At 41.2% G+C, this 121,585-nt stretch overlaps 2 long non-coding RNA genes, 1 other non-coding gene and 2 pseudogenes across 3 annotated transcripts; 4 read left to right on the top strand and 1 right to left on the bottom strand.

Annotated features, from left to right (window-relative positions):
- Positions 1–23,361: 23,361 nt before the first annotated feature.
- LOC144579693 (uncharacterized) lies at positions 23,362–113,143 on the top strand. Its single transcript, XR_013527832.1, has 4 exons — positions 23,362–23,647; positions 91,908–92,102; positions 110,865–110,950; positions 112,834–113,143. It is a non-coding gene; the product is annotated as an uncharacterized LOC144579693 (long non-coding RNA).
- Positions 43,452–45,509, bottom strand: LOC144579692 (uncharacterized). The gene is made up of 2 exons (XR_013527831.1): positions 45,221–45,509; positions 43,452–44,897 (listed from the first exon to the last, which is right to left on the bottom strand). It is a non-coding gene; the product is annotated as an uncharacterized LOC144579692 (long non-coding RNA).
- LOC118151280 (U6 spliceosomal RNA) lies at positions 55,732–55,835 on the top strand. The gene has a single exon (XR_004739429.1). It is a non-coding gene; the product is annotated as a U6 spliceosomal RNA (small nuclear RNA).
- LOC118151269 (THO complex subunit 4 pseudogene) lies at positions 96,086–99,981 on the top strand (annotated as a pseudogene).
- LOC118148612 (testis-specific chromodomain protein Y 1-like) lies at positions 101,982–103,229 on the top strand (annotated as a pseudogene).
- Positions 113,144–121,585: the final 8,442 nt, after the last annotated feature.

Genomic DNA, 121,585 nt, shown 5'->3' with positions numbered 1-121,585 from the left:
CAAGAAAAAGACAAACCATTTCCAAGGAAATTCTGATCCAAGGGGCCATAAGGTTTTAGATAAATAAATTTATTGAAAAGAAGAGAAAATAATTTTGCTTTCAGAACCATTAAGTTTGATCTGCCTAGTAAATGATCAACACTTTCAAAAATTATCTGTATTGATCTAAGGTTTGTCTCTTCTTCTCAACATAGGCACACTCTACACGAATGTAATTACATTCACCACAAATTATTTCACCTGAAGTTTATCTGTAAAGTGATATATTTGAATATATAAACCCATGCAAACCAAAACTAAAAATCGGTGCTCTGCAGACTAGCCAGGGCACATTCAGAAAGAGGTAAAGTAAAAAATTTCTTAAAGTCATTCAGAATTTGAAAATATGTGAGTGTATTTTATTATAATCTTATGTAATCTTTATTATGACCATCATAATGATTTTGTAGTTACAAAAACTAATAAAAATGTTACCTCTGGTAACAAAATTCCACTGGAAAAAGGGATCATGAAAGATGTCATTGTAGTATGTTATTCTTCAGCATGCTACTCAATAGTATATTTCTACCTACAACATGTGGTTAAGGTGGGAAAGGTTAATGCTGGTGGTAGGATGCATTTCATTCAATGGAAAACAGTCTTAACACAATAAAAACAATTGTATTTTATTAAAATAAATAAAGCTCAAATATTATCTCAAAAAGCATTTTAAGCTCCATTGCTTTTCATTATTTTAATGAGTAACTAGTAAAACAATTTACTTCTAACATTCAAAATGCTTCTCCTCTACTACAATGCAAATTAACACTACCCTGAAAAAATACCACATGAGTCACTTACAACACTGATATAAAGGGCTTCTTCACTTAGATTTTCTTTATGCATCTTACATTCAAGTGAGCATCACACACTGGGATTTGTTGGGGGGAATAGGGGAGGGAGAGTGGGAGGTGGAGAGTTGAGGAGAGATGGCATGGGGAGAAATTCCAGATACAGGTGATGGGGAGGAAGGCAGCAAATCACAATACCGTGTGTGTACTTATGCAACAATCTTGCACGTTCTTCACATGTACTCTGAAACCTGAAATGCAATAAAAAAGAAAAGTGTATTAATGGTGCCAAGCTGATAGAGAAAGATGGCTCAGAGCTCTGATGAAAAAACTATTGACCACGTGCTTTCACATAAGCACTAGAAATGAAAATACATCAAAAAATTTGTGAGTTTAATTTGCAAAAATATTTGCTTTTCAAAATAACTAAAATTATTTCAATTCCAAAAAGTATAATTTGAATGTAATTATAATTGTCCAACAAATAGAAAATTAATTTCTTTCTCCATTTAAACTTACATACAAGAAAGCAAATTATTTTAAACTATTCTCTATAATCAACCTGATGAAGAGTAATGTCTCAAACTGTTACTGCCTTAGTGCTTTTTACTGTCAATCTATGATGTTTACTTGGGCTTGATTTCAAATTTACTTTTTCACATTTCCTAGATCTGTATAATATACTCTAGAAGAAACTCTCCAGTGTTTTCTAAGTTATGTGTATGAAATAAAAGTTGTTCCACATTAATTACATCCATAGGTTTTCTCCCCAATATAAAGTTTGAGGCACATGTGGAGAGTTTCCCTTTAGTATAAATTTTCCAGTGTACAGTAAAATCTGTGATATAGGTAAGGTATTGTGCCTTTCTTCATATTTGTAATGTTTATCTTCAATAAAATAATCTTGTACCATTTAAGGGTTATATTTTGTGAAGGATTCTTCAAGAGTCATTAGATTTCTACCACTTTTATTTAGTATTAAATTAGAGATGTAGCTTGTGATGTCAACATTCATTAATGATTTTGCCACATTCCATGCTACATTCCATGTAGGGTTTCTCTCCAGAAAGAATTCGCTTACATTAAAAGTTAAGCACAAATTGAAACCTTTGCTACATTCCTTATAATTGTAGGGGTTCTCTATCATGAATAATCTTACATTCAGTAAGAATTGAACATTGATCAAAGACTTACCATATTCTTCGCATTTCTAGGGTTTTTCTCCAAATGAATTCTCTTATGTTTAGTAAGGTTTGAGAACAAGTTAAAGGTTTTGCCACAATTTTCTCATTTGTAGGGTTGCTCTCCAGTATGAATCATCTTCTGTCCAATGAGATGTTAGCCCTGGTTAAATTTTTGCCACATTCTTCACATTTGTGGCATTTCTCTCCAGCATGATTTCTCTTATGCTTAGTGAGGATGAAGTGATGCATAAAAGTTTTTTTCACATTCTTCATGATTGTAGGATTTCTCTTCTTATCATGTTGACAAAGGTATGAGAACCAGTTAAAAGTTTTGCCACATTTTCACATGCATAGAGTTTCCTTACAGAATGAGTTATCTTGTATCTAGTGAGATGTGAGACCTGGTTGAAGGCTTTGCCACATTGTTCACACTTGTAAGGTTTGCCTTCAGAATGAATTACCTTATGTCCAATAAAGGGTGAGCACTGATTAAAGGCTTTGCTACATTCTTCATATTTGTAGGATATTTCTCCAGTATGGATTCTCTTATTTTGAGTAAGGTTTGAGAACCAGTTAAAGGCCTTGCCACATTCTTCACGTTTATATGTGTTCCGCTTGTACACAAAAGTAAAACTTTGTAGTATTATAGTTATTAGACAGAAAACAATTGTGCTTTAAAATTTGAAAGACTTGAAAACTAAAACAGCCATAAATGTATGATATATTTAGTGATATTATAAATCGAGGGCAGATAAAATGAACAAGATGTATCATATGCAACTGAGTGCAAGTGGTTACCAGTTTAAAGCATGCAGTTGTAACTTTAAGAGATTCAATCTAATTTAAATGGTAACCATAAAGAAAATGCAGATACAAAAAAGAAAATAAAAAAGCAAAGTATGCCACTACATATATCCACAAGACACAAAGGAATACAAAATAAATAGGGTCAACATAGCTACAAAAGCCAAATGTAACAATAAAATGGTAATTGTAAGTCATTTTCTTTCACTAAAGTTCTAAAATATTCATGGACTGAACTTCCCAATCAATAGGGAAATGTTAAAAAAAGGATTTTTTTAAATTTAGAAAACAAAATCTTTGCATGCCATGTCTCCAGGAGACTCACCTCAGATCTAATGATGAAAATAGACTGAAAGTGGCAGGATGGAAAAAACATTCCATGCAAATGTTAACTAAATGAGAGGTGGAGAGCTAACCACATTAAGTCAAAAGCTGTCATATTTAATAAAATGTAGTTTAAGTCAGAACTCAACAAGAGACTCACAAGGACATTAAATTATAATAAAACGGTTCATTGACTAGGACAACATTTATATCTCCTATTATGTTTTTCAAATATGTAAAACAAGCTTTGACAGAAATGAAGTAACATAATAAAGGGAGAATACTTTAATACTTTTAGTAATGAATAATAAAACATGACAGAACATTAATAAGGAAACACGGACTTGAAAGCCCCATAAAACAATTACACCTAAGAGACATATACAGAACACACCACACAACAGCAGAATACGCAATCTTTCCAGTAGCTCATAAGAAAATTCTCCTGAATACAACACCTGTTATCTCATCAGACAAGTCTTAATAAATTTTTTAAACTTGAATCTTACACACTGTTATGTTCGACTAAAACTTAATAAAACTAAAAATCCCTAACAGAAGAAAAATCAAAAAGTTTCACAAAATATGAAAATTAAACAATATACTCTTAAGCATGGTCTTGCTTAAAGGAGGTTGGAGGACTTAATACAGTGAAGATGGTCATACTGTCTAAAGTTATCTATCTACACATTCAATACAATCTCTTTCAGACTCCAAATCTCACTTTTTTTTAAATTATTTATTGGATTACAGGTTTTGGGGTACATGAGCAGAGCATGCAAGACAGTTGCGTAGGTACACACATGGCAGTGTGCTTTGCTTTTCTTCTCCCCTTCACCCACATTTGGCATTTCTCCCCAGGCTATCCCTCCCCACCTCCCCCTCCCACTGGCCCTCCCCTTTTCCCCCCAATAGACCCCAGTGTTTAGTACTCCCCTTTCTGTGTCCATGTGTTCTCATTTTTCATCACCCACCTATGAGTGAGAATATGCGGTGTTTCATTTTCTGTTCTTGTGTCAGTTTGCTGAGGATGATGTTCTCCAGATTCATCCATGTCCCTACAAACAACACAAACTCATCATTTCTGATTGCTGCATAATATTCCATGGTATATATGTGCCACATTTTTCCAATCCAGTCTATTATCAATGGGCATTTGGGTTGATTCCAGGTCTTTGCTATTGTAAACAGTGCTGCAATGAACATTCGTGTACATGTGTCATTATAGTAGAACGATTTATAGTCTTTTGGATATATACCCAGTAATGGGATTGCTGGGTCAAACGGAATTGCTATTTCTAAGGCCTTGAGGAATGGCCACACTGTCTTCCACAATGGTTGAACTAATTTACACTCCCACCAACAGTGTAAAAGTGTTCCTTTTTCTCCACATCCTCTCCAGCATCTGTTGTCTCCAGATTTTTTAATGATCGCCATTCTAACTGGCGTGAGATGGTATCTCAATGTGGTTTTGATTTGCATCTCTCTGATGACCAGAGACGATGAGCATTTTTTCATATGATTGTTGGCCTCATATATGTCTTCTTTCATAAAGTATCTGTTCATATCCTTTGCCCACTTTTGAATGGGCTTGTTTGTTTTTTTCCTGTAAATCTGTTTGAGTTCTTTGTAAATTCTGGATATCAGCCCTTTGTCAGATGGGTAGACTGCAAAAATTTTTTCCCATTCTGTTGGTTGCCGATCCACTCTAGTGACTGTTTCTTTTGCCGTGCAGAAGCTGTGGAGTTTCATTAGGTCCCATTTGTCTATTTCGGCTTTTGTTGCCAATGCTATTGGTGTTTTGTTCATGAAGTCCTTGCCTACTCCTATGTCCTGGATGGTTTTGCCTAGATTTCCTTCTAGGGTTTTTATGGTGCCAGGTCTTATGTTTAAGTCTTTAATCCATCTGGAGTTAATTTTAGTGTAAGGTGTCAGGAAGGGGTCCAGTTTCTGCTTTCTGCACATGGCTAGCCAGTTTTCCCAACACCATTTGTTAAACATGGAATCCTTTCCCCATGGCTTGTTTTTGTCGGGTTTATCAAAGATTGTATAGTTGTATGTATGTTGTGTTGCCTCCGGTGCCTCTGTTTTGTTCCATTGGTCTATATCTCTGTTTTGGTACCAGTACCATGCTGTTTTGATTACTGTAGCCTTGTAGTATAGTTTGAAATCCGGCAGTGTGATGCCCCCCGCTGTGTTCTTTTTGCTTAGAATTGACTTGGCTATGTGGGCTCTCTTTTGGTTCCATATGAAGTTCATGGTGGTTTTTTCCAGTTCTGTGAAGAAAGTCGATGGTAGCTTGATGGGGATAGCGTTGATTCTGTAAATTACTTTGGGCAGTATAGCCATTTTCACGGTATTAATTCTTCCTAACCATGAACATGAAATGTTTCTCCATCTGTTTGTGTCCTCTCTGATTTCGTTGAGCAGTCGTTTATAGTTCTCCTTGAAGAGGTCCCTTACGTTCCTTGTGAGTTGTATTCCAAGGTATTTTATTCTTTTTGTAGCAATTGCGAATGGCAGTTCGCTCTTGATTTGGCTTTCTTTAAGTCTGTTATTGGTGTAGACGAATGCTTGTGATTTTTGCACATTGATTTTATATCCTGAGACTTTGCTGAAGTTGCTGATCAGTTTCAGGAGTTTTTGGGCTGAGGCGATGGGGTCTTCTAGGTATACTATCATGTCGTCTGCAAATAGAGACAATTTGGCTTCCACCTTTCCTATTTGAATACCCTTTATTTCTTTTTCTTGCCTGATTGCTCTGGCTAGAACTTCCAGTACTATATTGAATAGGAGTAGTGAGAGAGGGCATCCTTGTCTAGTGCCAGATTTTAAAGGGAATGCTTCCAGTTTTTGCCCATTCAGTATGATATTGGCTGTTGGTTTGTCATAAATAGCTTTTATTACTTTGAGATACATTCCATCGATACCGAGTTTATTGAGGGTTTTTAGCATAAAGGGCTGTTGAATTTTGTCAAATGCCTTCTCTGCGTCAATTGAGATAATCATGTGGTTTTTGTTTTTGGTTCTGTTTATGTGGTGAATTACGTTGATAGACTTGCATATGTTGAACCAGACTTGCATCCCTGGGATGAATCCTACTTGATCATGATGAATAAGTTTTTTGATTTGCTGGTGCAATCGGCTTGCCAATATTTTATTGAAGATTTTTGCATCTATGTTCATCATGGATATTGGCCTGAAGTTTTCTTTTCTCGTTGGGTCTCTGCCGGGTTTTGGTATCAGGATGATGTTGGTCTCATAAAATGATTTGGGAAGGATTCCCTCTTTTTGGATTGTTTGAAATAGTTTTAGAAGGAATGGTACCAGCTCCTCCTTGTGTGTCTGGTAGAATTCGGCTGTGAACCCGTCTGGACCTGGGCTTTTTTTGTGTGGTAGGCTCTTAATTGCTGCTTCGACTTCAGACCTTGTTATTGGTCTATTCATAGTTTCAGCTTCCTCCTGGTTTAGGCTTCGGAGGACACAGGAGTCCAGGAATTTATTCATTTCTTCCAGGTTTACTAGTTTATGCGCATAGAGTTGTTTGTAATATTCTCTGATGATGGTTTGAATTTCTGTGGAATCTGTGGTGATTTCCCCTTTATCATTTTTTATTGCATCTATTTGGTTGTTCTCTCTTTTATTTTTAATCAATCTGGCTAGTGGTCTGTCTATTTTGTTGATCTTTTCAAAAAACTAGCTCTTGGATTTATTGATTTTTTGAAGGGTTTTTCGTGTCTCAATCTCCTTCAGCTTAGCTCTGATCTTAGTTATTTCTTGTCTTCTGCTGGGTTTTGAGTTTTTTTTATCTTGCTCCTCTAGCTCTTTCAATTTTGACGATAGGGTGTCAATTTTGGATCTCTCCATTCTCCTCATATGGGCACTTATTGCTATATACTTTCCTCTAGAGACTGCTTTAAATGTGTCCCAGAGGTTCTGGCACGTTGTGTCTTCGTTCTCATTGGTTTTGAAGAACTTCTTTATTTCTGCCTTCATTTCGTTGTTTACCCAGTCAACATTCAAGAGCCAGTTGTTCAGTTTCCATGAAGCTGTGCGGTTCTGGGTCGGTTTCTGAATTCTGAGTTCTAACTTGATTGCACTATGGTCTGAGAGGCTGTTTGTTATGATTTCAGTTGTTTTGCATTTCTTGAGCAGTGCTTTACTTCCAATTATGTGGTCAATTTTTGAGTAGGTGTGATGTGGTGCTGAGAAGAATGTGTATTCTGTGGATTTGGGGTGGAGAGTTCTGTAAATGTCTATCAGGTTTGCTTGCTCCAGGTCTGAGTTCAAGCCCTGGATATCCTTGTTGATTTTCTGTCTGGTTGATCTGTCTAGTATTGACAGTGGAGTGTTAAAGTCTCCCACTATTATTGTGTGGGAGTCTAAGTCCTTTTTTAAGTCATTAAGAACTTGCCTTATGTATCTGTGTGCTCCTGCATTGGGTCCATATATGTTCAGGATCGTTAGCTCTTCTTGTTGTATTGATCCTTTTACCATTATGTAATGGCCTTCTTTGTCTCTTTTGATCTTTGTTGCTTTAAAGTCTATTTTATCAGAGATGAGAATTGCAACTCCTGCTTTTTTTTGCTTTCCATTAGCTTGGTAAATCTTCCTCCATCCCTTTATTTTGAGCCTTTGTGTATCCTTGCATGTGAGATGGATTTCCTGGATACAGCACACTGATGGGTTTTGGATTTTTATCCAATTTGCCAGTCTGTGTCTTTTGATTGGGGCATTTAGTCCATTTACATTTAGGGTTAATATTGTGATGTGTGAATTTGATACTGCCATTTTGATGCTAAGTGGCTGTTTTGCCTGTTAGTTGTTGTAGATTCTTCATTATGTTGAAGCTCTTTAGCATTCAGTGTGATTTTGGAATGGCTGGTACTGGTTGATCCTTTCTATGTGTAGTGCCTCTTTTAGGAGCTCTTGTAAAGCAGGCCTGGTGGTGACAAAATCTCTGAGTACTTGCTTGTTCGCAAAGGATTTTATTTTTCCTTCACTTCTGAAGCTCAGTTTGGCTGGATATGAAATTCTGGGTTGAAAGTTCTTTTCTTTAAGAATGTTGAATATTGGCCCCCACTCTCTTCTGGCTTGTAGTGTTTCTGCCGAGAGATCTGCTGTGAGTCTGATGGGCTTCCCTTTGTGGGTGACCCAACCTTTCTCTCTGGCTGCCCTTAGTATTCTCTCCTTTATTTCAACCCTGTTGAATCTGATGATTATGTGCCTTGTGGTTGCTCTTCTTGCGGAATATCTTTGTGTTGTTCTCTGTATTTCCTGCAATTGAGTGTTGGCCTGTCTTGCTAGGTGGGGGAAATTTTCCTGGATGATGTCCTGAAGAGTATTTTCCAGCTTGGATTCATTCTCTTCGTCCCCTTCTGGTACACCTATCAAACATAGGTTAGGTCTTTTCACATAGTCCCACATTTCTTGGAGACTTTGTTCATTCCTTTTTGCACTTTTTTCTCTAATGTTGGTTTCTCGTTTTATTTCATTGAGTTGGTCTTCGACTTCAGATATTCTTTCTTCTGCTTGGTCTATTCGGCTATTGAAACTTGTGCTTGCTTTGCGAAGTTCTCGTATTGTGTTTTTCAGCTCCTTTAATTCATTCATATTCCTCTCTAAGTTATCCATTCTTGTTATCATTTCCTCGAATCTTTTTTCAAATCTTTTTTCAAGGTTCTTAGTTTCTTTGCATTGATTTAATACGTGATCTTGTAGCTCATAGAAGTTTCTCATTATCCATCTTCTGAAGTCTAATTCTGTCATTTCGTCACAGTCATTCTCCGTCCAACTGTGTTCCCTTGCTGGTGAGGAGTTTTGGTCCTTTCTAGGAGGCGAGGTGTTCTGGTTTCGGGTGTTTCCCTCCTTTTTGCACTGGTGTATTCTTTAAGAACATGAGTTCTCAAGCTTTTAAGAACACAGTATAAAGCTAGTTTTCTACTTTCTCATTTGATCTATGACTACCAATTACGCCACACTATAAGCAATATTTGATAAATAATTTTCATTAAAAACCATAAATTTATGAATTTGTCTAATAAAAATTCTTGAATAAAATATTATCATTTAAACAGTGCTGCATCCATGTTATTTCAATTTTATGTAAAGTTTCCTAGCTATTAGTTTATAGAGTATTTAGGGTTTGAAACATCTACTTTTTAAAACTTCCTTAAATGTCTAAAAACCGTACTCATCTTCTTTCTGGAGTAACATGAATCTGGTCAACTCTTGTAATTTACCATTAATTTAATGGATGACAAACAAACCTGGCAAAAGTATCTCTCCCAAGGTGTCAAATGCAGTTTTAGCAGTCTGTTGTGGCACTTGAGGAGATTAAACAGAGAACCCGCCTTCTGCTGCCAAGTCATCTGATAGTTCCTGATACCTCTCACTGATACTTCTGTCTATGTTTTTGTTTACATGTTACTTCTATCTTTCTTGGTTTATGGTATTTTGAAATTTAATAGTTCAGTGAGGTTTCAAAACAAAAAACTCAGAATGTTAACACAACGTTATCCAAGCCAGAGTACCCAGAGGGGCCTCACTCTGTGGCTGAGGCTGTAGGGCAGTGGCATGATAATAGCTTTGGAGGTGAAGTTTAAAAAATGTAAGGGGTTCAAAACAGTACTAGTAATTTCACTCACACATAAAAGGACGAAAAAATACAAAAAAAAAAATAGCCGGGCATGGTGGTGGTGCACATCTGTAGTCCCAGCTGAGGCTGAGGTGAGAGGCGCTTTTTATTGGGGTTATCTAATTATGTGTAATTTTTGTCTTTTGCCATTTCAGTTTCTATTGCTATACTCATTTTGACAACAAATGAAAATCAAATAGCACACCCACAAAACAAATCATTTCCGCCCCCTGTAGTAAAATCTATGTCATGAAGTAAGAATGAGAAGAAATAAAGCCAGAGGAACACATGCCCATAGCAGAGATACACGTTTCCACAGCAGGAAGGAAAGCATGGCAAGCACCTGAGACGTGAGTACCCAAGACCCCCAATACAGGCAGGAAAGCATGGGGGGCAGCCTGGCCTGCAACACTGGGGCTATGTTCTGAGGCCTGATGTTTAATTAGGACCCAATTTTCCTGAAGAACAGAACTAAAGTTTAAGACCCCTCCTTGAAACATAACAGAAGCTGATCCTCTGGAATATTCTCTGCAGAGCCTTGCTCAGGCCTATGAGCCACTCAGACCTGACTCGTGGGTTGTCTGCTTAATCCACTCAACAGGTGGAACAGGGACTGAGGGCCAGCTGGTCATCATTCCAGGCACCAGACAGCAGAGCTCAGACACCACAGTCAGCCTCATCTCACCAGGCCCTCACTCTGCTGGGGTGTGAATTTCAGGCAAAGATGCCACACATGTTACAGAAACAGAGAGAATTTAGTATGAAGCATGGGTACTGAGGTAACATAGGGAAAGAAGACAATCTTAAGGCCTCAAAGAGGCAGCAACTCAGGAAGGAGCTCCCATGCCCTGAGCTGTGGGAACAAAAGAAAGAGGTTGGAGTAATTAAAATTTAGAAAGTTAGAGGAGGGCCCCACAGAACAGAAACAGACCTTTAAGGGAGGCCCTGTGGGGGTCTGAGCTGGGAGGGAGCCCCTGAAAAGCCTGGACTCAGACCTCTGATGACAAGGCAGCAGTCTTCCAGAGCGGGTACCTCTGAGAGCTGCAGAAAATGCAGGCTGGGATCTGCTGCTGGAGGGCGGGAGGCAGTGTCACCGCCACCTGCGAGGGCAGAGCCAGGCCATTCCTGCAACCTCTCCATGGGGCTCTCTCTAGTTCCCATGTGACAGGGCTGCAGAAAGGCACCAGCTGTCAAAGCAGGAACGGGGGCTGCAGGTCCCCACCCTGCAAAGCTGGGCACAGAAAAGGAAGGTGGAGTTGAGAGGTGACAACTTCATAACTGACTGGGGCAGAAGACAGACCATAAGCGAACAAAAAAGTAGATGCTTCCCCACATGAGGAGCCGTGGAAGAAGGAAACTGAAGGCAGGGGGAGCCAGAGTGAGGGGCTACTGAGTAGGCTGAGACAGATGGATGCATTCAGAGCTCAGGAGTGATCTGGCACCAGCTTCAGACAGGCAGTGGAAGCAGCCTGGTGTGCTCACACCCAGCCAGGAGGCATGAGGCTTGTCCATCGGGGCAAGGAGCAAGGACTGAAGAGGACACACAAACCAGGAAGAGCCTACATAAAGGGAAGGGGACAGGGAAAAGAGGGAGGACCGAAAGCATGCACAGCCTCTCAGGGTGGTTGCTCAGCTGCAAAGGAGAGGAGAGAATGGGGCTGAGCTGGAGTTGACAGGAAGTCAAGGAGCTGTCTGGCATCTGTTTACAAAGTGGCCACAGAGTCAAAGAGTGCTTGCATCCTTCAGGGATGTCCAGGACACAAGGCAGATTTCTGAGGAGAAAGGACAGCATTGACAGTTAAGAGCAAAGTCCTTGAGTAGAGAGAAGGGCTGGAATACACTGCCTCGGCATCCCATCTTCAGATGCTTCCAGAATCCAGCCCAGAAGCCCCCAAACTAGTTTTTCAAACCATGGCCAACACATGGCCCTCCGCATCCTAGTGTGCAAGTGGGTGACAGCACATGCTTTTGGGTCAGAAAGGGCTTGGCCGCCACTCCCCAAGACCCCAACACTGACCTCTCTGCAGTTGAGAAGCATTCAGGGAGCCAAATCCCACAACGCTGACCCCCAAAGGCAGCACCCCACGCTGCTGGATTTTCTCTCTTGGGAATGTTCTCTTTGTACAACCTTAGCCTTTCTTCTGAAGGAAAGAATGGAAAAACCCATAAAAAATGAACACTGGTGTTGCTGTGAACCTTGGGAGTTCTGAGTGTAGTCTCAGTTCTTAAAGCAAAAGCTGGGCATGTGTATCAATCACTTTTTGAGACAGCATCTACTGAAAGAAACCAGAACTGAGCTTTTTCAATGCAACCTCTGAGACCAGCTACTGCAGGCCACTTCAATCTCTATCAAAAAACTCTTAGCCTAAGAATATGCTCTCAAGGAACAATGAAAGGAGAGGGCACATTCCAAGGAAACATGAGACATTTTAATGAGCTCCTTCAAGACACTGTTTATCCGGCCCTTCCAACACATGACCCATGAATTTCATATGCTTTTTTCCTACCTAATCCCAATTCCCAACCTAGCCTGAGCACCCACCAAGGCACGGGAAAAACAATAAAAGCAAATATCCCTCTGGAAACCATGGGGTCCTGGACTGCAGAAGCCCATGGAGAGGCTGCCATGTGAGACTGGCTCTGAGAAAGGTCCGGACAGGCTGGTGCTGTGTGTCTGAGGAGGCACAGTCGCCCTCTCTGGACCCTGACTCAATGTTTGCGATGGTGCATGGAGGGGCCTTGCACCACAGACGCAATGCCAGAATCATGCCTGGTGTGTAAACACACAGGGTACAAATGCGCAATAGCCATGCCTAGGCCGATGCAAAAATCAGAAACGTTCTAAGCTAAGCACAATTTTTGCTGTGAACTGAATGCTTGTGCCCCCAGATTTGTGCATCTAAGCTCTCATCTCAATGCAATGCCGTGTGAGAGCGGGGCCTGTAGGAGGTAATCAGGACATGGAGGTGAAGCCCTCCTGATGGGCTGAGCATCCTTGGAAGCGACATGAGAGCGTTGCTTCCTTTCTCCCTCTGTGCCCCGGGAGGGCCGGATCCAGCCATCTCCGAACCAGGAGGAGAGGCCTCATCAGAGCCCGAACCTGCCGGTCCTGCCATCTTGGACTTCTCAGTTCCAGAACTGTGAGAAATGAATGTTTGTCCAGATCCCCAGTCTATGATATTTTTGTTATAAGAGCCGAAGTAAAGACAGCCTAATCAGTAACATGAGAGCACGATGTTCACACACAGGCAGGGGATTATGCGAAGGTTCTATTTCCATGACTGTCCCTGTTCTAACCCAGTGTTCGTTGGCTCACTGGCGGCCTCTGGTGGGGGAAGACATCAGTACAGCTGCACTTGCACAGTGATCTTCAATAAGGACACTTTGACCTCAAAATGGAAAAACATTCACGCAACTTTATTTGAACTCATGCAAAATCCCTGAAAGTACCTTTATTCTTGGAGATCTGAGGAACATAGATCAAAACCCACGACACACATACTTTTTTTATTGCATTTTAGGTTTTGGGGTATATGTGAAGAACATGCAAGATAGTTGCATAGGTACACACGTGGCAGTGTGATTTGCTGCCTTCCTCCCCTTCACCTATATTTGGCATTTCTCCCCATGCTATCTCTCCCTAACTCCCCACCCCCCACTGTCCCTCCCCTATTTCCCCCAACAGATACCAGTGTGTAGTGCTCCCCTCTGTGTCCATGTGTTCTCATTGTTCAACACCCATTTATGAGTGAGAAGATGTGGTATTTCATTTTCTGTTCTTTTTAACTCCTCCACCTTACAGATGAATAAGGTCCCTCCTCAAGTGATGGAGTGATGTATGAGAGGCTGCCGTGTCCCCTAGGACACAGCCGTGCTTGACCTCCAGGGAGCACTCCCACAGTGCTGGAGGGCAGGCACCCCAGTCAGGTCAAGCCCAGCCACCGCCAAACAACGGACTCATTACAGGTCTCTGTCAGGAAGAGAAGCACAAGGACACAGTCCGACTTCCACCACAGGGCATAATCAGCCTCCCCCCAGCCCCAGGCCAGCACAGAGCACAGGCTGTAGCCCCCAGGGGCAGAAGGAGGTGAACCCGTCTTTGCCCCCTCAAACTTTATCAGGGGGTCTGCAGAAGCTGAAGGAAGGTTGTTCTACATGGCTGTTGTCACATGCACAGAGGAGAGAGCTGGGAAGGGCCACAGACAAAATGGGGTGCAGAGAGGGTCCCCGACATAGACCAGGGGGCAGGGCCCTGCAGCTCCCACAAGATGGACAGGCACTGCAGTGGGCACCAGGCTCTGCTGCTGGCCCAGATGGTGAATCATACACACTGGGGCTGGGCACAGGCCCAAGCTGAAGGGGTTCTGTGGATGGCGAGCTTGCCACCCACAGAAAGGGGATGCCTCATTTTTGGCAGGAATGGCCTAAAGGACAAATCATGAGCAGACAGTGGCTGACTGTCCAGCAGAGCACAGGAAGAGCCACCAAACCCCAGCCAGGGCACACCCACCAATCCCCCAGCTGAACAGGGAGCATTGAGGCCAATGTGGGCTCCCTCCTGCCCATCCAGCACAGCCTCCCAGACACAGGCTGACCCCTGTTCCATCAGTTGTGACCCAAGAGAGGCTCCAGTTTCCAAAACATTGTTTAACAAAGACAAAAAGGGTCACCACTGAGTGTAGAAAAGCACCTGGGGAGATTTGGGATGAGGCCTGTGAGAGGCCCGCCTGCCCAGGCGCAGGTGGTGCCAGATGTAGGCATGGGAGGCCTGGGCAACCTCCACTCGTTCTGCCATGCTCTGGTCCTCCAGGGCAGAAAGGCCAACTCACACCATGACTGGCACAGTCCTTGTGCCCTGGGCTACCGCTCTCCACAGGGCGTCTCTACAGCAATCAGATGGGAGGGAAGTTGGGGTCCTGTGGGCCCGCCCTCCAAGTGAGAGCCTGCCTGGAGGAGGTACCTTTGGAAAGAGGAGCTGGGAATGCTGGCAGTTGAGGGTCCTTTCCTGAGTGAGGGCCTGAAACAGTGAAAACCAACCCAGGTCAGCACCCGGGGTGGCAGGTGCCACAGTAACCAAACAAGCTCAGAGCGGAGTCAAGAGAAGGGGTCTGACCAGGGGCCCAAGGCTCCAGGCAGGGAGTGCCCCAGCCCGAAGCTGATGAGAGAGGCCTGGGTCCCACCCCTGCTCTGGGAAAGGCACCATCCCCCCACCTCCCAACTGCAAGCCAGAACCAAGGGTCCTCCCTGACCCCTTTTCTGTTCCCACCACATGCAGCCCCTCAGTAAGACCTCCGGGACAACTCACAGGCTTCAGGCTCTCTACCCCAGCACGGGGACCTGGACCAATGCTGAGCCACCATCTCCCATGAACACAGTCCCTGCCAGATCCCTGCCTCTCCCCTGCCTGGTAAACTAATGTCTCCATGGGACAAACACAAGCCCATCTCTTCCCTGACATCAGATTCATCTGAAAATGCAGACTCATCCACACACACTGACCCTTAGCCCGGGCCTCCCACTGAGCTCACAGGAGGTCACCTCAGCCTCACTCCTGCCTTCCCTGCCCCACCCCACCCAGCCCCCCACACCCTGCTCCTCCTCATCCCACAGACAGCAGCGCTCTTGCCTCCTCAGGCTTCACAGGCCAAGCATTTGACCCAGAGAGTTTCCTCTGCATCGTCAGATCCACCATTCCTCACTGCCCCAGGCTAAACCCAGCCTTGCTCTTCCTTCCGGCCTTGCACCACCTATGTGACCCTGTGTCCATCAGCTCCCCTCCTGGACCCACCTGTATTCCAGGAGGGCAGAGGGTCATCTTCCCCAATCCCCACCTACCCATGTGGCATCCCGAACATGCCCTCAGCAGTCCCCATTGTGTCTGCTCTGTAGGCCCATGTAAGAAGCCAGGCCGAGAGGTGGCCCCTAGAGTGCTCACTTTCAGCTTCTCCTGCACACACCACAGAGCGGGGGGCTGGATGCCTGAGACTTAAGAAAAGGGTAGAAAGGACTGCAAGGTCCAAACCAGGTGCTGGGAGGTTGCAGACCCACGTACTCTAAAGTGCAGTGGATGGCTCACAGCAGGCATGCAGGGAGAAAAGCAGGCACACTCTACATGGGGCTCTTGGGGGCAGGGAGTAGAGGGAGGAACCAGGCCTGGAGGCTGGAGGGAGCAGAGGAAGCTTCCATCCCCTGCAGCCCACTCAGGGCCCACTGAGGAGAGCCTGCCCTGCTCTGGTCTGGGAGAGCGCACATATTCTAAAAGAATACCATCTGCAAGGACAGCCTCTCAAGCCTTGTGTACACACTCTCCAATCGCGGAAAATGGACAGAGCCATGTTTACAGGGGCCTAGCAGGGAGCCACGAGGCAGCATCACAATGTACTGGTAAAATTTTGGACAGAGCACAGACTGATTTCAGAAATATTCCCAGAAAGCCAAGGTTCCCAGATGGGCCAGAAGAAACCTACCCATTTTCTGGGGTCTGTGCTAGTTTGGTGCCAAGAGAGACCAGCAGGGAGGGGCCCACTTTGACAATGTGTGAGGCCATCTTTGCCACTGGAGCCCTCAATCACACCCCAGAGGCTGGCATGGCTGATGCAAGCTCACAGAGAGCCTCGGGATCCTCCTGAGAGGGGGAATCAACAGCTGATTCTAGGGAGAACAAGGAAACCTAGGGCTGTGTGGGGTTGAGAGGGATTCAAGGAACCCACGCACACATGAACCCCCTAGCTGCAGCTGACTGTGGAGTGGGTCTGAGCACAGGATGCACCTGTGACCTTCCACCTTCTCCTGATGAAAATGAGGCCATCAATATCTCCACTATCGAGTGGGGCTGTGGAGAATGTAATAAGATGCATGCCAAGTGCAAAGCACATAAGTGAGTGTGGAGGAAGTCTCAGCTCTGTCCCATGCCCAGCCTGAAGGAGCCGCAGTCACCCTTAGTCTCCTTGTGCAGAAAAATCATGGCTGAGCCTGAAGAGGTCTCTGTGATGAAGAGCTAGATGAAATTCAGTCCATGATTTAGTTTTCTGAGTCTATACAGGACTAAAGAAGAAAGCAAAAGATGTCTGCAACCGGGGTTCTTGTAAGAGTCTGAACTCAACGATTCATCTCTTGAGTAGTTACACTGGCTTTGCATCCAAGCAGAGTTTTCTGGTCTAAAGGGTGCTCCTGCATACATGATTATATTTAATATCCACAAGAACCTAACACAAAGGCAGTGCCACCACCATGTCCCCAGGTCCGAGATGTGGGAACAACTCACAGCTAAGAAGCCCTGCTGAGGTCTCTGTTTAAACCGAGCCCTGTCTACTACTTTGCTGGCACTTCCTGCAGAGCCAGCCTCAGCCTCCACTCTGTGAAGCATATGTGAGCTCCAGCAGCACCGGTGGGTACTTGGGGGTGTGAGGAGCAGCCCCTCCTTTCCGGCTCCTGCCCTCTGTGTGCCTGGCTTCAAGTTCAGAAGGGGGGTGGCCTCAGAGAGGGATTGGTGCATACCCCCAGCCCCATCAACCACAGTCACCTGGCTAGGCATGATGCAAAGCTGTCTTTTTTAAAAATTATACTTTAAGTTCTGGAGCACATGTGCAGATCTTTCAGGATTGTTGCATAGGTACACACATGCCATGACGGTTTGCTGCCTCCATCCCCACGTCACCTACGTTGATACACAGCTGTCCTAATACCATCTACTTCCAATCTTAAATACCTCATGATTCTCTTTAAAAAAAAATACATGATTCTCTTTAAAAAAAAAAAAAAAAAAAAAAGGAAAGAAAAATCCAAACAGAAACAAAACCAGGGAGTGAAAAAGGGAAATGCTGAAGCAATTACCAATCAAAGCAATGGCCATGGGAGCAGGCTCGAAAGCTGCAATCCAGCCTCCCCAACATTGACTCTTATAGGTAGAGAAAGGCACCCCTACATAAACCTGGCAGCTCATGTATTCTTCTCACTTCCTCCTTGCTGGGGCTGGAGGCCTGGGGAACTGACTTTTCACTTGAGAAATGTCAGATCTCGGCAGCTTATTTCTTCTTGCATTTTAAGAACTGACTGAAGCAGAAACAACCTTAAAAAGGTGGGGTCAGTTATCTGCTGGGATTTCTGGAGCACTTCTCTGCTTACACAGCAAGAGGAGGTGCTGAGTTAGGGCTGGACCTGGGTTCAAACCTGACCTCTGCCACTTACTGGCAAAAGGACTGTGAACCAAGAACACTGACATTTGCTTCTCATCATTCTTATAAGAAAGCATTTTGTGTAGAAACCAATCTATCCCATACACTTTGCAGAAGCTCGTCTTCCAGTCTTCAAGTCATCTGTGTTGTTAGCTTTTCTTGTGAACCAGCTGCTGGATGCTCTAGGTGACCACAGAGTGAAAATGGGACCCTTCTGCCATGTATGACTCTGCAGTTTATTTAGAGACAAAGAAGGCTCTGGCTCCAAGAACCAAGAAAAGGGGTCAGATGGGAAAAGAAGTGTAGAGGAGGCAAGGTCTGTTTATAAGTGGGGTGGGAAGGGCTCTCTGGAAAAGGCATTACTCAAAGTCACAGACAAGTAGGCACAGTCAAGGACTGGGAGTGGGTGCTGCCTCTGAAACAGGAGACAAGGCCTCTGGGAGAAGGGTGAGGGCAGAAGGCCTCTCAGGTGACGCTCAGGGTAGGGGAGGGTGGCCTGTCCAAGCCATTGCCAGGTTTAGAGACCAAACTCTCATTAAGATCTGATTTTCCATATGCACCATACATTAACAAACGGCATTGTCTCAGGACACCCAAAAGTGTTCTAATAGTGCCAGGGGCCAGGGGAGGGTGCAGTTGTGATTGTTGAACAACATTTGAGAAATTCTGGTCTAAAAGTTTTAGAAAAAAATGTAGGAGTTTCTGAATATAGAGTAGAAAAATAAAGGTCTGCTGTGACTGCAAATACTTACTTTATTTTCTAAAAGCCCGTGGAGGACAGAAGAAGCCTGTCCACGACGTAGGGCTCTAAACTGCCTCAGAGACAGCCACAGACAGTGTGAGGCCAAGACAGAGTGATGTGACCTTCACTTACTGCTTCCAGGTAGAAAGCAAAACCCCACAGCCTCAAGAGCTACCTGGCAGTGTGTGTTTCCGTGTTAGTGTTGGATGTCTCCGTGTGTCTTTCTGTGTGGGGGTGTGTGTATGCATGTATCTTTCTGAGTGTGTTGATGAGTGTGTGCGTGTGTGTGGGGGGGGACACGCTGACACGAGTGTGGCCAGTGCATTCCAGCGCGGTTTTTCTGTAGTCCGCTTACCTTCTGCTGCCGGTCAGCGTTTGGCTCAGTTTGGGGCTGCAGCGCTCCGCATTCTTCGTTTTCCTGGTGCTTCAAAAAGGAAGTAGTGGGGTCTGGCTGCCACCTACAGGTGTCCTAATCACCTGCTCATCCCGAGGTTGGGTCACTCCTCAAGAAACACGACGGGCGCAACATGCCTACAATCAATTTCCTCCAGCAGCCCTTGGTCCTGTGGCACATCTAAGGTTGGAGGGACCCAACCGTTGGGGCTGACCCCTTGAGGGGCTCCAGTGCTGTCCTTAAACTTACGTGTATTTCCTCTACTTAGGATTCTTGTTAAAAGCCAGATTGTTATTCCTGAGTTGGGGTGAGCCTGAAATTCGGTATTTCTTGTAGGCACTCAGTGGATGCTAGTGATTAGGGGTCCTGATTGACATTTGGGGGAGCAAGTCTCAGGATTGTTCTCTTGAACTAAGAAGTATAGGTGTCGAGTCTGCATTTAAATGTCTTTTCAGAATGTCGTCTTCATTTTTCTTCCTAATTACTTTCCTAAAAAATTAAAACACACTGATTGCCAAAATAAAGGGAAACAGATTGATAATTCATAAGTTTACTGTGTTTGAATGACTAATTTAGTTGACTCTTGGTTACCTAAGGACAAATTACAAGGTATGAATTAGTCATGGTATGAAATAACAGTGGGCTTGATATCATAAACAGGTGAACTATCAGTCATGTAAGAAAAATTTAATATATTTGGGGTTTAATGTCATTCTGTTTAGAAATGTTTGGTATGTAATCTAGCTTGGGAATGTTCCTTGATCTCAGCTGTCCGGGTAATATTTGGGAGCAGGGCCTCCTTTTCTGCCACTCTCTAAGGGACCGTGGTCTGCATGTGGGAATTACACAATCTACACAGAGAATGTGCTGTGCTTGTCAGAGGTTTCTCACTTATTGGCTGCAAATATTCATGTACTTAGAGTTCTTTGACACATTTCTATATGATCTTTGGAATGGTAGATGTATTCTGAAAAACAGGATGTGAATTTTCAGTGAATTAGTTTTAAATGATCTTTTATAAGACATTTTAGTTGGTTTTACATTCTCTAGGTTTTCGGATGTGCGAAACCTTTTCCTTCTGCTGATTTCAGTTGCTTAGAAATTATTTGTTTACATAAAGATGAATGCACATGAGTACATGTGGGCAAACGATGTGTGTAGTTAATCCCAGTTTGAGCATTTCAGCTGTAGAAGTCATTTGTGATAAGTTATGAAACCTGAAACGCTCTGAGTAAATCCTAGTTAGGGACAACTAAGAAATGTTGAGATAATGCTTTAAAATAATTTTTTAGAATTCATTTATTCCATCAGTTATATGGTGATTTACAAGTAAAGTACTACAGAGTATATTGACTTTGTTACTTTTTAATTTCTGTTGCATATATGTTAACGAAATAGAGTTGTCTTATGCTGTATTGATTAAACATAGCTAAGTTTTCAAGGACCTAACTTATGCAAGAAAGTTGAAAAGAGGAAATTTATTTTTTACATTAGTTCAACATTAGGTATATGTATCATTGTTCTTCTGAGAACCATCGGAGGAAAACGTGGCTTTTCTCCTGAGGAAGAAAAACATGAGGTTGGAATATGTTAAGCTCTTTACACAGTGTAAAGTTTGAGAAATATTTTTGCTTAAAATTGTTTCCATCATATCCTGATTTTGATTGGTTATGTTTCATTGTATTATTCCTTATGTGTCTGGAAAAAGTTCCTAGAGAGAAAAGACAAAGGTAGTCTGTGTTTCAAAAGAAGCCCAAGGCTGAAGATTGAAGAATTGCATATGCAACTTTGCAAGGGACTTGAAGACAAGGAAATTCTTGTCAGGTAAGTTGGATGCTAAAACCTTGTCTTTAGAAATTAACTGTCTATGTCTATTATTTTCTCATCACAGGAAACAAAGTGGAAATAATTACAATATAAGACCTATCTTAAAATATTCTTTATCAGAAAAAGTACTTCAGAAACAGATTTCATCCACTTATTAAGCTCCCACACATGGTTGAACGCTGGATGTAGATGTAAATAAAAGTGATAATCTGACACAAGGAATTACTTTTTTCTGGAGAAGAGATGTTGACAACAGTCTCTCTTTAGAGGCCAAAAGAGCAATTTGATCTAAACCCTTTATACTAAGGTAATGATGTTTTATGTCAAAACAATAAAGTTTCTAACCTTTCTTAGCCAACTGTAATTGTTGAAATTTGCATTAAATGCTTCTCTCTGGTGACATAAAGAAAGTTGAAAAGATGGCCCAGAAAGATTCTTTTTTTTGTTCTGTTTTTCTTTCTTTGTTTCATCTGGTAATTCTTTCTTTTAATCAGCCCTAATGCTGATCAGGAATCTCACCTGATAAAGCACCAAGCTCCTCCAAATTGTCCAGAAGATACTGATCAGAGCTCTGTATGGGGTGGGCCAGTGAATGGGTGAACAAAAAGCTAATTTGAAAGAGGCATCAGACTTTCAAAGGGCAGTGGCACAAAGGTTCTTCCAGTTGTTACAGGGAATTTGTAAGGGAACCGGTTCCTATTTCCTTACAAAATTCTCTTCTGGTAAAGCCTCATTAAATTAACTGAGAACACACAAATTAAACATTTCTGAAATAATAACCATATTGTTAAAACAAAGATATGAGTGTTGTCAGGCTTTTACATATTTACTTCAAAAATTACATTTTTACTTCAAAGTGATATATTGATTTCAAAAAGAATAAACCTATTTGGTGAAACAAATATATTAGTATTTGTTAGGTTTTAAATATATATTTCCAAATCACGTCATCTATTTTTATGATTGCGATTGTCACTTGCTGTAATTTCTCAAAGGACGGCATGAAGTCTTAAATTTTATGAGTTGTTTCATACCACCAGTGAGAAAGATTGAGAAAAAATTATAGCAGAGAAAGAGAAAATCCTTCAACAAATCTGGGAAAGTTGAAAGGAATTGGCTAATATTTTGGACTTAGTTTATGTAGAATGTCTTGGGAGCTTCCCTAAAGGTTAAGTTTCCAAAAATATAGGGTAAAGTACTAAGTAGTTCCATGTTCACAAGATACACATAAATAATTTGGACTGCTGTATGGCAAAAATGACACCCCAACATGAGTCTAACACAATAGTGTAAATGACACAACAAAAATAAAGAAAACAATAACAATCTTCTACAGTGGAGGATTAAATTCAAGAAAATTTGGTGGAGGTTGAGGATGGACTTGAGGATGATTAATTTGAAACAGTATTTAAAAACATAAAGAGCTTGTGATCCTCTTATTAATTATTTAAACCTATATGAGTATCTCCTGTGTCTTACTGTCTTTAAAATACCAGATTGATTGAGCTCTTTTTGCCAAAAGACTAAACCTATTAGTATTCATCAGAACTAATTTGTGTGTGTGTGTTTGTGTGTGTGTGTGTTTGTGTGTGTGTGTGTGTGTGTTTGATATGAGTTTGATTTGAGGTCTTTTTGCTGAAGGACATGCAGGTCTTATCAACACTGAACCTGTTGAGTGCCAGGAATTTCACGGAGCTAAAGAGACTGCCGGTGGCTCGATGCATGCCAGGTGACAGATAGTGATCCCGGTGTGGGGTTGGAGCATGTTGCCCTTTTGGTGGCTCCTCCTGGCTCCTCTGGCACGAATCCCTGAAGGAGGCTTGGACTCTGGCACAGGCCCTCTTCCGATGGCAGATGTCATCTTACTGTGATTGGCTTTCTTGGGGGTTCTTCGCGGCATCTCTGGGCATCTGTCTCGGGCTCGGATTCACCACAGAAATCTTTGGAGACACCCTCTACACCTGTTCGGCCCCCATGGGAAGCCAGTTCCAGGTGTCGCCACCTTGCTGCACACTGGGCTTGCCTCCTTGTGGTTGTTCCCTCCATGTCCAGACAGTAGTGCTGAGAAGCAGGAGCCCCTGGGCTTGGAGATCAAGGCAGGGCCCCTTGGTGGGTGGCCCAGGTCGAAAAGTGGCAGTCAGCTTATGGGGCCGGGTAACGTTCTGGTAACACCCATAGTGCCCGCTTCCAGGCCTGAAGCGCTCTCCTCCCACACCCGACCGGAACCGAAGAGTGGGCTCAAGGAAGTACTGAGGTCAGGACTGTCAGGGCCTATGCTGCTTGTGGCACGCAGCCTCCTTCCAGGCGCCGCCCCTGCCACCGACTCCACCTTGTACCTGTGCGGCAGCGGCTGGACAGCGCCAACATTGCTGCTCCCCAGCTGGGCAGACGAAAGCGCATGCGCAAGCGGCCTGTCACAAGCGCCAGCGCTGAGCCCGGGCTCGCGTCACAGTAACAGCCACCGTTGCCTGGGGAACGATCACAGTGGCTTCCCAAAGCAGCGGTCCTCTGTGGCAGTGCCTCAGCATCCGGCAACGGACTCTTTCTCCGCGCGATCCTCGCTGAGTCCTGCGATTTTAGGAATCCGGCAGGCCGAGCCAGGCAGAAGAAAGATCTGTCGGGGCTTCAGAGATGTCCACGGCGCTCCCCAAGAATCACCAAGATGCTGCAGACCTGCCCTAACAGTGTGAGGGTGCCTCTCGTTGAAAGCCCTCTCGGCTGGGATTTCCAGGTAAGGCCTGCCTGCCAATGGCGGGGCTGCTCTGTCCCCGAGGGGACTGGGAGCTGCAGAGAGTGATGCAAGGGAGGAGAAGCCAGACATTTGCTGGCTGCACAGGAAGGGTGAGTTTGCGACAGGACCATGCACACCACACTGCCCCACAGTTTACCCAGGAAACCCAGTTCCTGAGCCATTGTTGTGGATGCTACTGCTGCACCCTGCACTACTTGGTGGGTGATTAATCACCTGCTTAGTAACTTTCTTAGCGGAAGACACTCGGAATTAACATACCACCTTTAAATGTCTGCTCCTTGAACATTTGGCTGTCAGGCCCCAGATAACAAGCTCCTGGAGCTATCCTGGGATGTGGAGGAGACAGAGAAAGGACCCTGCTTATGAGTGGACAAGGTCATTCTGCAACCATCTTCATCACACTTACAGCAGCCAAGCTAGCACCATCAGCAAATGCTGATCCCATCCTAGAGCAGTCAGGGGGCCTGCGGTCCTGCTCCGTGCCAAGGCATCCCCCAGGCTGCCTGACTGACAGGGGGAAAGTGAGACTCCTGTGGGTGGGCATCTTCTCATGAGTTTCGCTTGGTTTTGGGGCATTCACTAATTTTTTAAAATCATTTGCTGACTTTTGTTTATTTGCGATAATATTCACATAAAATAAAACTCACCATTTTAACCATCTTAAAGTGTACAAATCAGAGTATGTAGTATATTCACAATGCCATCCAAACATCAATGCTACCTAATTCAGAAAGATTTTCATCACTCCAAGAGACACTCCATGCCATTAAGTGGCTACTCAACCCCCAGACAATAAAAACCATCAGTCCATGTTTTGCCCCTATGGATCTGCCTATTCTGGACTTTCCTAGGAATGGCATCATGCTGTGTGTGGCTCTCTGTGACTGGCTGTATTCAATTAGCACTGTTTCTCTTCTGTGGCATGCACGCCTCAGCACTGCTTTTTCTTTATGGCTCAGTGAGACCCCACAGGATGGATGGACCAACTTGTGTTGTTCCCTCACTTGGCTATGAATACTGCTTCTATTAACGTGGTATACAGGCGTTTATATAAATGTATTTTCAGTTTTCTCGAGTACACACTTGGAGGTGAACATTACATGTGACTACTTCCCAGGCACTGCCACTAAAGGTGATGTTTTGTGTTTACACATACAGGGTTCTATGATTTCATTCCATTCTGGAATAGTACTGAGCAATATAGGAGGGAAACATTTCTAGGTCTGTTCCCTTATATTACGCAATATTGAAAACCTCTGTTGGGGAACATCATCTTTATACATAAGTTTTTTTATAAACACACTCATATCATATGTATGTGTGTGTGTGTATTTACATACCTGTATCTGTCTATATTCATACAGAGTAACAATATAGAAAACATTATTGATAGGCGGAGTCAATGTAAAGACTGTAAAAAGAAACTTCCATACATCTGACCTGTCTGCCTATACGCCATATCCACAATACTACACAAATAAAGGTACACTCTGACGTACAGCCTGCTGCATGTTATGTGTACTAGAAAACCATTCATTCCTGCTGCTCATTTCTGTGAGTAGAAACATATAAAGCCCACAGCATCATTCAGTGCCAGGTTGATGTTAATTCTTTCTCCTTCCAGTGAGCACCAGGTCAGAAATGAACTGGCCCCATTCCAAAGGCCTTCACCCAGATCTGAGAATGCTGACGTCTCTTCAGTGTTTTCATCAAGGCAGGAGATTTTCTCTTTTTTTCTATTAATGTTTGATGTAGGAACACACTCCTGTCTTTAATTTTTGCTGGCTGGAGAAATGTCTTTTTAGTTACGGGGGGAAAAAAGCCTAGATCTATTTCCTGAAAAGAGACTGCCATACTGAGAGCAAATGTTAGAGTGCATGGTACCTGAGCAGAAGACAACAGGCCGGAGTTAACATGCACCCTAGGGCCAAAACTGGCTGTATTATTCAGGCCAGTTTTTCTGTCAAAGACTTTGCCCACTGCTATTAGCCAGCTCTTCCCAGCCCTAGCTGGATGGACGGACCTTCACTGGGCTGGTTTCCTGAGCCCCTGAATTAAAAACACCTGGGTGCCAGGTAAAAAGGACTTTGTCACCAGTAGAAGGAGAATGGAGTGGGGCGTTTGGCTTCGATTAGATAAACTTGTATTTAGCTAATTGGCCCGTTGGATTCACTTGGGCTGGAGCAGCTGGCGTGAGAGATGACCACTAACCTAGCTTTTTATGGGGCTTTCTTTTGTATCAATACAGATAGGTAGATAAGTAAACACACACATACAGCATTATATGAATACTTCTATGTGATGTCTATGCCAAAAAGCCCCAGATAAAATCTAGGTCAAAGGCTATTTCAGGTTCCAGCCCGTCTAGCCCAGGAGAGTAAATTCAGCCAATTAGCTCAGCCCAGGTGAGTTCAATCAGCCAGTGAGGTGATGTGGGACTGCTGAAGCATCAAGACAGGCCCAGAAGGATGGAAGTGAAAAACACAGACATCCCTCAGGGAAAAGCACAGGGCCCTGAGATGCTGAGCGGGACATGACACCTTATATTGGCAGCACAACTCACTCACTTCCTGGACTTTTGCCTAAAGGTGAAGCTTTATGTTCATATGTACAAAATTCTGTGGTTGAGCTCCATCCTGGGATGGTATTGAGCCATACAGCAGGAAAGAAAGACAACGTCTGTGCCCTTAGGATAGGCTGGAGTATTGAAACATCTGTTGGAAAATATTGAATGTATACTGAATACTTCCATAGGTATCTTAGATAATACTCCTTGCCTATGCTTATCTGTCTACTTGTCTACATCTATATCCATGTGTGTATATATCTATCTACATTGAAACAGAGTAAATATACACAAGGTAGAAGTATTGCTAGGTATTAAAATAATAATATAAAAAGGCTTCCATACATGTAAAGACTTATGTGCTCTTTAAACTATATCTATATCTAAAATACAACACAATGAACATATACCCTGAAAACATCCTATGTATACTAAGGAATGATTGATCTTTACTCCCCACTTCTGTGAGCAGTAAATTCACTAAGGCCATGGGAGTCATTCACTTTGAGGTCAATAATGACACTTTTCTTTTCAGTAGACACAAGGCCAGGAATGAACCAGTCCTAGTTCAAAGGCTTTTGCCCAATTTATTTTATTTGGTTTTTGAGATGGAGTCTCACTCTGTCACTCAGCCTGGTCAAAGGTCATTTTATATTCCAGCACCTACAGCCCTGGTGAGTCAATTCAGCCAAATAGCTCAGCCCATCTGAGTCCAATCAGCTAATGAGGTGACTTGGGACTGCTGAAGCATCACTGCTAAAGTGCAGTGGCACAGTCTTGGCTCACTGCAACCTCTGCCTGCCAGGTCAAAGGGAGCCTCTCAGGTATCTGGGACTATAGGCACACACCATCACGCCCAGATAATATTTTTTTAATATTTTTAGTAGAGACAGAGTTTCACGATGTTGGCCAGGCTGGTCTCTAACCCCTGACCTCAAGTGATCTGCTGCCTCAGCTTCCCAAATGGCTGAGATTACAAGCATGAGCCACCGCGCCTGTCTGACAAGGACACTCTTGTCTTTCAGAGTTGGTTGCTGGAGAGAGGTTTATTTGGGTAAAGAAAAACACTCCCCGTCTGTGCCCTGAAGTTAAACTGCAGCACTGAAAGCAAATGTAGGGAAACGTGGTTCCTGGGCAAAAGACGACAAGGTTAGAGTCAACGCATGCCCAAGTGCCCAAAGCGGCTCTTACTGGCCAGTCCAAAGGTCCTGTGTGTCAAAGACTACACCCACCTGTGTCAGCCAGTTCTCAACGACCCTAGCTGAATAGCCATAACAGTACTGGGTAGGTTTGATGAGCTCCTGAATTAAACCAAACCTCAGTGCCAAATAACAAAGGCTTTTTTACAGGTACAAGAATACGAAGTGGTGCTTGACTCAAATTGAATTCACTTGGACTGAACTAATTGTCTGATTGGCTACATATAGGATACAGGGGATAGAAATAAAAAAAGACCTCTGACCCAGTTTTCTTTTGGAGCCTTTCTTTGTAGATATTCTTACAAATAGGCAGACCCATAAACACACACACAGGATTACATGAGTATGTCTATGTAATTTGTGAGTACATCTGTGTATAGAAGCCCAAATAAAAACTAGGTAAAAGGTCCTTCCTTTTCCAGTCCCTCCAGCCCAGGTGAATCTACTCAATTAGCTCAATTAGTGGATGGGAAAGGTGAGTCCGATCAGCTAATTGGCCCAACCCAGGTGAATTCCACTCAAGAATTGAAACTGCTTAACGAGTAAGGCAGGCCCACAGTGGCAGATGTGAGGAATGCAGGCCTGCATCCAGAAGAGAATCTGGTCCCTGAAGTGTTAAGGTGGACAAAAAACCTTAAGTGGAGGTTGGGCAAAGTGACTCATGCCTGTAATCCTAGCACTTTGGGAGGCTGAGGCAGGTGAATGACTTGAGATCGGGAGTTCAAGACCAAACTGACGAACATGATGTAACCCTGTCTTTACTAAAAATGCAAAAATTAGCCAGTTGTGGTGATATGCACCTGTAATCTCAGCTACCTGAAAGGCTGAGTCTGGAGAAGCACTTGAACCCGGGAGGCAGAGTTGCAGTGAGCCAAGATTGCACCACTGCACTCCAGCTTGGGTAAAAGGTGTAAAATTCTGCCTCAAAAGAAAAATAAAATTAAACTGGCAGTATTGTCAGCTTATGTGCCAGGCCTTGCTCCTAAAAATAAAACTTTATGTTTACACGTACAAGCTTCTATGGCTGTTTTTCATTCTAGGATGGTATTGAGCCATACAGGAGGGAAGAAAGACTAAGTCTTCACCCTTAAGACAGGTAGGGTTACTGACAGTGTCTGTTGGCAAGTACCCCAATGTATATGTGCATATTTACATAGAAATACTGATATATTTCTGTGTGTATGTGTATTTATATAAATATCTACATGTATATATCTACGTATCTCTATTCATACATGGTGTAGATATAGAAGGTAGAAGTACTGATATTTTTAGGTCCTGACAGTAATATACGACATCCATCCATGTAGAGGCCTGTCTGTCCTGTAAACTATGTCTGTAATAGTAAACAAACAGTAACCAAACACTGTGACGTGCATCTTGCTGCACTCAGTGTATGCAAAGGAGCCATTGGTCCTTGTTGCTCACTTCTGTCAGCAGAAATGCACTAAGGAATGAGAGCCATTCAATTCTAGGTCGGTGTTGGCCTTTCTCTTTCTGATGAACACCAGGTCAGAAGTGAACCGCCCCAGCCCAATGACCCTAACACAAATTCACAAATAATGGCTCCTCATTTGGGCTCCCATCGAGACAGGAGCCCTTTTTTCTATAAACATAGAACATAGAAGTACAGTTTTGTCTTTTGGTTTTGGTAGCTGGAGAAGGGTCTTTGGGGTAAGGCAAAGAAAGTCTAGGTTTGTGCCCTGAAGGTAGACTGTGGCACAAAACACAGATGTCAGGGAATGTGGTTCTCAGGCAAACAACTAGGCCAGAGTTAACTTGTGCTGTACTTCCAAAAAAGCTCTTATTGACCAGGCCAGTGGCTTCTTCTGTCAAAGGCTACACCCAGCCATTGGTGTCAGCCAGCTCTGCTGGTATTACCTGCATAACAAGAACCCTACTCGGTGATTTGATGACCCCCTGAACTAAAATCACAAATGTCAGATAACAACGGCTTTTTCACAGATACAAAGAGAATGGGAAGTGGTATGGCTTGGACTGCATTTATGTGGTCTGAGGTAATTAGCTGATTGGATTCTTCTGGGATGGAGGGGCTAGAAGTGGAAGTAATCTCTGACCTACTTTCTTTGAAGGCTTTTCATTGTAGATATATAAATATGGATAGGTAGACATATAAACAACCACACATATGCGGGGTTATATGTCTATGTAATGTCCATTTTTGAGTATGGCTATGTAAAAAAGTCCAAATAAAATCTAGGTAAAAGGCCATTTCTGGCTCCATCCTCTTCAGCCCAGGTGCATGTAATTATTCAATTTGCTCAGCCCAGGTGAATCTGTATTAGCTCAGCATAGGTGAATCCCATCAGCTCACAAGCCAAATGGGCTGTGCTGAAGGATCAAGGTAGACTGCAGCGGTGGAAATGGGGAGTGCAGGCATCCACTGAGAGGGAAAGCAGGGCCCTGTTGTGCTAAGCTGGGCATGGAGCCTCACATGGCAGTACTGCCTGCTTACTTGCCAGGCATGGTTTCTAAAGGTGAAGCTTTGTTTACATTTATACATACAACATTCCAGAACTGTGTGCCATTCTGAGATGGTACAGAGCCACATATATATGTGAAGGAGCCATCGGTCCTTGTTGCTCATTTCTGTCAGCAGAAATGCACTAAGGCCTGGAGACATTCAGGGCTAGGTCCATGTTGACCTTTCCCTTTCTGACCAGGTGAGAAGTGAATCACCCCAGCCCCATGGCCCTAACATAAATTCACAAATAATGGCTCCTCATTAGGGCTCCTAAGTCTAATTCTGCATGCTTAGTATAGGCAGTGTTATTCAAAATGTATGTTGGTGAACATCATACATATACATATTTACAGAGACATACTCATATCATCCTGTATGTGTGTTTATCTACCTATTTATGTCTATCTCTACATCAATTAATCATCTATCTACATTTATAGAGTCTAGATAGAGACGATAGATGTATTGTTATTTTTTGGTACTATTAGGAATATAAAAAGAAAATTCCATACATGTAAAGGCCTATCTGCCCTATCAACTACACCTACAAGGGTAAACAGATGGAGGTCCACTGTGGTGTACGTCCTGCTGCAGTCAACGTATACTAAGAAAACGTTGGCCCTTGTTGCTCACTTTTGTGAGCAGAAAATGCACTAAGGCCAGGGGTTTCATTCATTACCAGTGTTGACCCTGTCCATTCTGGTGAACATGAGGCAGAGATAAACCAGCCCCAGCACAAAGACTCCCACACAGATTTGAGAGTGCTGATTCACATTAGGTTCCCATCAAGGCAGGAACCGTTCCTTTCTTTATGAGCATGTGACATAGGAGTACACTTTTCCGTTTTGGTGGCTTGAGAAGTGTCTTTTTGCATAGGAGAAGAAAAGCTTAAGTATGTTTCCTAAAATTACATTTGGGTACTGAAAACAAATGTCAGAGAATGTGGCACTGGGGCAAAAGACAACCAGGCCAAAATCATCAGTCACCAAAGGACTAAAAGTAGCACGTGTTAGCCAGGTCAAAGAATCAGTGTGTTGAATGCTACACCCACTGGTGTCAGCCAACTTTGCCCAGTCTCAGCTGGATGGCCAGTACCCCACTGAGCTAAATTGAGAGCTCCTGATTTTAAAATATGTGGGTGACAAGGTAGAAGGACATTTTCACAGGCACAGAAAATTAGAAAGTCATTCATGGCCCTGATTTGATTTACTTGAACTGAGCTAATTAGCTTAATTGATTCACCTGGGCTCCAGGGAACTGACAGAAGAATGACTTCTGACCTAGGTTTTATTCTGTTTGCCTATTTTTGTAGATATAGAGAATATAAACATAAATATGCAGATACATAAACACATATACACATACATGATTATATGAGCATGTCTATGTCATGTCTATTTGTGAATATATCTATGTAAAACAGTCACAGATGAAAATGAGGTAAGAGTAATTTTTATTTTCTGTAGCCCAAATTAGTTCAATCAACCTTTCAATTGTGTTTGGGTGTGAGATTCAGAACCTTACCTGAATAGGATGTGTCATTGGGTGAGTGTGACAATCTTGTTTGCTGGGTGGGCATATCACAGTCACAATTTCACCAGGCCCTGTTATGACACACTTTGTACCACCCGAGGGCTTTATACAGTAGGCATGGGAGTCATAATTCTCTACATTACCTTAGTACAGAAATGAATCACATTTCCACCTGCGGACCAGACCTGCAGAGCTTATAGCTTGCAGTGAATGGCAAGAGCTATACTCAGATGGTTCCAGCTGAGCAAGGCTAGCGGGTAACTCTTCCAAGAGAGTCTGACCCAGCATTTGTCCACCAAGTATTTATTGAAAGCATTTGTATTTAACTACAAACATCCACTAGATGGTCATTTGAGATAGGTTGCTGAGGCACTTGTGACTTTGTACACATTCAAACTGCATTTTCAGGAGGCCTAATGGATTATATACTATACATGATATATGTGCTATATAAAATACACTTGTATATAGTACATATATAACACTTTAATGATGTTATATAATAATACATATATTATTACATTTTATGGATGAATATGATAGTACATATAATACATATTTTTTTCTACCCCAAATATAAGCCTCAAAAGAGAGAAATGAGAGAGTTCAGAGAATTAAAATTTATTAATCACTTAATATGTATGAGTACCATACTAGGTGGTTTAGATACCTAATTTCACATTTATAATAATCCTATAAGGATCAAAAAGAATAACTGTTGGGTACTAGCCTTAGTACCTGGGTAATGAAATAATATGTACAACAAACCCCTGTGAGACAAGTTTACCTATAACAAATCTGCACATGTATTCCTCAACCTAAAATAAAAGTTAAAAGAAAGTCTTATGACCTAAGTGATTGTGTTATTTTACAGATGAGAAAAATTAAGTTTCAGGGAGGTTAAATAGCTGCCTTAGATCACAAGGATAAATTACAAGGCTGGGTCTTGAACATAGCTCACGCTTTTTTCCCCATATCAGACATGTTGAAGTAACATAAAATGGTCAGCCATTTATAGCCTTTTTCTGATTGGAAAATGACAGTCATGAGGTTTATGCCTGTCTTGGTAATCTTGTTCCTTCAACACAAAAGTCAACTTGTAGCTAAGAAAACCTACATGAAAAAAGGGTTTTGTGTCCCTAACCAAAATAAATTGCAAAGAAAATACACTTTCACCAGAGTACTAAGAGGTAGTAAGGCTGTCCTACCAAAGGCTGAGAGAAAAATTCTTTTTTTTGTGTGTGTGGGGACCTAGGGTGATGTACTTCCCCAAGTTCTTGATTTACTTATCCATAAGTGCCAGTTAACAATGGCTAACTCACTAAGCACATGGAGAGAGTTCATTTGCAGAGTTGCCTTGCTTGGAACCTGGTGTGCAATAGGCACTTAGTAAATGTAAGTTTCTGTTCCATAAATGCAATTCTCCTTTATTTATTTTTTTATAGAAGGAGAGAAAGAAAGAAAGAAACACAAATGAAGAAGAGGAAGACAGAGGAAGAATAAGAGGGAGAAAAGGAATGTTGTTTTATTCTAAAAATGGGTATTGAAAACCTCTTTTATGCCAATAATTGTGCTTAATAATGGCCGATCAATATTTTATTTAAACCTATGAGTAGGTGTGATGTGAAACTGATAAGAATGTATACTTTATGTATTTAAAGTGGAGAGTTCTATAAATGTTGATGAAGTTTACTTGTTCCGGATCTGAGTTCAAGTCTTGAATATCCTTATTAACTTTCTGTCTCATTGATCTATCTAATATCGATGTTGAAGTCTCCCACTATTATTGTGTGGGAATATAGAGAGCCTAAGTCTCTTTATAGATCTTATGTATCTGGGTGTTCCTGTATATTTAGGATTGTTAGCTCTTCTTGTTGCATTCATCCTTTTACCATTATGTCTTTGTTGCTTTAAAATCTATTTTATCAGAGGCAAGAATTGCAACTCCTGCTTTTCATTTATTTCTTTATTTTTGCTCTTCATTTGGTTGGTAAATCTTTCTCCATCCCTTTGAGTCATTGTGTATCCTTGCATGCGAAATGGGTCAGAATGTAGCATACCATTGGGTTTTGGCTGTATCTTTTGATAAAAGGATTTCATCGATTAAATATAGGATTACCGCTATTTGATGTTAGCTGGTTGTTTTGTCTATTTGTTGATGTAAATTCTTCATTATGTTAATGCTCTTTACTTTTTGGCATATTTTTGAAACGGCTAATACTTGTTGTTCCTTTCTATGTGTAATGCTTCTTTCAGGAGCTCTTGTAAAGCAGGCCTGGTGGTAATAAAATCTCTGAGTACTTGCTTCTTCATAAAAAACAATTACTTTTCCTTCAGTTGTGAAGCTTAGTTTGGCTGGATATGAAATTCTGGGCTGAAAGTTCTTTTCTTTAAAGATGTTGAATATTGGCCCCCAATCTCTTCTGTCTTGTAGGGTTTCTGCTGAGAGATCCGCTGTAAGTCTGATAGGCTTCCCTTTGTGGGTAACCTGACCTTTCTCTCTGGCTGCCCTTAGTAGTTTCTTCTTCATTTCAACCCTGGTGAATTTAGTGATTATGTGCCTTGGGGTTGCTTTTTTTGAGGAATATCTTGGTGGTGTTCTCTGTATTACCTGGAGTTGAATATTGTCCTGCCTTGCTAGGTTGGGAAAGTTTTCCTTGATAATATCGTGAAGAGTATTTTCCAGCTTGGATTCATTCTCTTCGTCACATTCAGATACACCTATCAAATGTAGATTATGTCTTTTCGCATAGTCCCATATTTCTTGAAGACTTTGCTCATTCCTTTTTAATCCTTTTTTCATTATTTTTGTCTTCTCGTTTTATATCATTAAGTTGGTCTTCAACCTCTGATATCCTTTCTTCTGCTTGATCAATTCGGCTATGAAAACTTGTGCATAGTTCACAAAGTTCTCGTGTTGTGTTTTTCAACTCTGTTAATTCATTTATATTCCTCTCTATATTGTCTATTCTTGTTAGCATTTCATCAAACCTTTTTCCAAAGTTCTTAGTTTCTTTACACTGGGTTAGAACAAGTTCTTTTAACTCCCAGAAGTTTCTTATCATTCACCTCCTGAAACCTACTTCTGTTAATGGAACACAGTCCTTCTCCATCAGGTCTTGTTCCATTGCTGAAGAGAAACTGTAATCCCCTGTAGAGAAAGAGGCATTTCGATTTTGGGTATTGTCAGCCTTTTTAGGCTGGTTTCTTCCCTTCATTATAAATTTATCCATCTGTCATCTTTGCAATTAGTGCCTTTCTAATTAGGTTTCTGAGTGGATGTCCAATTGATTGATTCCCAGCGCCAGAATCTGAGCAACCCACTGCGCCGGCCAAAACAGCAGCGTTAAGACTCATGGTGCTCTTCTGCCTGAGAATCTCTTGTCTGCCTTCCTTCTTGAGTCCGTAATAGGCGACTCTGCCTTCCTGGAGCTCCAAACATCGGTCAGAAAGGAAACCAGTCCAGTTTCTTCTGCCGAGGCACCTGCAAAATCGCCACACCAGCCACAAGAGTTGCACTGGCGACCCGTGGGGCTCCTCTGCTGGGAATCTTCTGGTCCGTGAGCGACAAAAATTCTTCTGAAAGTGTGGCATCCTCTCGTTCTCTGCACGTTCACTGGGAGCTACAATCCTGAGCTGTTAGCGATCAGCCATCTTGGATCTTTCTCCATATAGTATGAACACTCTATAACAAGCATTTTTAATATTAGCTTCCTTTTTAATGGAAAAGATGTTCTGCATTAACATTGTTTCTAAAAAAATATGTGATACAGGCTCAGAAGAGGTCTAACACAGGCACTGCCTTAAAAAAAGCAACCATAGATTTATTCTGTTACAGGATTTTTAATTAAAATATTATATTTACACTTCTGCTGATAATCTTTTAAATTTCTAAAATTCAGATCAGACAAAAACCCAAGATATTAACCAAGGCAAAAAAAATCACTATTGGCTTCAGATGTGAAAGCCTGTTTTGTATGTCTGAAAAAAATTTCTCAAAACATGTATTATCCAGCCAAAAAACAGGAATCCAAGTTTTGACTTCGAGAATAGGCTAAGAAAACCAGAGAGAACTTACAGGCATTTGAGAGAATAACCTTGACTTTCTCTGCTGCCTTTCCTTTTGAATGTTAGCTAATTTCCAAGTAGCATTGAACCACCATGCCAAAATGAAGTAACATCTTAGAGATCTTCAGAGTATCACAGGCATAGAAGCAAAAGGAAACCTTGGAAAAGTGGAGGCACCATTCTTCTCCATTATCCCCTTAAAGGTATTCATTCACCTGTCTTGAAACTGCACATGGTGAAAGGCATGTGTGAAAGAGTTAGTTAGCTGTTTGCATTAGTTAGTTAATTAGTTATCTCTTTGCATATTTATGCCCATATTTCTAAATAAGTCATTTTTTAAAATGTTGATTTTCATTTCTGATTAAAACATTTAACTGAAAAATCGAGAGAGAAGGAAAGAGAAAGAAGAAAGAGAAAAAATGAGGGAAATAAAAAGAGAAGGAAAGGATGGAGGGAATGAAGGAGAAAAGAAAAAGACATGAAGAAAGAGACAAAAGGAAGGAAGGAAGGAAGGAAGAAAGAAAAGAAAGAAGAAAGGGGGAGCAAGAAAGAGAGAACGGAGGGACAGAGAGAAGGAGGGAGGGAGGGAAAGAATGGAAGGCAAAGGAAGAGAGAAAAGAACCAAGCAGCAGGTAGGATGCTAAGAAGTAAAGAAGAATTTGGGAGAAATTGGAGTCTATAACGTCCTTAGGAGGAGGGGCACAGATAAACACCTCACAGTTTCAGTTGAAGCTCTTGAAATATAATATGCATTAAGATATATCCAAAGGATTATAAATCGTTCTATTATAAAGATACATGCACACTTATGTTCATTGTGTCACTGTTGATAGTAGCAAAGACCTGGAACCAACCCAAATGCACATCAATGACAGATTGGACAAGGAAAATGTGTCACATATACACGATGGAATACTATGCATCCATAAAAATGATGAGATCTTGTCCTTTGTAGGGACATGGATGAATCAGAAAACCATCATTCTTAGCAAACCGACACAAGAGCAGAAAATCAACCACATGTTCTCAACTTATAGGCAGGTGTTTAACAATGAGAACACATAATCACAAGGAGGGGAACATCAAACACTGGGGTCTGTTGAGGGGGATTACCGGACAGACAGTGGGGGGTAGGGAGCTTGAGGAGGGATACCTTGGGGAGAAATGCCAATTAGAGGTGATGTGGGAATGGAGGCAGCAAACCGCATTGCCATGTATGTACCTATGCAACAATCTTGCATGTTCTGCACATGTACTCAAGAACCTAAAGTGCAATAAAACATACATATATATATATGTCTGTGTGTGTGTGTGTCTGTGTGTGTACACACACAGACACACACACACACAGAGACACACACACACACACACACAAAAAAACACACACCAAAATTTAAACTTTCTACAAAAGATTAAGGGCAAACCAAAAGCCTTTGGAGAACCAAGTTAAGTCTTAAATTATCTCAATAACTGATTAGCCAAAAATGATCTTTATGTACCCCAAATACCTGCTGGATGAAAAGTTGAACCTTTCTGAGAAGAGAGAACAAATGTATAAACACTATAAGTTTTAAAAATATGATGTGGCATTTAACCAAAAATCCACAGGCATGTCTGGAAAAGGAACCAAATTAAGTGAATATAAAGAGAAATAACAGACAATAAAATACAGAAAATCTGGGTATTGGAGTTATAAAAATAGACATTAAAACAATTGTGATAGATGTTCAAGAAAATGAACAACTGGATAAAGAAATTCACCAGTGAATAACTAAAGTCCATTTATTTATAATTAATTCTTTCTTTATTAAATAATATAACTTTTTTATCAAAGTGATCCAGAATTGTTAAAAGTCAAATGCAATTTGTTACTCAGAATTAGAATTAAGAAATAAACATCAAACACTTCTAAAAGGTCACTTGAGCAAAACAGAGTTCTCTCTTTACTCCTCCTCTGGTCCTTTTCCCAAGGATTACACCATTCAGCTAGTTAGTCACCTCTTGGAATATTTATAACCATATTTCTAAATAAGTGATTTTTTTTTATAAAGTATTGGTTTTCCTTTCTGATTAAAACCTTTAACTGAGGGGTGAAGATATAATGTTCTTACTTATTTCTCCAATTCACACGCATACATTCTGTCCTGATTGTCTCATATATAATTTTTACTTTGATCTTTATTCAGCTAAAATTTGTTTATTTATATTTTATTTTATTTTATTTACTTTATTTATTTTCAAGATGGAGTTTCACCATCACCCAGGCTGGAGTTCAGTGGCACAATTTTGGCTGACTGCAACATCTGTCTCCCAGGTACAAGTGATTCTCCTGCCTCAGCCTCCTGAATAGGTGGGATTACAGGCACCCACAACCATGACCAACCATTTTTTTCGTATTTTTAGTAGAGAAGGGGTTTTATTATGATGGCCAGGCTGATCTCAAACTGCTGGCCTCAAGTGATCCAACTGTCTCAGCCTCCCGAACATGAAATCACACTTGTGATCCACAGTGTCCAGCCAAAATTTGTTTATTTTTAACAAAGAATAAAATAGTGGCTCTGGAACCAACCAAAAGGTAAATAAGTAAAATGCACTCAAGAGATATGCTTAAAGCAAATTGGATAAAGCAAAAGAGATTAGTGAATATTAACTAGGTCAGTAAAAAAATATCGTGCTAATGTGTGAGGAGAAGAAAAGGTGGTAATACAGAGAAAGCAATAAGAGAGCAATAGAGCACAGAGAAAAGTCAAACATGTAACTGAAGTCTGAGAAGGAAAGAGTGGGGTGGATACTATACTGGCTGAGAACTTTCCAAAACCAATAAAGACATGAAGCCACATTTGCAGGAAGTTCTATAAACTCCAAGCAGGATATGTGCAAGAAAATCCACATGAAAGCAGTCATCATTACATTTCAAAAACCCAAAGACAAAATATTAAAAGCAGACAGGCTCCCTCTCCTTAACACACATACACCTTTGAAAGAACCATTTTGCCTGACAGACGGCTTGTCAACAAAAATTTTAAAAGCTGGTGCAACTTACAATCATTGGTATCATCTTTGGTGCACTTAAAGAAAATATCTATTCACTAAATTCTGAACACAGGAACCATGCATACTAATAGAAAACGGAGCATTTTTTACTTCTATGTTACTAGGTTGGTGCAAAAGTAATTGCAGTTTTTGCCATTGAAAGTAATGGCGGTAGGGCACAGTGGCTTATGCCTGTAATCTCAGCGCTTTGGGAGGCCGAAACAGGTGGATCACTTGAGAGGTCCGAAGTTTGAGACCGGTCTGGCTAACATACTGAGACCCTGTCACTATTAAAAATGCAAAAATTAGCCCGGCATGGTGGCAGGTGCCTGTAATCCCAGCTACTTATTAGGCTGAGGCAGGAGACTTGCTTGAACCCAGGAGGTGGAAGTTGCTGTGAGCTGAGATCACTCCAGCCTGGCTACAGAGCAAGATTCCACCTTAAAAAAGAAACAAAGGGAATTGCAAAAACCTCAATTATGTTTGCACCAACCAACATAAGTTAGTTTCCCTCCCACTGTTAGCAAATGGAAACTAAACGAATGTACAAACTAAGTGTTTCCTGTAATTGAACAACAGATAGTAAAGGGCTGTGATCCATGTGAGAAGGGTACAAATCACATGTGTCCTGTGACTGCCCAGCTTCCTACCTGGAGACATTTTCAGTATCACTGTAGAGGAAAAGGAAGCCAAACAGAACACAGTGGCCTCACTAGATTGAGAGGTCAGAGCTCATGGAGGCTTAGATAGCTAGATTTTGGGAGGCAGAAACTGGAGAGAAGAAGCCTACACAGATGAGAAGGCAGCAATTTTTCATAAAGATTTGTTTCTAGCTGACAACTAAGATGTGCATAAAAAGAATAAAGTCCCATGTAGCCAGGAGGAGAGCAGTTAGTGGAGAGGTGTAAGTCGAGCAATTTCTAGATGTAAGGAAGAACTGGAACATAGGCAAGTTCTGATGATCCTCAGTGAGAAAACTCATTGGAAACCTGGGGAGTACAGGAGAGCCCACAGATGGATGGCACCTTCCTGGCAGCAGAAATAAACTAGCTCTAGAATAACAGCTGTTGTAAGACTTGACCTATGTTTCTTATAGATTCTGGATATTAGCCCTTCGATAGGTGCATGGTTAGATAGGGAGAATATTTTCTCCCATTCTGTAGGTTGTCTGTTTACTTTTTAAATTTCTTTCACTTTTCAGATGCTCTTCAGTTTAATTAGGTCCCATTTGTCAATATCTGTTTTTATTATCATTGCCTTTGGCATCTTTGTCATGAAATGTTTGCAGGACCCATGTCCACAGTGGTATCTTCTAGGTTTCCTTCAAGGGTTTTCGTAGCCCTAGCAACACTTTACGTTTTAGGTTTAAGCCTTCAATCCATCTTAAGTTGATTTTTGCATGCGGTAAAAGAAACGGTCTAGTTTCGATCTTCTGCATTGGATAGCCAGATATCCCAGCAATATTTATTGAAAAGGAAATCCTTTGACTGTGAAAAGCAATTTGGAGATTACTCAAAGAACTTAGAGCAGAACTAGCATTTTACCCAACTATCCAGTGGGTGTATTTCCAAAAGAATATGAACGTTTTTACCATAAAGTCCTGTACATACATATGCCCATCACAGCATTATTCACAATAGTAAAGACATAGAATCAACCTTAGTACCAGCAATGGTAGACTGGATTAAAAAGAATGAGATTATGTCTTTTGCAGCAACATGGATAGAGCCATTATCCTAACCAATCTAATGCAACACAGAAAATCAAATGCTGTGTGTTCTCACTTATAAGCGAGCGCTAAACACTGAGTACACATAAATAGAAAGAAGAGAGCAACAGACACCAGGGCCTGCTTGAGGGTAGAGTGTGGGAGGAGTTTGAAGATCAAAAAACTAGGTATCAGATACTATGCTCATTAATTATTTGCTGAAACAATTTGTACAGTAAACCCCTGCAACACTCAACTTACCTGTATAATAAACCTGCACATGTACCCCTGAAACAAAAGTAAAAGTTGAAAAAAATATTGAAAAGAAATACCAAGAATTTTCTTATCAGAAAAATTTTCTCTAAATTTAAAGGTGATGGCTGGGCAAAGTGGCTCTTGCCTGTAATCATAGCATTTTGGGAAGCCAAGTGCGTTAATCACCCGAAGTTAGGAGTTCAAGACCAGCCTGACCAACGTGGTGAAACCCTGTCTCTACTAAAAATCCAAAAATTAGGTGGGCATGGTAGCAGGTATTTGAATGAACAAGTTACCTTAACAAGGTCATAGAATACAACAACAATGCCAACAATAAACAACTGAAAAATAAAATTTTTAAAATAGTACCATTCAGACTGGGTGTGGTGGTTTATGCCTGTGGTCCCAGAACTTTGGGAGGCTGAGGTGAGTGGATCATGAGGTCAGGAGTTTGAGACCAGTCTGGAAAACATGGTGAAACACCAGCTCTACTAAAAATATCAAAAATATTCAGGTGTGGTGGTGGTTTTCTGTGATACTAGCTATTGGGGAGGCTGAGGCAGGAGAATTGCTTGAACTCAGTAAACCGAGATCATGCAACTGCACTCAAGCCTGGACAACAGAGTGAGACTCTATCTAACAAAAATCCCATTCAAAATAATATCAAAAACATTAAATACTAGAAATAACTTTAACAAAATAAGTGTAAGTTCAGTCTACTAAGAACCTCAAAACACTGCTGAGAGAGATTAAAGACCAAAAATAAATGGATATTAATATACCATGTTAATAGTTTAGAAGTTTAAAATTTTTAAGATGTGAATTCTGCACAAATTGCACTACAGTTTCATCATCCCAATCAATATTTTCACAAGCTTTGTTTGCAAAATTTGACAAGCAGTTTACAAAATTTATATATATATTCAAAGGACATGGAACTGCCAAAACATTTTTTTGTCACAGAAGAAATTTGGAAAGACTATTTTCAACTGATTTCAAGACTTAACTATAAAGCTAATCACGTGAGTGTGGTTTTGGCACAGGATGGATATATAGAGCAAAGAAACAGAATTGATTAGGAATAGACCCACATCTCTGTGACCAATCAGTTTATCACAAAGGTGCCAAATTAACTCAAATTAATTATTCAACAAGAATAGTCTTTTCACCCAATTGTGGTAAAATAACTGGAACTTCACGTGGAAATAAGTGAACTTTGATACTTCATTTACTCTATACACCAGATTAACTCAGAATGGGTGGTAGACCTAAATGTAAACGATAAAGACATAAAAATTTTAAAGAAAACCCAGGAGAAAATTTCTGAGGATTTGGGTAAGCCAAACTTTCTTTCTTCCTTTCTTTCTCTTTCCTTCTTTCTTTTTTTCTCTCTATTTCTTTCCTTCCTTCCTTCCTTCCTTCCTTCTTTCCTTCTTTTTTCTTTCTTTGTTTCTTTCTTTCTTCCTTTTTTTTCTGAATCTCCCTTCAATCAGGGTCCTGAAGAAAGTCTCCGCTCCCCACCCTGCTGCTATAATGTGATTCCTGCTCATTCACACACATGCACACTGGGCAATGATGTAGCATTACTCCTCTCATGACAAGGCCTCACCCTCAGAAATTGTGCTAAGAGAACTTGTGCTTCTTGAGTTTTCTGCCAACGGGCTATGTAAGTGCCCAGAGGATTCATGGCTTACTTTTATTCCCAGATCTTGAATCTGCAGCAGTGACCTGTTTCCTCCACTAGCCTAGGCTTCTGGGTCATCTGTCCCTCTTATCTGCCTGCATGTACACATTTATAAGTCAGAGCTACCCCGCCTGCCTGGACCAGTAACTGCAGCACTAACCAGTCTTTTCACCAACTGTGTACTGTTCCCTAACCATAGTTTTTTTTCTTTTCTTTTCTTTTCTTTTTTTTTTTTGAGACTAAGGTTCATTCTTGTTGCCCAGGCTGGAATTCAGTGGTGGGATCTCAACTCATTGCAACCTGTCTCTCTGGTTGAAGAGATTCTCTTGTCTCAGCCTCCCAACTAGCTGGAATTAAAGGTGCATGCCACCACTCACAGCTAATTTTTGTATTTTCAGTAGAGATGGGGTTGCGGCATGATGGCCAGCCTTGTCTTAAGCTCGACCTCAGGTGATCCACCCACCTCGGCCTCCATGAAGTGTTGGTATTACTGGAGTGACCCTGTGCACCTGGCCCTTTAGGCTTTTTATAGCATATTCTTTTATACTGACTTTTTTCTTTTCCACAAATGCTGTTTCACAATCCCAAGGCCACACGTCTGGTTCCTAAATACATATGCTACTTAAAATCCAGTGTCCACGAGATCAGGATAAATTATTTGGACTTACTTATTGTAAGCATAAATACAAAATGAAAATGAGACACTTAATCAACCTAAAAATAAAAAAGAAATTTACTCTTCTTCTTAAAACATTTAATTTAGATACCTTTTATATGTAACTTGTTTCTCTGCTTTTTGTCTTTTATGTATCTTTGAAATCTATTTCTGCTCTAACTTTTATTCTCTCTCTCTCTCTCTCTCTCTCTCTCGATAAAGTTTCACTTTTGTAACCTAGTCTGGAGGGCAGTGGTGCGATCTTGGCTCACCGCAACCTTCGTTTCCTGGTTTCAAGGGATGCTTTGGCCTTAGTCTCCCCTGTAGCTAAAATTACAAGCACCTGCCACCACACCTGGCTAATTATTGTATTTTTAGTAGAGACTGGGTGAAACATGGTGAAACCCCCAGCTGGCCAGGCTATTCTTGAAATGATAACCTCAGGTGATCTGCCCACATTGGCCACTCAGTGCTGAGATTACAGGCGTCAGCCACTGTGTCCAGCCTATTATTTTCTTTATAATGCAAACATTGAGAATATTTAGGTTTTTAAAAAAATATTTTGGAATTAAAGTTAAGTTTTTTATCTAACATCTCTTTCTTTTTTAATATAGAAATACAGCACTATAAATTTCTGTTTTAGAGCTGTTTTGTGGGTTATTTTGCATTCCATGAGTTACTGTATGTTGTGTTTCTATTTTCTTTTCTTTCAATATACTTTCTGATTTCCCTTTGCTTTTTCTATTTGACACGTTGGCTGACAAGAAATATGTTATTTACTGTTCACATATTTGTAAGCTTCAGATTTTTCTTTGGCTATTGATTTGTAGTTTTATTAAATTGTAATTTTAAAAGGTGAAACATTGGGACATGGAAGCTCATGCCTGTAATCCAAGCACTTTGGGAGGCCGAGGCAGGTGGATTATCTGAGGTCAAAAGTTTCAGACCAGTCTGACCAACATGACGAAACCGCGTCTTTACTGAAACTACAAAATTAACTTGGTGTGGTAGTGTGTGCCTGTAATTTTACCTACTTGGGAGGTTGAGGCAGGAGAATCACTTGAACCCAGGAGGTGAAGATTGAAGTGAGCTGCGATCTCGCCCTTGCACTCCAGCCTGGGTGATAGAGTGAGACTCCATCTCAAAACAAAAACAACAAAAAAAGTGGATATAATTTTAATATTTTTAAGCACAGCACATTCTATACGTAGACTGTGGAATTCCCACATGCAGACCACTGTCCCTTAATGAGTTTCAGAAAAGAAAGCCCTGCTCCCAAAAATTACTCAGACAGCTGAGATCAAGGAACATTCCCAAGATAGATTAGATATCACATATTTCTAAACAGAATTACATTCTACTATAAATATATTCACCTTTTCTTACATGACTGACAGCTCACTTATTTATGATACTGAGCCCACTGTTATTTCATACCATGGCTAACTCATGCCTTGTAATCTGTCCTTAGATAACCAAGAGTCAACTAAGCTAGTCATGGAAACAGAGTAAGTTTATGAATTATCAATCTGTTTCTTTTTATTTTGGCAATCAGTGTGTTTTAATTTTCTTAGGAAAGTAATTAGGAAGAAAAATGAAGATGATATTCAGAAAAGACTTTTAGTTGCAGACTCAACACCTACAAATCTAACTTCAAAAGAACAATACTGAGACTTGCTCCTCCAAATGTCAATCAGGACGCCTAATCAGTGGCATCCACTGAGTGCCTACAAGAAATACAGAATTTCAGGCTCACTCCAACACAGGAATTACAATCTGTCTTTTAACAAGAATCCTAAGTAGAGGAAATACACATAAGTTTAAGGACAGCACTGGAGCCCCTCAAGGGGTCATGAGGATGGGATGGCTGGGTCCCTCCAACCTTAGATGTGCCACAGGACCAAGGGCTCCTGGAGAAAACTGATTGTAGGTGTGTTGCACCCGTCGTGTTTCTTGAGGAGTGACCCACCTCCAGATGAGCAGGTGATTATGACACCTGCAGGTGGCAGCCAGACCCCACTACACCGAGGCAATGGAAAGCACCTGGAAAACAAAGAATGCGGAGTGCTGCAGCCCCAAACTGAGAGAAACGCTGACTGGCAGCAGAAGGTAAGCGGACTAGAGAAATCGCACTGGAGTGCACTGGCCACACTCATGTCAGCGTGTCCCACACACACACACACACGCACACACTCAACAAACTCATAAAGAAACATGCATACACACACTCACACACACTCAGAAAGACACACGGAGACATCCTACACTCACACGGAAACACACACTCCAGGTAGCTCCAGAGGCTGCTCTCTGCCTGGAAGCCCCTCGGGGACAGAGCAGCCCCGCCACAGGCAGGCAGGCCATACCAGGGAATCCCAGCCAGGAGGGCTTTCAACGAGAGGCACCTTCACACTGTCTGCGCAGGCCTGAAGCATCTTGTTGATTCTTGGGGAGGGTCATGGGCATCCCTGAAGCCCCGACAGATCTTTCTTCTGCCTGGCTCGGCCTACCGGATTCCTAAAATCGCAGGACTCAGCGATGACCGCCCGGAGAAGAGTCCGTTCGTTGCCCGATGCTGAGGCACTGCCACAGAGGACCGCTGCTTTGGGAAGCCACTGTGATCGTTCCCCAGGCAACGGTGGCTGTTACTGTGACGCGAGTCCAGGCTCAGCGCTGGCGCTTGTGACAGGCCTCTTGCGCATGCGCTTTTGTCTGCCCAGCTGGGGAGCAGCAATGTTGGCGCTGTCCAGCCGCTGTCGCACAGGTACAAGGTGGAGTCGGTGGCAGGGGCGGCGCCTAGAAGGAGGCTGCGTGGCAGAAGCAGCATAGGCCCTGACAGTCCTGAACTCAGTACTTCCTTGAGCCCACTCTTCAGGTCCGGTCGGGTGGGGGAGGAGAGCGCTTCAGGCCTGGAAGCGGGCACTTTGGGTGTTACCAGAACGTTACCCGGCCCCATAGCTGACTGCCACTTTTCGACCTGGGCCACCCACCGAGGGGCCTCGCCTTGATCTCCAAGCCCAGGGGCTCCTGCTTCTCAGCACTACTGTCTGGACATGGAGGGAACAACCACAAGGAGGCAAGCCCAGTGTGCAGCAAGGTGGCGACACCTGGAACTGGCTTCCCATGGGGGCCAATCATGTGTAGAGGGTGTCTCCAAAGTTCTTTTGGTGAAACCAAACTGGAGGCAGACGCCCAGGCATGCCGCTAAGAACCCCCAAGAAAACCAAGCACAGGAAGATGACATCTGCCATCTGAAGAGGGCCTGTGCCAGAGTCCAAGCCTCCTTCAGGGATTCGTGCCAGAGGAGCCAGGAGGAGCCAGGAGGAGATGCCCCAACCCCACACCGGGATCACTATCTGCCACCTGGCATGCACCCAGCCAACCCCAATCTCTTTAGCTCCGTGAAATGCCTGGCATTCAACAGGTTCAGTGTTGATAACACCTGCATGACCTACAGCAAAAAGACCTCAATTAAACTCATATCAAACACACACACACACACACACACACACACACACACACACACACCAGTCCTGATGAATACTAATAGGTTTCATCCTTTGGCAAAAAGACCTCAATCAATCTGGTATTTTAAAGACAGTAAGACACTGGAGAAACTCATTTATGTTTAAATAATTATTAAGAGGATCACAAGCTCTTCATGTTTTTAACTACTGTTTCAAATTAGTCATCCTCAACCTCCCCCAAATTTTCTTGAGTTAAATCCTTCTTCATTATAGAAGATTGTTATTCTTTTCTGTATTTTCGTTGTGTCATTTACACTGTTGTATTAGACTCATGTTGGGGTGTCATTTTTGCCATACTGCAATAGTTGTACTGCAGTCCGAATTATTCATGTGTAACTCGTGAACATGGAACTACTTTATAGTACTTTACCCTATATTTTTGGAAACCTAACCTTCAGGATAGCTCCCAAGACTTTCTACATAAACTAAGTCCAAAATATTAGCCAATTCCTTACAACTTCTCTAGATTTGTTGAAGGATTTTCTCTTTCTCTACTATAAATTTTACTCGATCTTTCTCACTGCTGTTATGAAAAAACTCATAAAATTTAAGACTTCATGCCATCGTTTGAGAAATTACAAGTGACCTTCGAATCATGAAAATAGGTGGCATGATTTGGAAGTAAATATTTAAAAGCCTAACAAATACTAATATATTTCTTTAATCATAATATGTTTATTCTTTTTGAAATCAATATATAAGTTTGGAATTAAAAATTTAATTTTTGAAGTAAATATTTAAAAACCTGACAACACTCATATCTGTTTTATCAATATGTTTATTATTTCAGAAATATTGAATTTGTGTGTCCTCAGGTAATTTAATGAGGCTTTACCAGAAGACAATTTTTTCAAGAAATAGGAACTGTTTCCCTTATAAATTTCCTGTAACAACTGCAAGAACCTTTGTGCCACTGTCTTTGAGGGTTCGATGCCTGTTTTTAATTAGTTTTTTGTTCACCCCTTCACTGGCCCACCCCACTCAGAGCTTTCATCAATTTCTTCTGGACTTTTGCGAAGAGCCTAGGTGCTTCATCAGGTGAGATTCCTGATCAGCATTAGGACTGATTAAAAGAAAAAAATACCAGATGAAACAAAGAAAGGAAAACAAACAAAAAAAGCTCTTCCTGGGCCATCGTCTCACCTTTCTTTATTTCACCAGAGAGAAGCATTTAACCCAAATTTTAACATTTAGAAAAGGCTAAGGGAGTTTAGAAACTTTATTGTTTTGACATAAAACATCATAGCCTTAGCAAGAAGTGCTTAGATCAAATTGGTTTATGGCCTCTAAGGAGAGACTGAGGTCAACAACTCTTCTCCAGAAAAAAGCAATTCCCTGTGTCAGATTATCAATCTTATTTGCATCTACATGCAGAGTATAACCCTGTGTGGGAGCTTAATAAGAGGATGAAATCTGTTTTTGAAACTGTTTCCAATAAGGAATATTTTAAGATAGGTCTTATTGTGAAATTATTTCCACTTTTATTCTGAGATGAGAAAATAATAGATATAGACAGTTAATCCCTAAAGACAAGGTTTTATCATCCAATTTACCTGACAAGATTTTCCTTGTCTCCAAGTTTCTTGCCAAGTTGCATATGCAGTTCTTCAGTCTTCAGCCTTGGGCTTCTTTTGCAACACAGACTACCATTTTCTTCCCTCTCCAGAAACTCTTTCTGGACACACAAGGGATAATAAAATGAAACATAACCAATCATATCAGGATATGATGGAAACGACTTTATGTAAACACATTTCTCAAATTTAACACTGTAAAGGGCTTAACATATTCCAACCTCATGTTCTTCTTTCTCGAGAGAGAAGCCATGTTTCCTCCACTGGTTCTCTGAGGAAAAATATATACATACCTAATGTTGAATTAATGATAAAGATAAATTTCATATTTTCAACATTCTTGCTTAAGTTAGGTCCTTGAAGACTTAGCTATGTCTAATTAATACAGTATAAGACCACTGCATTTCGTTAACATTTTTGCAACAGAAATTAAAAAGTAACACATTAAATATACTCTATAGTACTTCACCTGTAAATCACCATATATCTGATGGAATAAATGAATTCTGGAAAATTATTTTAAAGCATTATCTCAACATTTCTATTTTGTCCTGAATTATGATTTACTTAGAGCATTTCAGGTTTCATAAGTTCTCACAAATGACTTCTACAGTGGAAATGCTCAACATGGGATTAACTACACACATTGCCCACATGTACGCATGGGCATTTGTGTTTATGTAAACAAATAATTTCTAAGCAACTGAAAACAGCAGAAAAAAAGGTCTCACACATCCAAAAACCTAGAGAATGTGAAACCAACAAAAATGTCATATAAAAGATCATTTAAAAGTAATTCATTGAAAATTCACATCCTATATTTCTGAATACATTTACCATTCCAAAGATCATATAGAAACGTGTCAAAGAACTCTAAGGACATGAGTATTTGCAGCCAGTAAGTTAGAAACCTCCACCAAGTACAGCACATTCTATGCATAGATTCTGTAATTCCCATGTGCAGACCACTGTCCCTTAGAGAGTGGCAGAAAAGTAGGCCTTGCTCCGAAAAATTACTCAGACAGCTGAGATCAAGGAACATTCCCAAGCTAGATAACTTACCAAATATTTCTAAACAGAATTACATTATACAAAACATATATTAAATTTTCTTACATGACGGATAGTTCACTTGTTTATGATACCAAGAACACTGTTATTTCATACCATGGCTAACTCCTACCTTGAAATCTGTCCTTAGGTAACCAAGAGTCAACTAAATTAGTCATTCAAACAGAGTAAATTTATGAATTATCAATCTGTTTCCCTTTATTTTGGCAATCAGTGTGTTTGAATTTTCTTAGGAAAGTAATTAGGAAGAAAAATGAAGATGATATAATGAAAAGACTTTTAAACAATTTTTTGTTTAAAAAAATGTTTCTTTAAAAACAATTAAAAAAACTTTTTTAAAAAAAACTTTTAAACAACACCTACAATTCTTACTTCAAAAGAACAATATTGAGATTTGCTCCCCCAAATGTCAATCAGGACCCCTAATCAGTGGAATCCAGTTTGAGACCAGACTTGGTTACATAGTGAGACTCTGTCTCTACAAAAAAATAAAAAATACGGTGGCTCACACCTGTAATCCCAGCACTTCAGAAGGTTTAGGAGAGAGGACTGCTTGAGCCTAGGAGTTTGAGACCAGACTTGGTTACATAGTGAGACTCTGTCTCTACAAAAAAAAAAAAAAAATACAGTGGCTTACACCTGTAATCCCAGCACTCTGGGAGGCCGAGGAGGGCGGATCACAAAGTCAGGAGATCGAGACCATCCTGACCAACATAATGAAACCCCATCTCTACTAAAAATACAAAAATTAGCTGGGCATGGTGGCGTGTGCCTGTAATCCCAGCTACTCAGGAGGCTGAGGCAGGAGAATTGCTTGAACCCAGGAGGTAGAGGTTGCAGTGAGCCAAGATTGCGCCACTGCACTCCAGTCTGGCGCCTGGCGACAGAGTGAGACTCTGTCTCAAAAAAAAAAAAATGAGTTAGGGGTTGTGGTGCCTGCCCACAGTCCTAGCTACTCAGGAGGCTGAGGTGAGAGGATCACTTGAGCTCAGGAGGTTGAGGCTGCAGTGAACTGTGATTGCACCACTTCCCTCCAGCCTGGGCAACAGAGTGAGACTCTGTCTCTAAATAAATAAATAAAACAAAAAATAAAACAGCTTAAGAGGCTAGGTGTGATTGCTCACTCCTGTAGTCTCAACACTTTGGGAGGCTGAGGTGGGAGGATCACTTGAGGCCAGGAGTTCAAGACCAGCTTGGACAACATAGTGAGACCCTGTCTCTACAAAAAAAATTCTAAAAAATAAATTAAACAAGAATACATAAAAATCCCCAAAAGTAAAAGGACTTAAGAGCATGAGCTTGCTGCCTTCTGCCCACCATGTGAGGACACTAGTTGGCACCATCCATGAGACGAGTCCTCACCAGACTTGGAGCTTGTCTGTACTTTGATCTTGGACTTTCAGCCCCTAGAACTATGGGGTATAATTTTCTATTATTTATAAAGTACCCCGTCTGTGGCATTTTGTTATAGCAGCAAAAATGGACTAAGACAATGAACTAAGACAGCCTTTTTTTTTTCTTTTTTTTTTTTGAGACAGAGTCTTGCTGTGTTGCCCAGGCTGGAGTGCAGTGTTGCAATCTCGGCTCACTGTAACCTCCGCCTCCTGGTTTCAAGTTATTCTCTTGCCTCAGCCTCCCAGGTAGCTGGGATTACAGGTGCCCATCGCCATGACTGGCTAATTTTTGTATTTTTAGTAGAGATGAGATTTTACCAGGTTGGCCAGGCTGGTCTTGAACTCGTGACCTCAGATGATCCACCTGCCTCAGCCTACCAAAGTGCAGGGATTACAGATGTGAGCTACTCACCCGGTGCTCAAGACACCTTTTAAGTATGATTCAGGGTTGTTAAAGTAACACAATCCCTCTGTTGCCCAGGCTGGAGTCAGTGGTAAAATCATAACTCACTGCTGCCTCCAACTCCTGGGCTCAAGTGATTCTCCCACCTCTGTCTCTCGAGTAGCTAGGACTACAGGCACGCGCCACCATGCCTGGTTAATTTTCAAAATTTTTTGTAGAGATGGGGACTTATTATATTGCCCAAGCGGGTCTCCAACTCCTGGGCTTTAGTGATCCTTCAACCTTGGCCTCCCCAAGTGCTGGGATTATAGGCATGAGCTACTGTGCCCAGTCCCAACATTTAATTTTTAAAAACAATTCATTTCGTGTGAATTTTAGACATCAGAACAGTTGCAGAAGCAGTACAGAGTTCTCCTGTATCCTCACCTTCCTTTCTCTATTACTAACAATCTGCAAGCTTGTAGAGTGCAATGATCAATAACAGAAAATGTAACACTGGAACACTGTTATTATTACTACTACAGAGCTCATTTCAGCACCCTTGCTGCTCTCCCCAATGTCTCTTTTGTGTTCCACGATCCCTCCCAGGGTCCCACCTTGCATGTGGTTAATCTTTGTCTTTAGTCTCTTCCAGACTGTGCCAGTTTTCTTTTCTTTTCTTTTCTTGAGATGGACTCTTGCTCTGTTGCCCAGGCTGGAGTGCAGTGGCGTGATCTCGCCTCACTGCAACCTCTGGCTCCCGTGTTCAAGCAATTCTCCTGCCTTGGCCTCCTGAGTAGCTGGGATTACAGGTGCCCACCACCATGTCTGGCTAATTTTTGTATTTTTAGTAGAGATGGGTTTCGCCATATCGACCAGGCTAGTCTTGATCTCTTGACCTTTTGATCCACCCACGTCGGTCTCCCAAAGTGCTGGGATAACAGGCATGAGCCACTGCATCCAGCCATGATGAAACTTTTAATAGCATATATTCATACAGTATTTGAATTTTTAAATAAGGAACACAATTTGTTTTGAAATAAACACTGCAAAATAAAGTCAAACTCTGAAATTCTAAATTACTTCAAGTTAAATGAATAGAGAGTATGGTTGGAGAAACCTGAGAGAATCTTCTGAAAGAATTACCAGAATTTCAAGTACTCTGAGGAAGATGCTGAGGCTGGTAGGTTTGAAGCCACCAGCTGGGGCTAACAAGGTGCCATGGGGGCTCTTAGGAGGTGAGTTTAGGAAACAGTTTTCACAGCTAAAGACAAAGAAAGTTGACCTCTAGTGCTCTGCTCCTCTGGTGGCTGCACATTCTGGAACAGCGTCTTCTGACTGTTGCAGCCCAGTGCTTAGCACAATGACTAGCAGAGAATCACCGTACAGTAGACAGGAATGAAAGCCTGACATTACTGGGAATTCAGCATCCAAGTTTACACATGGGCTCTGTTGGTACCAAAGTGCACCCAAGTTTTAAGTATTTTAAAAGAGCACCCAAATATAATGGAATGGCCAATACTTTCCTTTGCCAGGTCCTCCCTGCCAAGTCTAATAAACTGATAAATGTAAATTAGCATTGGGAGGATGGGCATTGTGGGGAAGGACAGAAATCTCCCTTTGCCTTCAGGAAGCTGTAATTAGGTAGATTGACTCTATGTGAGGGTAAGGATAACATAGATTTTTTTTTTCTTCTTTTGAGATGAAGTCTTGTTCTGTCAGGCAGGCTGGAGTGTAGTGGTGTGATCTTGGTTCACTGCAGCATCCGCCTCCTGGGTCTGCCTCCTGGGTTCAAGCAATTCTCCTGCCTCAGCCTCCTGAGTAGCTGGGATTACAGGCAGTACCACCATACCCAGCTAATTGTTTTTTATTGTTGTTGTATTTTTAGTAGAAACAGGGTTTCCCCAGGTGGGTCTTGAACTCCTGACCTCAAGTGATCCACCTGCCTGGCCTCCCAAAGTGTTGGGATTACAGGTGTAAGCCACTGTGCCTGGCCCACGGAAAACATAGATCTAAAGACCCTCGATGTGGAGATTTTTTCTTAAACTTCAGAGGTAACTGTATTCTCCACACTAGCAGAGGCAGAGGAATTTCAGGGAGTGCTCCAACTGGTGTATTGTGATTTCTTGTTCATCCCTGAACCAGTGAGGAAGGCAGTGTTTATGGTAGGGGTGTGGAATACAGGTCTCTGATTAGCTGACTTGGGCGGGTAGATGGGGAGTGTGCAGTATAAGGCAACATAATTGACTACTTCCCCACTCCCTAGTGGAGTCGGGAAGGAGTTCCCTAAAGGCAGTGGGATGGCTGATGGAAGAAAAATTTTGCTGGGAAGACATGAGTGTGCCACACAGCTCCAGGGGCCGCCATTCTCACAGAATCACACAGATATGTACATCCTTCTTCTTTGCTTAAAATTCCCAAACTGCTACCTCAGCTACCCAGTATTAATGCAGAAAAACAGACTCACCCAACCCACGGGAGGCACCTCTGTCTCCATCCCATTATCTCTGAATGCTGTGACTTCTGTTGAATTAGTCAGGATGTGGCTTCTCAGGAGCTAGTAGCCTGTGGCCAAAAGATACATTTATTTGCCCCTAAATTATACACTCCTATGATATTCACAATTATATACGCCATACAGTATGTGGTGGTCCAGTGTATCCAATATGGAGGCATAACCAGATAACTGGAATCTAATAATGCTACAAATATTAATTGGGGCCCCACCATGTGCTGGACCCTTGTGTGTTTTCATCTCTCTAGGCCTCAGTTTCCTCATCTGTGAAATGAAGATAATTTCATTTGAGGATTCAGAGGCCGTATACATTGAGTGTTTAACACAAGTACCTGGCACCCAGCACACATTCAACAAACAACAAACAACAGCTGTGCTGGGCATGGTGGCTCATGCCAATCATCCTATGGGAGGCTGAGTGGATCACTTGAGCCCAGAGTCTCACTATGTTGCCCAGCCTAGGAGACTAGCTTGGGTAACATAGTGAGATCCTGTTTCTACAAAAAGTACAAAACATTAGCCACGTATGGTGTCTGCCTGTATACCAGCTACTTGGGAGGCTGAGGGAGGAGGACTGCTTGAGCCCAGTAGCTCGAGGCTGCAGTGAGCTATGATGGCACCACTGGACTCCAGCCTGGGCCACAGAGCAAGACTCTGTCTCAAAACAAAAACAAGAAACAAAAAAGTCAACCATAGCTGTTAGTGTTCCGCCATGCCTGCTGACCCTCAACTATGTAGCCACAGAGTTTTAAGTATGTTGCATTATACTTATATGCCAAGATAATAAGACACAGGGCCGGGCGCGGTGGCTCATGCCTGTAATCCCAGCACTTTGGGAGGCCAAGGTGGGCGGATAGCGAGGTCAAGAGATCAAGACCAGCCTGGCCAACATGGTGAAATCCCATATCTACAAAAAAATACAAAAATCAGCTGGGCGTGATGGCACATGTCTGTAGTCCCAGCTTCTAGGGAGGCTGAGGCAGAATTGCTTGAACCCAGGAGGCGGAGGTTGCAGTGAGCCGAGATCATGCCATTGCACTCCAGCCTGGCACCTGGCAACAGAGCAAGACGGTCTCAAAAAAAAAGAAAAGAAAAGAAGACACAGTTCTTTCCCTTCTGGAACAAGCACCCCTTTGGGGAAGTCAAGTCACTCACTTGTATAGATCAGAGATAATCCCAAGAAGCGGGTGCCGGGCACTCCTAGCTGAGCTGCCCCGGCTCCTAGATACCTGCTTGGTTACAGCCAAGGCCAGTTGGGAAAGCAACCCTATGACCTGCCCTCAGCTCTGGAGTCCTCACGGGTACAGTCATGGCTTTGTTAAGCTTTTCTTCTGCTCTTCTTCTCCATGAGTTGACTGTCTTTCCCTTAATCCAATTCTTTGGGTTTTTTTTTTTAATTGAAACAGTTTCCCTCTTGTGGTCCAGGCTGGAGTGCAGTGGCACGATCTCAGCTCACTGCAACTTCACCTCCCAGGTTCAAATGATTCTCCTGCCTCAGCCTCCTGGGTAGCTGGGATTACAGGCGACTGCCACCACTTCCAGCTAATTTTTTTGTATTTTTATTTATTTATTTATTTTGAGATGGAATCTCGCTGTCACGCAGACTGGAGTGCAGAGGCACAATCTTGGCTCACTGCAACTTCACCTCCCAGGTTCAAATGATTCTCCTGCCTCAGCCTCCTGGGTAGCTGGGATTACAGGCGACTGCCACCACTTCCAGCTAATTTTTTTGTATTTTTATTTATTTATTTATTTTGAGATGGAATCTCGCTGTCACGCAGACTGGAGTGCAGAGGCACAATCTTGGCTCACTGCAACCTCCGCCTCCTGGGTTCAAGCGATTTTCCTGCCTTGGCCTACTGAGTAGCTGGGATTACAGGCACCTAGCACTTTGCCCAGCTAATTTTTGTATTTTAAGTAGAGATGTAGTTTCACCATGTTGGCCAGGCTGATCTTGAACTTCTGACCTCAGGTAATCTGCCTGCCTCAGCCCCCCAAAGTGCTGGGATTACAGGCCTGAGCCACCGTGCCCTGCTGCTTAATCCAGTTCTTTGGATTCCCAGCAACCAGTTTGATTGTTTTCTTTTCTTTTCTTTTCTTTTTTTGAGACGGAGTTTCGCTCTTGTTACCCAGGCTGGAGTGCAATGGCGTGATCTCGGCTCACCGCAACCTCCGCCTCCTGGGTTCAGGCAATTCTCCTGTCTCAGCCTCGCTAATTTTTGTATTTTTAGTAGAGACGGGGTTTCACCTTGTTGACCAGGATGGTCTCGGTCTCTTGACATCGTGATCCACCCGCCTCAGCCTCCCAAAGTGCTGGAATTACAGGCTTGAGCCACTGTGCCCGGTCTGATTGTTTTCAAAATTTATCAGAGATGAATACACAGTAATTGACTCATCCAAAAATATATACTGACTTCTGGCTTCAGCAGTACATATGCCAAAAATTGGAACACTACAGAGATTAGCATGGCCTCTGAGCAAGGAAGACTGGCAAATTCACAAAGCGTTTCATATGTGTATATATGTCGAGCACCTACTATGTACGACACATGCCTATAAGCAAAGGGGAGGCAGGAGTGAGCAAGGCAGATACTGATGTTTTTTTCTGAGATGGAGTCTTGCTTGTTGCCCAGGTTGGAGTGCAGTGGCGCAATCTCGTCTCACTGCAACCTCTATCTCCCAGGTTCAGCCTCCTGAGTAGCTGGGATTATAGGTATGCGCCACCATATCCGGCTAATTTTTGTATTCTTAAAAAAGATGGGGTTTCACCATGTTGGTCAGGCTGGTCTTGAACTCCTGACCTCAGGTGATTCGCCTGCCTTGACTTCCCAAAGTGCTGGGATTACAGGTGTGAGCCACTGCACCCAACTCCAGATATTGACATTTTGCTGGGAAAGGAGGACAATAAACAAACAGAAATAGACACACAATCAGTATCAGGAAGGGATAGAGTTCTCAAGAAAAAGAAAGCGGGCCAGGCGAGGCGCAGTGGCTCATACCTGTAATCCTAGCACTTTGGGAGGCCAAGGTGGGTGGATCACCTGAAGTCAGGAGTTTAAGACCAGCCTGGCCATCATGGTGAAAGCCCATCTTTAAAAAAAATAAATAAATAAAGCAAGGTAAGGGGGAGCATAGGGATTTTAAAATATGTCTGCAAATTCCTTGACACTCCTTCCTTCAGAGGATGAAGCCTGGTTTCCTTATTCTTGAGCACAGACTGGTCTGCGTGCCCACATCTGGTGAATAGAATATAGCTGAGTGATGCAATGTGGCTTCTAGGGTCTGTTTTTGCCCCAGCTCTCTTTCCGTCTCTTGGGGATGCTTGGCCTTGGGATCCAGCCATCATGTTGAGAGGAAGCTCAAGTCACAAGGAAGCCACATTGGAGGTTCTGAGTGACAGCCTCAGCTGCACTTGGGTGACAAAGAACACGTGATCTCTGTCCTCAGCCTCTGACTCTTACAGCCGTAGTCCCAATCATTGTGGACAGAGAAAGCTGTTTTCTCTATGCCCTTTCTGAATTCCTGGTCCCCAGCAGCCAGGTGAAATGGTAAATCATGGTTATTGTTTTTAAGTCATTCATCTTGGGGATAATCTGTTACACAGTAAGAGATAATTAATAAAGGGGAGAGAGCTGGGCACTGTGGCTCACGTCCATAATCCCAGCATTTTGTGAGGCAGAGGTGGATGAATCTCTTGAGGTCAGGAGTTCGAGACCAGCCTGGCCAACATGGTGAAACCCTGTCTCTACTAAAAATACAAAAATGAGCTGGGCATGATGGTGGGTGCCTGTAGTCCCAGCTACTTGGGAGGCTGAGTCAGGCGAATTGCTTGAGCCAGAGAGGTGGAGGCTGTAGTGAGCCAAAACAGCACCACTCTACTCCAACGTGGGTAACAGAGCAAAACTGTCTCAAAATAAAGAAATAAATAAATAGATAAAAAAAGGGAGAGTGAGGTGGAAGGTGGTAGGGGAGTGAGTGCTAATTAAACAGGGTGGTCAGGGCAGACCTTTCTGATGAGGGTACATCTGAGCAGAGACCTGGATGAAGTGGGGGAGCAAGTGACATGGATACAGGGGAGAAGCTTTTGAGGAGAGAGAAAGGCCAGGACAAAGGCCCAGGTGCAGGAATACGCTTGTGGTTCAGTACAGGTGCCAGTATGGCTGGAGTAACATGGAAGAGAAACACAGTGGTAGGAAATAAGATCAAAAGAAGGGTCATGGTGAAATTGCAGGCTGTGCAGACCTTTGCAGGGAACTGAACAGAGAATGCCTCAATATGATCTGAGCTGAAGTTTAAGGCTACTCTGGCTGCTGTACAGAAAAATCGCTGTTAGTGGAAACATGGAAGGAGGGGGAAGCCAGCCGGGAGGCTACGATCGTTGTCCCGGTGAGACACAGACGGTGGGCAGCACTAGAGCAGTAGAGAAGGTGAAATGTGGTCAAAATATGAATATATTCAAGGTAATGCTGATGGGACTCACTTTTTGATAGAAGCAGGGCATCAGAGAAGCAGAGGCTGGCAGAGCGGATGAGCCGTAGGTGGAACTCAGTGTGTGAACCACAGATCGGTAGCATCAGCAGCACCTGTGGCACGTGTGAGACATGAAGACTCTCGGGCGCTGCCTCTACCTCCTGAAGTTTAGCAAGACTCTCAGGTGTTCCCCATGCACATCAAACTTTGAGAAATGCTATTCTAGGTTGGTCTCAAGTCTGGCTGCAGATTTGAAACACCTTGCAATCTGGCAAGCTTTTTTAAGACCCATACCAATGCTAGATCTGGAGGTGGAGGGGCTGTGTTTATTGGTATTCTTTTTTTTTGAGACAGAGTCTTGCTCTGTTGCCCAGGCTGGAGTGCAGTGGCATACTCTCAGCTTATTGCAATCTCCACCTCCTAGGGTCAAACGATTCTCCTTCCTCAGGCTCCTGACTAGCTGGGACTACAGGTGCCCACCTGCCTGGCTAATTTTTGTATTTTCAGTAGAGAGGGTGTTTCACCATGTTGGCCAGGCTGGTCTTGAACTCCTGACCTCAAGTGATCTGTCCCCGCCTCAGCCTCCCAAAATGCCGAGATTGCAGGCGTGAGACTTGGGATATATTTTAATGGCAGAACCAATAGAATTTGTGGAAAGGCTGGATGGGAAAGCCAACGATTAGATGAGGGTCACCTGAGAAGCTAAAGGAATCTGAATACCGTCCAGGTGCGGTGGCTCACGCCTGTAATTCCAGTATCTTGGGAGGCCGAGGCAGGCAGATCATGAAGTCAGGAGATTGAGAACGTCCTGGCTAACATGGTGAAATCCCGTCTCTACTAAAAATACAAACAATTATCCAGGTGTGGTGGCGCATGTCTGTAGTCCCAGCTACTCTGGAGGCCAAGGCAGGAAAATCTCTTCAACCCAGATTCTGTCCCCAAACAAAACAAAAAACAAAATAAAAATTTTAATTTATGTGTGTGTGTGTGTGTGTGTGTGTGTGTGTGTGTGTGTATATATATATATATATATATATATGCCAAGTCTGACTGCTTCTCATCACTTCCATAGCTAATACCTTTATCTATCCAAGGCCATCATTTCTTTTTCTGTTTTTTTTTTTTTTTTGAGATGGAGTTTTGCTCTTGTTGCCCAGGCTGGAGTGCAATGGCGCAATCTAGGCTCACTGCAGCCTCCACCTCCTGGGTTCAAGCAATTCTTGTGTTTCAGCCTCCCCAAGTAGCTGGGATTACAGGTGCCCACCACCATGCCTAGCTAGTTTTATTTCTAGTACAGATGGGGTTTCACCATGTTGGCTAGGCTGGTCTTGAACTCATGGACTCAGGTGACTTGCCTCCCCACTCTTGGCCACCCAAAGTGCTAGGATTGCAGGCGTGAGCCACCATGCCTGGCTCTGACTAATTTTTAAACTAAGATTTTTGTTGTTTTTTTTAAGAGATGAAGTCCTGTGGCTGGATGAGGTGGCTCATGCCTGTAATCCCAGCACTTTGAGAGGCCGAGGCAGGCAGAGCACCTGAGGTCAGGAGTTAGAGACCACCATGAATAACGTGGTGAGACCCCATCTCTACTAAAAATACAAAAATTAGCCAGATGTGGTGGCACATGACTGTAGTCCCAGCTATTCGGGAGGTTGAGACAAGAGAATTCCTTGAACTTGGGAGGCAGACGTTGCAGTGAGCTGAGATCGTGCCACTGCACTCCAGCCTAGGTGACAGAGTGAGACTCAAAACAAATAAAAAAGAGATGAGGTCTTGCTATGTTGCCCAGGCTGGTCTCGAATTCCTAGCCTCAAGTGATTCTCCTGCCTCAGTCTCCTGAGGCTGGGAGTACAGTGTGAGCCAGAATGTCTGGCTCCCACCCTCATTTATGTTAAACATTTTTGGATTGAGTTTTCCTTTCTTTTGTGTACAGATTTGTTTTTGTTTCGTTTTGTTTTTTTGAGTCAAGGTCTTACTTTGTCACCCAGGCTGGAGTGCAGTGGTGTGATCTCGGTTCACTGCAACCTCTGTATCCCAGATTCAAGTGATTCTCCTGCCTCAGCCTCCCAAGTAGCTGGGATTACAGGTGTGCACCACCATGTACGATCTCAGCTCACTGCAATCTCTGCCTACCGGGTTCAATAATTTTTGTATTTTTTGATAGAGATGGGGTTTCACCATGTTGGAAGAACTGATCTCAAACTCCTGACCTCAAGTGATCTGCCCACCTCGGCCTCCCAGAGTGCTGGGATTGATTATAGGTGTAAGCCACTGTGCCCAGCTGATGTGTTTTAACTCCTCTACCAGTTCATGTTACTATCTGAAGACAGACCGGTTCCAGCACTCTGGAGAGCTACCATGGGACACCATTTTTATAACCACACCACTTTTCCACCCCTATGTGAGGATGTACAGGGAAGGACGAGTGAACTCAGGTGTGAGGATTGAAGACTTATGGGCAAAGAGAACCAGCAGGTCAAGATAGAGACATTTTTCCAAACTCAATTTAGGACTGAATTAAGATAGCAAATACATTTCATCAGTTGTGCCCACTTCATCCAATTGCATGGCAGGCTAGGTTGTGAAGGACTCTAAGGCATATCAAGACTCAACTGAAGAGTGCAATGGTTGATTAGTGATGCCTCTTGTGAATACAGGCTAGTGAGAGGGGCTGCATGTGCTGGAGAGTGCTGTTAGCATTAGGGCTGGATTGTCTACCAAGAGGGCGGGGAAGGACCGAGGAGATGGGAGCGAGAATATCCATACTGAAATCAGGCACCCATATGTATTGTTTTTGTTTTTGTTTTGAGATGGAGTTTCGCTCTTGGCGCCCAGGCTGGAGGAAAATGGTGCAATCTCAGCTCACTGCAACCTCTGCCTCCTAGGTTCAAATAATTCTCCTGCCTCAGCCTCCCAAGTTGCTGAGCTTACAGGCACCCGCCACCATGCCTGGTTATTTTTTTGTATTTTTAGTAGAGACGGGTTTTCATCATGTTGGCCAGACTGGTCTCTAACTCCTGATCTCAGAGGATCCTTCTGCCTCGGCCTCCCAAAGTGCTGTGATTACAGGTGTGAGCCACTGCACCCAGCCCTGTATATATTGGATATTAGATCGGAGATACTCCAACTTTGAAATGTTTATACTTGTCCCTCTTTAGTGGTACTCAGTAACAAGAATCATGACTTCCTTATAAATGCATTACAGAGGATTAGGTCTGTCTGAGTATGTATAGTAGTGCTTAAAAATCCCCCATTAATTACAAGCTATCCCAGATGGCTTCAAACACAACAATATTGAAAGGAAGTAAGTTGATCATCAAAGACAAAACTAGGAAGCAACCGTGGGAGATCACAGTTTGTCCAGATAAGAGAAGTCTACAGAGAGGCAGCAGGAGGGATTTGAACTGTTTTGTGTTCCAGTTGTAGTGGTGGTTAGGCAGCTGTCTCTCTCTTTTTTTTTTGAGACAAAGCCTTGCTCTGTCACCCAAGTTGGAGTGCAGTGGCACGATCTCAGCTCACTGCCACCTCTGCCTCCCAGGTTCAAGAAATTCTCCTGCCTCTGCCTCCCGAGTAGCTGGGATTATGGGGGTGTGCTACCACGCCCAGCTAATTTTTGTATTTTTAGTAGAGACTGTTTCACAGTGTTGGCCAGGATGGTCTCGATCCCCTGACCTCGTGATCCACCCACCTCGACCTCCCAAGTGCTGGGATTAAAGGTGTGAGAGCCACCGCACCCAGCTGCAACTCTCAAAGTATGTTAAAACTCATAGAATGTACATATGTATATAAAGTCAATAATTACAAAATCTAAAATCTATTTAGCCATGAAGTCGGATGGTATAGAACTTGGTTTGCCGAAATGTAGTACACAAAGAGCTGCTTGTACACAAGATGCTATAAGATGAAATACTGATGAATATTTGTATACTTATGTATTTGCATTAATTCATTAATTAGAAGGATGCTTAGTTTATCAAGCCTATAATTTAAAAAAGACATATAAGGTTAGGCTGAGTAGAAATTTAAGTTGCTCATGGTGAAACCCCGTCTCTACTAAAAATACAAAAAAATTAGCTGGGCATGGTGGCATGTGCCTGTAATCCCAGCTACTCAGGAGGCTGAGGCAGGAGAATTGCCTGAACCCAGGAGGCGGAGGTTGCGGTGAGCCGAGATCGAGCCATTGCACTCCAGCCTAGGTAACAAGAGCGAAACTCCATCTCAAAAAAAAAAAAAAAAAAAAAAGAAATTTAAGTTGCTTTAAAGAAAAATATAGAGTCAATACTTGTACAGGTCTTATGCATATAGACGAGATTTTCGATTGAGGTATGGGAATAAAGTTATTTCTCCAAAAGCCCTCCCCTGGCCGGGTATGGTGGCTTATGCTTGGAATCCTAGAATTTTGGGGGTGGTGGTGCTGACACAGGAGGATTGCTTGACCCCAGGAATTTGAGGCCAGCCCTGGAAACATAGTGAAACCCTGTTTCTACAAAAAAGTAAAAAAATTAGTCAGGCATGGTGGCACGCACCTGTGGTTCCCCATACTCCAGAGGCTGTGGTGGGAGGATGAGGAAATTTGAGGCTGCAGTGAGCTACGCCGTGCTACTGCACTTCAGCTTGGGTGACGGAATGAGACCCCATCTCAAAAAAAAAAAAAGTCCTACTGTTACAGAGTTTACAATCTAGCAAGTACAGAAAACCATTTAGGGCTATTAAAAGAAAAGATTATATAATAATTTAAAAAATCAGTTACTAATGCGTAATACTGTGAATGTATTTAATGCTACTAACTGTACACTTTAAAATGGTTGAAATGCTAAAATTTAAGTTATATATATTTTAACATGATAAAAAACCAATTTCCAAACATATATTAAAAGTGGTGCTGGCCGGGCGTGGTGGCTTGTGCCTGTAATCCCAGCATTTAGGGAGGCTGAGGAGGGCAGATCATTTGAGGTTGGGAGTCTGAGACCAGCCTGACAATCACGAAGAAACCCAGTCTTTACTAAAAATACAAAATTAGCTGGGCGTGGTGGCAGGAACCTGTAATCCCACCTACCCAGGAGGCTGAAACGGGAGAATCTCTTGAACCCAGGCGGTGGAGGTTTTTTTTTTTTTCGAGACGTAGTTTCGCTGTTGTTACCCAGACTGGAGTGCAATGGCACAATCTTGGCTCACCGCAACCTCTGCCTCCTGGGTTCAAGCAATTCTCCTGCCTCAGCCTCCCGAGTATCTGGCGCGTACCACCAGGCCCAGGTAATTTTTTGTATTTTTAGTAGAGACGGGGGTTTCACCTTGTTGACCAGGATGGTCTCAATCTCTTGACCTCATGATCCACCTGCCTCGGCCTCCCAAAGTGCTGGGATTATAGGCGTGAGCCACTGCGCCCGGCCGGCGGTGGAGGTTTTGGTGAGCTGAGATTGTGCCATTGCACTCCATCCTAGGCAACAAGAGCAAAACTTTGTCTCAAAAAAAAAAAAAAAATGATGCCATGGCAGGACATGGTGGCTCACACCTGTAATCCCAGCACTTTGGGAGGCTGAGGCGGGCGGATCACCTGAGGCTGGGAGTTCGAGACCAGCCTGACCAACATGGAGAAACCTTTTCTCTACTAAAAATAAAAAAGTAGCTGGGCGTGGTGGCACATGCCTGTAATCCTAGCTACTTAGGATCTGAGGCAGGAGAATTGCTTGAACCCAGGAGGCGGAGGTTGCGGTGTGCTGAGATCGTGCCACTGCACTCCAGCCTGGGTAACAAGAGCAAAACTGCCTCAAAAAAAGGAAAATGCCATATTTATAAAACACAGGCACATGAATTTCTTATGCATAGGAAATTGGATGGATGGATAGCTACTTTTATACATAGGAAATTGGATAGAAAGTAATACTGGTTATTTTTGAATGACAAGATTATGAGTGACTTTATTGTTTACTTACCTTATCCAACATCTTATAGAATACATGCATATTAATTAATTAATTACAATAAGGTTTTATTAAAAAGGCTTTTTGTTTATTTCTGTATATATTTTTGGAGACAGTAGTTTCACTCTGTTGCCCGGGCTGCAGTGCAGTAGCACAGTCTTGGCTCATTGCAACCTCTGCCTTCCATGTTCAAGTGATTCTCCTGCCTCAGCCTCCTGAGTAGCTGGGATTACAGGCAAGCGCCACCATGCCCAGCTAATTTTTTGTATTTTTAATAGAGATGGGGTTTCACCATGTTGACCAGGATGGTCTTGATCTCTTGACCTCATGATCCACCCGCCTCGGCCTCCCAAAGTGCTGGGATTACAGGTGTGAGTCACCGCGCCTGGCCTGTGTGAACTCTTAATACAATGTCTTTGTAACTTTTTGGGAAAGTTAAAATTACTCCAAAACAATAAATGTATTTTAAAAAGTTAAGTTCACAGGAGGCTGAGGCAGGAGAATTGCCTGAACCCAGGAGGTGGAGGTTGCGGTGAGCCGAGATCGCGCCATTGCACTCCAGCCTGGGTAACAAGAGCGAAACTCCATCTCAAAAAAAAAAAAGTTAAGTTCAGAGGTTGGAATCATCTTTTTGCTCTTCAGTTTTTATTACTGTCATTAACAATAGCCATTAATGACTAATGGCTAACTTTAGAATTTCCATAAATAGCAGGAGAAAAGCATTTGGAGTAGGCAGCTATTGAAACGTTATGTTTAGATAGTCCCAAAACAGAAGAGGGAGATTCTCATATTCAGAGGTAATTTTCTTTCTTTCTTTTTTCTTAGCGTTCAGTGACGACTTTTAGAAATTCTCCTTTGGATATCCCTAGCTTTCAGGACTGGATCCAGCACCCTCAAGCCTTCTATGAATCAATCCCTGCATATAGATAAGGGGCCAGATATTCGACTTGTATTTCCAGAAATATGAGGGGGAGTACTTCCCAAGGAGAGGATGCAGTCTCTTTGAAATCTGACCCTTTGAAAGTTGGGCTACTGGGCATGAATAAGGAAGAATTGAAAGTGCAGATCAATAAGACTTACTGAAAATAAAACACACGTTAGCATACAGTATTCTCCCTATAACCAAGATTAATGCCTTTTTAAACCAAACCAGAGCACAAAGGTATATCTTTGAGGCTAATTGCTGTGAGCAGATTGCAGAGAGAAAGAAAGACAGGCTTGGGGGCAGGGGCTGGTGGACAAAACCCAATTGCAGAACTGCCAAGAGCAGGAGTGAAATGAAATAACCGCTTAAGTTATGCAGAGAATTTCACCAGCACTGGGCTTGGTTTTATTAGGCATGCATTTGAAATTTAAATACGTTCTGGGACAATGGCTGTTTACAGCATAGCCGGGAGCTTGCCGAATAGGAAAACCCACACCCGCAAGTTTATTAACAGGACATGATCAAACATAAAAGAGCAGGCTAAGGACTCCTTTTCTTGCACAGCCACGCTGAAAAGACTTCTGTGGAATTCCAGTCCTTCTCTTGACACACCCCTTGTCTGGGAATGTATTTACTCAAACAGCCACTCTCATTTCCTTTTAAAATTTATCATTAGTCACTGCAAAGCCACTTTTTGAGGTTTTCATATCCCTGTATGAGGCACTGATGTTTGAGAACTACAATATCAGTATTTTTGTTAGTGTAATATTTTTGGTATTTGAAAAACTATGAAATCAGAAGAATTTGTGGCTAGAGATAGTCCCAGATGCATAAATATCCTTAATCAAATGGGCACTTCTTTAGAAAGCATTCTAAGAAACACTTCTGACATATCACAGAGCGGTTCAGCAGGTAGAATCTAGAACATGATTGTATGTTCTAAACCCAAGCGTCCTCCATCTTGGCCTTGGCCAAGTTCCTTAACCTTTCTGTCCCTGATGTCCTCATTTCTTTTTCTTTTCTTTTCTTTTTTTTTTTTTGAGACAGAGTTTCACTCTTGTTGCCCAGGCTGGAGTGCAATGGCGCAATCTTGGCTCACCGCAACCTCCACCTCCTGGGTTTTACTGATCCTCCTGCCTCAACCTCCCGAGTAGCTGAGATCACAGGCATGTGCCACCACACCTGGCTAATTTTGTATTTTGAATAGAGACATGGTTTCTCCATGTTGGTCAGGCTGGTCTCGAACTCTTAACCTCAGGTGATCCACCTGCCTCAGCCTCCCAAAGTGCTGGGATTACAGACGTGAGCCACTGCACCCGGCCTGATGTCCTCATTTCTAAAATGACACTAATAGTAGTCCCCACCTCCTAGGGTTGTTTTAAGGGTATACATGTATATATACATATGCATGTACACATATTGCATATGTATATATTGCACATGCATTGTATATGTATATGTGTGTGTGTGTGTGTGTGTGTGTGTGTATGTATATGTTGTACCTCCAGGAAGAGTTCTTTTTTTTTTTTTTTTTAATTTTTTATTGGATTATAGGTTTTGGGGTACATGAGCAGAGCATGCAAGACAGTTGCGTAGGTACACACATGGCAGTGTGCTTTCTTTTCTTCTCCCCTTCACCCACATTTGGCATTTCTCCCCAGGCTATCCCTCCCCACCTCCCCCTCCCACTGGCCCTCCCCTTTTCCCCCCAATAGACCCCAGTGTTTAGTACTCCCCTTTCTGTGTCCATGTGTTCTCATTTTTCATCACCCACCTATGAGTGAGAATATGCGGTGTTTCATTTTCTGTTCTTGTGTCAGTTTGCTGAGGATGATGTTCTCCAGATTCATCCATGTCCCTACAAACGACACAAACTCATCATTTCTGATTGCTGCATAATATTCCATGGTGTATATGTGCCACATTTTTACGGGAGCTGTAGTTGTTTTAGCTTTCTATTGTATTACGGTTGTAAGCAGAGCTTTTGTTCCTGTGTTTTCCCCAGGGGTAGTTTGGCCACGGAGATGAATGGGGTGGCAGGTGATGGTGGGGAGACCAAGGGAAGCAGGAAGAGTAAGGTTGGGAGTGAGAGAAAAGGACGGGAGGTCCGTGCTCAGCTTCTTGCCCTTCTGCTGTCTCACTAGCCTCTTACCCCAGGCTTAGTCTCTCAGCTCTTCCCTTTGTTTTCTCCTGAGTTGATCCATTTTCTTGAAGTCTGACTGTCTTTCCTAATAATTTATTAGAAAATAAATAATAAGGCCGGGTGTGGTGGCTCACGCCTATAATCCCAGCATTTTAGGAGGCTGAGGCAGGTGGATCACTTGAGGTTAGGAGTTTGAGACCAGCCTGGGCAACATGTGGAGATAAAATCTCTCTACAAAAAATACAAAAGTTAGCCAGGCGTGGTGGCACGTGCCTGTAGTCCCAGCTACTCAGGAGGCTGAGGTAGGAGGATCACTTGAGCCCAGGAGGCAGAGGAGGTTGCAGTGAGCTGAGGTCAGCCCACTGCACTCTAGCCTGGGCAACAGAGCAAGACTGTCTAAAAAAAAAAAGAGAGAGAGAGAGAAAACCCCTAAAATAAATAATAAAATAAAATTATTTATTTTAACCATGACCTTTCTACCGGGGAAGATTCAAGCTAGCAGCTGGATGAGCCCTAATCCCTGATGGCTATTCCTCTCTTGGATGGAACAACATCTAAAAAGAAAGCATGGAAGACAACATTCATATATTTCACTTCAAAGAAGTGTTGTTTTTCTCGGGCATAGGAAGCACTGATTGCTATCAAATGGGGAAAACTACCTCCTCCAGAACTCCTGAGAGCAGAGCTGGGCCCTCGGGAGAAAGGCCATCATTGCTTGAGGTAGACCATGAGGCTATACCTTCTGCTCATCCTACTCCTCCACCCTCCGAGAGTGTAGGTGTCAGTCAGAAACGGAGGTTTGGGGTGAGTGTGGGAGGGGAACGGGGAGGGATGAGGACTGGGGCAGTTCTGTATCATATGGGAGAAATCTTGGATGTCCCTGGGAGAAATCTGCAAGAGGGGAGACAAGATTAGTAAGGAGTTGGGAGCCAGGCATGGTGGTATGTGCTTGTAGTCCCAGCTACTGGGGAGGCTGAGGCAGGAGAATCGCTTGAGCCCAGGAGTTGGAGGCTGCAGTGAGCTATGACTGCACCACTGCATTCCAGCCTGAGACCCTATCTTCAAAACAAAAACAAAAAAAAAAGAAAGAAAGAAGAATAGGGGTTGGCTTCATGGATGACTGTGCCCAGCAGCTCAAACACCCCCAGTAGAATCTAGTCTGTCTTTTTCGCCGTGGTCATTTCCCTCCTAGTTGGCTTCATTTTTTCAGGCCTGGAACCTTGGCCATAAACACTAAGGCCTGTCCTCTCTCTAGATGAAAAAGAAGGCTGGAGAAGTGCAGGGAAGAATTGTCAGTAGTCTAATCTTGTTCACATGACTACTAATCAGCTGAGAAAACAGACTTTCTTTTTTTTGTTTGCTTTTTGGGGATCTTGATCCGTTGCCCAGGCTGGAGTGCAAGTGAAGTGATCTTGGCTCACCGCAACTTCCACCTCTTGGGTTCAAGTGATTTTCCTGCCTCAGCCTCCTGAGTAGCTGGGATTACAGGCATGTGCCACCAAACCCAGCTAATTTTTGTGTTTTTAGAGATGGGGTTTAACCATGTTGGCCAGACTGGTCTCGATCTCCTGACCTCAGGAGATTTGTCTGCCTCAGCCTCCCAAAGTGCTGAGATTACAGGCATGAGCCACTGCGCCTGGCCAGAATGCTCTTATAAATGGAAAGGGGATCAAGCCAGAAACTAGACTTTGCTAAATGCTAATGGTCAATTCACAGGGGTTATCTTTCTTAATCTACCAGCAGCATTCAACATTCAAACCTTCAAGGAGTTTATGTTCCTTGAAACGCCTTCTGGGCTTTCAAAATGTCCCACTTGCCCAGTTTTCCTCCCAACTTTCAGAGGGGCACTCTTTGGTCTCTGAGGCTGCTCTTCCTCTTCTTTCTCCCCTCTAGGTGCTGTGGTGCCCCAGGCTGGGTCCTGGGCCTTCCTCTGTACTGTTTACACTCATTCTGTCCACCTCTTTCAGCGTCTATGGCTTTAAACACAAATTGTCCACTCAGAACACTCCAGCTCAGACCTGTCCCCGGGACCCCAGGCTAAAACAGCCACTGCTTTCTGGACGTCTCCCTTTAGGCACAGACAGAATCTCAAACGTAACATGTTCAAAACCTGAGCCAAGTTCGGTGGCTCGCACCTGTAATCCCAGCACTTTGGGAACTCACGGTCGGGCGGGGGGCTCACTTGAGATCCGGAGTTCCAGAGCAGCCTGGCCAACATGGTGAAACCCTGTCTCTACTAAAAATACAAAAATTAGCTGTCTGTGGTGGTGCGTGCCTGTACTCCCAGCTACACAGCAGGCTGAGGCAGGAGAACTGCTTGAACCCAGAAGGTGGAGTGAGCTCAGATTGCACCACTGCACTCCAGCCTGGGTGACAGAGCAAGACTCCATTGCAAAACAAATGAACAAACAAACCCCACCAAACTCTTGGCCAATCTCAAATCTGCATTCTTAGAGGATTCACCTGGTTGGCTCCTGGCAACTCTATCCCACTGCTTGGCAAAACAACAGGCAAACAAATAAACCAATAAGCAGAAAAACCGGATTTCCTTGACTTTTCGCTTTCTCTGCTTGCCCATCCAACCCAGACAGACATCTTCACCTTTAAAACAGATTCAGAATCAGACTCTTTTCTCCATCCCCACCGCTCCCATCCTGGTCCAGCTCTGGAGGTGGTGTGAACTCCCCAGCTGCCTCCCGCCCCAAGCACTGTTCTCTGCAGAGCAGGCCAAGCGATGGCATGGAAGTGCAGGCTGGACAACGTGGCTCAATGTCTCCCCACGACACTCTCAGACGACACCCGAATCCCCAGTCTGTGCCTCCCTTGACTCCTCACCCCAGCTCCCCACTTTCTCACCCTTGTTGGCTCCTCCAGCCACACCAGCCTCCTTCCTCACTGCTCCTGGAGGCTCCACCTTTGGACCTTGGCACTGGCTATGACCTTGGTCTGGGGCACTTCCCCCATGTTCCATGTCTCCCTCCTCCCTTGCTCTGTCCTTCCTTCAAATCACCTTCAGTGGGGCAAGGTGGATCATGCCTGTAATCTCAGCATTTTGGGAGGCTGAGGTGAGCAGATCACTTGAGGTCAGGAGTTCAAGACCAGCCTGGCCAACATGGCGAAAACCCATCTCTACCAAAAATACAAAAATTAGCCAGGCATGGTGGCAGGGACCTGTAATCCCAGCTTGGGAGACTGAGGCAGGAGAATGGCTTGAACATGGGAGGCAGAGATTGCAGTGAGCCAAGATCGTGCCATTGCACTTCAGCCTAGATAGAGCAAGACTCAGTCTCAAAACAAACAGACAAAAATCACCTTCTCTGTGACCTTCACTGACCTCTGGTTATAAAATGTCAATCCCTACCCATCAGCACTGGTTCCTCTCTCTACTTTTTAAATTTTTTTTTTTTGAGATGGAGTCTCACTCTTGCCAGGCTGGAGTGCAGTGGCGTGATCTCAGCTCACTGCAACCTCTGACTTCCTGATTCAGGCTATTCTCCTGCCTCAGCCTCCCGAGTAGCTGGAATTACAGGCACGCGCCACCACGTCTGGCTCATTTTCTTATTTTTTGTAGAGACGGGGTTTCATCATGTTGGCCAGGATGGTCTCAATGTCCTGACCTCGTGATCTGCCCGCCTCAGCCTCTCAAAGTGCTGGGATTAGAGGCATGAGCCACCGTGCCTGGCCCTCTACTTTTTTTGGAATCCATAGCATTTTCCACTATCTAACACATGATATATTTCACTTAGATTATTTTGTTGAATGTCTATCTCCTTTCGCTTACCGCCCCCACCCACCACCTCATGTGAAATTAGGACTTTCCTCATTCACTGCTCGATCTCCTGTCTGGAATAGTGCCTAGCACATGGCAGAGCTCAAGCGTTATTTGCCAAATGATGAATACCTGTCTACTCGACTACTACCATCTCAGCTGTTCGAATACTCAAAGGCAGAACTGTGTCAGTGTGCCTCCACTGCCTGGTGTGTGGCAGTCGTCCAGCATATTTTGTTGAGTGACTATACATGGGCCTTGTGGACATCTGCTTCTTTCTCTGCAATAGGAGAAAAGGGGAGTGCAGATTAGAAAGCTCAATCCTGGCCAGGCGAGGTTAGGAGTTCCAGACCAGCCTGGCCAACTTAGTGAAACCCTGTCTCTACTAAAAATACAAAAAAAAATAAAAATTAGTTGAGTGTGGTGGCATGTGCCTATAGTCCCAGTACTCGGGAGGCTGAGGCAGAAGAATTGCTTGAATCTGGAAGGCGGAGGTTGCAGTGAGCCGAGACCACGCCATTGTACTCCAGCCTGGATGACAGAGACTCTGCCCCCGCCCCCAAAAAAGAAAGTCCAATCCTTCCTATGGGGACAGCCTTCCCTTGGCCCCAGCATAGAGGCTCATGCCTGTAATCTTAGCACATCAGGAGGCCAAGGCAGGAGGACAGGTGAGGCCAGGAATTTGAAACCAGTCTGAGTAAAACAGTGAGACTCTGTCTCTGCAAACAAATTTAAAAAAAAAATTAGCCAGATATGTTGGTGTGCACCTATAGTTCCAGCTACTTGGGAGGCTGAGGAGGGAGGATCACTTGAGTCCAAGAGTTTCAGGCTGTAGAGAGCCGTGATTGCACCTTTGCACTCCACCCCGGGTGACAGAGGAAGACCCTGTCTCAAAGAAATAAAAAGGAGAGAGAAAGCTTTGTTTCCAGCAGAATAAACCACTTCAGCACTTAATGGCTTAATACAACCACCTACGTAGTTCATAATTCTGCAGGCTGGTCAGGCAGGTCTTCCGATGTGGGGCAGTTCAGCTGATCTCTTCCAATCAAATAATCCTCCCAGCCAACACAGATTAAAATCAAAACCACCGGCAAGCAGAGGGCTTTTGTATTGAAGGGGGAAAACTTACCATCCCACAAAAGGTTGGCATGAAATTGAGGTGACAAGGGAAAAAAGAACCATGAGCTACTGGCCAAATAATTCAGTTTAATCGCCAGGAAATGATTGTCATATCCTTAGGAAGATACATGTGCGGATTTGGAGAACCCTGGTTGAAACAGCCAGGCGGCCTTGGAAGCAAATTCATATTGCATGTGACGTGCCCAGGGGCAGCGGGCTCTGGCTGCTATCATGACTATATCATGGGACCAGAAAGGAATACTTGATTTGGGAGTGGCAAACATCTAATGATAATCACAGTGAACAGAAACTGCAAAATTAGGATCTAAAAAAAACAGGGTACACAGTTTCTTTAACAAAAAAAATTTTTTTTGAGGCTGAGTCTCACTCTGTCACCTAGGCTGTAGTGCAGTGGCTCATCTTGGCTGACTGCAACCTCCAACTCCCAGGTTCAAGCAATTCTCCTGCCTCAGCCTCCCAAGTAGCTGGGATTACAGGCATGCACCACCACGCCCAGCTAATTTTTGTATTAATTTTGTATTATTAATATTTGAAGAGATGGGATTTCACCATGTTGACCAGGATGGTCTCTATCTCCTGACCTCCTGATCTGCCTGCCTCGGCCTCGCAAAGTGCTGGGATTTTAGGCGTGAGCCACCACGCCTGGCCTAAAGATAATTTTAAGAAACATTAATTAATCTGTGCTGTATAGTGTGGTCCAGTGATGAGACCCAAGTTTAAAATTGTACAAAATCTTCCTGATGATGAAATATTGTACAGATCATCTGGCCTGAGCTCTTCAAAAAGTTAACATCAGGTCAGGCACTGTGGCTTACAGCTGTAATCCCAGAACTTTGGGAGGCCAAAGTGGGGGAACTGCTTAGATCCAGGAGTTCAAGACCAGCCTGGGCAATATAGTGAGACCCTTTGGCTTTCTTAATTTAGTATAATGTTTTTGAAGTTTCTCTTTATTGTGTCACAGAATTTTAACGGGGCAAGGTAGGTTTGCCTGTAGTTCCAGCATTTTGGGAGGCCAAGGTAGAAGGATCATTTAAGCCCAAAAGTTTGAGATCAGCCTGGCGAACATAGCAAAACCCCATCTGTACAAAAAATTAATTAAAAAAAAAAAAGTCAGGCATAGTGGCCCATGCCAGTGGTCCCAGCTACTTGGGAGGTTGAGGAGGGAGGCTTGCTTGAGCCCAGGAGGTAGATGCTTCAGTGAGCCGTGATCACGCTGCTGCACTCCAGCGTGGGCACAGAGAGAGATCCTGTCTCAAAAAAAAAAAAAAAAAAAAAGTTAGTGTCATTAAAAAGAAAAAAAGTGGGGTGGCAGGGAGAGCTGGTCTAGATTTTATTTTTTAATTTTATTTCTATTTATTTATTTGAGACAGTCCCCCTCTGTCGCCCAGGCTGGAGTGCAGTAGTGTGATCTTGGCTCATCACAAGCTCCGCCTTCCAGATTCAAGCTATTATCCTGCCTCAGCCTCCTGAGTAACTGGAACTACAGGCATGTTCACCACACCCGGCTAATTTTTGTATTTTTAGTAGAGACGGGGTTTCACCATGTTGTCCAGGCTGGTCTCGAACTCCTGACCTCGTGATCCACCCACCTCGGTCTCCCAAAGTTGTGAGGTTACAGGCGTGAGCCACTGCGCCCAGCCTGGTCTAGATTTTAAAAGACACACAGGACATATAACAACCACATGCAATGTGCCTTGATTAGATCCTATTTTGAATCAACAAGCTGTAAAAGATATTTCTGGGAAAAATGTGGTTGTTTTAAAAAGTCCTCCCTATTGTTTTGGAGACACAGCCTGAGAGATCTAGTGACATTCATAAAGTCTACAATGTGAAATATTCAAGGGAAAAAGAATTGATTGATGAAGCAAATACGGCAGGCTGTGAACCATGATCCTATCTAGGCAATGGGTGCGTGCACACAGATATAAACTGTTGTCTGCGCTTTTCTGTATGGTGGTTTCAATTTTCATAACAAAAAGTGAAAATAGAACAAAGAACACTTAGGCGCTTAGGTACTGTTTGTACTTAATATCGTCGTCTGTATTATAAATGAGGGCGATTAGAAGAGAACAGGAGGCTGGGCGCGGTGGCTCACGCCTGTAATACCAGCACTTTGGGAGGCCAAAGCGGGCGAATCACGAGGTCAAGAGATTGAGGCCATCCTGGCCAACATGGTGAAAACCCCCGTCTCTACTAAAAATACAAAAATTAGCTGGGCATGGTGGCATGAGCCTGTACTCCCAGCTGCTAGAGAGGCTACGGAAGGAGAATTGCTTGAACCCAGGAGGCGGAGGTTGCAGTGAGCCGAGATCCCACCACTGTACTCCAGCCTTGCACCTGGCGACAGAGCAAGATTCTGTCTCAAAAAAAAAAAAAAAAAAAAAAAGAAGAGAGCAGGAATATTTGAGGGGAAAGAAAAAGGGCCTGAGGAATGTCATTTTCCTATCTTCTTACCTGTATTTCTCTGTGACTCTGAAGATGACCTCATGTGGAGATACTGTCAAAAGTCCACATTTTAGACCTTGCATTTGAAGACAGGGTCAAATGGTTTTCTTGATCTCCCTATGATAGGATGGCTATTGTCTTTTTCTTCCTTCATTTTTCTCTCCCAGTGATTCTACCCAAACAGAGCCACCCAACTTCTTATAAGTCCTCTGTTTATTTTCCAAAATGGAAGAGAGAAGGTGACTTTGGTGATAACGAAAGAAGTTGATTAACCAGTTAAACCGTTTCTATTAGTTTCTTGATCAAATTTCACTGTATTATCTACAATGTGAATCATTAACTTCCCGGTGGAGTCATACGTGAAGAAGATGAGTTCAGATAGTAAATGACCATAGTCATATTCCCCAGCCAACTCTCCACCCATCCCTGATCAGAAATCAGCTTTCTGATTGCTCTCTGAAACTTACTATTGGAATCTAGAAGACACTGTTGGCCGAAAACGCACATCACAGAAGCAGACACTGGATTAATCTGATTTTTGATGAAGGAATTTCTGAAGAACCAAAGTGCATGGGTGCTGAATGCAACGTTTTACAGCTTCTCTGCAATGAAATACCTTAACATAGAATCAAACCACTGCAGCTTGTCACTCAGATCTGGGATTCATGGTTATGTGGAACTGACTCAAATTCCAAAATGTAAACAGTATTTTGAAACACCAAAAAATTCCAAAAAGCTTTTAAGATAAGTCCCATTCTGGTATTCACCCAAACTCATCCACAGAGAAAAGAATCCATGGCTACAGGAGCTGATGACAAAATTTATTGCTTTCAATTTTTAAAAAAAGTTACAAAGGAACTTCAAGAGCTGATGCAGGTGGGCAGAATTCAATATTAGCAAGAAGAGCAATATTGATTAAAAATCTAAATGTCTGACCTATGTCTTTATCTGGTTTCAGCCACTGGTTTCAGTGGGCTGGCAGGGCGGCTCTGTCAATCAAGACAGCATTACCTAACACAACAATACCATTTGTAAACACATAGAAAGTCATAGAATGCATGTGTACACTTTTCTTTGTAGAATTACAAAAAAAAATCAATGAATTTGTTTTTTAAGGGAAACAAGGAAAGTTAATAGTTACTAGCCTAATGTTGTATTTCCTGCATATGAAATCTTTATTCTGCTAATAAATATCCAAACATAGCATAAGCAGGAGAATCATGGCATAGAAGCAATTCTTTCAGCACAGTTAAAAGCTGGGAACCAACGAATATTGCAGGCTTCTGCTGTGTAGGAATACCAGAGGGTGGCAAACTGAGGCCCCTGGGCCAAATCTGTCTTGCAAATAAAGTTTCACTGAGAAGCAGCCAAGCGCATTTCTCTATGGATTGTTGGTGGCTGCTTTTGCGCTGCAAAGGCAGAGTTGAGTAGTGTTGGCAAAGACCACTTGATCTGCAAAACCTCAAGTATTTACTATGTTGCCTTTACTAAAAATTGTGTTGACTCCTGGTTAACGACGTGACTCTTGGAGTAAGGCAGGTCCAGATCAGGATCCAGCCCCATTCACCTGTATGTCCTTGAGCACATTCCTTACGATTTTCTTTTCTTTTCTTTTCTTTCTTTTCTTTTCTTTTTTGAGATGGAGTCTCTGTCTCCCAGGCTGGAATGCAGTGGTGCAATCTCGGCTCACTGCAACCTCTGACCCCCAGGTTCAAGCAATTCTCCTCCCTCAGCCTTCTGAGTAGCTGGGATTACAGGTGTGTGCCACTATGCCCAGTTGTTTTTTTTTTATTTTTAGTAGAGACTGGGTTTCACCATGTTAGCCAGCATGGTCTCGATCTTTTGACCTTGTGATCCACCTTGCTTGGCCTCCCAAGGTGCTAGAATTACCAGTATGAGCCACTGCTCCCGGCCTCCTTACGATTTTCTTTTCTTTTCTTTTTTTTTTTTTCCCCCGAGACCGAGTTTCGCTCTTGTTACCCAGGCTGGTAACAATGGCGCGATCTCGGCTCACCAGCAACCTCCGCCTCCTGGGTTCAGGCAATTCTCCTGCCTCAGCCTCCCGAGTAGCTGGGACTACAGGCACGCACCACCATGCCCAGCTAATTTTTTGTATTTTTAGTATAGACGGGGTTTCACCATGTTGACCAGGATGGTCTCGATCTCTTGACCTCCACCCGCCTCGGCCTCCCAAAGTGTTGGGATTACAGGCCTGAGCCACTGTGCCCGGCCTCCTTACGATTTTCAAATCTCAGCCTTTCCACCTATTAAATGAGAGTAATAAGAAAAATAATAGCTATATTTACTGAATGTTTACAATGTGCCCAGCACTGTTCAAGGTGCTTTGAATGTATTAACTCATTTTAATTCACAGCAACCCCATGAAGAACGCACTATGCTTGGCTGGGTATGGTGGCTCATGCCTTTAATCCCAGCACTTTGGGAAGCTAAAGTGGGTGGATCACTTGAGGTCAAGAGGTGGAGGTTGCAGTGAGCCGAGATTAGGACACTGCACTCCAGCCTGGGTGACAGAGTGAGGCTCCATCACAGAAAAATAAAAAAGATAATATTATGCTTGTCCCCATTTTAAAGGTGAGGAGTCAGGCTCAGAGAGCTGAAGTAAATTGTCTAAAGTCCCACAGCCAGGAAGTGGTGGAGCTACAACCTCACTTGGTAATTATGAGTGTAAAGTGAGATTACGACTGCAGGAAACATGCTTTAACTGGTTCCTGTAATACAGCAAGCTTTCAAAAAATTAGATCTGCCTGAGCACCGCGTTGCATGCCTGTAGTCTCAGCTACACTGGAGGATTGCTTGAGCTCAGGAGTTTGAGGCTGCAATGCACTATGATCACACTGGGCAACATGGCAAGACCCCATCTCTAATAAAAAGAAACAGCTGGGCCTGGTGGCTCATGCCTGTAATCTCAGCACTTTGGGAGGCTGAGGCAGCCAGATCACCTGAGGGCGAGAGATTGAGACCAGCCTGACCAACATGGAGAAAGCCCATCTTTACTAAAAATACAGATTAGCCAGGTGTGGTGGTGGGTGCCTGTAATCCCAGCTACTTGGGAGGCTGAGGCAGGAGAATCCCTTGAACCTGGGAAGTAGAGCCCAGTAGTTTAAGGCTGTAACTTGCTATAATCACACTGGGCAACATGGCAAGACCCCATCTCTAACACAATAAAAAGAAATAGCCAGGCATGGTGGTGGAATGTATTACAGCCTTCAGTCTGTCCCTGTGTTGAAAGTGGAACTTCACTGAGGAACAGAAAAATTATATCTAGATGGTTAATACTGAGTTTCAACTTATCTGAATTGAGAGATGCTGACTATTAATCCCGGGTGTGTCTGTGTGAATGTTGCCCAAAAGAGATTAACATTTGGGTCAATAGACTGGGAAACACAGATTCACCCTTAATCTTTTGGGCATAATCTATTCAGCTTCCAGTAAATATATAACAAGCAGAAGGCTGGGTGTGGTGGCTTACTCCTATAATTCCAGCAATTTGGTCAGCTGAGGTGGGTGAATCACCAGGTCAAGAGATCGAGACCATTCTGGTAAACAAGGTAAAACCTTGTCTCTACTAAAAATACAAAAATTAGCTGGGCATGGTGGTGCACGCCAGTAGTTCCAGCTACTTGGGTGGCTGAGGCAGGGCAATTGCTTGAACCCAGGAGGCGGAGGTTGCGGTGAGCCGAGATCATGCCATTGCACTCCAGTCTGGGTAACAACAGCAAAACTCCATCTCAAAAAAAAGAAACGAAAAGAAAAGAAAAAGAAAACAAGCAGAAAATTATGAAAAGGCAAGATGGGCTTCGCCTTTCCTCTTACATCTTTCTCCTGACTAGAGTCTTTCTGCCCTCACAAGTAGGATGGCAAGTTGTTCAGTTTTGAGACTCAGACTTTTTCTCCTTGCCCTTCATGATGCAGACAGCCTCTTGTGGGGCAATATAACTAAATGCAAAAATGTCAAGGACTTTACTTTTAATAATATGGATAAGACTGATACTCTTTGGTGGAAACTGTTAAGAGAGTTATGCAAAATAAATGCATTTGGCAGTGTTGATTCACGAATTGTGAGACTAAAGGTGTTTACTGACTCCATACATAGTACTTCTAACCATATGTGGAGAACGAAGAAACATAACAAAGTTGCTTGGTAGCTGGTAAGTTCAGTGGACAAAATGATGAAAGAAAATTGCTGACCCATGAATTCTGCTTCTATGTTTTAGGAAGAGATACTGAACCTCAAATTTGCTGTTTTTGCACCAAGTGCAAGCCTTATTACCTGCAGAAAGTAGTGCCAATATTGTGGAGAAACAGACACAGGATTTTATTATGTGAATGACTGACCTGCAATAAAAGATTCAGGCACAGCCTCATCAGGCATCGACAGTTACAGTGAGGACATTGACTGGACAAGAATAAGGTCCTACAATTTGTACTGGGGACATGTGAGAAAACCCCAATAAACCTGGGAACACTGAATATGCAAACTCTGATAAACTAATTTATTTATTTATTGCCAGAAAAAAACAGCTTTCTACTCTTCAAAAGAGGCAACATCCCCTATCTGACCCATGCTGCCATCAGCCTTTCCAACTCTGAAGGGATAAATGCTTCACTGACTGAGGCAACAGTGATGGACTCCCCTGAAGCAATTTCTGGGTACAATAATGTTGATTCATCTCAGGTGCCATTTACATCACTTCTGTTTGTTTCTAGACCTATAAGTAGACTAAATTCTAGTGAGCTACTAGAGGTGAGGTTGAGAATGTGACCTATGAGGTAGTGTGCTAAAATAAAAAAAATATATTGTTTGAAGTTATCCCTTTTATTTAAACAGCAATCTGAACAATAGGCATGAGAATGAATATATGGATATTAAGTTCATGGGATAATGGTGGAAGAAACATGGAGTTATATCAGGCTAAATTTATCAATTAGAGTGTACTAAGGACATTGTATATAATGTGTCAGCTCGGGATGTAGAGAAAAATCCAAAAGCTTAGGAATACTGGGATGGTGGAATGGATTTATGTCTTTAGACATACTCATCTTACTTGAGAAAGTCCAGAAGATATATCCTTAACCAATGCGTGGTGAAACAGATTTCTGAGGACAGCACGTACATCTTCAAATAGCCTTGTAATTGTTTTTCTGTGTATGTCAGATGTGACAGTGGGAACCACAGTCACTCAACTACAAAATTTAAATACAATAAAAACAACTGGATCCTGAGGTGGATCCTGAGGGTCCAAGTGGTAGCACTCAGTCATCAAAGACAAGGTAAGCGAGAGTGCAGATTAGAATGATCTGACTCCTGTAGAGCTCTAGCACTGGATAATTAATCACAATGTCTTGGAAGTAAAATAGATAGAAAAACTACTGCATTCGTACTTAAGTTATAAAAACAGAAAACTGTTGGTTCAAATGGAATAAACTTTTTTCTGAATTATTAAAACAAGAATTACAGCCTTTCAATCAATTTCCAGATTAGACCCAATTAAAATATCCAGAACCTCTTGAAGGACTGGGAGGCCATGTCTCTTAGAGGAAAGACCCCACTTCATTACTGACAATTTTTGCAGTGAACCTTCATTTGATCTTTTTCCAAGGAGACCTGCAGTCTTTTACTGAGGTGGCTGTGCATTAGGAAAGTAAAAATAATCAGAAGTTTTAAAAACTACTGGACACCAGGTCTGAGCTCCTATGGGTATTAGGGAAACCAAAATGTCACTGTGGTCCTATAAAGTAAGAGCTTATAGAGATTAGGTAACTAATAAAGTGTTAACTTAGGTCATATTATAGAGCTTTCATTGTAGCCCTGGATTCATCCTGTGGTCATTTTCTCATTGCCAGACTGCATAATTGGCATAGACATATTTAGCAGCTGGCAGAACTCCACATTTGCTCCCTGACGTGTAGCGTGAGTGTTACTACAATGGAAAACGTTAAATGGAAGCCAGAAGAGCTATTAATAGCTGTCTTAATCTAGAAAAATAGTAAGTGAAAAGCAATAATACGTTCCTGAAGGTACTGCAAAAATTGGTGATCCATCAAGAAATTCAAAGACTCAGGAGTTGTAATCAAGAGAACATTCTCATTCAAATCTCACATTTGGTCTGTGTGGAAGACAGATGAATCTTGGAGAATGACAGTGGGTTATCATAACTTAACCAAGTTGTGATTCAAATTGCAGCTTCTGTACTGGGTGTAATTTTATTATTTGAGCAAATTAATACATCTCCTGTTATCCTGTTACCTGGTACTCAGACACTGACTTTGCAAATGCCTTTTTCTCTATTCCTGTCAATATATTACATGTATGGAATGTTATTAAGTATTAACCCATATAATGAAAATAGATAATATATAATAGAATATATTTTTTCTTTATATATGGGTGCTTATATATTATATATTGTACAATATGTGTGATATGAGCTTTAAAAATGAGGATAACAAAAATATTTCTGCTAATACAACATATACGCCAATGTCTTGATTTCACACTGTTTGCATTGTTCCAATAATGTGTCTAAAGCGCATAGATCTCTCTTAGTATAACTTTTGTCTTTCTATTTTCAGCATTGAATAGTAATATAATAATTGTGGAGAAAAAGCAAGGTTTATATTGGTAGGAGTTGTGCCTTGTGGAGAAGTCTCCGGCATCAAGAATAGAGCCTACAGGTTGGATCCCTAAATAGGAATAAATTGAGCTTTAGAAATGTGGATAACAGCCACGTTTATGCTAAATGCTAACATATAAAACAAATTTTTATTCAAGTGTAAAAGATTTTACATTGTATGAATGTATCTTGTTTTTGAATTTGTCTTAACGTTTTCACATATTTTTCCTTGACATCACTTTTCTCATTTGTTTATCTTTATTTTCTCTTAGTGTCCAATATGCATATTTGTGAGTGCATTTACGTGTTATTGTTTTAGAACAAAGCAGAGCATACATAATTCTCATAAAAAATGCTCACTATAAAAAATTCTATCAAATCTTTTTGAAAGAGTAGAAAATACCAAAGTATCAACGTTACTCAACAACTTTAGCAAAAGCATAAATGTAAGCCTGGCCATAATCCTTGTATTCTTGATTTTCCTTTGGCTTGCTTATTTTATCTTTGCTACTTTTATGTCATAAGGAAAATGTGTATGCTCAATGTGTGTGCATAATATAGTGTGCCACTGAGCATGTGTGCATGTGTATTATACATGCCTTCCAGCAGTAGTCAAGATTAGCTTTATCCCAAATGCCATGGATTGAGTTTTCTCTCTAATCTCCAAATAGAGGCTACCTGGTTTAACGGAAATTAATGTTTCACAGAAATGTTGAAAAAGTAGTAGAAAAGAAAAAAGGAGAAAGAGGAAATATAGGGTTCAGGTTCTAATCTGTGAGTAACTGAACTGACTTGACTTTACTAATAATTACCCTAACGTGAATGAACTAAACTTGACAGAAGGTTTTTAAAATTTTTCTGATTTACAGGAACCCAAGAGTGCATTAAGACAGCTTCAAAATACAATATCAAAGTGTACAAAATGTGTGTTTTTAAAATTATTTTCTGGAGAGATATTTCGACACTGAATTTCTCAGAGATGCCTGAGACTATATTTTACGATATTTAGCAGAATTTCTCAAACCTCAGCACTAGATGCTGGTAAGAAGATGACCAATTTCACTTCCAGTCATGAGCAACGCTCAGAGTGAAATCTAAAGTAAAATCTGCTGAGGTATCAAATCCTAGAAAGTCACACGGACTGTCTGTTACTGCCATGAGCTCAACATCTATAATTGCTCTCCCTCCACAGTCTGCTCCAGTCACAGTGACTTGGCTACTTTGTAATCAATTTAAGCAACCTTCCACCAGAAATCATCATACTTGTTGATCTTGCTGCATGCTTACACTAGTATTCCCCTATTATTTTATTTAGATATTTACTTGACAGTTACTATGTAAGCAAATTGTTGTATATTTGTTTTACACAAACTAAAATTTACTTTGTAATGGAGAATCTGCCTATTATATTTTATACAGAATTGATCATCTCAATTAATTAAAAGAAAACATAAAATCTTACAGCATAACCACTAAAACAAAAACCTAACCTTTAGAATCCTAAATTGGAAAAGTGAAATTTTGTTTCACTATTTTAAACATTAAAGAAACATAAATGGCATAAGTAAAACCAAGCTTTGAGATGGGAAAACCATGAGTGCTTCATAGATAAAAATAAAAGCAAAACTGCAAGACAGGTAATTTCACACCATTCAAAGAAACATTAAACCAATCATAAATAGTCTGGATCCTGAACATGAAGTTTATATCTATCAATTAAACATTTACAAGAGACAATGGTAAACTACTCTTTTTCAAGGATTGCCATACTACTTCCTAGGCACAGATGAAGTCTTTATAATTGAAATCCTCATTTTTAATGCAAGGCCCTGATTCCTGCTTCCAGAAAATGTAAATAAATGTTGTGCGCTAATTTATTTCATTTTACTATTTATTTTATTTATTTATTTTTTGCCAGTCATTCCAGGAGACACATGAAGCATCAATAAAACACATTTATTTCTGCTTTGCCTAATTCAGAACTCACTGTTGGTTGCAAATGCCAGAAATTGGTTATAAATATTTACATTGCCAAAAACAAAGAATACAGTTATTTCATAAAATAGAAAAAATATGAGCAGGAACAAAAATTAAAGAGACCTTTATTTGCAAAAATCTGAATAGTCAAGGGCAGTTTAATATACTGAAAGATTTAGACAGTTATGCACATGCTTATGACAGAAAACGTTCTCTAAAAATATGTAAAACCATATATGTTAATTCTCAAGTTTATCTATAGCTCTACTATGAGAATAAATTGAAAGCCAAAAAAGAATTATAAACAAATCCCCTTGAGAGTTAGAGACTTTTAATCCATATCCAGTATTAAAAAGTGATAGCTTTTTTATTACCATTATTATTATTATTGTCATCATTATTATTATTATTCATGCTCTAAATGCTGGGTCACAGGTTCAGAAAGTTTAGATTTCTTATAAGGTTGTACACTTGCCATTGTGGTTTGCTGCACATTAACCCATCATGTACATTAGAGATTTCTCATAATGCTATTCCTCCCTTTCCCTTCAGCCCCCTGACAGGACCGAGTTGTTGATGTTTTTCTCCCTATGTCCATGTGTTCTCAGTGTTCAACTGTCACTAATGACTGAGAAGAGGCAGTGTTTATTTTTCCTTTCATCTGTTAGTTTTCTGAGAATAGTGGTTTCCACCTTTACCCATGTTTCTTTGTCGATTTACTTTGTTAATATACCAGTAAAAATAAGGCAAAAATCTTCAGCCAGAATATAGTCAGTGATAGCCACATCAAGAAATATAGTCAGTTAAGAACGAAGACAAAGAAAATTGTAAAACAAGAAAGAGATAAGTAACTTGTTATGTTCAAGGAAGTCTCAATTACAATGAACAGATGACTTCTCAGTAGAAACTCTAGAAGTTAGAAGACAGTAGAATATCCAAATTTCAACAACAACAACAAAAAAATCATACCTGACATCTAAAACTGGTAAAATGATACTCAAGCAAACATGTCTAGATAAAAGAAAGGTAAAAAACTTAATGACTAACTTTTCATTAAAAAGAATGATATTTTGATTAAAAGCATGACGAAGTTAACAGTTAGTAGACAGTAAATTGAAAAGGATGAAAATGTACAAGTGCAGCAAACTTTTATATTGTTAAAATAAAGCATTTGATTTTTCAAACAAGTTAGTATCATTCCAAGTACGTTATTTTAAATTGACAGTAGAAATTCAAGTTTCAAATATAACTCTTTAGTATAAAAGTACAGAATAATATTTTTAAAATTAACCATAATATTAAAATGAGCAAAGGAATATTTGAAGTACAAAGAAAATAAAATGTAGGAAACAAGCAAGTAAAAGCCAGATAGTAATATTTTAAGTGCATTTTTTTATTAAATGCGAGTTCTTGCATACAAAGTCACAGATGGTTGAACATGCACTTTTAAAAGAAGAATGTATTTATATTATATCTATGTAAGTTCTACTTAGGTGCAACGACACAGAGGCCAAAAGTAAAATAAAGTCAAGCTCTAGAAAAAGCACGACAATGGACCACAGAAGACTACATATCTGTCTCTTCAACGGTACAACAGGTGCAGTGGCAGAATCAGCATGACGCAAATATCTGCAATTCCCGAGTCTATCTGAAGGTTTACAGCTTTCTAAAGAAGATTTTTATGCTAAACATCAATTAAATTGTATTAACTTTAAGCACAGATTAACAGCATTTACTTTTTCTTTATTAACCACTGCTGAGGAATGCTGCCTTACAAATACTTCTGGAGAAGCTTGCAAAGCCATGATCAAAAGAAAGAAGGCTGCCATTCAAACCTCAGGAGGACTTGTGGACAGAATGCTGCTTCTAATATGGAGGTTCCAACAGAGGTAGTCATTGTTTCATTTCCGAAACCTTCTGCAGGCTTCTTCTCCTCCTGCTCAAGCAAATTTGGAAGATTTAAAGAACAGGAACATTATATTTTCTAATTTTTCTTTTATTTCACTTAAGACGTTAGACATTTGTCAACAAAAACATTCAAAAGTAAACACGTATAAATGAAAATCTAAAATAAATTGAGATGTTAACCTTAGGTGCCCCCATCAGTGCAGACTCAAAACTAAACAAACAAAACAAGAAGAAGTTGAATAACACTCATTTTCTGGGCAGAAAGAGCCTATAGAATAAATTCTAAAAATCGAGTCCACCCTAGGGGGAGAAAATCTGGCTTTCAATATTACAGCATTTAAAAATACAAATGCCTTTCATAAATAAGAACAAAATCAAAAAGTGAAATAGAAATCTACAGTTCATTGAAGGAAGAAAAAGATAAGTAACTACAAGAAATTTGTCCTGGACAGCCCAAATTGCAGGCTTACTGAAGAATAATTTTTGGGCCAGGCATAGTAGCTCATGCCTCTAATCTCAGTCAGTCCTTGGGGAGACTGAGACATTCAAAACACAGGATCAAGAGATTGAGACTACCCTGGTCAACATGGTAAAACACCATCTTTATCAATAATGAGCTGTGTGGTAGTGCATCTTTGTAGTTTCAGCTACTTGGGAGGCTGAGGCAGGAGAGTTGAAAAAAATATAGCAAACATAGTAAAAGAGGAATTGAAATTATTAAGTCAAGAAAAGAAGAAATATGTAAAAATGTAAACACTGTCAACGACGCATATAAAAGCATTTTGGAAATTAAAGTGCAAAAGACGAAACATCAGGAAGACTACTAAAAAACGGTCAAGTATGTCACAAATTTGAGAAAAGAAAAACAAAGAAGCTCTGGCAACTGCAAGTAAAACAAACTCAAAGTAACACACTCAAACTTACATGATTATCACCACCAATTCCGCAGAAATTCAAACTACCATTAGCGAATACTACAGACACCTCTATGCATCTAAACCAGGAAATCTAGAAGAAGTGGATAAATCGTACTCAGGACAAAGTTGCAATTGCTGTGCTGAAGATTTCATGGAAATTGGCTGGTAGATTAGCACATAGAAATAAGAGCTTTACAAATGTTTACATTTGAGATTGAAATAAGCTTTTGTCGATAAAATACCAAGCTAAAAATACATTATAATTTATTTTGTAATTAATGATTATTAAACTTTTTAATAATAATAATTTTTTTTTTTTTTTTTTGAGACGGAGTTTCGCTTTTTGTTACCCAGGCTAGAGTGCAATGGCGTGATCTCGGCTCACTGCAACCTCCGCCTCCTGGGTTCAGGCAATTCTCCTGCCTCAGCCTCCTGAGCAGCTGGGATTACAGGCAAGCGCGACCGTGCCCAGCTAATTTTTTTGCATTTTAGTAGAGACGGGGGTTCCACCATGTTGACCGGGATGGTCGCGATCTCTTGACCTCGTGATCCACCCGCCTCGGCCTCCCAAAGTGCCAGGATTACAGGCGTGAGCCACCGCGCCTGGCCTTAATAATTATTATACTTTTTAAAACAAATAAAAAATTTTTGCAAGAAGCAATATAAGTGATTGCACATTAATAAGGACTATCAAGAAAAACCAGCGGGTTTATTTTCTAAAAACTCAGCTGCCAGAAAGCAGTAGACCAATATGTTCCAAGAGATGTAAGAAAAAAACTTCAAACAGAAACATTGTATTACAACAATGTTTCCGGGCCGGGCGCGGTGGCTCACGCCTGTAATCCCAGCACTTTGGGAGGCCGAGGCGGGTGGATCACGAGGTTAAGAGATCGAGACCATTCTGGTCAACATGGTGAAACCCCGTCTCTACTAAAAATACAAAAAATTAGCCGGGCATGGTGGCGCGTTCCTGTAATCCCAGCTACTCAGGAGGCAGAGGCAGCAGAATCGTTTGAACCCAGAAGGCGGAGGTTGCGGTGAGCCGAGATCACACCATTGCACTCCAGCCTGGGTAACAAGAGCGAAACTCTGTCTCAAAAAAAAAAAAACAGCTTTACAAATGTTTACATTTTTTTTTTTTTCTTTGAGACAGAGTTTCGCTCTTGTTACCCAGGCTGGAGTGCAATGGCGTGATCTCGGCTCACCGCAACCTCCGCCTCCTGGGTTCAGGCAATTCTCCTGCCTCAGCCTCCTGAGTAGCTGGGATTACAGGAACGCGCCACCATGCCCGGCTAATTTTTTGTATTTTTAGTAGAGACGGGGTTTCACCATGTTGACCAGAATGGTCTCGATCTCTTAACCTCGTGATCCACCCGCCTCGGCCTCCCAAAGTGCTGGGATTACAGGCGTGAGCCACCGCGCCCGGCCCCAAATGTTTACATTTAGGATTGAAATAAGCTTTTGTTGATAAAATACCAAGTTAAAAATACATTATAATTTATTTTGTAATTAATGATTATTAAACTTTTTAATAATTATTATACTTTTTAAAACAAAAAAATTTTGCAAGAAGCAAGATAAGTGATTGCACATTAATAAGTGCTATCAAGAAAAACCAGCGGGTTTATTTTCTAAAAGCTCAGCTGCCAGAAAGCAGTAGACCAATATGTTCCAAGAGATGTAAGAAAACAACTTCAAACAGAAACATTGTATTAAAACAATGTTTCCGGGCCGGGCGCGGTGGCTCACGCCTGTAATCCCAGCACTTTGGGAGGCCGAGGCGGGTGGATCACGAGGTCAAGAGATAGAGACCATCCTGGTCAACATGGTGAAATTCCGTCCCTACTAAAAATACAGAAAGTTAGCTGGGCACGGTAACTTGCGCCTCTAAGCCCAGCTACTGGGGAGGCTGAGGCAGGAGAATTGCCTGAACCCAGGAGGCGGAAATTGCGGTGAGCGGAGATCGAGCCATTGCACTCCAGCCTGGATAACAAGAGGGAACTCTGTCTCAAAAACAAAAAACGAACAAACTAAAGAAACAAAACACACACACACAAACAGTGCTTCCATTAAAAGTGAGGGAGAAATTATTACACTTTCAAATAATAGAGTTTATTACCAGCACATTCACTTAAGAAATACTTTGTGAGATACTTCAGGGTAAAATGAACAAACACAAAAACCAAAAATAAATTAAAGAAATCAAGTTAAATATAAACACTTTGACAATTACAAAGAATAAAAAAAATTTAAAATCTGTACCATTACAGTTTGTTCTCTAGATAATTTAAAACACACACACACACACACGTATACTTTTTTTTCAAAACTCTTACTAATTTATTTATTTATTTATTTTTGAGACGGAGTTTCGCTCTTGTTACCCAGGCTGGAGTGCAATGGCGCGCGCTATCTCGGCTCACCGCAACCTCCGCCTCTTGGGTTCAGGCAATTCTCCTGCCTCAGCCTCCCGAGTAGCTGGGATTACAGGCGCGCGCCACCATGCCTAGCTAATTTTTTGTATCTTTAGTAGAGACGGGGTTTCACCATGTTGACCAGGATGGTCTCGATCTCTTGACCTCGTGATCCACCCGCTTCGGCCTCCCAAAGTGCTGGGATTACAGGCGTGAGCCACCGCGCCCGGCCTACTAATTTATTTTTTGACATACAGTGCATAGAGGTATAATTTTGAGAATGCATGAAGTGAAATAATATGGGTCAAGCTATACAGGAATAAGGCTTTTTTGTGTTATTGAAGGTAAACAAGCATAACTTTAAAAATAGAATTTTACAAGGTTCAATGTAATTGTTATAGCAGGCACCGTAGAAAGAGTAACGGGCAGGTAGAAAGCTTACTGCTGTATACCACAGAGCCGGAGCTGTGGATTCAGCCACTCTCACCTGAGACCATTTAGCCAGCTATCCTGGCACTATGAGACCAAATGCATGCTGTTTCAGCAGAAAGTAAGGGTGGAGAGCCTAAGCGATATAACATAGCTGCTTCTTCACACAACTTTTAGTACACAGGTGGCCACTAAGTGGAAGAAGCTTATGTTTACCAAACACCTAATAAAGAACCGGAGGTAGAAAGAAGTGGCTACATGTAGACTCAACTGATACAAAGTTAGCACAGCAACTGCCTCCATTCTGTCTCTTCCTTCATGTCTTCCCAGAATTTTAGGTTGAATCTACCCTTGATAAAAGACGAAACAAAACAAAAACATGGAGACAGAGTATTCAGTTCAGTGCAAAGGTTATGACAAACAGTAGGACCCTTGGGAACCAGAGCAGAACCTTGTGATCTGTGAAATATGTATTTGTGACTCTAACAGGTGACAGACTGAAAAACAGAAGAAAAGGACATAGACTGGAACAAGTAGAATTTTTCAAATAATGCAAAAAATGGAGCTTCCACATCTGCCAACAGCAGTTTTCTGAGAACTCTCCTAAAACGCCATTCACTGGCAGACATCAAAAATCCAAAAACAGCCAGTGTTTTCCTGGCAGCAAGAACGTTAGAAAAGCACTTCAGCTGTCTGACCTGAAATATATGGAGATGAGAAATTGAACTATCAAGACACGTGCCCCTTAGATAAATAAGTACCTTTCAGGAACCCTAGAAACTGGATTCTGTTGCACCAGATAAGCAGGACAAGGTGTTCAAGGTGGCAGAAGAGAAGCCCGTCAGAGTCTCATCAGATCCTGGTGCACAACAGCCTGGAATAGAAAACAGAACCCAGAGACACCCACTGATATATCAGATGTCTGCCTTGGTTACTAATTCATGGACACAAACTCAACTAACATGGAAGGTGTATTGGTATTAACGGATCCCTTAACAGCCAATGGAAAAGCAAATAGGCATACATCTGTTTAAATAGTGAGAAGTGGGCAAAGAAATACTGATGAAGAAAAAGACCAGCGTTTTATCAAGAGGATGTATTTCACTCTAAGGCTAAAAGAAATTGCCAGCAGATACAGAGGCATTGTAGAAAGAAAGACCTTGGGACAGAATCCAGATGGCTGTGCTGCTGTTACATTTCCAAATGTCATGGGTGAAGCCTCTGCCACAGAAAGGCTGTTTGATGGGTGCAAGCCGACAGCACGGGAGGCATGTGCCAAAGGCTTGGTCTCTCAGGTGTTTTTGATTTCAACTTCCACCCAGAAGCTCAGGATTCAAATTTAGAAGCTTGCCTCATGTAATCCAGTTATGCTGGAGGAATGTATGGCCCTTGTATACTGTAATATTAAATGTAATTGGAAAAGGCCAGTGAGAGAGCGTGTGAAGTACTAAAGAAAATCTGGAGCTCAGCACAAATCTTTGAATGCATTTCAGAGTATATGCAAAAGAAATTTGATTAGTTTTAATTGTCAGTATATCTGATCAGGACACAATACCTGAGCTATTTGGAAAACATCATTAACTGCAAGATGCCCTGATCCATCTCTATGGACCCCCAAAATTTCAGTCATAACTAAGGCTTTGAAGGAGAACTGAAAATGTTTAAGCTATTTATTTAATATAATCCAGGCATTTTAAGTAGTATAGATTTAAAATAAATAATAAAATGGCAACTTTTCTCAAATGTCATAATTTTATGTACATGTAAGCCCCAACATAAAAGCAGACTGTTGGACATTAGCCTGTCCTTTCAAGCCCGGAACTTTATTACTGCTTCTAGATAAAAGACCAAAATCTGTTTTATTAGAATTGAGTGACAGAAAAATTTGTAATAATGTTTGTTTTTTGTATTTTTATCTCCTAGAATGCAGAGTGTAATGGGGTATGAGGCAGCCTCTGCTTGTCTTATCCAAATAGAGACATAGAAACATCTGAGATATTGATTTTTACTTGATAGTGGCAAAATACCTCAGAGACATAATATTCTAAATAAAAAGACTTGCATTTTAGAATAAAAATTTTCAACACGAAATTTACTGATGCTCTTTCACCCAAACTGAACTTATGTTTGACTTTATGCTGAAATGACAATTGATTTTCTTTTTCTTCATAAAAGTGTAATGCTTGGTGTCTACTTTCATATGCACAAAATTTTCTAGAGCACACTCCATGTTTAGTTATCCAGAAGCTGTCTGAATCTTGTTCTCGGATACTTTATGGAGGCTCCATGACATTGGCATAATTGAATAACACACTGGTCACTGGTGATCAATGTGACTTTTGTCACAGGATCTTTAGGTGTTGATTCACCAGACAAGAATCTCTGTGGATGTTGGCACCATTGCTCAAGATTCTCGTGGCTGTTAGATTTATTTTACTCATTCAATTTGGCAGGTTGCCCACAGCTCAAACTGCAGGCTCAGATACTATTTCTGCTACTGGTGAGCCAGGCACAGTGTAGCGAGAGGTGCATGAGTGTGAGTGAATGTTGAGTCAAGCCACTGCATACAGCAGAGCCCATATGCTGATAAGCTGACCAGGTCCAGATGACAGCACAGGCGTCAGGTTTCTGCAAGTGTGTGGCTGAATGAGGCATAGCGCTGGCTGTTTCCCCTGCAGGTACTGCGGAATCCAGATGTGCTGACATCCGGAAGCCTAGAAACGTCAGACACTGCAGAGCATCCAAAATGATGTTGCAGCCCTGGCTTGGGAAAGGTTTAGGTCTGGGCTTTTTGAAGGGCTGAAGCCCTGCTTTGTTTTATTTCATTTTTATTCTTGGGAAGCAAAAAAGTGGCAGGTTTGTGTGTTTTAGGCCTATTTGTTTGACTAATTTTTCAGTTTTGCCATTTATTTGTGAGTCCTTGTGCCATGTTCAGTAAGAATGAGGTACGTGGACAACAGAAAAGTATCTCAGGAGACCCAAAGTGGTAGTTCCTTTTCAGAAGAAAGATATATTTGCGTCTATGCAACACTCAATAAAGATGAGACACGGAGTAAAAAACTCCAATCTTGAAGGTAGGTTGAGCTGACATCTCTGCAGCCCTCAGTTAAGAGGAGATGCATAGGGCATACCTTCTATGTGCTGGAAGATTGCTGAGATGCGTATTACAGCCCTTCGTGGAGAGGAGATCTATCTAACCACAGACTTGTAATCCCAATAAATGTACAACTCTCAGTGGAGAGGAGACCCACAGTTAATAGCTCCACTTTGCAGGCAGGTTATTCCATGATCTGCCTGAGTCTGGAGTTCCTATGGGCTTCATGTTGTAGAGCGTATGTGCCTCATGTTCCATGGATGGCTATGAGTGGGAACAGAAGGAGGTATAAATTCTTTCTATAATCTCAGAACATGCAGCCTGTTGCATAGATTTTAGACAATCCATTACTTACACATTCCTCTAGGAATGGTTCACTGAGGGTCTCCTTCTTTCTGCCTAGGTGCCTGTCTGTCTTCTGCTACACTTCATCCTGCCAATACTGTTTACAGAGAGAAACCTCCAGGCCAATGCCAAGCTGCCTTTAGTCCTACCCAACTCCCCGAGCCTCCTGTCCTCACTGGTGCCAAAGAACTAGAGAAAACTGAGGTTGCGGAGGGCTGCTCTTCCAAAATAACCACAACTGTCAGCACGCCAGGTGAGGTCTCGACAGTACCTGGGCTCAGCCGTAAATTTGCTTCAATGTCAGAGGGGGCACTGGGAGCTGGGTGAGGCCAGGCAATGAGAGAAGGCACTTCACAAACTTTCTGGGATTGATTGTCCCAGTTTCTGGAAAACACTGGGACATCTGAGTCTGCAGCTGTGGCTGGGCAGCCACAACTGTGCCTGAATAGGTGAGGCACAGCCCTGGGTTTCTCTCCCTCACTGCACCTGGAATTTTGACAGCAGCCCCTTTAAATGGGTTACTGTTAACATTGCTTACAGCACTTCTCTCATTGCAGAATGACTTCCGGTGAACCTAAAAATCTCTACTCTCTGATTATGCCTTTGTCTTTATATTGACAAACCCTATCCTGAAGCAGTCAGTCAACATTAGCATATAAAATACCAGCACTTAAGAGATTCCAAAGATTTTAGGAGTTCTATATCAGAAAACAAAGAGCCAACCACTTATAAATCATTGTTTCAGCTTCTGCTTTTTCCAACCCAATGTCTTCAGACAAAGCTTTTACTTCGGCCTCTCAATTGCTCTAGTTCAGGTCCTAAACCAAACTGAGTTGTGCTTTCTTCAAGAGAGCTCACAGAGAGCTAAAAACATATCTCTCTTTCCAGTTCATAAAAATACCAGACTCAGCCCTATAGCTGGAAAATCTCGAGCCCCCACTTTACTGTGGAGAGCTTATTTGTTTTGCTTATTAAACTTCTGTTGTTAGCTGAACTTGGTGTTCAGGAAGCTTAATTATCTTGGCCCTGGGGCATTACATCAGCCCGTGATTGCACCCAGGCTAAGCTCTCATGCCAAGATTCCACTTCAGGTGCTGTTTGGTCCAGGGCCCAGGTAAAGGGCCAACCAACATAAGTCACATCTATTCTTTCAGCTTCTGATGAATTGCACATTTATTTTTTATTTTTTTCATCTTTAGAAACCCTGTAGCCCAGTATCATAGTAGGCAAACCACTCAACCCCAAATGCATCATCAAGAGCTTTTTACGTTCACTTTTTAAATTTTTGCTTCCACAGCTCTTGCTGTTTGCATCCATGCTCTTTATTTTTTCTGACCAAGGGACAAAGAGTTCTGTGTGATGCCTAACAATGATCGATTGCTATATCATCCTACATTAATGAGTCTGAAATGATTAAGGTCTGTGAGTTGAACTCTGGGATGCTTTCATCTGCTGGATTATCTGGGAAACTGGCCACACACTGTAATGCACATATTTCGGGAATGTCCAAAACGTAGAAGTCGCCAACACAGTCTGGAAAGCATGAAGATTGCTTCATTTTGCTGCCTTAGCTGTCCTTTGGAATATTCTGTGGCTGTTTGTTACCTCTAGGACTTCATCATTTATAATTGTTCCCCTTCTACAGTCTTTTCCAGCCACAGTGAACTGGCTATATTCTAAATAATGTAAGCAGGCTTCCACCAGGGATCACCATATGTGTTGCTCTTGCTGGATGCTTCCATGATTATTCCCTGATTATTTTATTTAGACATGTACTTAAAAGTCACTTATGTAAGAAAATAATTGTACATTTGTTTTACATAAAATCTAAATTTATTTTAAAATAGAAAATTTTGCTTTATATATTTTTTATGAAATTGATTACTTTGGTTAATAAAATGTAAAGAAAAATCTTTATAACATTACCACTAAAACCAAAATCTAACATGTAGGATTCCCAAGTAAAAGAATAACATTCGATTCAAATGTTATTAAGAACAATTTTTAAGAGACAAAAAGCATAAATCTCATACGTAAAAATTAACTCTGAAATTATACAAAAATTACTTCTTCATATATTAAAAGAAAAGCAAAACTGCAGATCAGGCAACTTCAAACCATGAAAATAAGAGTCTTACTGCTCTGAAATGTTTTATTCCTCTCAGTCTATAGTATCGTCTCAGGTTACATATGTGCATATGGAATATTCCTTAATAGTTAACCTTGCCAGGACTGTAACTGCAATAGCATTTTTATTTTAGAAAATGGTTTGTCACAATTTTTCTTAGCTTTCCTTTATCTACTCATTTTTGCATAAGTATCGTTTTGCCTGTTACAGATGTCAGGTTTCATAACATTTTTCCTGATATCCTACAGCCATCTGTCTTCTGTGGTTTTTGTTGAACAGTCACCTGTTAATTTGAACGATGACATTCTTATACATAAAAAGTTGCTTGTACCTTTCTTCTTTTACAGTATTGTTTGCTTTGGCTCTTGATTGACGATAATGTTTTTTGATGTTTCTATTACAGACTCTATTCTGGTTGAACATTTTTGTCCTTCAACTTGTAGATTCAGGTTTTTAATGAACTTGGAAAAATTTTTGGCCATTTTACCTTTCAGATATTATTTTCTTACCTCTTCTTTTCTGTATTTATGAGATGCCCATATTGCATATATTGTTGTACCTCATGGTGTTCTATTTATTTTTTAGGTGTTTTTTCACCTAATTTGCTTTTCAATTCTCAGATTTTGTTATTTCAGTTTTCATTTATTCAGATTGTCTGAATGTTTAGCTGCTCAAATCTGATGTTGAACTCATATATTGCAGATTTTATTTCAGTCGCTGTGGTATTTATCTGAAATTTTAATATTTTCTAATATTTGTCACTGATGCTCTCATGTTGTTTTCCATTCTTTGTCATTTTTCTTTAAGCGTAATTAAAACTCATCTTTTAAATTCTTTGTCTGTAAAACTCGAGACAGATTCAGTTTCTGTATTTACAGTGGTCATAGGCTTCTTTTAATTTTTGTGTTTTTTGATTTTCAGAAAACTATAGTTAAAATGTCATAATGTGCTAACTTTGAACTATAGGTTTGCTTCACTTCTCCAAGGAGTTTCTTACTTATTAAATACTTACTTAGCATTTGATTAGCATTTTCAATAAGAACAATGTAAAAACTATCACTTTTAGGAACTGGATCTGTATTAGCAGTCTCTTTCAACATTAAGGGGGCTTGTTTATAATGCTGCCTTAGCCTTCAGTTTCTTGTCACATTGAAGCTATGGAATTAATGCATATTGTCTTGTTTTTCAGTATGTTTTGTAACAAATATGTGCATTCTGAAATATATCAGACTGCTTTTAAATATTCTGATCTTTGCAATTATAGATCTTTTCAACTTTTGCCCCTGTTTGTGGTTTATATATTGTTTAAAATAACTCTTATTTTTGTTCTCAGCAACTTAAATGTGACAATTTCTGGCATTTCCAACTGAGGGTTAGTTTGGAGTTAGGTAAAACAGAAATGTGTTTCACCAATTTATCATGTCTTTAAAAGACAAGAAAAAACACACAACGTTAGGATATGAGGGCTTCTTGACACTTTTTGGAAACAGGAATCAAGTCCTCACATTAACAATAATAGATCTCAATTTTAAAGGCTTTATCTATCCCCAGGAGGTGGTATGGTAAACTACACACACACAAACAAGCTTACTATAACGGAATTGTCTCCCTTTAGTAAGTGTCTGCTTAGTTGACATCAACTGTTGATCTTTAGGACCTAGATTGACTTGATTGATTTGACTTCTTTTGTGATTGCTCAAAGCTGTCTACTCTGTAGCTTTGTTTTCATTTTTACCTATGAAGCACTGGTTCTTTACTTTTCAAATTTTAATTTGTGTATAAGACTTACAGTTCTGTCCATTTAACATGTTGTTTCAAAGACTTAAATTGAAAACACTTTCAATTTGGAACACCACATGAGAGCTTTTGGTTTCAGCGGTTATGTTACAAAGTTTTTTGGTTTGCTTTTTATTAACTGAGATTACAAATTTTATATAAAATAATTGAGGCCAAGTTTATTATAAAATAGATTTTAGTTTCATGTAAAACAAATATTCAATAATTTGCTTAAAGGGTGACTTCCAGCCAAATATCTAGATAAAATAATGATATTTGAATAATAAATATCTAAATAAAATAAGGTTTTAAAAAAGAATGTTCAGATAAGTTAAAGGTAAAAGAAATTGTGGTTAACTCATCTCTTAAAAAATGCTATTCCTATTACAATGAGTGTAAATAATTAATAAACATTCAGTGTGTACAGATATAATCTGAGAGAGTAATATAAATGTGAAGGATGGAAAACTAGAAGAGCAGCTTACTTTATATTGTTCACTTTAACTTTAGATAACTCAAACAATTTCGTATTGTTCAAAGTAGACTTTTTAAAGTTTATACCAATAATTGAAGCCCTAAATATAAGTCCATATAATATTTAAAATACAAAATATTGAAAAAAACATTTCTTATACTTGAAGGTCTGGTGTACATTCAGAGACCGTCCAGGTTTGTTACACAGGAATACACATGGTATGGTGGTTGTTTGCCGCATCCCTCACCCTATCATCTGCATTAGGTAATATTCCTCTTGCTAGCCCTTCCCAATCCCCCCACTCCTTTCTATTTTTCTCCTAACCTCTTAAACGTGCAGGCCCCAGTGTGCGATGTCCCCCTCCGAGTGTCGATATGTTCTCAGTGTTGAACACCCACTAATGAGTGAGCATACGCAGTGTTGTGTCTGTTTGCTGAGAATCATGGTTTCCAGTTTTATCTATATCCCTGCAAAAAACAGGAACTTATTCTTTTTGATGTTTTCATAGTATTCCATGGAGTATATGTGTAACATTGTCTTTATCTAGTCTATCACTGATGGGCATTTGGGTTGGTTCCAAGTTTCTGCTCTTGTAAACACGGCTACAGTGAACATATGTGTGCATTTGTCTTTATAATAAAATGATTTATAAACCTTTGGGTATATACCCAGTAATGATAGGGTTAGATCAGATTGTATTTCTATTTTTGGATCCTTGACGAATTGCCACACTGTCTTCTCCAGTGGTGAAACTAATTTACACTCCCACCGACAATGTAAAGGCATTCCTATGTCTCCATATCTTCTCCAGCATCTCTTGTCTCTTGATTTTTTAATTATCGACATTCTAACAGAGGTGAGGTGGTATCTCAATATGGTTTTGATTTGCATTTCTCCACTCACCAGTAATGATGAGTTTTTTTTTTACATGTTTCTTGACTGCATAAATGTTTTCCTTTGAAAAGTGTCTGAATATATTTTTGGTCCACTTTTGTTTATGCAGCTGACTGTTTTTATTTTGTAAATTTGCTTAAGTTCTCTGTAGATTCTGGATATATGTTTCTTGTCAGATAAGTAGATTGCAAAAATATTTTCACATTTTCTTTGTTGCCAGTTCACACTATTGATGTTTTCTTTCGCTGTGCAGAAGCTCTTATGTTTAATTAGGTCTCATTTGTTTATTTGTTGCCATTGGTTTTTGTGTTTGAGCATAAATTCCTTAACCACGCCTATGCACTACATGGTATTTCCTAGGTTTTCTTCTAGGGTTTTTACGGTCTTAAACCTCATGCTTAATCTTTAATCTATCTAGAGTTATTTTTTGTAAAATGTGTAAAGAAGGGATCCTGTTTTAGCTTTCTAAGTACAGCTAACCAGTTTTTTTTTTTTCTTTTATTTCATTTCATTTTATTTTATTTATTTATTTTGTTGAGATGGAGTTTCACTCCTGTGACTCAGGCTGGAGTGCAATGGCACGATCTTGGCTCACTGCTACCTCTGTCTCCTGGGTTCAGGCAATTCTCCTGCCTCAGCCTTCTGAGTAGCTAGGACTACAGGCACAGGCCACCATGTCCAGCGAACATTCTGTATTTTTAGTAGAGACAGCGTTTCACTGTGTTGACCAGAATGGTCTCTATCTCTTGACCCTGTGATCCACCCGACTCAGCCTCCCAAAGTGCTGGGACCACAGGCATGAGCTACCACACCTGGCCTAACCAGTTTTTTCAACACCATGTATTAAATACGGAATTCTTTCCTCATGCTTGTTTTTGTCTGGTTTCTCAAAGTTCAGATGGTTCTAGCTGTGAGGCATTCTTTCTGAGGTATCTCAGAATTGTTGCAATTGTGTAATCTCTGTTTTCCTACCAGTACCATGTTGTGTTAAGTACATAACCAATTATTTTTAAATGAAAAAAAGAGAAATTAAGGATCAAATAAGATAATCATCATGGAAGACAAGATAGTAAATATTAGCATAATTATTTTATACTTGTAATAATGTTATCCTTTTAATTACTTTAAACATGCGCTCTTGCATAAAAACGCACACAGTGGAGCCGATGCCCGATTCCGCGCCCGCCACGGCCAACAAAATGAACATGTCTCTGGACGACATCATTAAACTGAACCGGAGCCAGCGAGGAGGCCGCGGCGGGGCGCAGGCCGCCGAGCGAGTGAATCGAGGCAGTGAATCGATGGGCCCATCCGGACCGGCCGGCCATCGCCCGCGGCAGGAACCGACCCGCGCCCTACAGCAGGCCACAACAGCTTCCCGACAAGTGGCAGCACGATCTTTTGACAGTGGCTTCGGGGGTGGTTCCGGCGTGGAGACGGGTGGGAAACTGCTGGTGTCCGATCTGGATTTTGGAGTGTCAGACGCCGATATTCAGGAACTCTGCTGAATTTGGAACACTGGAAAAGGCAGCTGTGCACTATGACCGCTCTGGCCGCAGCTTAGGAACAGCAGATGTCCACTTTGAGCGGAAGGCAGACGCCCTGAAAGCCCTGAAGCAGTATAATGGTGCCCCCTGGATGGCCGCCCCATGAACATTCAGCTTGTCACATCACAGATGGATACACAGGGGAGACCTGCACAGAGCTTAAACAGAGGCGGCAGGAATAGAAACCGTGGCGCTGGAGGCTTTGGTGGTGGCGGGGGCGCCCAGAGAGGCACCCGTGGAGGCGCCCGGGGAAGAGGCAGAGGCGCCGGCAGGAATTCAAAGCAGCAGCTTTCGGCAGAGGAGCTGGACGCCTATAATGCGAGAATGGACACCAGTTAAACAGACCGGCAAATCCCTGTGGACAGGACCCAGGAGTCTCCTCTTGCTCCCTGGTTGGGGAGCGGTGGCTGGGGCTGTGCGGCCAATAATGGATTTGTTTCTTTTATGTTTTAAAATAGGATTTAAAAACTCATTTAAAGGCTTTTTTGTTTGTTTTTATTTCTGAAACACACCTGTTTTGTACCGAGTTATTTTTGGGATAAATCTTACTGGTTGCTGTTGTGGAGAAGGTGGCATTTCCACCTTTTCCATAATAAAATAGAAATGTGTGTGGAACTGGAAAAAAAAAGGCACACACTGATGCAAATGCATTATTAAAAGAATGATTGATTTATATGATTTCTATGCTCATCTTATTTTAGGTGAAAATACTCAGGGGCCAAAAGTAAAATAACACCAGTTTCTGGGAAAGGCATGACAATGGACTACAGAGTACTCTATGTGTGGCTCTTCAACTCAAAAATAGATCTAGTGAAAAAAATAATATAGTGCAATTCTTTTGAAATTCCAATGTTCATCTGAAAGTTTACAGCTTCAAAAGAAAATTTCCATAGTAAAAAACAATTAAATGTTATCAATTTTATGGCACAGATCAACAATAGCCATTTATTTGTTATTAACCATCTCTGTGGCATGCTAATTGGAAAACCTTCTGAAGCAGCTGGCAAGAGTCAGAAAATCAGAAAACACTCTGCCTTAAAACTCTCAAAATGACTTATGCACTGAATGGTGCTCCTCATAACAGAGCTCCTGACAGAGGTGAATAGTCATTGTTTCATTCCCAAACCCTGTGTAGACTTTCCTTCCTCCTGTTCAAGCAACATTCAGAATAAAATTGAAAGAGCCAGGACACATTTTTTCTGTTTTCTTATTTTCTTTTAATTGAATTTAATTTTCTCATTTTTTCCTCTTAAGAAATCAGACATTGGTAGACAAAAATATTCAAAATAAATACATATACATGAAAGTATAAATAAATTGTGATGATGAGGCCATGTACCCCAGAACTGTGCAGGCTAAAAAAAGACCCAAAAATAAATTCGGTAGAACTAATTTTACATACGGAAAGAGCCTACATGATGACTAAACAAAACCCTTTTCAGCAATGCAGAAAAATAAATTCTGATTTTCAAGGTAACAGCGTTTTAAAATTTACTTGCACTTGTTAACCATTAATGAAATCACAGAACATAAAGTGAAAAAGAAAACTACACCTCATTCCAGGAACAAAAAATAATATCAACTGCAAGGTTCTCCTAGACAGCCCAAATGAAAGGTATACTAAAAAATAATTTTTGAAATTAATGTTCATAAGAATATAACAGAATAACCTAAAGCAGCACAAAAATTTCATGAACAAAATATTAATAAAGCATGTGAAATTATTTTAATGACTTAACAATCATAGAAACAACAGTAAAACAACTGAAATAAAAATTCTCTATAGAAAATTAAAAGAAGGCTTAAGTAGAGGGAAGACCAAAATATCATCAAACCTAAAGAACAATTAATTGAAATTATGATGTCAGGGAAAAAAAAGATAAGGGATGAAGATATGTGAACACTGCCTAGAAACCTGTGGGAAGCCATCAAGTGGTCATACTTACACATTTTGGAGGTTCCAAAGAAGAGACAGGAAATCAGAAAAAGTATTTAAAAGTCAGTGGTCAAAAATGTCACAAATAACGGGGAAATAAAAAAAATCCCAATGCTCAACAAACTTCCAATGTGATAAACTCAAAGACACACACATAAACTTACATGATGATTTCACCATTTAAAACAAAAGCAAAGATAACCTTGAAGGCAGCAATAGAAATGACTAGGTTTGTACAAACAACTCTCAAATATAATCAATAATTTTTTTATCTGAAAACTCAGAGACCACAAAGCAGTAGACTAGCACATTTCAAGTGATGTAAGAAAACTTTCAAACAGAAATCTTTTGTGCAAAAATTGTCCATCAAAAGTGAGGGAGATATCCTGATATTCCCATTTGAAATCTGGGGACTTTTGCTAGTAGATGGCCCTTTAAGAAATAGTTTAGGGCACTTTAGAGTAAAATCAACAGACACTGAATAACAGTATAAATAAATAAAAATTAAAATAAAGACAAATATATAAACAATTATAAAAGATAAAATAATTAACAATGTGTAGCTCCACAATCTGTTCTACACATAATTTGGAAAACTTATACATTTAATAAAAAGTTATCACTAAAACTTTGTATGTGTTTTTGACATACAATAATTACAGATATAATTTTGAGAACTGTATAAGTAAAATAACAAGGACCAACATATAATGTATGGGTTTTCATGCTGTAGCAGGTAAGCTAGTATGACTTTAAAAATGTTATAACTTTAGAACGTTCAATATAATTGCCATGGCAATGTCAAAAGAGAGTAACAGGCATGTAGAAAGCTTTGTGCACTATGTAAGAGTCAAAGCTGTGGATTTAGCTAATCTTACCTAAAGCTACCTAGCCAGCTGTCTTGGCATCATAAGACCAAGTCCAAGCTGTCCCAGCAAAAATTAAGTGTGAAGACACTAAGGCTCTTTGACTGTTTCTTTGCACATCTTTTACTACACGAGTGTCCACAAAGTGGAAGAGGCTCATCCATACATAGCACCTGGCAAAGCACTGGAGGCGGAAAGAAGCAGCTATGAAGAGACAAAACTGAAAAATCTTGGCACAGCAAATGTCTCAATTCTGTCTCTCTCTTCATGGCTTCCTATGAGTTTGAGGTTGAAGTTATTATTGACAAAAGACCACATAGAAATGGGAAAACAGAGTATTTGGTTTGGTGGAAAGGTTATGACAAACAGGATGACACTTGGGAACCAGAGCAGACCCTTACATACCGTGAAAAATATATTTGTGATTTTAACAGATGACAGACACAAAAGCAGAAAAAATCGACATGGATCAGAACAAGGATGACTTCTTCAAACAATTTCAGGAAATGAACTTCCAGAACTTCCAAATCCAGCTTCTCTAATAACTTTCCTAAAAGGCCATCGATTGGCAAACACCACAAATCCAAAAACAACCAGTTGTTTGCTGCCAGACAGAACATTAGAATAAACACTGCTGCACTTCTCACTGACCCCCAAAAAACGGAGCAGATAAATTCAACTATCAAGACACTTGTACCTCAGAGCCCAGTTAACGGGCTGTCTCAGATGTCTGACTCAGTTACTGCTTCCATGGCCACAGAGTCAGATAACAAAGAAGGTATGGTGGTATTGATGGACCCTTCAACAGCCAGTGGAAAAACAAACAGCCATACATCTGCTCCAAGAGTGAAAGCTGAAAAAAGAGAGATTATTAAAGATAGAAAAGACCAGCCTTGTATCAAGAGGATGTATTTCACCATAAGCTTAAAAGAAAGTGCCAACAGATACAGAGACATTGTCGTCAAGAAAGACGATGGATTCACCCACATATTGCTATCCACTATATCAACAGAGAAAAATGCACTAAACACGAAAGTTAGTAAAGAAATCATGAATGCTCTGGAAAGGCTGCTGTGGATGACAGCAAGCTTGTGTTGTTCAGCGCGGCTGGCAGTGTCTTTTGCTCTGGTCTTGATTTTGGGTACATTGTGAAGAATTTAAGGAATGACAGAAACAGAATGAGCACTGAAATGGTGGACATCATTAAGAGCTTTGTGAATGTTTTCATTCATTTTAAAAAACTTATTGTCATATCTGTCAATGGCCCAGCCATTGGACTAGGTGCATCCATACTACCTCTTTGTGACTTGGTTTGGGCTAATGAAAAGGCTTGGTTTCCAACCCCATATACGACCTTTGGGCAGAGTCCAGATGGCTGTGCTACTGTTATATGTCCAAGAATCCTGGGTGAAGCATCGGTCAATGAAATGTTGATTGGTGGGCGAAAGCTGACAGCACGGGAGGCATCTGCCAAAGGCCTGGTCTCTCAGGTGTTCTTGACTTCAACTTTCACCTGAGAGGTGATGATTCAAATTAAGAGGCTTGCCTCCTGTAATCCTGTTATACTGGAAAAGGGTAAGGCCCTTGTGTGCTGTAATATTAAGATCAAGTTGGAACAGGCCAATTAGAGAGAGTGTGAAATGCTGAAGAAAATCTGGAGCAGAGCAGAAGGGATAGAATCCATGTTACAGTATGTTCAAACAATAATTGATGAGTTTTATTTTATTTTATTTTTTTAATTTTTTATTGGATTTTAGGTTTTGGGGTACATGAGCAGAGCATGCAAGACAGTTGCGTAGGTACACACATGGCAGTGTGCTTTGCTTTCCTTCTCCCCTTCACCCATATTTGGCATTTCTCCCCAGGCTATCTCTCCCCACCTCCCCCTCCCACTGGCCCTCCCCTTTTCTCCCCAATAGACCCCGGTGTTTAGTACTCCTCTTTCTGTGTCCATGTGTTCTCATTTTTCATCACCCACCTATGAGTGAGAATATGCGGGGTTTCATTTTCTGTTCTTGTGTCAGTTTGCTGAGGATGATGTTCTCCAGATTCATCCATGTCCCTAAAAACGACACAAACTCATCATTTCTGATTGCTGCATAATATTCCATGGTGTATATGTGCCACATTTTTCCAATCCAGTCTATTATCAATGGGCATTTGGGTTGATTCCAGGTCTTTGCTATTGTAAACAGTGCTGCAATGAACATTAGTGTACATGTGTCCTTATGGTAGAACGATTTATAGTCTTTTGGATATATACCCAGTAATGGTATTGCTGGGTCAAATGGAATTTCTATTTCTAAGGCCTTGAGGAATCGCCACACTGTCTTCCACAATGGTTGAACTAATTTACACTCCCACCAACAGTATAAAAGTGTTCCTTTTTCTCCACATCCTCTCCAGCATCTGTTGTCTCTAGATTTTTTAATGATCGCCATTCTAACTGGCGTGAGATGGTATCTCAATGTGGTTTTGATTTGCATCTCTCTGATGACCAGTGACGATGAGCATTTTTTCATATGACTGTTGGCCTCATATATGTCTTCTTTCGTAAAGTGTCTGTTCATATCCTTTGCCCACTTTTGAATGGGCTTGTTTGTTTTTTTTTTCCTGTAAATCCGTTTGAGTTCTTTGTAAATTCTGGATATCAGCCCTTTGTCAGATGGGTAAACTGCAAAAATTTTTTCCCATTCTGTTGGTTGCCGATTCACTCTAGTGACTGTTTCTTTTGCCGTGCAGAGGCTGTGGAGTTTGATTAGGTCCCATTTGTCTATTTTGGCTTTTGTTGCCAATGCTTTTGGTGTTTTGTTCATGAAGTCCTTGCCTAATCTTATGTCCTGGATAGTTTTTCCTAGATTTCCTTCTAGGGTTTTTATCATGCCAGGTCTTATGTTTAAGTCTTTAATCCATCTGGAGTTAATTTTAGTGTAAGGTGTCAGGAAGGGGTCCAGTTTCTGCTTTCTGCACATGGCTAGCCAGTTTTCCCAACACCATTTGTTAAACATGGAATCCTTGCCCCATTGCTTGTTTTTGTCAGGTTTATCAAAGATTGTATAGTTGTATGTATGTTGTGTTGCCTCCGGTGCCTCTGTTTTGTTCCATTGGTCTATATCTCTGTTTTGGTACCAGTACCATGCTGTTTTGATTACTGTAGCCTTGTAGTATAGTTTGAAATCCGGTAGTGTGATGCCCCCCGCTGTGTTCTTTTTGCTTAGAATTGACTTGGCTATGCGGACTCTCTTTTGGTTCCATATGAAGTTCATGGTGGTTTTTTCCAGTTCTGTGAAGAAAGTCAATGGTAGCTTGATGGGGATAGCGTTGATTCTGTAAATTACTTTGGGCAGTATAGCCATTTTCACGATATTAATTCTTCCTAATCATGAACATGGAATGTTTCTCCATCTGTTTATATCTTCTCTGATTTCGTTGAGCAGTGGTTTGTAGTTCTCCTTGAAGAGGTCCCTTATGTTCCTTGTGAGTTGTATTCCAAGGTATTTTATTCTTTTTGTAGCAATTGTGAATGGGAGTTCGTTCTTGATTTGGCTTTTTTTAAGTCTGTTATTGGTGTAGACGAATGCTTGTGATTTTTGCACATTGATTTTATATCCTGAGACTTTGCTGAAGTTGCTTATCAGTTTCAGGAGTTTTTGGGCTGAGGCGATGGGGTCTTCTAGGTATACTATCATGTCGTCTGCAAATAGAGACAATTTGGCTTCCTCCTTTCCTATTTGAATACCCGTTATTTCTTTTTCTTGCCTGATTGCTGTGGCTAGAACTTCAAGTACTATATTGAATAGGAGTGGTGAGAGAGGGCATCCTGGTCTAGTGCCAGATTTCAAAGGGAATGCTTTCAGTTTTTGCCCATTCAGTATGATATTGGCTGTTGGTTTGTCATAAATAACTTTTATTACTTTGAGATACGTTTCATCAATACTGAGTTTATTGAGGGTTTTTAGCATAAAGGGCTGTTGAATTTTGTCAAATGCCTTCTCTGTGTCAATTGAGATAATCATGTGGTTTTTTTTTTTTTTTTTTGTGACACCTTACACTAAAATTAACTCCAGATGGATTAAAGACTTAAACATAAGATCTGGCACGATAAAAACCCTAGAAGGAAATCTAGGCAAAACTATCCAGGACATAGGAGTAGGCAAGGACTTCATGAACAAAACACCAAAAGCATTGGAAACAAAAGCAAAAATAGACAAATGGGACCTAATCAAACTCCACAGCTTCTGCACGGCAAAAGAAACAGTCGCTAGAGTGAATCGGCAACCAACAGAATGGGAAAAAATTTTTCAGTTTACCCATCTGACAAAGGCTGATATCCAGAATTTACAAAGAAATCATGTGGTTTTTGTCCTTGGTTCTGTTTATGTGGTGAATTATGTTGATAGACTTGCGTATGTTGAACCAGCCTTGCATCCCCGGGATGAATCCTACTTGATCATGATGAATAAGTTTTTTGATTTGCTGTTGCAATCGGCTTGCCAATATTTTATTGAAGATTTTTGCATCTATGTTCATCATGGATATTGGCCTGAAGTTTTCTTTTCTTGTTGGGTCTCTGCCAGGTTTTGGTATCAGAATGATATTGGTCTCGTAAAATGATTTGGGAAGGATTCCCTCTTTTTGGATTGTTTGAAATAGTTTTAGAAGGAATGGTACCAGCTCCTCTTTGTGTGTCTGGTAGAATTCGGCTGTGAATCCGTCTGGACCTGGGCTTTTTTTGAGTGGTAGGCTCTTAATTGCTGCCTCAACTTCTGACCTTGTTATTGGTCTATTCATAGTTTCAGCTTCCTCCTGGTTTAGGCTTGGGAGGACACAGGAGTCCAGGAATTTGTCCATTTCTTCCAGGTTTACTGGTTTATGTGCATAGAGTTGTTTGTAATATTCTCTGATGATGGTTTGAATTTCTGTGGAATCTGTGGTGATTTCCCCTTTATCATTTTTTATTGCATCTATTTGGTTGTTCTCTCTTTTCTTTTTAATCAGTCTGGCTAGTGTCTGTCTATTTTGTTGATCTTTTCAAAAAACCAGCTCTTGGATTTATTGATTTTTTGAAGGGTTTTTCGTGTCTCAATCTCCTTCAGCTCAGCTCTGATCTTAGTTATTTCTTGTCTTCTGCTGGGTTTTGAGTTTTTTTGATCTTGCTCCTCTAGCTCTTTCAATTTTGACGATAGGGTGTCAATTTTGGATCTCTCCATTCTCCTCATATGGGCACTTATTGCTATATACTTTCCTCTAGAGACTGCTTTAAATGTGTCCCAGAGGTTCTGGCATGTTGTGTCTTCGTTCTCATTGGTTTTGAAGAACTTCTTTATTTCTGTCTTCATTTCATTGTTTACCCAGTCAACATTCAAGAGCCAGTTGTTCAGTTTCCATGAAGCTGTGCAGTTCTGGATCGGTTTCTGTATTCTGAGTTCTAACTTGATTGCACTATGGTCTGAGAGGCAGTTTGTTATGATTTCAGTTGTTTTGCATTTGTTGAGCAGTGCTTTACTTCCAATTATGTGGTCAATTTTAGAGTAGGTGTGATGTGGTGCTGAGAAGAATGCGTATTTTGTGGATTTGGGGTGGAGAGTTCTGTAAATGTCTATCAGGTTTGCTTGCTTCATGTATGAGTTCAAGCCCTGGATATCCTTGTTGATTTTCTGTCTGGTTGATCTGTCTAATATTGACAGTGGAGTGTTAGAGTCTCCCATTATTATTGTGTGGGAGTCTAAATCTCTTTGTAAGTCATTAAGAACTTGCCTTATGTATCTGGGTGCTCCTGCATTGCGTCCCTATATGTTCAGGATCCTTAGCTCTTCTTGTTGTATTGATCCTTTTACCATTATGTAATGGCCTTCTTTGTCTCTTTTGATCTTTGTTGCTTTAAAGTCTATTTTATCAGAGATGAGAATTGCAACTCCTGCTTTCTTTTGCTCTCCATTTGCTTGGTAAATCTTCCTCCATCCCTTTATTTTGAGCCTTTGTGTATCCTTGCATGTGAGATGGGTTTTCTGGATACAGCACACTGATGGGTTTTGGCTCTTTATCCAATTTTCCAGTCTGTGTCTTTTGATTGGTGCATTTAGTCCATTTACATTTAGGGTTAGTATTGTTATACGTGAATTTGATACTGCCATTTTGATGCTAAGTGGCTGTTTTGCCTGTTAGTTGTTGTAGATTCTTCATTATGTTGATGCTCTTTAGCATTTAGTGTGATTTCGGAATGGCTGGTACTGGTTGTTCTTTTCTATGTTTAGTGCCTCTTTTAGGAGCTGTTGTAAAGCAGGCCTGGTGGTGACAAAATCTCTGAGTACTTGCTTGTTCGCAAAGGATTTTATTTTTCCTTCACTTCTGAAGCTCAGTTTGGCTGGATATGAAATTCTGGGTTGAAAGTTCTTTTCTTTAAGAATGTTGAATATGGCCCCCACTCTCTTCTGGCTTGTAGTGTTTCTGCCGAGAGATCTGCTGTGAGTCTGATGGGCTTCCCTTTGTGGGTGACCCGACCTTTCTCTCTGGCTGCCCTTAGTATTTTCTCCTTTATTTCAACCTTGTTGAATCTGACGATTATGTGCCTTGGGGTTGCTCTTCTTGCAGAATATCTTTGTGGAGTTCTCTGTATTTCCTGCAATTGAGCGTTGGCCTGTCTTGCTAGGTGGGGGAAATTTTCCTGGATGATGTCCTGAAGAGTATTTTCCAGCTTGGATTCATTCTCTTCGTCCCCTTCTGGTACACCTATCAAACATAGGTTAGGTCTTTTCACATAGTCCCACATTTCTTGGAGACTTTGTTCATTCCTTTTTGTGCTTTTTTTTCTAATCTTGGTTTCTCATTTTATTTCATTGAGTTGGTCTTCGACTTCAGATATTCTTTCTTCTGCTTGGTCAGTTCTGCTATTGAAACTTCTGCATGCTTCGCGAAGTTCTCGTATTGTGTTTTTCAGCTCCTTTAATTCACTCATATTCCTCTCTATGTTATCCATTCTTGTTATCATTTCCACATATCTTTTTTAAAGTTCCTTAGTTTCTTTGCATTGATTTAATACATGGTCTTTAAGCTCACAAAAGTTTCTCATTATCCACCTTCTGAAGTCTAATTCCGTCATTTCGTCACAGTCATTCTCCGTCCAGCTTTGTTCCCTTGCTGGTGAGGAGTTTTGGTCCTTTCTAGGAGGCGCGGTGTTCTGATTTCGGGTGTTTTCCTCCTTTTTTCGCTGGTTTCTTCCCATCTTTGTGGATTTATCCGCTTGTCGTCTGTGTAGTTGCTGACCTTTCGATTGGGTCTCTGAGTGGACACCTAGATTGTTGATGATGAAGTATTTCTGTTACTTGGTTTTCCTTCTACCAGTCTAGCTTTTTCTCTGTACAACTGCTGAGGTCCACTCCAGGCCCTGCTTGTCTGGGGTGCACCTATAGCACCTGTGGCACAGCGAGGGATGCTACCAGTTTCTTTTTCTGCTATCTTTGTCCCAGGATGATGCCTGCCAAATTTCAGTCTTTTGGATATAGAGGGGTCAGGGAGCTGCTTGAGGAGACAGTCTGTACTTTATAGGAGCTCAGTTGCTGAACTGTGAGCTCTGTTGTTCATTCAGGGCTGTTAGGCTGCTATGTTTGATTCTGCTGCAACAGAGCTCATTATAAAACCCCTTTTTTTCTCAAATGCTCTGTGGTGGGGGGTTCGGGCTTTATTTTTGGATGTCCGTTGACGTGTCCTGCCCAGCTAGGAGGCAGACTAGCCACTGTTTGCCTGCCGAGGCTCCGCGCTGCTGTTGTGTGGTTCGCCCTGTTGCTGCAGGCTCTGCTGTTCTGCTGTGGTCTCTGCCACGCCGTGCGGCAGACTGTCTCTGTTGTAGCGGGTTGCCTCGGCAATGGCAGGCTGCGTCAGCAGTGGGCGTGTATCTCAGTAGGGACAGGTTGCCTCGGCAATGGCTGGCTGCCTCAGCAGTGGGTGTGTATCTCAGTTGGGGTGGGTTGCCTCGGTAATGGTGGACGCCCCTCCCCCACAGAGTGTCTCGGACCATCTGCATGGGGATCATTTGAAATCGTGGTTTTGTTCGTCCCACTGGGCTACCCCAGACGCTCTGTCCCTGCAATCCCCTGCGGTGGCCCACTGTCCAAGTCTTGTTCAGTCTCAAGTCCAGCCCTCTCAAGTCTCAGGTTGCCGGTTCAATGGGGCACCCAGACAAGCGCCCCCTGTGGGAAGCGCTGGGTAGGGCTGGCTGCCGCCACCCCGGCTGCCAGCTTCGCCAGGCAGAGGTACTACCTGGCATCCCGTGTCTCCTTTATACTTGGGAATTTCCCCGTTCTGTGGGCAACAAAGATCAGTCTGGAAATGCAGCTCTGACTCACCTCTCCGCGGATTCAAGGAGAGCTCCAATCCTGGGTTGTTCTCACAGCGCCATCTTGAGTCCTCCCTCAATGAGTTTTAATTATGAGTCTGTCTGCTTAGGACACAAGAAAGGAGCTTAGCAGAATATATAATTACCTGAAGATGCCCTAATTCATCTTCAAAGCCCAACATAATTTCAATAATAGCTGAGGCTTGGAGGGAGAATTGGAAACATCTAAGCTTTTTATTTAATATTATCAAGAAATTGTTAAACACTGTAAATTTAAAATAAACAATAAAACAACTTATTTGCTCAAATATCATTATTTTATGCACAAAAGAGCCAAAATTGAGAAGCAGACCGATGAGCACTAAATTTTTCTTTCAAGCTCTAATTATTATATACAACTACTATAAATAAGGTGAGAATGGTGCTCTCTTAGATTTAAGTAACAGAAAAATTGGTGATAGTTTGTTTTTCTTATTTTTATATCCTAGAATGCAGACTCAGTTGAGGTAAGTGTCAGTCTCTGCTCCCCTCGCCCAACTAATATCTGAGATACTGCCTTTGACTTTATAGTGGCACAAACGCCTCAGAGACATAAAATTTTAAATTAGAAAAATTAGGTATGTTTAAGAATAACAATTTCCTACATATATTTCACTCATGATAATTCTTCCAAACTGAACACCTGGTTAGAATTTATGCTGAGATAATAATTAAGTTTTATACCTGTCTAGTTATTACTCAGTTAACATAAATAAACCTTTATTTTTCTAAAGTAAAGTTTCTTGCACATTATTAGTGAATCACGAATTCATTTAGGTAGAAATATCCAAGTTTTATGATGCGTAGCTTTTTTTTTTTTTTTTCTTCCCCAGAGCAAATCCACGTTTATTAAGAAAGTTAAGTGGTGATGAAGGGAAAGCTGTTTTGTAGACAGAGTAGGACATTACTGAAAGTAAGAGGAGGAATGCATCCACCCTAGGTACGGTGGTTGTATATATGGGGAGATGTGCTCTGCTACAAGGGCTTGTGATAAAGGATTAACTTTCTTAATTATTTTTCAGGAATCAACATTATCTTCTTCTTCTGTGGAAGTATCTTTATTTGTTTCAAAGGCAATTTTATTCATTTCTATCTAATGCTATATAAGGTAAGTGGGAGAAACTCATTAACTCGAAGCATATCATTTTCATCTACTGCAAATAAGCTGATCATACAGTGCTCTTTGCACACAGCTTTGAAGTTTGGCTCTGACTTTAGGATGTTTAGCAGTGTTTTCCCACAGTCACCCAGAGAGAACTTACAGAAGGGGTCATAGCTCAGACACTATAAAAGAAAACCGTCCTGTGAGAAGTAAGTAATACCAACCTTTTGTCAACTCCCTTCTTTTACATACTTTAACCCACATATGTTACAGTTTTGCTTTTGTGCACAGCTGTATAACTGCCTGTCTTTGTAGAGATAAGAATAATTGACCTCAGAGAGTCACCCTGTATTAGGCTTGATAAATATTGAGGGGAAATTGATTTTTCTTTCTAATTGCATTTTAGCTTTTGGGGTACCTGTGAATAACATGCAAGATTGTTGCAAAGGTACACCCGTGGCAGTGTGATTTGCTGCCTTCCTTCTCATCACCTGTATCTGGCATTTCTCTCCATGCTATCTTTCCTTAACTCCCCAACCCCTGATGTCCCTCCTCTTCCCCCAGACAGACCACAGTGTGTGATGCTCCTTTCCCTGTGTCCACGTTTCCTCATTGTCCAACACCTGCCTATGAGTGAGAACATGCAGTGTTTTATTTTTTGTTCTTGTGTCAGTTTGCTGAGAATGATGGTTTTCAGGTTCACCCATGTGCAACGCAGGACACAAAGTAGTTTTAATTGAATTTAGAGTATGTTTCACTTAATAGCTTAAAATTCTGGACACTTATTATTTTGAGACAGAGTCTTACATTGTCATTGGGCTGGTGTGCAGTGGCAATCTTGGCTCACTGCAACTTCTGCCCCCCAGATTTAGCAATTCTTCTTCCTCAGCCACCTGAGTAGCTGGGATAGAAGGGCCTGTCACGACTCCCAGCTAATTTTTTGTATTTTTAGTAGAGACAGAATTGCATTATGTTAGCCAGGCTTGTCTTGAACTCCTGACCTTGTGATTTGCTTGCCTTGGCCTCCAAGGTGCTGGGATTATGGGCATGAGCTACCACACCTGGACTGAATTTGTCAAGGCAGAAACTCCTTTCCAAACAAAGAAAAGACACCCACACTGTACCTGAAATTTAAAATTATTGGTTTTTGCTATTATCTGCACATAATTTCCTAGAACATGCTACATGTTAAGCTATCCAGAAACTCCCTAAGTCCTGTCCTAATGGGTTTTTATGGAGGCTCCATTACATAGGCATGAGTAAATAATGTACTGGCCACTGATAATGTGACCTTTGTCACAGTGTATCTACAGTGTTGATTCACCAGCCAAAAATCTCTCTGGATAATGTCTCCTTTACCTAAGTGTCTGTTGAACCTGCTGGGCTAATTTTGCCCACCCATCTTCTAGCCTGCACTAAGCTGAAACTTAGTACTCAAATTCCATTTCTGCTATGGATAAGCCAGGCACAGAATAGAAAGAGGTGCATGAGTGACTGACTTTTGAGTCCAGCCACTGCACATAACTAGGCACATTGGCTCTGATGAAGTGATCAGGCCCAGGTGCCAGCACAGGTGACAACATGCTGCAAGTCTTTGGCTGAATGAGGCATACAACAAGCTATTTTCTCTGCTGGCACTGAAGAATGCAGTAGCATCTAGAAACTTGTAAATGTGAGAAACTGCATAGCCACAAAGATGGTGTTACGTCCCTGGCTTGGAAAAGATGTAAGTCAGGTCTCTTTTAAGAACCAAAGCTCTTCTGTCTTTATCTTTTTCATCTGGTAAGCAGCAATTCGACAAGCCGGGGGTTGTGTGTTTCAGTTTTGTTTGTGTTACTAATCTTTCAGAGTTGCCATTTAGTGAGTCCTGTCTCTTTTTCCGTTTACAGAAAAAATGAGTTATGTGAAAAACTGGAGGATAATAAAAAGTAAATAGGTGCCTCATTGAGTGAAAGCACAGTTGCAGGACTCCCAAAGTTGACAGGTCCTTTTCACAAGCAGAACACACTTGCCTCTGTGCCACATTCGGTGAAGTGGAGACCCAGAATGAAGAGCTCCAATCTGCAGACAGGTTTTGCTGACATCTCTGCAGTTCTGAATAAAAAGGAGATGTGGAGTGGGTAGCTTCTGTCTGCAATAAGATTGCTAATATGACTCTGCAGAACTTACTGGAGAGGAGAGCTATCTAACTACAGGCATGTAACCCCGATAAGTGTACAGCTCTTACTGGAGAGAAGACCACAATTGGTAGCTTCACTTTGCAAGCATATATAATCCCATAATTGGCCAGAGACTGGAGCCCAGATGGGCTTCAAACAGCAGAAAGAATATGAAGAGTATGCTGATTGGTCCATGAGTGGTCATGATTGGGCCCAGAAAGAGACAGAAGCTTTTGCCATTGTCTCCAGAACACGCAGCCTGGCACCCAAGTTCAGGCAGTCTATGGCTTGAAAGTGGGGCTTCACAAAGGAACACTAATTTCTGCCTAGGTCCCTGTCTGCCTCTTGTTACACTTCACAATGTGAAGACTTTTTTTTTTTTTTTTTTTTGAGAAAGAGTCTTCGTCTGTCGTCAGGTGCCAGGCTGGAATGCAGTGACACAATCTCGGCTCTGCAAAGAAAAATCTTCAGGCCCATACCAAGTTTCCCTCTGTCACTATCTAACTCCATCAGACTCCTGTGCTCATTAATATCCAAGGACTAGAGAAAAATGAGATGGCAGAAGGCCACTGTGTCAGAACCATCACAAGAGTAAGCACACATAGCCAGGTCATGACAGCTGGACTCAGTTTCAAAAAGGGGCAAGGGGACCTGAGGGGATTTGGACCATGGAAGCAGGGACTTCAGAGCTTTTTTTGGAAGGATAGTTTTCCAGGCTGCTCTGGAAAGAACAGGGATACTTGAGTCTGTACCTGTATCTGGGCAGCTGCAACTGCTTCTTAGTAGACGGGATTTCTTCTAATTTTACTTGAATATGGGTTTGACTTCTACATATTCTTAGTTCCCACCAGCTTCACAGACTGTACAGTCCTGGCTGCACCTGTCTCAGGCACCTGGGATATTTACAGCAGCCTCTTAAGGTGGGCTGCAGCTACCATTACCTGCAGCACCTTTTCTATTCCAGAATAATGCAGAGTAAGGCTGAGAGTCCCTACAGTCAAGTTTATGCCTTTGTCTTCTCATTGGAAAACCTCAACCTAAAGCTGTTGGTCCCTTTAGCATGCCAACAGAAAACACTTTAGAACTTCCAAAGATTTTAGGAATTCTATACCAGAAAACAGAGACAAACAGCAAACATATTTAGCAACTTTACAGCACTAAAAAGAAAACCCCAGGACCAGAGTGTTAAATGGTTAAATTCTACAAAATGGTCTAAGAATTCAAGCAATTTATTTATTTTTTTTAAATTATTTATTTTACAAGAAAAAAGTGCAGATCAAACATTGCCAATAAAAACAATTATATGTACTCTAATGTGTAACTTGATTGATGACATGATACAAGTATAAGACTCCACAGAAAAGTTCCTAATGCAAACTTTTCATGCATCAAATACATAAAATTACCTTCATGAAGGTGAGGGAAAAAAAACAAGAAGTCGAAATGAGTTTTTGGTACAATTATTTTAAGTGGAGGAACAATCTGAAAAATTAGGCTGCAGACACTGATAAAGAAGGTAGAGGAGAAGGACAGACTAAAGATATGTCCAGAGCTGCAGTAATAAAACAAGAACAAAAGTTTTAGTCATTTTGGCTAAAACATATCCACAGCTACAGAGATCCTGGCTCAATGTCCCAGAAAAAGCTTTTCCTTCAGCCTCTGATTTGTCTCAGTCCAAGTCTTGAGTAGTGCTTTCTTTAAGACAGCTCACAGACAACTCAGAACATTCCTCCTTTCAGTTTGTAGGCACAGCAGACCCAGCTTTATAGTTAAATCTTCCATGAGCTCCATATTTTCTCTGAAGAGCTTTCTGTTTTTTTTTTTTTTGTTATTAAACTTATTTTCTTACTTGAACTTTGCATGCAACCCCCTTAACTATCCTGACCATGATGCACCACTTCAGCCTGTGATAGGACTCAGACCACACTCACTTCAGTTCCCGCTTGGTTCTGGGCCAAGGTCTAAGGCCAACTTAAGTAACATCTACGATTTATCACTTCAGTTCCCAATAAATACCAGGTCGAGCTTCGGAGTCAAGTTGAGTAATACTTCCTCCAATACCACTAACAATATTTCTTTTCTTTCCTGTCTTTAGAAACCCTGACGCACAGCCTTATAGTAAGCAAACCACGCACATCCCATCTCCACCGTATGGAGCTTTTTACTTACAATTATAAAACTTTTGCTTATCATATTTGCATCCATCCTCCCTGATTTTTCTGTCCATGAGACAGAGAGTTCTGTGTGATATCTCACAATGAGAGATTGCTACATTGTGGTTCATGAATGAGATGGCAATTATCGAAGTCTGGGAATTGAGCTCTGAAATCTATTAGTCTTGTGATATCATCTGTGAAACTGGCCCCATGTTGTGATGCACACTCCTGGGGGCATTCCACCATGTAGCGGTCACCAGTATAGGTTTAAAAAAGTCAAAATGGCTTGCTTTTGTTTCCTTAGCCATTTTTTCTGAAGTGCTTTAACTTACCTCACTGATAGAAATTCACATGTGCATATTAAATATCTTGGATTTTATAGACCTGTAATTGGGTCACTAGTGTTTTTTTCTCTCTTCTGTTCCTCTCCTTTTCCTAGGCTCTTCCTGTGTCCTATCGTTAGAGACAGAGAAAGCTATCCTCAGGAGGTTTTCCAAGTTACAATTCCAGAGTCTGCTTTTGTAGTTTTCTTCTGATATTAGGGGTTGCCTGAGTAATAAATAATCTTCTGAGATTATCCATGTATTAATTGAATAAGGATATACAGAAATGTGTTTTATGAATGTCTCTCTTTGCCTTTTCATAAAGGCCAAGAATTTCTCCTCTGGTGTCTTATTCAATAACTGCAGTTCAGAGTCATTAAGAGGTTTGTGGTTCTGGTTATTCACCAACATTTTAATATGCAAATCACAAAATTTCTTTTTTTTTCTCATCTATTGATTACTAGGGCTCAAATTAGTATTTTGAAAAGGCTCTTTCTTGCTACTGGAATTCAGAATTCTGTCTGTTCTTGACTCATTTTATTGAGTGCTTTACATTTTTATAAGTGACTATAGAAGATCTGCAGTTTGTCCCTGAATGTCTGTCGCCATAGTGTTGTTTCTCAGAAGCAGGTAGAGTTTGGCTTGGGAGTAACACAGCATCTTCCCATGTAAGACCAAAAACTTTGGGCAATTGAAGCAGCTAAAACATAAAGTCAGAAATTCCAGACAAGTCCGGCCAACATAGTGAAACCTTGTCTTTACTAAAAATTCAAAAATTTTGCTGGGTGTGATGGTGTGTGCTTATAATCCCAGCTGTTTAGGAGGCTGAGACAGGAGAATTTTTTGAACTTGGTAAGCGAAGATTGCAATGAACTGAGATGGCACCATTGCACTCCAGCATGGACAATGGGGCTAATGGGCTAGCTATAAGAAAGGTTTCAGATATTTATTGAGGGTATTAGAAAACTTGACTAGGTCTTTATTTGTTTAGGCTACTGAAATGAAAAAGAAACCTGCACTTCAGTGGCACCTCATTCATTGGATATTTCCCATAGCAGTGGCAGTGGACTTGGGTTAAGTATTAAAATTGAAAAAGCTGATAATGATGTAACTAGAAAAGTGTCTAGATAAAGAAAATGAGAAAAGCTGAGGCAACAAAAAGATGCATTTTGAGACTTTCCGGGGGAATGTTTTCTTGAGTTTAGAGAGTTTTCTGTGGGCTTTTCTGATATGACTGCTCTGAAGACATGGACAATTTTACAATATTTACACAAGTTGGGGCTGTTTCACAGGACAAAGAAGTCTCACAAGTAGGACACCACAACCAATTTGTCCTTCCACTTTCAGAAAATATCGAGCTATTTAATAGTATTGAGAGAGCACACTACGTGGTTATGGGAAATCCCTGATAAAATTCCTCTAAGCAGAGAAAGCCTGATAAATCAAGCTGTAGGCACAAATATAAACAATCTACACTATCCTGTGGTACACTCAGACAAAGAAATGATCCCCAACATTTTTTTGTATGTCTAAGACATACCTACAGCTATCAAATAAAAAACAAGTTCCCCTTTAAAATGCATTTTTTTTTTTTTTTGTATAACCGATGGGCTATCAGCAAACAGCATCTCTTGTTTTCTGGACATGTACATATGTTACAAAGAACATTTTATGTTACTGAATGTGCTTTCAACTTTGGGCCAAGCTTTTATAAATGATCCCTTTGGCCTCTGGTCTCAAACCAAGGTCCTTAGTTATACTTTCTCTGAGCTCTTGATTGGTTTAGGGCCATGCTCCTATGCCAATTGGAGTCATTTATGAGTCTTCATTTCAGTTCCTAGTTTGTCCTGGGAAAAGTTGAGTGGTGCTTTCTTCAAAATTAGTTATTGTGTTTGCTTTCTTTCCAGTCCACAAAAACATCAGATTCTTTCTCACAGTGGGCAACTCACTCTTCCTCCCCTGGAGTTAACCCATGAAACATTTGTTACAATCTCATCTTTTGCATTCCTGACTTTTACTCTTCTTGACCTTCAGATTTAATAGAAATCTGTGTGACACCTCAGAGAGAGACTGAAACACTGTGGTGCATTGGGAGGTGTGGAAACATGTTTTGGTGCATGGACAGGAAAATAGTTTTTGAAAAAGGTGAGTAGAAGTACACTCCAAATTATTTACATTCATTTCTGAGACTTGTTGCATCAAAGTTTCCTTTTTTTTTTTTAACTTTTAAAACGCGATAGAGTGGCTGCCATCCTCACTAGACTTAGGAGAGAGGCACACCAGAAAACATTTTGGCAATTTTTCTTTGCTTGCTGGTGTTGAAAATGTTGCCTCTGTTTCAATAGTTTCTCCCCCACCCCACAGAAAACCTAGTCATCACATGGGAATGAAATAAATTTAGGGAAGCTGAAAGTTTCTGGTTAAGACTCTGAACTAATTCTAGTTTCTAACTGTCTCACAGAGTGTTGTCATGGAAAAAAAAACTTGACTTTTCTGTTACATTTTTGTGGGGCTACTGTATCTCCTATTTCTTCTCTGTATGTAATATTGCAACCTGCAAATATCTTCCTGGGTAAAGTCAGCTGGAATCTTAGAAATTAGGACTGTAATTACAATAGTTGCAAATTTGTAATTTTCTAAAGACACAGAATTTAATATTGTAGTATAAAAATTTATATTTGATAAAGCTTTATTTGTCTCTCAATGATAAATATTTATGCCACTGCATGGAAGATATATATTAAAAAGAAATGTTTTCATTTTCGGTGGTTACATCTCTGTAAAAAGCTCAGCACTGCAATGTAAATTCAAACAGTTTCTTTATCTGACACATTAGTCTGTTTGTGCAGAGACAAATACTGTTGGGACAGTCTGTAGAGCTTTAATTCTATTGACTAGGAAAACCTTGGAGTCGGAGTCTCCCAATGCCACCGAGTGAGATATAATTTTGATCTGTAGGAAGCATTGTCAGTACTTTGCACCAAACCGTGGGTCTCTTAATTTCTCTTACTCATATGTCTCTCTAACAGTAATAAGACTTCACACCCTATATTTAAACAAAACTCTCCAATTTCAATAGTTGGAATAAAGTTGCCTTTGAGAGACATCTTCTAGCTCAGTGCTGTTTTATACAAGCCAGCCAACACCTTGAAAATCTTCTGGGTTGAGTAGGCTTGTGAGACCAACAAAGAATCACCAGTGGAGATCTAGGGCCTTGTACAGGCAAACATTACTTCTCCTGCTGGCTACATTCTCTTGAAACATGAGTAAAGATTATGCTTGTACCCATGGAAGACACCCATGTTAGTTGCCAGACTGAGAAAAGATGAGAGAACGATAAAACAAGGAAAACACTTTCTATCTTTCTTATCACTTGGGCTTACTTCAAAAATAGGAAGGAAACTATGGAATGCTTTCTCTTTCTATTCTTTGATTTGCATGGCGGCTTGACAAACTTACCAGATCGAGAGCCGACAGGCCTGGCTTTCTGAGGAAAGCATTCATTTTAATATGATTCAACAACTAGATCTTTTCTTCAGGTCACAAAGAAAATAGTTTAAAATTTCCTAAAACAAAGTTACTTTGATTTCAGAGACACCCCAGATTATTGTCAGCATTTGTAAAATTGACTTCCTTCTTGGCAGTCATATTAGGTAAATCTGAAGTCGATAATTTATTAAAGTCAGAGACAAAACCCTGGGGAGTCCACAAATGCAACTTCTGAATGCCCTATCTACTGCCACCCTTATCCCAACCCTCCAATAGCCATTTCAACATGTTGTCTTCCTGTGCCACCAAAGACACACTCAACTTCACTGCTGCCCCTGGAGGACATACTCGATAGAAATGGTGCTACCAGAGTTCAGGTTTTCTTCTTATCACAGGAACTCAGACAAACAGTGGGCAACATAGGCAAGTCCCCTGATAACTCTGATTGATATACAGCAGTTGTTCAAAATCTAACCCATGTGTTTAATTTTACTTGAATTCATACTTTATTATTCCTAAACCAAATCCTAACTGTTGCTCCAAAGCAGGCAACATTACAGACGGCAGAATTATTTTTGGATGAGCAACATGTCTGCTATAGCCAGCCTAAAAACCAGAAGATCAGAGGCTGAAAATAAAATAGGTTGAACATATAGCAGAATGCTTACTTTTAATAGAAAGGGAGGCACACATTCTTGAAAACTCAGTTGAAACCTTAGTGATTTTATAGATGAGCAAAAAAGCAAACAAACAAGAAATAATTTCTGATTAGCATACTGAAAGGCTTATTAGAGAAAAGTGCCAAACTTCTTAATTACTCTAAGCTATTCATGGTAGATTAAAACAAAATTAAATTATTTAGCCTTTATTGAATAACTGAGAGTGGCTTCAGTGAAACACATTTTTGTATGTACTTACTCTGTTGAGAGAGAGTTAATCTTAAGATAAACGTGTATTACTCAGGCAGCTGCTGATATCAAAAGGAAGCTCCAAAAACTTGTCATAGTTCAGGGTTGTGGACACAAGAAAGAGGTTGAAGCAAAAGTTTAAATAAGTGAAAAAAGAATCACTCTTCCAGCAGCGATAAAAGGTAAATAAGTTGTTCACTGAATTTTAAAGTTTTTATGACAAGAATAAAAGAGATAGAAATATGCTTAGTTTACAAGCTGTCTTGGAGAATGTGCAACCTAGCTTTACCCAGACCCAAGACATGCTAGACAGCTTAGCCCAGGAACTTTACCTGAGAGCAATCTGAGGCTGAAGTAATAATTTACAAAGGCTTCTTGGTTTGGCCCAGAAACTATTAGGAGATGAAGTAAAAAGCTTGGCCTGGGTTGCTGGCTCAGAACCAATCAGGGACTGGAGTGATTAATTATATGGGCTGGGTGAATAATCACAAAAGAAAAGAAAGGTGCCAACCAGTACCCACCCAGAGCTCACTGAGTTTATGCCCACAAAATATAAAGAAATGTTTTTTTTTTTCTTTTTCCTGGAAACCCAATGAGTATAGGAATAACAGCATTTCTATGCCAGGCATTGTTTTCCCATCTAAGTGAACTGAAGGTTTCTGCAAGTTTTTGTTGGAGTGGACTGCAGCTTCTCTATCTGTGTCACTGCAGCCAGGTCTTCAGTCACAGCCCTCATGCTAGAGGTTTTAATATTGCCCACAGCTTAATTTTTCTGAGGCTTCTTATTGTCTTACATTAAAATAAGGCCTTATCCCATGGGCTTGGGGTCCTTCAGGGGACAAATTACTTGCTATATACCTAAGGAAAGCTAGAGAGCTTGTCTTTTTTCTCCCTCTGAAATGGAAAATGTAACTGCTGTTATGGAGATGAGTCATGGATGTTTCCAGCTACTTTCTGTTTGAGAAGGGTGTTAGGTAGGCAACAGCAGATAAGATTCTACCCAGGATTAGTTTAAGTGTCCTTAGAAGAAAGGCAAGTTAATGCACAGTTTAATTTGCATTACAGTTTGAATATAGACAGTCCTTAGGCAATAAAAAACAATTTGGGTTATTAGAGATTATGTATTGTAAGCAGACAAGTAAGAACAGCAGCTACTGACATGCCCAGATGCTGTAGCTGTATTTATATCTGTTATATCTGGCTACATGAGACTTGGTTGTAGTTTTTTGTTTGTTTTTTGTTTTATCTTTCACAACAAACATTTTCTGTTATGAACACCCTAATATATATATCCTATTATATATAATGTATATTATAAATACATATTGTCAGCATGCCTGGATATATATATATATATCTTTATATATATTACATATATTATATTTAATATATGCAATATATATTTTACATATTATAGTTAATATGTATAATACATATTATGTTAAATATATATATTATATTAAATATATATAATATAATGTTAAATATATATGATACATAATATTAAATATATATATGATATATATCATATATATATAATATAATATATATTTTATATATATATATATGTTTGTGTGTGTATATATACATTACCAGGCAAATATTG

The sequence above is a fragment of the Callithrix jacchus genome, chromosome 16, assembly GCF_049354715.1.
Source record: "Callithrix jacchus isolate 240 chromosome 16, calJac240_pri, whole genome shotgun sequence".
Taxonomy (NCBI): Eukaryota; Metazoa; Chordata; class Mammalia; order Primates; family Cebidae; genus Callithrix; species Callithrix jacchus.
Note: the sequence above shows the minus strand (reverse complement) of the source record. Positions and strands in the feature narration are given on the sequence as shown.